At 47.5% G+C, this 143,543-nt stretch overlaps 2 protein-coding genes across 7 annotated transcripts; one reads left to right on the top strand and one right to left on the bottom strand.

Annotated features, from left to right (window-relative positions):
* Positions 1-36,259: 36,259 nt before the first annotated feature.
* On the bottom strand, positions 36,260-81,091 carry LOC106728931. Of its 5 annotated transcripts, XR_004320635.1 has the most exons (7): positions 80,852-81,091; positions 79,346-79,411; positions 70,978-71,600; positions 62,270-62,349; positions 61,023-61,891; positions 55,981-56,255; positions 53,862-55,360 (listed from the first exon to the last, which is right to left on the bottom strand). XR_004320635.1 is itself a non-coding variant. In XM_032481904.1 (4 exons), the coding sequence occupies exons 1-4, from the start codon at positions 81,070-81,072 to the stop codon at positions 36,374-36,376; spliced, it is 390 nt and encodes a 129-aa protein (XP_032337795.1). In that variant the 5' UTR covers positions 81,073-81,091; the 3' UTR covers positions 36,260-36,373. The 5 variants fall into 5 exon arrangements, 2 of the variants coding, with proteins under 2 accessions (XP_032337795.1, XP_032337788.1); XR_004320636.1 differs by lacking the exon at positions 70,978-71,600; XM_032481904.1 differs by lacking the exons at positions 53,862-55,360; positions 55,981-56,255; positions 61,023-61,891; positions 62,270-62,349; positions 70,978-71,600 and adding exons at positions 36,260-36,388; positions 52,724-52,811.
* A 50,586-nt stretch (positions 81,092-131,677) lies between these two features.
* Positions 131,678-134,176, top strand: HES1 (hes family bHLH transcription factor 1). Of its 2 annotated transcripts, none has more exons than XM_032481877.1 (4): positions 131,678-132,037; positions 132,180-132,275; positions 132,511-132,679; positions 133,254-134,176. In XM_032481877.1, exons 1-4 carry the CDS (start codon positions 131,930-131,932, stop codon positions 133,802-133,804), a joined length of 924 nt encoding a protein of 307 aa, XP_032337768.1. In that variant the 5' UTR covers positions 131,678-131,929; the 3' UTR covers positions 133,805-134,176. The 2 variants fall into 2 exon arrangements, with proteins under 2 accessions (XP_032337768.1, XP_032337777.1); XM_032481886.1 differs by having other exon boundaries at positions 131,679-132,037; positions 132,511-132,598.
* Positions 134,177-143,543: the final 9,367 nt, after the last annotated feature.

The following is a 143,543-nucleotide window of genomic DNA, read 5'->3' as shown; positions in this document are numbered from 1 at the left end:
TTATTCTGTCCATGAAAGGTGAAACAGTGTGATTTCTAAATTCAGGGCTCCTGGAATCCATTCCTTCTTCTTTTGTCAGTTTTGTTTGTTTGTTTGTTGTTTCGTTTTGTTTTTCTTTCGGTCCTAAGCACCCTGCCATTTTTTTAAAATAGAGCAAAGAGGGGGAAAAAGAGAAGAAGCGAAGGCACCTTCCCTGCAGGGACGTGAGTGACTGCCATGTTTCCATGGCTCGCCCTCCACTGTTCTCGGTGACCCCTGCAGACTCCCCTTATGAGTGAGTGTCCCGGAATGTCTCTTTATTAGGTGTCTGGAGAAGGGAAGCTGTCGTGATGCCAGCGCCCCCACACTGAGGACTTTATTAGGTTTTTAATTTTCTGTCTGGGTGCTCCTGCGGCATCAAACTTTCCACAGCTGTTAGGAGCTATTAAGTAAGTAGCCTCGTCGGGCCCTTTCCCCACCCCCACACAGCTTCTTAATAACAGGAAGAAATTTCTGGACATGCTGCATGGAGCCTTTAAAAGAAAGATACTTTGTCTCTCGGGTAGAAATTGTTGGGGGTCCCAGTGGGGAGATGTTCTGCCCTAAGAAAAGCGCCTTGTCCTGCCTTGTCCGCGTCTTGGCTTTGGGCAGGGCTGTTCAGGCAACGCAGGGAACTGACCTGCGGTGGGGGGGCCACGCTGAAATGAGAACCCACTCTCTCAGCCATTCTGCCCAGCGAGGAGGGGACCAGAGGGGAGCTCTGACTGTTTTTAGAGCTGACTTGGAATCCAGCCCAGAGCTTGATGCCTGGTTCAAAGCGTTCCCTCCTGAGTGGACATTCTGAGACCTGCCACGAAGAATAAAACTGAACGACTTGCAAACTTTCCCCTTGTAGGCACACAGCTGTGGTTCTGGACAAGGGGCAGGGCTGTTGCTTATGTGCCCCCCTCCCCTCCCCAGAAGGAAATCCTGATTCCCACCTGTCCCCATGATCCCCTCCCTGCCAACATCCCTGAGTTGCCCCGAACCCAGCCATCCACAGGACATCCTGTGTGTAAATCCAAAGATGGGGGCTTGTGCACTCACACTGACTCGCACGCATGCACGCACACGCACGCACAGAGTGATGCATTAGTGGACCAAGCAAACTGGCCCTTTCCCATCACACCCATAGATCTGGATCGGGAAGGTGATGACTACTCGGCGGGCAAAGGACAGGCTCTTGAGAGCCCCGAGAATTCTCAGCCTCCCTCTCGGCTCCAGCCTGCCCAGCAATTTGCTTTCCAGTGGCCGCCTTTAAGCCTCCCTTTGAGAAGACCTTATTTGCAGGGTGAATGTGAAAGCCTCCAGAGAAGAAAACCCTTTGGTGATGCCCGCCTCGGGAACAATTTCGCCTCTGAGAGCAAGTTGGTATTTGGGGTTAATCCTTCTGTGGAAACACTGGGTTGAAAGCCAGGAGGAGGTCAGGGGTCTGATTACGGCTTCTGTTTACATATAAACTTCCTGGTCTGAAGAGACAATAGCAAGGGTGGGGGAGGGGAGGGGGAAGAAAAGAAAGAAAAGAAGATTTTTTTTAATTAAATGGACTTCTTTCTTAAAAAATAAAGTCAACAAGATAAGGTGGAGCTTGTGGAATCAAGTTTTGATTTTAATGGCTAGGTACAAATATTTCTTTAAAAATTGGCAGTCAGGATTTACATAATAGGGTTGAAGCATCTTGTGAAATAAAATTTGAAATGAAATACTAATATATACACATATTTATATGCATAAGTATATTTTTAAAAATAGGAGGAAAGTAAACTTAGTTATCGCCTGAGAACCAGAGGGCCAGTTTTGTTGTATTTTTGAGAGTGGGCTCTGGTTTGATTTTTTTTTTTTTTTTTTCAGTTTGGTTTGGTCAAGGGAAGTCATGAAGACTCTACAACAGGCAGATGAGCTGAAAACTATGGTATTTAGGCCAATTAAAAACTGCTATAAACACACACATACAAGAAAAGCCTAGATGACAGTATTAAAGCCAAATAACCCCATTCTTTCAAAAGAATTAAGGACAAAAAAAAAATACTTCCTCCACATGCTCAAAAGAAGGCAAAGCAAAACTATGCAGTTGGTCAGGGGAGGAGGAAAAAATGCCAAAGTGGTTACTATAAAAGAGAAGTTAATTTTTAAGATCCATTACTTGAGAAATTTTTTAAAGGATTAAATTTAAAGACAAAATTGTTTTCTTTCTTTCTTTCTTTCTTTCTTTCTTTTCTTTTTTGAGAAAGAGACAAGGGTTTAAGAGTCTGTCCCAGACATCTTTGAGAACATTAAACAAAATATACATGAAGAAAGCCGATTGCTTGGGACATTTACAACCAGATGAAACTTAGGTACGTGCGTTTTAAATTTCAAAACATCCCAGAGTAAAAAAGAGACCCCAAATACTTGATGACTAGTTTCCTTTTGTATTTCTAACTGGTGAGATTTTCTTGAGGCTTTTGCAAATATTAAAGATGCTTCTCACTGTTCAGTTTATCAAATAAAAAGGAAAGCATTTCTTCAATAAATCCTCATCTTTCTACTTTGTCTCCAGCTAAAGAATTTTGGAATGCCAGATTCTTAACAGTTTGACAATGAATTTGTCCACAAAATTATGTTAAAAAAGAGAGAAATGAACAAAAGTTAAAATCCAATTTTATAGGTCATGAATTGCCCCTTCAAAAGAATCAAGAACCCAGGCTGACAGAGGCAACAGGCACGGGAGATGCTGACAGTGATGGAACTCTCCACTTTGGTGCTGTGAGGCTGGCAGGGCTGGATTCACAAAGCACACATTTCTCATTCTTTGGTTGTTCTCAATAAATTCTGTGACCTCCCAAATTCATGAGCTACTTGGCCTTGTTGGCATGGCCTTTTCCCTTTTATTTCTCTCATCCCCTAAATGAGGACAGTTTCTTGATGTTTTCTAATACCATTTCCTTCAGAGCATCTGACAGCAGGAAGGAGGCTGTTTCAGTAGCAGGAGTAAAAAGGAGACAAGGGAAGGAGCAGAAAGAAGGACACAGACAAACAATTCAGCACCAGACCAGCAGACACAGAGCCCAAAAGTTCACGGCCGAGGTGGCCCAGAAATGCCATGGCTGAAGGCGTGCATTGCCAAGGGACACCCAGCACAAAAGATCTGCATTTCTTAGGGGCTCTGATTTTCTATTGCCCTCCCTTGCAGAACCACTTTTGAGAAGGTGAGGCATTTCGCCAGGCTGAATATGGTGGCTGAATAAAGGGGAAAGAATTCGGGACCCGCTGACAAATATCAAAGGTTGTCAGAGAGCGAGTTGTGAGTCAAAGGGTGACATCAGATTGTGTTATAAGCAGAAGCAGAAGTAAGTCTAACAACAGCTGCCCTTTGGCTCCAGAAGGGCAAGTGGCGGGGCTCTGGGCTCTGCAGTGGACTAAGGCCAGGGTGCCCACGTCATTCATCCCTTCAAACGGGGCACTGTGGAGAGGAAAAATCAGGAGTCTTATCCGAACTATACTGGGACAACACATTGAAAAACGGACTGCCTGAGGCGAACTGGGGTGTTGCTACCCTAATTAGGAATCCCTCCAAAATCTAGGAGATAAAGTTTTGCTGCTCTTAGAACCTTCTCCCCAAAGTTGAGCCCCAGCTGAGCTCCACTTTCATAGAAGGAAAGCCTCTACACTGGCAAGAAGTTGGGCATGAGGATGTGCCTTGGCCAAGTAAGTGCGGGAAACAGACTGTTCACTTACTACCTACTCCGGGAAACTCACAATATAAATACAGTCGTCCCTTGGAATTCACACAAGATTAGTTCCAGGACGCCAGTGGATACCCAAATCTGCAGATGCTCAAGTCCCTCGTGTAAAACAGCACTGCCCTCTGTATCTACAGGTTACGGAGGACCAAATGTATTAGCACATTAGAGATCCTGAGAAGGGCTGCAGTAAACTAAACCACTTAGCATTGTTCACCCCAGAGTTTTCCCAAAGGTTTTTGACCACTGTGAGACCTTCCGTGGACTGCACACCGAGGCCCTGCGGACAGACACTGCTCTAAACCTTGGGAGGCAAGGTATAGACGGGAGGGCTGGGATGACGGGCGATGGGAGCTGGCAGTGTACCCGGGAGCTTCCGGGGCTCCTGAGGCTGACTCTGGCAGATGTTCAGCTGGGTGAGGTCATACAAGAACCTGCCCTGGTGCAGCCAAAAGGCCTGCAGAAACACGTCTGAAGCCATCCCACGCCGTGAGCAGGAAGCCTTTGAGTTCACATGAATGTCGGCAGGCCCTGCCCCCCCACAACCCACAAGGCCGGCATGGATATTAAGGAAATGGTGAGCCCGACCCATGCTCAGCTGAAACACAGAGAAGCTCTGTTTTCCTGTGAGCATTCCCTCCTTCAGGGGCACGAAGCTTACACCTCATCCATCCTGCCACGTCTCTGGCCTGTGTGTCCTGAGGGCAGTGCCTGAGAGAGGGTGGGTGACACAGCCCCAGTCAGGGGCCACTCTAATCAAGAGGATGAGTTCTGGTAATGGAGGTGACGAGTGACCACAAGGCTAGGAGGCAAGCTGGAGGCAGCTTGGGTACCAGAAGAAGCACTGTCACTGGACATGGTGGGCTGTATTGACACACGGTTGGTGAGGCAGAGGCTGCTTGTCTCATGGACGCTCCACGGGTCTCACCTGCATTATCACAAAGTCCTCTGAGGCCATCTCCTTGTGGCCAGTCTCCGGCTACTCCTGTTTGTCTCTCATTTTGTAGCCAGAAACACACAAATTCACAGAGGCCTTTCAGAGCATCTCACAGTGAGCTGGTGGGCAGGAAAGCCCTACAGAAGGTCATGGTGATTGGGTGGGGGTCAGAGATCAATGATCCCCAACACCAATGTCCCACCTTCTTCACGTGGTGCCCAAGGCCCTTCAGGAGTGCTCTCTAAGGCAACTCCCTGGTCTAGCCCCCTCCCCTCTGCCTCTACCCGCCTCCCCTGCATCTACTTACACCCGCTGCTCTCTGATCCCTAAACATACCACTCTTCTCATAATCCTTTGCTTTTCCAATGCCATTCCTTGCCCATAAAATCCTTATCTTCCCAGCAAAACTTTCCTCATGTGCTTTAAGACCCACCTGAGACTTCACCTTTTCGGCTGAGCATCCTTCCCCGCTGCCCCTATACCACCTCCAGTCAGGCAGAATTCAAGCTTGCCCACTCCAGGTGCACCCACATCCATGCCCTCAGGCAGTCTCCGTGACTAGACTCTGAGTGCCTGAGGGCAGGAAGCTGTCACACCGGTTCCTTTGTCTTGCTGCCGACCCCAACACCTGCTGCAGTCAACGCCCACTTAATGTGGGGTCATGGGGTAACAAACAGAACTCTGAAGAGTTACAGTCAAGATTCAAACAGTTTTCCTCAGCCTTTAATATTTTACATGTGAAAAATAAAAGGCACCAGAAACATGCCTTTATGCTGGAATCTGAAAAGAATGATCAAAATGATTAAAATCTGGAAATGGACCAGGACTTCATAACCATGGCTGAGCAAAAGGATGCTGGCTGGAGACTACCACCCTGTCAGCTCATTTCCCAAAAGAAATGGTAGCCTGAATGGCTAAAGCCCTTTTTATTTTTTATTTAAAGCTCTTTTAAAGGGGACTAAAAGCAATTCACCTCACGCCCACCCAAAGTCCATGATCTCTGTGAGTCCTTCCAGGAAGCAGATGTACACATTGGCGCAGACAGTTACCTTCAGCTCAAAGGAGTTTCTAAGATGGAAGAAATATGAAGCATGGGGAAGAGGCAAGGACTGGACTGGGGAAAAGGAGGTCAAGGAGAAAGACGGTACCTGGGAGGCAAGAAGAGGATCAGAAGACTTGACAATAAAAATACAGAGCTTCTTCCTTAAAAAACTAAAAATAGACTTACCATATGATTCAGCAATTCCACTCCTGGGCATATATCCAGAGAAAACTCTAATTCAAAAAAATACATGTACCCCAGTGTTCACAGCAGTGCTATTTACAATAGCCAAGACATGGAAGCAACCTAAATGTCCATCAACAGATGACTGAGTAAAGAAGATGAGGTACATATATACAGTGGAATACTACTCAGCCACAAAAAAGAATGAAATAATGCCATTTGCAATAACATGGATGGACCTAGAGATTATCATACTAACTGAAGTAAAGTCAGACAGAGAAAGACACATATCATATGATATCACTTATATGTGGAATCTAAAAAAAGATACAAATGAACTTACCTAAAAAATAGAAATAATCTCACAGACATAGAAAACAAACTTACAGTTACCAAAGGGGAAAGGAGGGGAGGGATAAATTAGGAATTTGGGATTAACATATAAAATAGATAACCATCAAGGGGACTACTGTATAGCATAGGGAACTATTTTCAATATCTTGTAATAACCTATAATAGAAAAGAATCTGAAAAAGAACAGACTTATATATATGTATAACTGAATCACTTTGCTGTACATCTGAAACATTGTAAATCAACTATATTTCAGTTAAAAAAATACAAAAAAAGAGTTAGTGACTCTCACTGTATATGACTTCAATAAATGTTAGATATCTTTATTTAAAAAAAAACAAAAACACAGAGCTTCAAGTAACCTCAAAGTCCTGTCAGAAGGGATGGGCCCAAGCCAAGACCCTATGGCCCAAGGAGCTAGAAAACAGAAGTGGGAGGCGAGAAGCATTCATCCTCAGGACGTGCAGCGGAATAAGCAAGCCGGCATTTTTCCACTTCTCTGGTTAATTTCCAGTCATAAAAATATGGCCCAAGACTTTGTGAAAATATTCCTAAAACAGTCCACACGCTTCCCAAGGCAGAGGGTAACTGTTATGAACAAATCCACAGAAATTCTGGTGCCAAGAGCAACAAACTGGGAATAAAGAAGGAGCAGGAAACATGAAAAGGGGGGCTAGTCAGAATGCGGAGTGATGAATGCAGGTCATCCTCCCCTCCCAGCAAAACCAGAGGGCGGTGGGACTTGACAGCACCTCAGAGGCTAACTGCGCTGCTGAAAGGTCCAACACAGCAGTCCTAAAGGATATTCTCAGCATGGAGAAAGCTCTGGAGCATTGTTGAGTGAATGTGGTGTCAGTCAGGTTCATAAGTCTGCAAACTCGGTCCTTAAGATCACAGCTTCTTAGGGCTTGAAGGGAGACCATTAAGGTCAACCTTGTTGTGTCTCTGAAACCCCTTCATGTGGACCCCTTTATGGGGCCAGTCAGTTTTTGCTTCACCACATCCAGGTATCTCGACTTACAGAAAGTTCCTTCTTACAGTGAGTCACATTCTTCCCCTCGAGAGGAGGAGAGGAGGAGGAGGAAGGTTGGGAGTGAACAGAGTTGGCTACCCTTCCCCAGGAACCTTCCTTCAGGTTTATGAAGACAAGTCTCATGCACCACACCAAGCATCCCGTCACCTTCTATGACGTGAGTTCCGAGTCACTACCCTGGTCAGTGTCCTGAGGACATGGTCTGGTTGGAACAGAGTGCAGACCCCCTGGGGGCCAGGCCTCACTCGTGTCTGCCATTGTACAGCCACCAGGAGACTGTTCCGGGGCAGCAGCTACATCTTGATGCACAAAGAACGAGGGTGCCCCCACCCAAAAAAGTAGCTGCAAGTTTGTGTTGTTCCTGCCAAAAACTTATGGTGAGGGTATCAGAGCCAGCCTAGCTGCCATGGGGCTAGCACTACCCCTCTCCTCCTCCTCTCTTCCTCCCTCTCCTCTTTGGTACTTAAGTGCTGAGACTTAACCTTGCCAGGCCCACCCCACCTTCAGTTGTCTGTCAGTGCAACTGGTCATCTCCCAAGGAAATCTTCACTCTGAGGGTGCCCAGCACCCCAATAAGTGTCCCTAAAATAAAAGAGTTCCCTAAAGTGCCACGGAAGACTGAGAGGCACTAAGAAAACCTGCATTGCCTCCTTAATAAAGTGGGAACCCAACCCACTGAAGCCGGGAACAGACGGAGGCTCCCAGACAGCACAGGAGTGCTTGGATCCCATAGCTTCCAACACCAGCTCCCTGAGACCATCCTTCCTCCTAGAAATCCTCACTGGCATCTCAGGTCAGGAATCCAGCACCTCTCTTAAGAAAACCAACCCCCAGCCCTCCAAGCTGGCCGTGGTCAGAGACTTCAAACGGGAGAACAACCAGGAGCCAGGGCGGTAAGATTCACCTGTAGGAAAAGGAATGGCTCCCTGCTTTCTGGCAGCACCGGTCGCTTAGTGACCACTTTTATATCCATCATCCCATCTGGTCTCAGCATAATCCAGTCATACAGGGAGGGCAGGAGTTATTTTAATTTTCCAGATGAGGAAATTATAAAACCAAGAGGAGAGACAGTGATCTTCTCAAATGCACAAATCAGAGAAAGAGTTGTTTCTAGAGTCAAGGTCTCTGGTCACTTTCTGATGGGCATGCACTAACTGGCTTAAAACATTCCCACATGAAGCACTGTGCCTATAGCAGCAGCCCCGTGGAAAGTTCTGAAAGTGGACACTTTTAGAAAGTGGCTCCTATCAAGCCACTTTTGTCCTGCAGCCCTCAACCCGTGATGGCGCAGTGACATCCTTTGAGATAAAAGCCATCTGTGCAGGGGCCCAAAAGAACACACAGCCACACCCTGGGGCACCCCAGGCCCCGCTGACTCAGGAGAAGCATTCCCACGGGTGACCACAGTCAGTTCCAGGCTGTTGCCCTGGGAGACAAGAGAAGCAAGCAAAGAGCTGCCCGCCCTGCCCAGTCTCTCCGGGGCAATAGCTTAGCCCCGAAGCTGGCAAGCGCCCACCACTTGGGTGTGACTCGGCGGGGTGCCCAGCCCTGCAAGCTCTTCCAGGTCTCCGTTCCTGGTAACACCCTCACGCTTCACCCTCTTGCATATGGGAGAAGAGTCATCGGTCTGGCAGCAGCCTAACTCAGCAGCTGATTGGAACAGGGAACAGCAGAAATCTTCACCAGACCAACCTTTCCCATGAGATTATTCCAATGTGAGTTTTAAAGCCACTATTTTAAAGGACTGAACATCAGGCTCATACAATGTGTCTGATGAGCACATTTTCTAATTGAGCACATTTTCTTATTGAGCATAGGAATACATTTAGTGCTCTTCTAACTAGCAGCCTGGAAAGACACTCCCATAGATGCTTTTCAATGAGTATTTCCCAGACGTGGAGTTACACACACACACACACACACGTAACGAGGGAATGGACCACAGCAAGGTGTCGCGCATAGTGGTATGGAAAGATACCAGACAGAGTACTAATTTCTTCAGCTCAAATCCCAGTTTACCTATCTTATAGCTGTGTGACCCTAGACACGTTAGTCAACTTCTCTGTGTCTTAGTTTTCTTACCTGCAAAATGGGGATGTTAGCGCCTAGCTCACAGAGTGATGTGAAATTAAATAAGACGGTCACACCTAAAGCACACTTAAAACAGTGCTCTGAATGTAGTAAGACCTGGATAAACATTAGCCTTTATTAAAGGAATGTTTTTCTTTAATCCTGTCAATAGCCCAAAGAGATGGGAACTATTACCATCCTGATTTGGCAGGTGAGAAATGGGTTCAGAGGCATCAAGCAAGATTCCCAAAGTCAGTGCTAATAAGAGGCAAACTCAAGACCTTGAACAGGTTTTTCTGGATCCAAGCCCCGTGTTTTAATTTACTGCACAATATGAACAATACAAATGCCTCCCAAGAACCCACTGTCTAATATGACATGCGGGATTAGTATTCGTTTTGCATCTATTAAGTACCAGACACTTTGTTGGGGCTTTACACACATTAACGTGAGTAAACAAATAGCCCTGATTCAGAGCAAAATGTGCTAAGGCCCTCACCAAGTGCCACTGAAAGTCAGAGGAGGGCAAGTGTCACACTGTCAACCTCTGCAGGCCCCTCTTCTCTCCTCTGCCCCTGTGACATCTCTGTGGATCAGAAGGTCAGGCAACCTCCTGGAGTGGGCTCACGCAGGCAGCCGTAGCGTGTTTTCTTTTCACTCTTCTGATTTCCTGAAATATCAAACCTGTACGAACAAGCTACATGCAAATCAGAGGTTATTCAGAGTTCCTCACCGCCAACCCCAACCACCCAGATTTCTGACAGTTTGGGGTTAGCTGTGCCTTGGTTCCATCCTCAACAACCAGTATGGACTTAAAAATTTTTTTTTCTTACCCATCTCAGTGGGGCAACTCAATGGGGAAAAATAAATTATGACTCTAGGCACTGAACATAAATAATATTACTCAAGGTACTAAGTACTAAGAAGAGATAAGCTATTTCAATGGAAAGTTGTCCTCACTAAAACCTAAAAACATGAATTTGAACAACCATATTTAATATGAAGACTGGACAAATCTACTTGAATGTTTCTTTATGAAAATTGGGGAAACAATAAAATTAAATTTTGAAATGTTCTTTTTTGCATAATATAAACCTGTGCGTTCAGCCTTACTCAATCTTGTTGCATATATATATATATAGCAGACACGTAGGTGCATACACACCAAAAGCAAGACACAGCAAAATAGTAATAGTGGTTACCTCTGGAACATGGGTTGATGGTGGTTTTATTTCCTTCTTTATGCATTTCTTTATTTCACAAAGTGTATAAAGTGAGTCTGTGTTATTTTCATAATCTAGAAAGATACCAAAATTATATTTCAGTTTTAAACATGTGCAAGGGAAAACAGATTTGTTCATATTAGCTATTAGTATTTTAAACTGGTGAGAAAGTCTAAGAATTCCACTATAATATGAAAAGAACTAATTAGAAAACTCAAGAAATGAGTTAATGAAAATAGAGAAAAGTATATAATCTATATTTATAAACTAACTCAATTTTTGCAATAAAGTATTAATGATACATCAGCAACAGACTGTTTGGCTCTTTGTATCCATGCATTTATCTCAAGTTTAAGCGATGGTGTCTAATCTTGAGGAAGAGGAGTCATAGATCCATCCAAGAATCAGAGAAGAGTTGCAAACAATAAACTTTTCACCCTAATTAGGATAGAAACACACACATGCGCCACAAAGGCTGACACATTAAATTTAGAAGCTTCCTGGTCCCTGACACCCATTCACCACTCCACCCAGAGCCCATGAAACATAGGTCAAGAAATTCTGCTTCAAGAATCTTCTTCTCCCAATCTCCCCCCAAATTTTTATTATGAATAATTTCAAATGTAGAAAAAAGTTGAAAGAACAGAACGGTGAACATCCACATCACTTCTGCCTAGACTTAGCGGTTCTTACCATTTTTGTGATATTAGGTCTATTTACCTACCTTTTCACCGAAACACTGAAAATTATAAACACGATTAACACATCCCCCGTAAATACTTCACCTGTGCCCTTTGACAGTAAAGGTGTTCTTCTTCAGAACAACAAGCATGCTACACCCAAGAGTATTAGCAGTAATTCCATAATATTTATTATCAAGAAACTTTTTAATACGATAAACAATCACCAAGAAGGTGAAGTCCTAGGAGAATGTAAAGACCTGCAGATGATAATCTGGGAAGACTGTACAAACACTGTCCCCAAAAGAGAAGTGAGCACAAGGATTCTGTCTTTTCCCTCGCATGTCTGGAGGCAGGAGTCTGCCCTGCCCCAGGACACCAGGCCCAAGGCCTTGGAGCAAAGGAGGAGACCTCCGTAGGGCAGCTGCCTCAGCCTACCCGCAGGGGCCCATGGGCTCTCACCTGGGGATGGGCGGCAGACACAAACCCTCCTCCTTTCATTCTCCACCACAGAGAAAGCCAATGACCCATGTCATGGTGTCCGGCTCCTCACCTCCCAGCAGCGTAGCCATCAAAACTCCCAACCAATTCATGTGCTTCAGCCACCCCTCATTTTCCTGCCAACTCCCCCAGACCTCTAGCAGGATTAGCTGAACTCAGCCAGACCCAAGAGATCTGGCTGGGCTAGTATGAATCCTCTCCATTCCAACTGGACTTATTTTTTCAACCTGATAGCTTTCTATAGTGATTTCTAGATGCCAGAAAGTTACAAAGTTCAAAAGTTAAAAAAAAAAAAAAAAAGCACACCCATCCTTGCCCTACTATAACCTCCACATCAACTCCCAGTGCAATCTCTTTCAAGATCCCCTCAGCCCTTGCAACAGAGCTCTGCCTGTGGTTATTCTTTTGACATTGTTACTTCATAGTGTCTCCCCCGCTAGACTGAGCTCCTTGAGAAAAACAACCCTGTCTTTTTCAACAGTGTATCCTCTGTATAGTGGGTTGAATAGTGGTCCCCCAAAAAGATATGACCATATCCTAACCCCACCAGTACCTATAAATGCGACCTTATTTGGGGGGGAAAAAAGGGGGTTTTGCAAAGATAATCAAAGATCTCCAGATGATATCAGCCTGGATTATTCTAAGGACTGATCAGCTAAATTCAATGACAAGTGTCCTGATAAGAAACACACAGGAGAGACAGTCAGAAGAAGGAGAAAGCCGTAGGAAGCAGGAAGCAGAGATTGGAGTGATGCGGTCACAGACCAAGAAACGCCTGGACCACCGGAAGCTGGAAGACACAAGGAAAGATTCTCCTCCAGAGCCTTCGAAGGGAATGTGGTCCTGACAATGCCTTGATGTCCGACGTTTGGCCTCCACCACTAGGAGGGAAGAAATTCCTGTTGTTTTAAGCCTCCAAGTTTATAGTAATTTGTTACAGCAGCCCTAGGGAACTCGTATACCCTAGGAACACCGTCCTTGACATAGTTTGCATAAAGCACATTTGTTGAAGAATTGCAAAAGCTGAGGGTGTGGCTTTATACCTTTTTCATATCCTACAGACAAGGAAGCATCTCTGAAGGCCACTGGACTCTGGCTAACAAAGACGGAAGCATCGTTATTCTGGTGTCCACTGAACAGTGCGTTCCTTTAAAGAGGTGTTTTAATCTCACTTTATATTCATTGTTCTGCCCTCCTTGATTTTACTGTAAGTGACTGAATGGACTTTTGATGTATTGCCAGCACGCCATAAATTATGAGCCTCTTTCTTTAAGGTTGGGGAGGAGAGGAACTCTACTTCCCCGTTCAGTTATTTCAGGCAAGGGTGGGAGCAGGTTTTCTGTGCCAGCAGCATCCTGATTATGATTCAGGATGTGCGGCCAAAGGCAAACAGTTCCTCTTCAAATTCAATCAAATAGGAAGGAGCAAAGGCCCAAACAAGAAAAGCCGGGTTCTCTTTGTGTGCACAGCCAAGGGGTCCTGGGAAGCTTGGGAGTGATGACGCCTGTCTCAGGCTTAGCACGGCTGGACTTAAATGGGACTCAGGAAACTTCTGCACATATTCAGAACAAGTTTCCAATCCCTTCTGACAGAATCACCCTCTGGACAGTCCCAAGTCGCTGCACCGGAAGTTCTTTGCAGGCTCTAAGGACAGAGGTTAACCAGAATAAAAAGCATTCTTTTTGATCTCTTTGCTTTGGAAACAATTCTGTATGCAACTTCAATGCTGTGGATTGTGGTCACCAAGAGCCAAAGGATGTCTTCTGTGGCCGTTCTGCTTGTTGAAACGCGGTGCAACCCAGAGCAGTGATTTTTCACTCAGGAAGTCATGAACCCTTCATGGATTGAGAAATTCATTTAGTGAGAGGCGCCAGCTCTTTTGCTCAAATGAAATAGAAGGGGATAGAAAATACCAGAATGTATCTTGCATAGTGAGGGTGAGCATCGCACCATTAAATTTTGCTCCAGTTTCATATATATGTATGTGCCACCGGCTTGTGATAGAAAATGTATTCCTCACTGTGAGTCATACTCCGAGGAAGTCTGAAAGCCACTCTCTTAGAGAGTCTGTTGCACCCAGCCGGAAAGCATTCTTTCTCCTCGCCCACGTCCCAGTTCTTGAGAGCACCGTTTGCATTTATGATGTGAACCTGATTAACAGAACAATTCATCACACACCTGACAAGAGAAGCATCCATTCCCCCATCACTGTGCCTGAAGCTCAGTCCCCTGCTCGTGGGTCCTTGTGTCTACACCTTGGTAGAGCCCTGCCGGGCTCACTTCCATCTTCCTGGAACCCACTGTTTTTCCTCTGCAGCCCTCCACAGCTTTTCACGATGATTCTGAAACAGACTCAAACATGGGGCTCCCGAAGTCTTTGAGGGGGGAGGAAACCGACCTTGATTCTTTCACTAACCATCCCTTTGTTTTTCTATACCAATGTGTCCAGTTTCCCCTTCTGCCATTTTGCCCAGAAGATGGTCACTCTGGCCTCCGTTAAAGATTCTCTCTCATTCACAAACCTGCTGACTCACCTAGCCCCATGGCCCCATACTGGGGCTGATGTCCCAACACCCATCCCCTGCAAGGCCTGCCTCATAGATCTGCTACAGGCTTTCTGGTCACATGTAAAGATTGTAACTAGAGCTTACTGATCGCAGGTAATTAAGAACTGTAACTAACTAGGCTAGCCAAGTAGTGTAGACCAGATCGTGCACTTTGGCATCAGCAGAACTGGATCCAAGTTTTGGTGCTGTTGTTTTACTGGCTGTTGACCTTGAGCAAATTGCTTAACGTCTCTACGCCTCATCTGTAAAATCAAGATAATGCTAACGCCCATCTCAAGGGCGTTGTTGAAGCCTGCTCCTTTTTTTTTTTCCCCCAAAGATTAATTGAAGTTTCTGTGATAAATTCTTCTTGTGAATCCTATGAATGGACTTCAAAAAATTCTTTATTCTTTTGATGCTTTCAGGAATCTATAGTACCTAGGGAAAATGTAAAGAACAGAGACTTTCTGGAAAATATATATCATCTAACGAGTCAAGCCATTCCTGACACCTTACAATTATGAAAATTAAAAAGAAAGGGACAAGGAAGGGAAGCAGGCAGAGAAAGAAAATTCTCCGTATGGTCTGACTTCCTGAGACTGTACCGCAGGGATCTTCTTGCATTAACACCAGACCAGGCTCTTCCCTCTGCCAGCAGCACCCTCTGCTTTGGTGGGTCCGTAAATCTGATTCAGCACAAAAGATCCACTTAATGGAAAGCAAGTGTGTTGAGGGGAAAAAACTGCACTCACATTTTCTTGTGCATTCTTTATGCAAAGGAGAATTGATCCAATAACCCAAAATAACCGAAAGAACTGCCCTTTGCATCTGGAACTGGTCTTTCTTCTAAGGTGGCCACGGATGATGCAGCATAAAAAATATACAGTTGATTTTAAACTGGTTTTTAAAACCTTTAATATTCCATCCGTAGCACACCAATAGGTAAAATACCAACACTTCCATTTTTTAATGGTCGAAAACACAAATAGATAATTCAGAGAAGAAATAAAGTTTCATATAATGTTATAAAAATGTTTAAGTTTACTAATGATCAAAGAAATACCAAAAAGCAAAACTGAAACTCATCTAGGCTAATCAAATCTGTAAAGATTGAAAAGGATAATTACTGTTAGTGTAGGAATGAGAAACCAGGCATTCTTCTCTGCTGATGGGATAGAAAATATAAACTTTTCTGATAGCTATTTGGTAGTACAAATCAATAGCTTTAGAAGTTCTGTACTTTCTGAGTAGTAATTTAAATTCCACAAAAACATCAAAGGGAAATAAACAAAGATGTAGGCATGTGGACAATGTACAAAAAAAAAACTCTCATAATAATTTTTGTGATAGTGGACAACTTGATAGCAACTTACATGTCTAATAAGGAAATTAGTAAATAAATGATGGTTCATCAATATGGTGGAATATTATACAGCACTATATTTTTTCAGTGGAGGTACTAGGGATTGAACCCAGGATCTCCTGCATGCTAAACTAAGCATGAGCTCTACCACTGAGCTGTTATTACCCAGCCCCCCAAAATTATGTTTTCAAATTTTTTAATGGCTTGGGAAAACGTGAAGTGTAAAACTCTGCACATAGATTGTTCCTAATTAGATAAATAGAGACACAGATAAAAGAAGGTTAAAATAAAACATACTAAAATATTAATAGATGTTATTTCTGGATGGTAGGATTACAGGTAAAAATTTCCCCAGGTAATACAGATTCCTGAAAGCACTGAAAGAATAAAGAATTTTTCTAAAGTTCATTCATAAACTTTATTTATTTCCAAACCTTTTAAACTGGGTATGCATAACTTTTATAATTATGTGTTTGACTCACTACTGTGTTAGACCAGAGTTCTAGCCGGGGGTGAGCTGACTTAAGCATGGACATTTGGCTCTTGACTTCCACGTGCTGGGTGGTGGGCGGATGTACGTATCACACGTGATCCCATTCCTTAAGGGGTACAACACATAGAGGTGAACAATCTGAACACAATGAATTAAGCAATATAGGATTATGATCAGAGCAAAGCCTTCCACATAGTAAATACTCGACAGACTCTAACTTTAGTAAGAGGTGAACAGAACAAGCAGTTAGTGCTACTGGAATCAGGCGAACAACACCCCTGAGGCCTGGAAAAGAGAAAAGAACACAGTCAGGCAAGGGGCAGTAGAGGGGCTGGTCCTTGCATTGGAGCTCCAAGGAGGGGCTAACTGCAAGTGTGGAGGAGGGAGGGGGATGACCCGCAGTAGATCCAGGCATTCCCCACGGGCATCCCAGAGATAGGACCCAGGGCCTCGTTGGCCTGGCAGTTTCAAATGCTCATTTCAAGTCATGCAGAGCCTCCCTGAGTGTTCACCTTCTTCCTGGAGTGGGAAGGACCAAACTGGAGGCACAGGACTGCCGGGTCGTCAGCAAGTGGCATTTGCTGTGCAAGGCAAGGTGATGGTCTCTGCGTGTCCATGCTTTGGTCATGGTTTAACTGAGTGCTGATTAGGAAGGATCCCGAGGAAACAGTCATCTGCACCGCACTTTACAGTGTAGCCAGCACATCCAGCACAGACGCTCTCACTTAATCTCCCCACAATCCTGGGCAGTGCTCTCAGCTTATACTTAAGGAAACTGAGGCTCACTGAAGTGAAAGGATCTCTTTAAGTTCAGAACTAGCTAGCGATAAAGCCAGGGCTTCAACTTAGTGCTTTTCCCCTATACTCTTGGACTCAGCTGTGGTAACTCTCCTGGAGAAACACTCTTCCTCTAAAAGCACTGACTGACTACTCTTCCCCTTTGCATTCAAACCAACCAACCCTTCCAACACTTGTCAACACCTCCCCTGGGTCTCGAAGACCTCACATGCATCAGTGTTTGGGACACCAGAAAGTAACACAAATCAAACATAAAATAGGGTGGTTGAAGATTTCCGCAGGGAGTGATCAGAATCCGCTCTCTGCATATATACGAATGCTTCCTGAGGGATTCCTCTTTGCTTCCATCACATTCCCGTGGAGTCTCGTGAACCAGAAAAGATTGAGAATTACTGAGAGATAACTGCAGTATAACCAGGGTGAGGTCATCTGGGACACTAAATTCAGCTCTGAGCTTCCTGGTTACCAGGGAAAAGTCAACAAAGTAATGATAAGGCAAGGACCTTCTACTACAAAATAACTCTCAACGCCAAACTGTAAACACACACACACACACACACAACACACACATACACACACACACACACTAAGATAAACGGAAAGTCAAAACAGAACTGGGCTCTCACACTGCAAAGTTACAAGGCAAGGAGTGATCAGACAGCAAAGGAATTTCTTTTTAGTTATGGGGCTTAATTGTTTTGGTGCAATTTAGGAACCCATAGGATGCAAAGTCACAACAATTCATAAGTCTGTCCAAGGCATCGTGAACACTCATTCAAAGATGGAAAACCTGAAGCCAGGAAAAAAGAGACTTGCCCCAACTATGTTTGAAAAACTATAGCTTAGTATCTACACCAACATGCTAGAGGTATTCATCAACTGTTGGCCTGAAAAGGTCCTACATGATCCATTTTTCATAAAAAGAAAACACGTGGATTTCATACTAACACTCCAATAATGCACTAGCTGGAAAGCTGAGGACGGGTTTAATTCCTTAGCCCTTTGCAGACTCTGCCCGCCAGACCTGGTTCACTCTGCTCATCTACCTACTACACCTTCCTTCAGAACTAACGCAGTGGTGAGTACCCGCCTCCTTCTCAGGTCTGTTTTCCCAAATCCAAAGTTAACAAGATCCTAATCAGTCAAGGAGTTTTTAGTAGAACTGGGTTTTGGGGTTTTGAGGGATTTGGGGTTTGGGGGTTTGTCGGTTTGGTTTTTATATTCAAGCATTCTCTTTTCCTCATTTGATTTAACCCTGGAGGAAAAGAAGTTAACACACATTCCTGGGGAACATGGCTGAACCACAAATCCTCCCCCAGGGCCTAAATCCCTCCTCTGTGTTGGTCAGCCTGAACTAGTTGGCTGGTTTGGAGTTCAGGGGTTATAGCCTCGGGGCCCTGTGAGATAGCTGTAATTAACACTTCCCCGAGGTTTAGGAGATGATGGTATCCGTACAGCAGGAGTCAGCAAACCGTCCTTCAGGTTACCGCAACAGAGACCATGTGTCCTGCAAAATACGTACCACTGCCCCTTCAGAAGAAGGCCCACCCACCCCTCCTCGACCTCGCACCTGGATGCTCATCACCAACCTCCGAGAAGCAGCCCCACGTTTTGACAACTACGTGGGCCTCAGTATGAACAGGGGCTTGAGATGACTTCCTGAATACTGCCTGCAAAGAACACCAACCTGCCAGGGTGAAGGGGGGGAATGGGCAGAGGACCAAAGGGTCAAGGGTTAGAAAGGAGACCAAAAAGGAAGAATGAGCCCCAAGGAGAAAAACGCCGGTGTCAGGGACTAAGGTAAGATAACGTGTTGTGAACACTGCTCTTCCTGCCCTGTCCTCCCCACGTGCTTCCTTAAACCTCCACCCCAAGCAGACACAGGGCGCAAAGGAGCCCGACCCCAACTCGAAGAGGCAGTTGCTTGCATCTGGTCCCAGCTCCCTCCGCAGGGACATCACATTGGTAGTCTGATATCAGCCATGTTAAGAGTATTTCTACCACAAGCATCAGCAGAGGCTGCACCTCAGAACCCCACTCCCCAGCCCCTACCTCCCGGAGAGCTGACTGTTAAACACTCCCCAGCATGAGTGTGTATGTATCATTTCTCATAAATGGTGCCACGCATGCATTGTGGAGGATGCCGGGGGCTGCGGGCCCACCCCAGCCCCCTTCTCAGCCCCCAGCTGAAGGAGTGTTAGTTGCTGGCAACTCACAGTTGAGTCTCTCTCCCTCTCCAGGAAATGCCCGAAGCTAAAGGGACCTGCCACACCCAAGGCCTGCTCCCTTCCCCAGGGCACCCTCTGTGCAACTACTGGGGTGAAAAAGTCAGACTCAGCCTCAGCTCAGAACAACTCCAGCTCCAAAGTTTCCTTTGGGTTCAGCAAAGGCCTCTGTTGCAACTGCCTTAAAAATAAAGAGTCAAAGAGACTGAGAGGCTGAATTGCCCACCAAATTCTCTCTTCTTCATCTTCTCCTGCCTTGAGTTCTTTTTTTTTTCGTTTGCTTACAGTTCTTTCTAGAGTATTTTTCTCTGATCATCGCTTGGGTATCTGGATGATGCCTTTTTTTCTTTTTCCCCTGACCAGCAAGAAGTATTTTAAAAACTGGCTCTAGTGTTTTGTAGACATCTTCAAGTTCCCATTATCATGAGTGAGAAATGTGACACCCATCTCTCTCCCTCTCCTTTGTAATGAATGTTTTCCTCTCTGTAGTGAGGGGGGCGAGAGGTTCTCTGTACACCTGCTGTTCAAGAATTTTATCTGGATGGGCTTAGGTGTGTGGCTTTCAGTTCCAGTGACCCCGTGAGTGCTTTTTAAACCTCAGATGCAAGTCTTTTTCACTCAGGGAACTTATCATCTATCATTTGTCTAATTATTCCCTCTCCCTCATCTGTTTGTTTTTCTCCTCCTCCTGGAATGTCTATTATTGACATCTTAGGTCTCCCAGGTCTAGCCTCCAAGTCTCCGATTTTACCCTCGTGATTTCCATCTCTTTGTGTTTTTGCTTTGTTCTGGGTTTAGGGCGCTCTTGCATTTGATCTGCTAAGTCCATGTTCTGCTCTCATTCATCCAGTTAGTAGCTTAGTTTAAAATATGTTTAGTTCCAGGAAGTCTTTCTCTTTTCTTTTGTGCTGTGTCTGAAGGTCTTTGCCACTTCTGCTCAGGCTGTCATTCTAGCCATTTGCTGGGTTCTCCTCCCTCTCTGTGCCCACGGAGTGCTCTTAGGAGAACAGTTACCTTCTTTTATCTCTTCTTTGAGTTTCAGGGCCAGCTCTGTGGATCCCTTAAGTGACAGTCGCAGCTCTGTGAGCAGCTGCATGTAGGGAGGTGGTCTCAATCAAGGCACCAGGAGGGAGGAAGGTTCCCCGTTCCATTGTCTCCCTGGGGTAGAGCTTATTCTCAGCAACCTGGGATCAGAGGGAGGGGATGAGTGCTGGTGTAACCCAGGAACCACCACAATTAGAGCCTCATCCCCAAGCTCTCCATACCCTGGCTCAAAGGGGAGAAAGCCCTGCCTTGGCTCCCTTCACCAAGCCTCAAACAGAGCCACACGTACCCTTCGCTCCTCCAGGCTCCGCCTCCATCATTCCCCGTCGTTGCTTTAGCAGGAGAACCGGGTTGGAGCTGAGAGTCAAGGGCAGCCTGGACACCACCATGTGGAAATCTCCATCCCACATCTTAATATAAATAAAGGACAATGTGATCTGCTGTCTCTGGCAAGTGACTAATTTACTCCTAAGACGATAAAACTCTTTGTTCTCTGCTGATTTCTTGGGGGAAGTCCTTCAAAGTTGTGTGCCTTAATTAAATATTTCTGAATAATTGGATTTACTTTAAAATGGTGCTCTCTGGGAAACTGGGTGAAAAAGGCAGATTGCAAAGCACATATATATGCGTATGTATATGCATATAGATCGCCACATCCACAGAAATATGAAATACACCCAGAAAAACAGTTTGCATGGACAAACACCAAATTGTTGTCTCTGGATGATGAATGTATAAATAATTTTTACTAGCTTCTTTTTTCTTATCCATATTGTCTACCATTTCTGATTAATGAAAGATAAAAGAATTATTCTGTTCAATTGTTAATTCAGCAAAATACATTATAAAATGTTGGATGCTTACTAGCATTTTTAGAGAATGTGCAGAGGGCCATGGCCTCTCCATCGCCATGTCTGTACACTGGGAGCCCATGCTGAGAACTCCATGTTCTCAGTGGACCCAAAAGACTATGAGTAACCTGTGGGGGCAAAGGAGGACATAAACAGAAGCTTCTTACCCAGAGTCATCTTGGATGGTCCCCACTTAGATTGGACCCAGGCCAAGAATGGGGTTCAGAAGCAAAGCTCAGCCACCCTTGATTCCCCTGGTCTCCCTGGTTGCCTGGTACTGACCCCAATGGACTAGACAATCTCTCAGAGCAGAATCATCTCCAGATAACTGCTGAATCTCCAGCACCAGGAGCATTGCCTGGCACTCACTGACCTCTCAATGAACATTGGTTGAAAGAATAAATGAATTAATTATTGCATGACCTCTCAGCTCACTTGACAAAACAAGACATGTTAGAGTACGGCACTCCTTGATGCAGGGACATCTTGGGCCTCGCAATTCCATCTAAAGGAGGTGCCAAAATTTGAGATATATGGGAAGATTTCAGCTCAACAAAAGGATTTCAGCTCACACTTTGATTTGTTTAGAAAGATTTCAGCTTTATTGGTTTATAGAGGAGGCTTCTTTCAACAGACTGAATTCCGGGTCAAGGGACAAGGGGGCCTAGAAGGGGCAGGTCACTCCCTGTGGGGGCTGCTATAGAAGGACTCTGTGTTGGCTGGGAAGAGAGACCAGATATCCTCTAAGCAGCCTTCTATTTTTTTTTTTTTTTCTAAGTAGCCTTCTAATTCACATTCTATGGCAAATGCATTTCCTGGCTGGGAAACCTTATACAAATTTGTCTCTTTCTTCCAAAAATATTCTCCAACCCTGAAGTCACGCCTGTGCCTATTAAAACTCTTCTTTGAGGCAGTCAAATATGATTCGAGGGAAAGGTTGGGTGTGTCCTTACAGCCACCAGGAGAGTGACAGGCATCTCTTTAAGAAAGCCTCCTTTGGGCACACTGGAATGGCTTGGGATCAGTGCAGGCTAGTCTTCTGGAATTGTGTCCCTGGTCCTTTCCACGGGTATCTGACAGGCCAGATCACCAGAAAGACAGCACTGGAGGAGAGATGACATTTTCAGTATTTAACAACAGATACAGCATGGGCACCAGCCACTCCGGGGGAAAAAAAAAAATCACAATGTAGCGCTGGAGATGGGGGGAGGAGGTGAAGAGGAGGGTTGGGGGAGTTGCGCATGCATAGAGCAGGATCTGCAAGCTCTCTGCATTTGTTTGCTGGATCCTGGGGCAGGCTTGAGTGGGGGCTGGGCAGCCAGTGTGGCAGGGAGCTCTTGGGAAGCTAAGAGCAGCAGCTACTTAACAACCAGTACAGAGGCTTCCAATAGTTTAAGAACTGGAATGGCCGTAGCAGTGCATACCAGCTAGACATCAGCCCTGCACGAAAACCACTTCTGAGCCAGCTGACCCTCTGGCAGAGGCTACAACCTCATTGCTCCAAGCCACATTTTATGGAGTTCTTTTATTAGTCTCTCCTGTAACCCATAGCCACATCATAAAACTAAACACCCCATTCTGTACATCAAGTCCACTGAATTCTCCAGCCCTGATTAGCACCGGGCTTTTCCCTCTGCGGGTTGTATTACAGTAACATTATAACTGACAGAAAAGGAATCTTTGCTGGGAGCAGTCAAATCCTTCAGACCAATTCAGCTTATGCTGTAGTCACAGTGTGTCACCCTTTCTCTGAAGCCCCTTTGCCAGCTTCCTGTCAATCTCCCTCTGCATCTTTCCCTCCTATCCCTCCCTATCTCTCCCTAGGGGTACCTGACCCTTCCCAAGCTCTTTGCATCTCTTTCAATGACAGACAGCCGTGGGTGCTTTGACGCCTGCCTGAAGTCACTGGACAGGGTAGCCCCAACTCACCCCTGAGAATAAATTTAGCCTGTAGGTGATATCCCAGATGGAGAGGTTATCTTTAGCCTGGCAGAGGATGGGAGTCAGTCTGGGCCACGATGTGAAACAGCAGAGGTGGGGGAGGGATGGAGGAGGAACAGAAACTAACACTCAAGAGTGGACAATCGTGATGCTCAAATGCACTCAGGTGGTGGAGGATGAAAAGTTGAAAAGTCACGGTATGCTTTCCTGAAACATGAGGCTCTTCCGGGAACACCCTGGAATAATAGTCTGTTTCATTCCATCCATGAACTAGCAACCATTTTAACAGCAGAAAATACAGCTGCATTACGGGCAGGCAGTACAAAACCACAAACGCACGTGTTCTTGAGAAAAAGCAAAAAACTCAGCATGATCGGTGGTTTTCAAGCTTTCCCATTCATATCTGTTTAGTACTTGTTCATTAGTTTTGTTGCCTGCAGGTGTTAAATGTTTAAGACTTGAGAAAAACATATGGAAAAAAATTTACATGGAAAAATTACATTACCTGAATTAGGGAAAAAGCCACTACTATTCGATTTTACAGGTAGGACATCTCAGTCCAATTCAGGAATATCAAGGGATTGGCTTCGAATGAACTAGGACGCCTATCCCTGAACGATTCAAGAAAGATGGCAGGCTTTTCCTTAAGGAGACGGATATAAGAAATGGTCCCTTTTCGTTCTCTAAAACCTCTTCTGCCACCGTTCATATCCACAGTCTCTTGTTTGGCCTCTGTTACAGAACAATTGAGCAAATCTTTCAGCAAAACAACTGGGCCCTTAGTTGTGAGTAGGGGAAGCCGAGGTCCTAGTCTGAACCTGAGCAGGAGTCAGACGTGCCCAGGCTTGTCTGACAACTGCACGACGGGCCCAGGGGCCTCCTGGGAGGGAGTGTGTTGCGGGAAAGGAGGCCTGAGAGGCCCGGGTTGACCCAGGAAGACAGCCCTGTTCATTGGAAGCAATTCATTCTGAGTATCCCTTGGCTAAATGTGCTTTTAACTCATATCTGAGTTTTATCCAGAGCAGCAGGACCATAAGGAGAAATGGAAAATACCATTTTGTTGGAGTTTTGCGGAAATCAGAGTGCAGATGGTAGAGCTTTGGGGCAACGCTATTAGAACATCACACAGAGGGGAGAGGGGCAAAGACCCTTCTTCCTCATTCCCCAGAACTCTGGATGCAGAGTGCCCAGCACTGGCCAGCAGGAGCAGGCCCAGGGCTCCTGGAGAGGCTGGGCAGAGGGCTGGATATCCCTTGCAGCCTTAGGTAAAGTGCCACAAAGAAGTCACACACTCAGGTGCTGGGCCCTGGGGCACTCAGCTTACTTTACCATGTACCTAAATAATTAAGTCAATTTTTGTCCTTTTCTTCTCTAGATTAAATGATGCTAGTTCTGTCAACCAGCAAGTATACTGAAGGTGCCCTTTATTTTTATGTCATATGAGTGCATTTTGGTCCTCCTTATTTAACTAGAAGTTACCTTATTCACCTCTGTGACTCTCCCTCCTCCCAGTGCAGAGCAAAGTACGAGTAACAGAACATTTATAAATACCTTAATGACAATCTACCCAGTAAATAATCTACCCAGTGAAAAACTGATCTCCATCAGGTATACTCCTTATGACCCACCCTGACTGACAGCACACCGGGAGCTGTTAAGAGGGCCTAACATTTCCTGTCCTGTGGCCAGCCATGCCTCCTTGGGTACTTTTTCCACAACCCACAGATCAGATCTTCTTTTTTTCCATATAGTATTCGAGCTATGCAGGTTTTGTTCCTACAGGTTTCTACTCCCAAATATCATTCAGAATGTGCAAGACTAGTTCTCAAGTTCAGCAAAACTTAAACCTCTTTTCCAGAGCACCAACAGCCAAAACAGCATCACCATTACCTGCAAATGCCTTGACTATGTCCACAATAACCTCATCAAGTCATGATAAAAAATACAAAAGTATTGTATATATGTGCACATAGCATCTCTGGAAAAAGAAACTCTTAATGGTTACCCCTGGGAGGATGAGTTAAAAAAGTCTATGTTGGAGGCAGAATTTTCATTGTATAAACTTTTGAATCACTTCAATTTTAAATCATGTGCTTGTGTTGCTCTCCAATTAAATTTCTTACAAGTTAGTTCTAAACAAACAAAAATACAACAAAGAAGAAGACACAGCCCTGACCCCCTTAGCAGTGGTGCTGACAGGTGCCCATAGCTGATGCCTCACCCTTCAGAGTCAAATGTCCACCACCATGCCATTGGCCCTATGGAGAGCCTCACTGAAATCAACACGGATTATGCAACGAAGTTCCTGGCTCTGGGCCCTCACAGCCCTTTCCCCATAACTGGGGCAACAAGACTTCCTGCTTTGCCCAGACCCCAGGACTAATCCTACTCCCAGTCTGAGGGATTTTAAGGGACTCCAGGGCTTGGGCGACTCTACCTTTGTGTTCTCTTGGCAGACTTGGTCCAAACCTTCTCTAGTAGGGCTATATATCATTTCCATTTTTAGCTTGCTTGATTATCCATCGAGGGGTAAGTGAGACACCTATGAGATCAGAAACCTTTCCTCTTTCCCCCATGTTTTCACCAAATGCAGTTATTAAGAACCTCCTATGGACAGGATATTAAACCACGCTTGGGGCAGAAGCAGGTGAGGAGGGAAGCAACATCCCAGTGCCCTCACGGAGCTCACAGTCTAGTAAGAAAGAAAGATGGAGCCCAAATCCAAGAGCTTTACTGTATACAGACAAGTGTGAGAAAGGACACAAGAAGGAAGGACTGCCTGCAGTTACTGGTGGGGAGACAGCAGTCCCAGAAAGCTTTCAGGAGGAGGTGACACTGTTAAGACTTGACAGCTGGTAAAATTTCAACAGCTGAGATAGAGTCTTCCAGTCCAAGGAAGTGGCCTGGGAAGGTGACCTTGTTTTCACACAATATAAGGATTCTGCCCTACCGCTTTCCCATTCCTTGGAGAAAGAATATAAAATGGAAGGTGAAAGGAGCTGGGCCTGGAGAACCCAGGACCACAGAAGTTCTTTCTGTTTAAAATTGCCTTCCTCTTGCCACCATGTCTGTCTTGTGAAAACCTACTCTTCAAGGCTCCACCCCTCATAATGTCCCCCTTCCCCCAGACAACAGTCCACTCTGATTTTCCCAGGCAGGACTGGCCATCCTGGCTTCTGGACTCCCACTGCTCCCTGTCTGTTTCAGAGCATCAGGGAAATTTAGAGGTCCAGTGCCCAGGGTCTGGCGCCTTTCTGCCTGCGTTCAAATCCCGGCTCAGCCATTGACTGCTGAGTCATCTCAAGCAAGCCGCTTGGCCTCTCTGGGCCTTAGTTTCACCATCTGTAAAATAGCGCAAGAATGGCACCTCCCTCCTAAAGTCGCTGTGAAGATTAAGCAAGTTAATGACCCTAAAGCATTAGCAAAGAGCCCGCCTTACAGTCCTGCTCAGCGTCTGCTGCTTACAGCCCCAGGCCGCTGTTACTCTTCACTGGACTGTCTGTCCCTGTGGACACGAGAACCTTGAGGGCCAGGATCACGGCTCTGCATCTCTGAATCGCACCCTCCGCCATCCCCACCCCGCTCTCCCGGGTACTTAGAGGTATCCTGCAAGGTAGGTGTTCAATTACTATGTTCCGAAGGAACGAACAAAATATGGTCATGCAAAGTCCAAACGCAAAAAAAAAAAAAAAAAAAAAAAAAAGCAATGCAGGTGAAATGATGGAAAGGAACGTAGAACTGTAAATGTAGGGGATGAGAATTTGCCACAGAGGAGATAAAACCCTATCAATCTCCCCTCTTCCACCTCTTAACGTGAGGACTGCGCATTTTTCTGCGAACCCTTTTTCTCTTCCTCTCCAGCAGCCAGGCCTGGCCGGGCGCTCGTCCTCCCCCTCGCCCTGCCCCGCGGGGCGGTTCTCCCCTCCCCCGCCCGGGAACGGCCGCAGCCGCAACCCTGACCTCGGCGCCCACGCAGGGCAGCAGCCGGGCAGCCGGCGGGCGGGGCGGGAAGGGGGGAGACGCGGCTCCGGGCACCCGAGATCCTTAACTGCAGCTCCCAAAGCCCTGCTCGATCCTAATCAGTGTGGGAAAGGAGCGCGGGCCGGCCCGCCGGCCGGGGACGCCGCCTCTTTTCATAAACTTTATCGCCGCGCGCTGCGGCTGATAAACCACCGTAAATAAACGAGCGCGGGGTGCGCGGCGGCCCGAGGCTGCCTGCCCGCCCGCCGGCCCCGCGGCCCCGGGGGAAATGAATCACACGCCGCCCGCCGAGCTGGAAAGAGCTCCCTGCTCTCCTCCTCTCCCGACCAGCGCCATAAATCAGCAGGCGTTCCTCCCCCACCCAGAACCCCCTCACCTCCTGTTTTATGGATTCAATAAAAAGCCCAGGCGTTTTCTTTCTGGCTGCCGGACCGCCCCTCCTCGTCCGGGGAGTTGAGTGTGTTGTCCTGGGTTATCCTCTTGTCTCAGGTCAAGCTCCTGGGTCTGGGCTGGGCTTGGACCTGTGCCTGTGGCTCCTCTGCACAAATCCCCTTTGGCTCCTGCACAACCCGAGAGGGGCTGGGCAGGGGGGGAGAGAGTGGGGAGGCGTGATTGCAAGTCTCCGGGGGGCAGGTGATGAGAACTTTTCCCCCCAAAAAGTGGCCCTGGACACGTGTGCGGATGGATAGCTTGCTGTGGCCAAGTCCTAATAGGAGCCCTGGGCTCTGGGCGTGGCCTGGCACCCAGCGAACTTAGAGGCAGAAGGCCAGGGTCTGCGCACGATCCTGACTGCTGAAGAAGGGGGGGAGCCCTCCACTTCCATGATGTGTTCAAAAGTCCCTTAGATAGGGGAGGGATAAATTCAGAATTTGGGATTAAATACACTCACTACTATATATAAAACAGATAAACAGGAAGGTCCTAGCACAGGAAACTATATTCAGTATCGTGTAGTAACCTCTAACAGAAAAGAATCTGAAAAAGAATAGGTATAAAACCCAATCACTTTGCTGTACATCTGAAACTTACACAACATTGTAAATCAACTATACTTCAGTAATGATGATGATGATGATGATGATGATGATGATGATGAAAGTCCCTTAGATGCTTTGGCAGATCTTTTGATCTGCATTCTTTAGTTCTTGGAATATTGACTTGCCCCCCCTCCCCCACCAGTTAACCCACAGTACAGTTTGGAGATTGAGGTTAGAGGAAGCTCCCTGAGTGTGAGGGAAGACAGAAAGACGCCGGGTGGAGAGCCGCCCCAAGCACACAGCTCAGTCACAAGACCCAGGCCTCTTGCCCAGGTCTGCTACCTCCTGGCTCTGGGCCCTCAGGCAGCTGCCCCTTTCTGGTTTCCTCATCTGTCTAACTAGTAAATAATATGTAAAAGGATCGTCCAACTTTCCTACTCTGCAGGAAATAACATCCTTCTTATGAATCACTACATTTTGAAGGTGTCTTATCACGGGTCCCTCTGAAGAAACACCGTCACGTCCCCTGGGAAGAAACAAGGGCACAGCCAGGTTCTGAGACTGACTGCTTGTTAGTGAGATTAACACAAGACTTTACCCCTCACAGAGGTTGGAGAGGCTCAGGGTCCCTCCAGCTAGAGTGCAGCCTGCCTGTGAGGCAGAGAGCCACAGAGAGAGTCCAGCACACGCCAGCAACATCGGCCCGCTTCTCCTTGGGTCCCCAAGTCTCAGCTGCCTTGTGACCGTAGTTCTGCTTCTCCTGGGAGGGACTGTTTGGCTCAGAACCTCTAAGCAGGAAAAGTCAACATTTCCCTGGATGGGAAGCCAGGCTGAGGAGGAAAGGAGGTCTGATGGCAGCTCTGGAGAGAGCCGACCCTAATGGGCATCCTGAGGAGATGCGCTTTGGTTTAACACTCTCAGGGGAAGTGGGTTGGGAGCCACCTCTCCAGCCCTGGCCAGGAGGAGGGGCTCACTTGTGAAACAGAAATGGACAAAGGCCTGCTTCTTCCAGAACTCCTTTCTGACACTACAGCGTGTCCCAAGGGAACGTGTGGCCCCAGACAGGCTTCACTTCCTGCTCTCTGGACAGAAGGACACTCAGTCTCATTTACCTCATTTGCATAGTGTCAAGAAAAATGAGTCATATGGAACTGGCATTTGTTTTAAAATATTGGCAAGAGGTCCCCAGCTGAGATGGGAGTTGATTTCTCAGAACAGAATGAACATTCACTTGATCACTGATTTATTATGTGTGTGATCGCCACTCTAAGCCTCAGTTTCCCATCCACGAGTCCTGAAGACTTTTAAGATTTCTTTCCACTCTGTCATACTGGGACTCCAACACATGTGGGATGATCATGGGTAGAAGTAAGATTTTAAACTTTCCAGAAGAGAGATAGGTAAGGGAAACATATCTTAATGTGACTCCTCCTGGTCTTGCTTTCTAGTTTGTTTGCTGTTGTGAAGGTCAGTAACCAAGGAAAGAAAGAGAACTCACTTAAAAAGATAGGGCTGAACGTCAAGATTGAAATAATCTGCCAATTATTTTACAAGAACAGACTCCCTAGGGTAGTGGTTTTGAACCTTTTACAGTCTCAGAACTTTGCAGAATTTGACGAAAATCTCACGTCCTGCCCTCTCTCCTTCCCTCCCAAATGCATATACAAATTCTTTCTTGTCTCTGCAGATCATTTCAGGAGTTCACAGATCCCTGAAGCCCCATCCAAGGACCCTGTTAAGAATCTCTGCTCCGAGAGGCTAATAAAACATTGACCCAAAGTTTCTTTATCTGTAGAAAGGAAATACCAGTCACCTCCAACTACTTTCAATAAAGGAGAATAAATAACCTGTACTATTAAAACATATTGGTTCTTTGCCTGGTAGACACGTAATACTGATGAAGCCTATTACCATCATCTGCCAGTCATTCCCTATTCAGCTTCATGGGATGTAAATTTCCTTACAAGACAGAAGCTGCCCTGTCTGAAATTCCCGAAACAAATTCTTCTGGTAAACCAGCACTGTAAGGCTTCCTACTTGCCTTTTAGAAACATAATGAGTCCCCACGGAGACCAAAGGGAAGGCTGGAGGGAGCTCTGCAGGCATTCAAAGGGTAATAATTGCCGGGGTAGGAATGCGCCAAAGGATACCCTCCTGGCTTTAGAAGTCAGTGTTACTTTCCAAAGCGTCTTCCTTTCTCCCAGATGGGGTTGTAATTGTAGAGAAATTAATTCACTGAAACGAAACCAAGGTGTAGGGAAAAGGCTTTTGATGAAGTTAGGTAATGCTTTAGAGTCAGTTCATTTGGTGCATGGATTAGATTCCATGGTCCTTAATCTTCCTGGATTCATAGATTCTTTGGGAATCCAGTGTAAGCTATGATTCCTGGCCCTAGAAAATACACATGCACTGGACATATACTTTCACACAGTTTTACTTACCATTTAGGGAACTTACAGAACACTGGCAGTTCATCTCTGGACCACTGGGTGCATGGAAGCTGCACTCTACCTGTCTAAGGCTTCTTCTGCCTTAATAGTTGAAGACTCTTGGGATCCATGGATGATTCCATCTGTGGCTTCAGGGCGAGAGTCTGAGAGCCTCTGCAAACAGAGGAAGGAGCAAAGTGTTCTTCCCACGGCTGCTGTGAAAATAACTATGCTTGAGACGCTCAGAGTAGATTATGTTTGGAAAGCCTAGTCCCAACAGGAGCTCTTCTCCCAGAGAATGGCATGAAACTATAACTCGATGTTTTTTTCCTAGGAGGTGGGGAATGAGGAGGGGTGGGAGTCCTGGACAGTACAGGATAAAGAGTAGGGGAGTAGGGTACAGCCAAAACATGCAGACAGCACAATCCTTGGAGAATTGAATACTAAGCGTTTCAAGAAAGCCTGGATGAGCAGCAGTCTTCCATGTGGGAAGCAGTAGAGGAAGCTACACAGCTTTTCAGCAGATAGAAGGGCTCTTCCCATGGCACCTGAGGCTTGCCTTACTGTGGCTCATAAACTTTCACCACCCCTCCCTGGGAAGAGATGATCTTTCTCTTCCTCATCGACATCAGACTTGGCCATGTGGTTTGTCCTGGCCAGTGAAATGAGCAGGAATGGCACCGTCACTTCCAGGCAGTAGATTCAAGCACCAGCTCAAGGTTTTTATCACACACTCTTATCTCTCTGCTACAAGACTGGCCAGCCATATTCCCAATCCACCACTCCATCAGCATCAGCCTGGTCCCCAAATGAAGGTGACCTGGAGCGGTCCTGCTGTCAACCTATCAGAGACCTAAGGCGAGTACACGAAGAAATGTTTGTTGTGTGAGCCACTGAGATTTTGGAGTGTTTGTGACTGCAGCAGAATCAAGCCTAAATGACTGATACAGCACTCTCCTTTGGCAAGGAAGAGAGATGGGTGCTCAGAATGGCCCTCACTAACCTACAGGGCTGCTGATGATCAGAAGGGGTTAAGTGCACACTCCTCACTCTCTCCATCCTTCCCTCTCCCTGACACTGTTCACAGTGCCCTCTCTATCCACCATCACCCAACCCTCTAGCGCTCAGCTAAGAGCCAGGAGTGATGCAGCCACAAACCAAAGAACACAGGGAGCCACTGGAAGCTAAAAGAGGCAAGGGAAGACTCTCCCCTAGAGCTTTTGCACGGAGCCTCCAGCCCTGCTAACATCTTGAGTTTGGACTTTTAGCCTCCAGAACTGTGAGAAAATAAATTACCATTATTTTCAGCCACCCAGTTTGTGCTAATTAGTTACGACAACCATGGGAAACTAATACTCCTCCTTAGCAAAATATCCTTTCTCATGAGGTCCTCCCTTTGATATAACACTGAAGGGCAGGAACTACAAACCAGTATACTAATGGATTAGGAGGAAAGCCTCTCTTTCTGCCCAGTCCCTAGGGCGGGGCCTCGGTTATGTTTAAAGAGGGGAGATGCCAGCTCACAAAGCCCAACCCGTCTATTTCCTCTCCGAGGAAGACAGCAGCAGTGAGAGAAGTTGAATCCTTGATTATGGGCTCTGCAGAAACTGATGCTCAAAATAAATAGCTCCTGGAATCAAAGCTCAGGGGATGGTCCATAGCATTTTAGAGTCTTGAGGATGGAGAGAGATCACATAGTCCAACGTCTTCAGACAGTTTTTAGAGGTTTAAGAGGTTAAAGAATTTTTGCATATTTATTTTTGGTTTTATGGAGGACCCTGAGGCCCAGAGTGGGGTACCATCTGCTCACAATCACAGAAAGGCACTTCTGGGTCCACAAAACTCTGGCTGTCCAGCCTCTGTGATATTACCCACCTTCCACCCCAGGAACAAGCAGCTCACTATCTCACTGGTCTAGCTGGCTTAAGTCTTTCATAAGCCCTCAATTCTCCTAGTTTGGGGTTCCCACCTCATATCACTTTAAACATCTTAAAATACATATACATCCCACATCAAAGAAATTTTTCTAGTGGAGATACTGGGGATTGAACACAAGACCTCATGCATGCTAAGCATGTACTCTACCAGTGAGCTATACCCACCCACTCAAATATCATTTTTATTTAAAATTTTTTTCATGGCTCTTTTATAATTTTTGCTTTTGAAAGTAATTGGCTAAAAGTAACTTGTTTGATTTTTCTACAATGTTCTCGGAAAATCCTCATACAGACCCAGGAAAATCTAACTAGATTGTTTTCAAATGCAATGAAATTTTTATGAGTACTACATTTCATGATTAATAAGATCAATATTAGGCTTCCTTTTATACAGATTTAATTCAGCTCACATAGATATTACACATAATATAGGTATTGATTACCCCCATTTACAGCCTTCAAGCAGAAGAGCCACTCTCCCAAGGATACCCAGCTAGGAATGAAAGAAGCCAAGGAGACTGCGGCTCAGGTCTTCAGACTCTAAGAACAGTCCCCTTTCTGTCGAGCTCAGCAGAGCTACCATTCACAAGACTCACGGCCTTCCCAAGGAAGATGAGGATATATGAAAAAAAGACACAGAAGTCAGCTGGGAAGCCCTCCTGCAGGTCAAATCTGGAACAATCTATTTAACAAAATAAATAGTGACAGTAATATATTGCAATCATTAAGACAGAAATCTGTAAGTCCCTGCTCAAAGAAAAAGAGGCAAGGAAGCTTTTTCTTACAGTAACATGCCAATCAATAAATGAAGAAATGATGGAATTTGAAAAATTACCATTTAACAACCATCGTAGTAATAAGTCAATCATCTGAGAAACTTCAGTAGATGTTAAAACTAGTAGGTGAAAGTTTAAGAAATGAGAAATTTGCAGAGTTTCAGAGTACTTCCACACAAAACTCTTACTAATTACAAAGAGAAAAAGTAATTTTACAATGACAAATCAAGAGGAAATATCAGACAAATGCCAGCTGAGGGACACTCTACAAAGTAATCAGAAGGCGGTATTCAACAGTATCAAAGCCATGCAAGTCAGGTAAAGATGAAGGCACCATTCTGAAGGAAGGGACTTAAGAAACATGACAGCTACGTGCAACAGGTAAGCCTGAATGGGGTCCTTTTGTTATAACAAACATTATTTGATTGTCAAAACTTGAGTGGCATCTGAGGATTAGATGGTAGCAATGTGTCAATGTTAGTTTCCTTGTTTTGATGGTTGCATTATATTATGTAAGGGAATTTCCTTGTTTGTAGAAATTACACACTAAAGTATTCAGACTCCAGAAAAAAGGTGGGGTATTTTTTTTTGCAACTTTTGTGTAAGTACGGAATCATTGCAAAATTAAAAAATTTAATGAAGAAATTCAGATACAAACAAGTCAAAGTAGTGAATACTAAGCATTTTTTGATCACTTCTTCCAGGAAATAGGCTCCTTCCCTCAAGGGAGGTATCACAGGGCAGGGCAGTAACCTGCCTGCTGAGGTGGCCTTTCTGCAGGGCTGGAAAGACTTGCATGCAATGTCTATAAACTGGTCCTGTTATCCTAGTTTAAATTGATAATTGGTAGTCGTTTACAGTTGGCAATGGCTCTTTCATTTTACCTTTAAGTTTGACCCAGCCAACAACAACAAAAAAACAGTTCTGAAAAACAAAACACTGAAGGGTATTAAGATGGTTCCCATCTAAAAGAACACTTTAAGGTTTGTGTTTTTTTAATTTAATTTTGTAATATGAATGCTGGTTTTCTTCAAAAGGGGAATCATCAGAAATGAATGTGTTCTCATCAGATGAATAAAGATGAATAAAAGCAGCACCAGCTCGCCACCACACAAAACAATGCCTTCCTGTGTTGGATTCTCCCCTGGTCTCTACTGCCTTCCACTAAATGATGAATTTCCAATGAATTACCATGCAGGGTATGTCTCTTCTTGTCTACCAATGACTGGTTTGCCCTCCCTTCCTTCTTCCTTCCCTTCCTTCCTCCCTCGTGGTCTTAATGCACTCATCATTGTCTGGGTCGATCAGTAAGTCTATTTTTCTTGCAGACTTTAGGAAATCTACAACACCTAGTGAACATATGATTTAGCTTAGTATAACCCAGAGAAGGCAGAAGAGAAAGCAAAGGCAGGCTGTGAATAAGGGGAGACATGCAGTCAGCACATACCCATTTCCTTTGCGAAGAGTAAATGAAGTCTGCAGACAACCAGCGTTCCCTACATGTGTCCATCTTAGCTGTTTCAGTTCTTCTTTTCAAAGAAATGGCGTGTCTGGGGAATGTGTGGAAGGTTTCCACAGCATTCCACAGGAAGCTGCACTGACCCTCCATTCTCTCCAAGCGGAACAGGATGTCCCCAACTCACTATCCTGCTCTGTTCCAAAAGTTCTTATATAAATTATTATTTAGAATGTGGAAATCATGTTACAAATTATGGTTTGATTTCCAGATTAGCCACAAAAACTCCCCATAATTAGTGTGTAAAGTAACCAACACACACACATACACACCCCCAAACTTCATCATTAGAACCGCTCAGGTGGCATCTGCAGGTAATGGCTGTGAGTCGCGTGTTTACAAGTCAAGAGTTCAGACACTCCATTGATGTAAATGATACACATCGACAAATGGCTCCTTCACCTGGAATTCTGATGTGAGCAAGAACATGGTGAGGGGTTCATGCTAGACCAGCTTCTCACTCACCCCCCAAAAGTATACACCCCAGGAGCTACACTGAGTTTTGTTATACTCTGATCACCATCTTGCTGTAATTCTTATTCCACCCCTCACGGTACCATTTCTTTCTTTTCTTTCTCTCTAGCATAGTCTGTTTCACTAAGTCCTGAAAATACGACATTTGGGCAGAAAATGAGGCCTGAAAAGAAATTTAGGAAAGCAGATATCATTTATCATTTTACCACTGAATAGGTATTTCATTTAGAATGGGTAAGGATACTTGGCAAAATTCTCGGGTTTTATACATCTTTTGAAGATTCTATTTGCCATGATAATGAGGCAAAGGAACAGGAAGACGAGGAGGAAGACCTCAGCAGCCCTTGGTATCAACTCATTGCCGTAACCACACCTGGCTGTAAATTTATTAGATGTGACATGATTTAAGTTTCAAAAAATCACAAGACCATCGCTGGGATGATCTCACTAAAAGTACAGACATCCTTCCAATTCTTATTCTGTGACAAAAAAAAAATGAAAGCAGATCTGTCTGGTGTTCTTTCTACGTGTGCTTCTTCAAGACAAAGTTTCTAAAATAATCTCAGACGCAGTGTAACACTTGCCAGACAGCTGTTGTAGGGAGAGCCAATAACGTAATCCTCAGGTCTATCATAGTCTTTCGTGTTTCTCCTCCCTTCAGTGAATTCTGGGTCCAGGCCAGTTTATCGACGCATGTTCCGAAAGTTCAGAAAGTCTCTCCGAGGAGACTTGATTTCACTTGAGGCCTTTAACTCCTATTCTACTGACCCAGTTGAGAAGGCAGTTTGTTGCTTCTTGGCAAAGGAATTGACCTTAACTCTGTTTCTAGAGGACAAATGTCTGTGCAGATGAGGCTTCCTCCCCGAGCTCTAACTGATGCATGTGCTCTCTCCAGCCCTGAGATAGCTCCCACCCAGAGTGGATAAAACCCTGGGACAGGGATTTACAGACTTGCTCTTAGAGCTGGAAGGACATTCTCAAGGTCATCTGGCCCAGCGTTCTCCTTTCTGATCTGTGGGTTACCCTTACCCCCACTGGCTAACAGAAATCAATTTTCTAGGAAATGAAATGCTTTTTACCAATAAACATGTTCAGAATCTCATATTCATGACTTTATCTTTCATTCAAATGAGTTTATTGAAAGAATTTTAGACAGAGAAAAAGATGTGGTGTGCTTTTACATGGACGAGGGGATGAAACCTTGGGGTCAGCCCTTCTCTCAGACTTCCACAACGCCGGTTCTCTGAAGCTACTGCTTCTTAAATCATCATCATCTGTCAGACAACAAAGAGGACTGTCACTAGAAGAGGAAACAGGAGTGTACACTATGGACAAGGGACTGGAAAACACGCTGATGTCAGACAGAGGCAACATGAGGGAGGAACGTTCACGGCTCTCTTTGAGGTCTAGCTAGATGGTCGCAGGAAGCCATTAAACAAATGAAATCTTGCCATTTGTGACAACATGGATGGATCTAGAGGGTATTATGCTCAGTGAATTAAGTCAGAGAAAGACAAAGACTGCATGATCTCATTTACGTGTGGAATCTAAAAAACAAAACAAACAAAACAAAATGAAAACAGGCTCATAGATACAGAGGACAAATGAGTGGTTGCCAGAGGGCAGAGGAGCGGGGCTTTGGATGAAATAGGGGAAGGGGGTAAAGAGGTCCAAATCTCCAGTTAGAAAATAAATAAGCCAAGGGGATGTAATGTACAGCATGAAGAATATGGGCAATAATATTACAATAACCATGCATGGAGACAGACAGTTACTAGACTTATGGTGGTGATCATTTCATAATGGGTGCAAATGTCAAATCACTATGTGGTACACCTGAAACTAACATAATGTCAACTATATTTTTAAAACAAGAATTAATTTTAAAATGTACTTTATCTATTTATCAATATATTCAAATTATCATGTTAATATGTCATCAATATTTAGAAATTATTAATGAGATATTTTACACTCCTATTTTTGCATTAAGTTTTCAGGCCCTGGTGACTATGCCATGTCTGGTGCTCAGTATCCACATGTGGCTAGTGGCTGCCGTCCTAGGCAGTACAGATGTAAACAGTGGTTGGGTCCATAGTGGTCCAGAAAATTGACCTGTGTTATGCTCCAAACAGAAGTCTGAGGGTTTCACGAATGAGCAGAATGGGTGTGAAATTGAGATTTTCACAAGGTCCTCAAGAGTGGCCAGTGCCTTCTGACCACTTCCGAGAGCTGCCTTAGGGACTTGTGAATGGGGTGGTCAGATGTCACTTTTTCAAACTCAATACTTTATGGACTAACCAAGGGCATGACTGAGAAGCAGAATAGCCCAAGAGGGACACTGACCTTCCTCCTATTCTGCCACTGATGAGCTAGAATTTTGGCCAAATCATCAAAGCCCATGCCCAAATAGACCTGAAATGTTCTGTTACCCACCCTTGTCTCTTTCCTTTCACGCTGGCTTTTCGAGGAGGTGAGAAGGAAGATTTTTTCCTGCAGACTAGCAGGTGTATTATGATGATGTGATATAAGGAAATATTCATTGAGGTATAAAAATTGGGAGGTGATGACCGGTTGGTGAAAAATATTGGAAGTCACATGGCCTTAGAGGATTACTGACTTGGCAAATTGTATAGGAAGTGAAGCATCGCAGCTCTCCCAAAGGGTTTTAAAGGTTTAATTCATGCCCAGAGATAAAGCAAGTGGCCTAAAGGCTGCTTTCCCACTACAATAACACAGGCTCTCTCCTGTGAGAGAAGTCATTTAAGTGTGGTGTTAGTCAGCAAGAATTCCATGGTTATCCACAAAGTTAAGGTTTGTCCCACCAGCACATTCTTGTGTCCTGATATTGACATCTGTTTACATATGACATCCATAATGTATACAAAGTCAGTGGACCATAACCACGTCCCTGTGAGGCAGGATAGAACCCTGAGGAGCTGGCAAAGTTAGTGGGTTGTAGAGGATTTTAAAACCAGTCTTCTGACTCCAAATCTACATAAATAGTGCACAGGGTCATTGACATGTAATGTATGCTTGGCATGTAGTCAATAAACAATAAAAGTTGGTTGATGGAATGAATGAATGAATGAATGAAAAATAAGAAACTGAATTTCTTGAAATTCCTCAGAAGACACCATTTCCAAACTGATATATGAGCTCATCCTCAGGAAAGGGTTTTGCTTGATTAACGTTTAGGAAGAGCAGAAAATATTTCCTTTCATCTAGATTTCCTTATCGAATCATTATGCAGAAGTAGTTTGAGAACACCACACTATTGCTCCACACTTCGTGCAACTATGTTCAGACATCTCAGCAGTGAGTCCTGAACATTAGGCAAAGCAGCCTTCACCAGGGAATGTGTTGTCCACAGATGACTTGGATCCTCTATAGAGACAGAGACAGACAGAGAAGGTGCTGGTCAAGTCAGCCTCTGCCAACACCTGGGCTTTCCTCACTCACCTGGACGTGGGAGTTTCCAGGGAAGAAGATGCTAGAGAGGGGGCCAAAGGAATTCAGTAGACATAACCGGGTAGAAGGAACAAACCACTTAAGAGAGAAAATAGTCTGCCTATAGACTGTCTTGTCCTTCAAGTTCAAATTCACTTTCTCTATTTCTGGTGGCGGTGGGGTATTTTTCTCTATTTCAAAGGATCTCAGGCACTAGATATTCCAGCTGGAAGAAATTTAGAGATAATAATAACAATAAGAACCAACACTTGCATATCCCAGGTGTGACCCAAACGCTTTACCAATATTATTAACTCATTGAATTCCCCAGCAGGTACGGTCATCCCCCTCTTTAATAATCCCATCCTGTACAATCCCAGGCACCAGTGTTCACATTATCTTTGAGAAATTCAAGTGGACGGCGCCCACTGGAGTTTCGAAACCCTGCAGACTTGCCCGTGTTACAGAGGAAGAAACATCACCTGTCCAGCACTTGCATTTTACTGATGGAGAAACTCACCACACAGCAGCTTATTGACAGAGCTGATTCCAGAATCTTGACCCCCTAGTTTTGAGGCTCATGCCCGTGCAGTCTGACAAGTGCTCCGTTTTGGAAGCTGTGAGTGACTTCAGTATCCTGTCTTTCAAAGAGCTCACCAGTAACAGGGGAGGTACTGGCCACAGAAGTACCTAAAACTCAGCACATCTTCACATTCAGTTCTGGTTAATGGTTCCATCATCCTCTGGGTTGTACGTGATTCTCCTTCCTTGAGTTCCCCGCCGGTAAGTGACCGCATCCTTACATCTCAGCAGAGCATAGTAGTTGTAGACCTGTGCCCTGACGTCACGCCGCTATATGACCTTGGGCGAGTTTCTCTGCCTCAGTTTCCCCCTCCAGAATGTGGAGGTAATAACAGAACTTATTCCTAGGGTTGTTATGTTTCTAGAGCAACTAAAATAGTGCATAGCATGTAGTAAGCATAAGTATGTGTTTCCTAAAATGCTGGATTCTGAAACAGCCTTCTAGCTTCATTCCCTTCCTACAATATCAAAATACTCTTGCTAAAACCCAAGTCTGCTTCCAGGCTCCACATAATCTACAGCAGTAGCTCTCAAATTTTAGTTTGCCCAAGAATCCCCCAGGGTGCTGACAAAAAAAGGGCAAACTTCTGAGCCACTCCCGGAATTTTGGTTTGGAAGGTGTGGGTGGAGCTCAGGAATTCCATTTTTACCACGCACCCACAAGGGATTCTGATGTAGGTGGTCTGAGAGCCCAGTTTGAGAGGGAGCAGCCTCCTGAATAAAGTCCACTTTTAGCATGGCTTTCAGTGACCCTGGTCCACTGGCCCTTGTCCACATGGCTCGGAACACCACCCCTAGCCCTGCCAGCCAGACCTGCATCAGGAAAAATTAAAAGCCATGTTAAAATCAAGCCCAACTGCATTTCTCCCTATGACTGCTGTGTGACATGAAATGAGGAAAAGATACCTGAGTTGACACCCAGCAAATTCTCTGCGGGCCCTGCCGGTGGGTCAGCCTGGGAACCACGTCTCCGTAACTTAGTCCCGAGGGAGCATAAAAGCCCGAGAGAGAGACAAACACATCATGTTTCCGAGTTCCTGTTCTCCTTCTCAACCTCCCTTAGAGACCACGCCCCTTGTTTTCTTCTCTTAAAGTAACTCAAGGGATTGTCGGTTCTAGATTTGGGAAAAGGAAGGTGAGAAGGGGCTGAATGGAGACAAACATAGGCCTGAAGCCAGGGGACAACACGCTGAGACAAATGGCATACTGAGGTCCAGGAATGCCCTGCAGAACTCACCAAAGAAAAATCTATTTTTTTTCCTTCGTGGCAAAGCTACTTCAACTGACTCGGTATTAGACTCCCTAAAAGCTAAGTCTTGACTTACTAGTCCAAGAACTTGATGGCACCTGTTTTGCCCAGTTATACAATCCGAGCACTTTTCAAAGGCATTTAGTCAGAAAACAAAAGTCCCGGAGCTTCCTTCACAATGAATTCCAGGTTTTTTGGTTTGTTTTTTTTTTTTTTTTTTTGTATTTAAAGTTGACTTCATCACCCACTCCGAGGAGCCAGCGCCATTCTCTGCCTGGCCTGGGTTGAATAATGTCCCCTCAAACGCATGTCTATCCGAAATCTGGGAAAGTGACCTTGTTTGGAAATAGGGTCTTTGCAGATGTAATTAAAATGTATAAGGGAAGACGAGATCGTACAGATTTTCTCTCTCACTCCGCATGGGCTGCTACAACAGAAGTACCACAGACGGGTGGCTTAGAAACAATAGAAACTGATTCTTCACAGTTCTGGAGAGAAGCCGGAAGAGGCAAGGAGGGGCTCTCCCCTGGAGCCTTCGGAGGAGCACAGCCCTGCCGACACCTTGATGCCAGACTTCTGGCCTCCACAACTGAGAGAATAAATTTCTGCTGTGTGGAGCCACCCAGTTTGCAGCACTGAGCTATGGCAGCCCCAGGACCCTGCCCAACTGGCCCTTTACTTGATGATAGAAAATCCATACTCTGCTGGCTTTCAAACTGATCATTGGACAATCATCAGGTCAGCTGAGCATGAAAACATCACTCGGCTAAGCTCAGATCATGGAAAACAGTAAAAAAAAAAAAAAAAAAGCAGCTTTATTTTTGAATTAGGAAATTTCTTTGAGCCAAGCCAATGTGGGGTGGAGTTAGAGCTCCCTGCTGGAAGCAAGTCCTTTGATAACAGCATTCCAGTCTCCGTTAGGGCTCTGTCCTCTGCCCTCCTTGTATGCAGTTTTGGTGAGGCTGTCAAAATTCCTTGACATCCCCCAATAAGGAGTTATCACATGACCCATGCTTTGCCACTTGGACTCAATCCTGGGATTTTTGTCCCAAGCACAGTGATGCTGGAAAGAAGAGTCAGAGGTTGTCCATCCAGCAGCTGAGCCCCAAAGGGACTGCCCACCAGCACCTGCTGCCTGGACACCGGGAGGTAATCAAGACTGGTTCTGCTCCTCTGTCTTCTGAAGCCATTTTTATTGCCTGCAACCCACAACTGTATGGAGACACCTGCCTGCATCCAACCACCCTAACCACCCCGTCCTCACAGAGAGACAGAGGACAGAAGGGATTCCTGGGAGGGTCTGCCGAGATGTCCCAGTCCCCCTACACACACCCCGCTGATACACAGACACAGCTGCACCTGTTGCAAAAGTGCAGCTAAAAATATAGTCATTACAGTTTTCAAAGTACCTTGTATACAGATCTTTGACATAAATTTATTTCAGAAATCAATACAGTTGCTTTCTAGCTAACACAGTTAAAGCTACTGCCAATCCTAACGACTGTATCATTTGCAACTTGAAGTACATTCTTCCTTCTCCTTTTCTGTTGTTTTTGATCTTTGATTTTCATTTCAAATATGTATTATAGGAATCCTAAAATCGCAAGTGGAATAAGTGAGATATAAATTATAAATACATAAACAGACACATAGGGAGATCAAAATCTCCATAAATGTTGTCAAGCAAGATTCATAACTGATCTAAGTTTAGCTTCCAGAAGCGTGTCATTTATTCCCCAGACACAGTTTAATTGGGAAGAAGACAGATTGGATCATAAAATACAACACGCCCCACCCCATCTTCATAGACGTTGCTCATGCACTTACGTTACCCCCAGGCTCGGACACCATCACCTTCAAAGACCTCCCTCAAACCCTGAAATATATTCTTCCAAGTGCTGGGCAGTATTCACAAAATAAAGCAGACCAATTCCTAAACCACCAGTCAGAGGTCCCGGATGCCAAAGGCCAAGCCACACCCTCGCCTCGCACCAGGCACTTTGTGAGAAGGACAGGTCACACTGGGCTTGTTTTGTTTTCATATTTTTTTTTTAAACTAAATCAGTGTGCTCACCTGATCGGGCTGGCCCATCAGGAAGGGATTTCATTGGATGACCATTCGGCCAGAGAAAAGCCATCTTTGTTTTCCAACCCCGTCTCCTGTCCCCAGGGCCTGAAAATAACACCAACACCAACTTCTCTCAAATCTGAGGAGCTATTGTGCAAACTTGAGTAAGTCAGTTACTCTTTCTTGGCGTTGGGGAGGAGGAAAAAACAAAACAAAACACAGACGGGACTCTTCCCAAAAACCAGACCAGAGGACTGAAAAGCTTAATATTTTCCACAGTCGGATGAAAGATGGGATATAAATGCAAAACGGGTTGCTGTACATTATTAAATTTCAATTACACTTGAATTAGTTATAGAGTGACATTTTGACTGTTTCCTCCTTATAATTCTCATAACTCCACCTGCCTGACATTTCCTTCCTCTCAGGGGCCCATGTAGAACAGGTCTCACTTTGTGGGAGGGAGGCCACCCTGAAGAACTTCAAGAACACGTTCCCGGGAAGGCCATTCCTCAGGCACACACAGGAAATTTCAAATACTCAAAGATATCAAGAGGTTTGTCACCTGCAGGACTTGATCATTTGAGAAATACCCATGGAAGAACGGAGAAAGTTCTTCATAAAAAAAAAAAAGAGAGACAAAGAATTCCAAATCCTTACACATCCTTAGAGCCCTCGAGGACCAAAACTCACAAATAGACACTTCCCTCCTGATCTGACTGGACAGTCAGAGAAAAACCACAAAGACGAAAAGCTTAGCAACTACAGTCCAACAGAAATGCAGATGGCAGCGAGGGGTCTGGGAGAGGGGAACCAGGCTGCCAAGAACTGAGATTCTTGGAAAAGAAGAGAGAGAGAAAGAAAAGACCAAAGGCAATGACTTCAAGCAAATATAACCTTTACCACATGGAGGCGGATGACAGGCAGAGTGTTTATGACGTGCCTGCGCCCCATCCCCACCCCTGCTTTGTCCTTGGGTCACAGCCAAGAGTTCAGGTGGCATCACAGATGTGATTCTGCAGACTTGGGCACCTACCTCACTTCAAGGTAACTCGTTCAAGCAGAGTTCACTCTAACGCATATTCTTCTGTCTTGGATAAATCCAAGGCGCCTTCCTTGCCAAGTCCCTGAAGGCTCTTGTTATATGTGGTGGGGGGAGGACTTGCCTTGTCCCCCCACCTGGCTCTGTGATATTAAGGGATCATAAAGGAGTGATGTTGGCACCCAGCCCTGAAGCACAGGCATTGGTGGCCCTGCCATTTGAAGCCAGTGTTTCTCATATCTCCCTCAAGTACCCCAAATCAGAAAAAAAAAAAAAAAAATGAAATCATACCCCCAAAGGCTTGCCAGCAAGGGCCCAGGTTTATCTATACACTCACCTCCACCCTCCCTCCACCTGCACTCAAGCCCAAACATTCCCTAAGGCCTGTGGTTAATCTTAGAAATGTATGCAGAATTTGGATCCCACTAGTCTATAATATGTTTTTGTTTTACTCTAAAAATATTTCAAATTACCACAAAGTGACCTTACACCCCATGAAGATATACCAAGTTTATCCTGTGAATTAATGTATTTTGCAGGGTCCCCGCCCCGAAAGGAGACCAAGAACCCCAGTTTGAGGAGCACAGTCTTAAACAATTGCTTTTCTTGGAAAAGCAAAGGCTTGGCCAATTATTCTGGAGACACATTTGGGCAGCCGCCCTATTTTATCTTCAGTTGTCACCAAGAAGGGCTTTTGATAGGTGAGCAACCATCTTATAACCAGACTGTTTTTAGTAAAGAAGGAAGCTTCAGCAGTGGTGATGCGCCTGCCTCCTTCCTCATAGCTCTCTCAAGGGAAGCAGCGGAAACAGGCTCTGCTTACTCACAATCTCTCAAATCTTAAAATGGCCTGCAAAGCTCTGCACGATCTGGCCCCTCCCTGAATCTCCAGCCTCATCCCACCATTCAGTCTTCCCCTTGATCACTGCATTCTAGCTTTGACCCTACTGGGTTTTCATTGTGAAAGTAACGCCTGCCTTGCTGCAAATTCCCCTAGTTCAGAAGAATGGAAATGGTTCCACTCTCGGTCCACGTGAGTCTGAGGCTCTTCTCTAACAGCTTGTCCAGGACCCAGCTCCTTTAGGACTTGCTCTCTCCAGGATCTTCCTGCCACCAGTCCTTTATCTCCTGGACACCCTTCCCCTACTTTATAACCGTCAGTCTTGTACAAATGGCCCCAACCTAGCTCCAGGATCAAAATCAGTCATTGTGATCCTCTTCCTCTCTCCACGGTTCAGGACTAGGCATGTGACTTCAGATCACTCAATGACAAAAGCCCGGGACTTTTATTTGATGGTTCGGGAGGCAACAATCTGTACTGTCCTTCTTTCTCTGCCCATGGAAAGAAAGCTCGTTTCCTGGGGGCTCTAACAGACACTGTGTAAGCAGCATAGAGGCTTGTCTTAGGACGGAGCTGATACGCAGAAGGCAGAGAAGACGGAGCAATAGAAACTAGATCCTCAGTTACACGCCCAAGTCACTGAATTAAAGCGATGTTGAGGCTACCCTCTAGAATGTTTTTCTTTTTTTTAATTTAGTAGCATTTTATTTTTGTATTGAAGTATAGTCGGTTTACAATGCTGTGTTAATTTCTGGTGTACAGCATAGTGATTCAGTTATATATGTATATATGGAGAGAGAATGTTTATTTTCAAGAGCTAATACACATATTCATTATTTAAGGCAGTTGGATTTGCGATTAAAACAGATTCATTTCCTGCCTTGGGAAAGTCTACAGCCCACTCAAGAAGACAGAAAATACGTAACATAGTGAATATTAATCCTGGAGGAAGTATAGGGTGCTGAGAGGCATAGACCTGGGCCATCTGGTCCAACTCTGGAGTCCAAACTTGGAAAAACTGACCAAGATGTGATGAGTGGATAAAATTAGACAGGCAAAGTGAGGGGAAGAAGCAAAAGAAGAGGGAGGGGATAGGGCTCCACACAGAGAGAAGCAAAGACTTAAAATGAGAAAGAACATAGTGCTTTCATGCAACCATAATGGTCCCATGATTTAGTCCTGTCTTAAAAAACAACCACTGAGAGCGTGGTTACCATGGATCCCGCCACCCCCTTTAAATTAACTGTAGCCTGGTGACCAGACCCTGGTGCCATCTTCAGCCCGAAGGCATCCTCACAGGAGCAGTGCAAGTAGAGGCAGCAGGTCCTGACCCACCAGGTGTTTGGGAGCCACACACACCATCTCTACGCACACCCCCACTACACACACACACACACACACACATGCACACACACATACACACTCCTAGTACTAGCCCTGCACCTCCCTCAATCCTTCTGACCCCAATCCTCCTTACCAGCCAGGATGTGCACATCAAAACATCAGGCCAGAGGACCGTGGTGGTATCCAGCAATGGTCTATCCCCACGGAGGACACTGGCTCCGGGCAGGGATGCTGAGACCCTGGCAGCTCCCAGAGGCTAGTGGGAGGTCACACGCAGCCAGGCGAGGCCTGAGCCAGACCTGCCTTTAGCCGTCTGAGCCCCTTCCCACACTGTGAGGCCAGCTGGGAGGAGCCTGAAGGAATGTGACAGTGTGAGAGGGACTTGGGGATGAGACAGCAGAGAATGGAGGGACCTCATCTTTAGCCCACCTCCAAGGAGGAGGAGGGTCTCTTTGTGCTCTGGACTCATCTGTAAGAGATGAGGGGGCCGCAGCCCCTGTACTCCAGCTACAGTAAACAGCAGCACAGGCAGGCGGTGGCCCACAGAAAGGCCCTCCAGCCTCTGCCCTCCCTCTGTGCTCTCTCTCCTGGGTGCCACAAGAAAGACTCCCATTCTGTAAACCAGCAGCTTCAGGGGGTCTGGAAACAATCCCTGAAAGGAAAAATAATCACTGTATTTTGAGCGGCAGGCCCTGTGATAAACATGTGCCATGTGTGGTGGTTCTGAATTCTCACGATGAGCTGTGAGCACGGTATTCTAATCCGCATCCTACTAAGAAGGAAACTAAGGCTCACAGGAGTGAAGTCATTTGCCCACGTTCACACAGCTAGAACAGAAAGAGGGGAAGCTGGGACCTTGTCTGACTGCTAAGCCTGTCCTGCTTATCTCTAAGCTCCAAGGATCTGACAGCACTGGTCACTTGTTGGGCCGGGGCAGGGGAAGCCCTGCCTGCTACTGTCTTCCCTCTGCGCCCCCTCCTCCACAGCTGAGGCCTGTCTCCCTTGCCGGAACTGCCCCCATGCTGACCACCCAGCGGAATGGCCCCGTCACTTCCACACATTCACCGGACTCAGCCCTTTCTCTCCGATAGGCTTTCAGGCCTCTCCCAGGCATGAATGCCATCCCAGTGGCCCTGTCAGTTCCCAGGTGCTCTGCCCACCTGCCTGCCTGAACTCCACTGTTGAAAGGGGGTGTCTCTGAGATGCTCAAGGGAGCCTCAGGTGACAGAGCTAACCACGGGAATGCTCCCTCCTCCTTGGTCGCCCCCCTTCAGGCGGCTCTTGAAGAGACTTGGCATTGCACCCACATCTCAGGGCTGAGGGCTTCCCCTAGCCTTCCCACAGGGTCTCACAAGGTAGCGCAATCCATCAGTCAGAGAAGTTCATTATCAGCCCAGTACCAGGCAGGGATGTGGTCCATGCTTCCCCTCGGCAGGCTGCCATCAGAAATGCCCCCTTGATCTTCACCTGCGCAAACAGCCCACAGGATGGAGTTTAGCCCTCCACAGGCAGGAAGGAGCTGGGGAATCTCTGGATCCTGCCACTGTCACCCTGCTGTTTGACCTCGGACAACATTCCTCCTTTTCCAAACATGTTAAACTGAAGGTCCTTCTGTGGATTTCCAGGGACAGCCTTAAATGATGCAGTTGGCAGTCATCTTGGCCCATTCTCTCTGGAGGCAGTCACCACATCTAGCCTCCTTTCATTCTTTTTCCTCCTTTTCGTTTTTTTTTTTTTTCTTTCTTTCTTTCTTTTTTTTCAAAGACATTTATTTATTTATTTATTTATTTATTTATTTATTTATTTATTTATTTATTTATTTATTTAATGGAGGTACTGGGGACTGAACCCAGGACCTCACTGCATGCTAAGCATACACCCTGCCACTGAGCTATATGCCCAAACCCCTCCCCCCCTTTTTTTTTCTTAAAACCGACCCTGTGGATGAGTGTGGGAGGAAGCCAATGAAGATCTCGTGAAGGCCCACCACTTAGGATGTTTCTTCTTTACATTCTTCCTAGGGTTGGGTGGGGGTGGGGGTGGGGCAGGGGGGTTGCATAAGCCAAGTCTTTATGGGGTGTTGCTAAGCCAGGTCAAACTCTCCCCAACTTTTCTCCCCAACCAGATCCTCTTTCCAAGGCCATGGACGAGCTGGGAGAGAAGGGCTAATCGGTGGCACAGCTGTGTTCCCAGGAGTCTGGGTCATGCCTGGCTGCCCAACTGCATTGGATTGAGTGACACTGTGGTTAAGAGATTTGCCAAAAATCACACAGCTGGAGATGGCCCTCCCAGAGGGCAGGGATATCAGAGCAGGCCAAAGGGTCCAGAGTCAAGTCTTGAGGAGGAAGGATGCAGGGAGCCACGGAGAGTGCCCGGGGCTGAGGGTGGCAAGCTTGCTCTGGGCCTGACTGTGGACAGCTCCGGGGAGAACAAATCACCATGCATTCCAGGGCCCCGGTCTTCTCATCTGGAAACCAGCAGGCCAGCCCATCGGAGGCAGAGAGATCCTAAATGGATCCAAGCTCCCTTCTAACTTTGGGTTCTCCAACTACTTTATAATATAGGGATCCAAAAATGCCCCCGAGGCCTTCTCCCATTTGCATGGAGTGCTGGGGCCACACCAAAGCTCAGATGTGGCTCACAGTCCCCCTCCCCTCCACACTCGCACCCTAGCCCTTGCCAAGGAAGTGGGATTCAGATCACTCTGATCCATCTTTATGTAAGGCAAGCAAATGATGGCCTTGCAGAGGGTTGATGCTTCCAAAGCCCTGCTGAGCCTGCCGGGTGGGTGACCTTTATGATTTCTCTCCCTCCTTGGGACCAGAAAGCTCTATTTGACCAACATTCAAGTCCCCAAACTTTTAGTTTGCCTGGAGCAAGCTCAGGTGTCTTAACTTTAGGGAATAACCTCCTCAGCCTTCACCAGACACCTTGAAGGGGGTGGGGTGGGGGTGGGGGACAACACATCACACGTACTGCCCTGTGACATCCTTATGGCCCCCACCGCAGGAAGAGCAGGTCCAGCCAGCGTCAGAGATCCAAACAAAGTTCCTTTTCCATGTGCATTTTCTTCCTCAATAGCTTAGACTGTAAAGTCACCAGGAAGCACGGTCTAGTGCTCCAAGCTCAGACAGACAGCCTGACCTCTGCCCTGGCTCCCAGGTCTGGCCTGGGCCAGACACCGCATTGCCAGGACTGTCTTCTCATCTACAAAACAACTCAGGCCTCTTCCTGCACAACACAGCCCCTCCCTCCTCTGGCAGCAGCAGGACTCAGGACCAGCCTATCTCTCAGGAGAGGGAATCACTGTGGGAAAGGGCCTGGAAAAACAGAGCAGAGTAAGAAAGGGTTCCTTGTAAGTGGGGGTGGTGGGGGCGGGCACGAAGACCTCAGGGAGTGTCTCCCCCATCTTCACTCTTCCACTCTCCTGGTCCTGAGGTGGAAGGTCCCTGCTCTGGGTTCCCCCACACTTGGGCTGGTTTCCTTTGCAGGGGAACAGCCTGATGTGCAGATAAACAGAGGGGCCCACTGTGGATGACTGCTGGGCATCTCCCGGGATCAGCAACACCTTCATCAGAGAGGTGCTTATGTAAGCACTCACTTCCCTTCCCCGCCCCCACCCCTTAAATAAGCAGGCCGTTTCCTCCCCTCCACCCCTCCCCTCGAGGCTGGGTCATTTTGCCTTCCTCAGGCTGGAGCCCGACTTCTCATCCAGTTTCGACCTCAACTGCCTTGGGTGCATCCTGTCTCTTGCTCCTTATGAGTTCTCCTTTTACACCTGCCTTTAACTGTGACCTGATGTAAAGGGGAACTTGTCTTCCCGGCTGTGCTGGTGGGACAAAGATTTTTGGAGCTGAGACACATAAGGCCTTGAGGTTGCTGAAAAATAAGCCCCTTCAGTGACACTCTGCCAGGCCTCTGGTGAGGATTTTCATCTGATCCTTAATCTTCCTTCTGCCATGATGGCCAAACACACCCACCATGTCCGCCTGCGGGAGGATCCAATGTCCCTGGCTGTCCTGCTACCAGACAAGGAAACGCATGTGCCTTTCATCACTGACACCAGACATGTGTTCATTCCCCATCACCAACACCAGGTGTGCATTCATTCTTCGGGGAGGAAAGGTTAATAGGAGCCGGGGCAGAGAAATCCACGGATTTGAAGAGGTAGGCATGCTTGCTTCCCAAAAGTAAACCATCAGACCCAGTTTCATGGCCCCTGGACAAGATCTATGAGAGTGGTACTCAACCCTGGCTGCAAGGTAGAATCCAGCCCCACCACCCTAATATCAATTAAATGGAAATCTCTAGGGATGGGATCCAGGCATCCACCAACTTTGGGAGCCACTGATCTAAAATAAAGCCTCATTTAACAATTTGGGAAACAGAAGCTCAGAAAGGGCACGTGATCTGCTCAAAGTTAAACAGCCAGTTGGGACAGAGCACTGAACAGAATTTGGGTCTCTGAACTGTGAATTCACCTCTCTTCCTATCATGGTTTTCCTTCTGGTCATTTTAGGAAAGAGGGACTTAATTTCAGGTATACATTAAAATTATCTGGGGAACTTTTGAAATATATGATGACAGGCTTCATCATGGAATTCTGATTTAATTTCTCTGGAGTGTGGCCTGGGCATATATATGTTTTGAAGTTCCTTGAGTGACTCTGATAATCATGATTCAAAGAAATCCTGCTTTAAAGGTAAAACTCAGAAAAAGAGAAAGAAAGGGGAGGGAGGGAGAGAGGAGGAAAAGAAATAATGCTGTGGAGGTCAGGGAAGGGAAGAATGTTCCTGGAGGAGGAATCTTTGGGATCTGCCAAAATTACAGGATGTTTGAGCTGGATCTTGGAGGAGAAATGGATTTAGATACTTGGAAGTGGTCAAAGGCTTTCCGAGGGAGGGAACAGTATGAGCAGAGTCCCACAGGAAGATATGAGAGATATAAGAGTTGAGAAGTGGACAAACAGATCAACTTGGGACTAGAGTGTGGGAGATCGTGACTGCCACACCCAGGAGCTTGGACTGCATGGTCAGGGCCACACAGCAGAAGTGCCTGGAGGGCTGCTTAAAGCAGATTACTGGGCCCCACCCTCAGAGCGCTGAGTCAGCGGGTCTGCAGGCGGGGCCCAAGCACTTATACTTCTAACAAGTTCCCCGGTGATGCTGATGGTCCACGGAGGATGCTTTAAGATCCACTGGGCTAGGCCAAGGGAAACCACAGGAGGTTATGGCTCTCAGATCAGTTGCAGACTGCGTGTGAGAGAGCGAGAGAGAGACTCACTAAGACAGGAACATTGATCTGATGTGGAGAGAGACAAACAGGAAGTCCAGAGCAGAGGCTTCTAGTAGAAGCAGCAAGGGGCTCTGGGGAGAAGGGCACCTAGATGATGACCGTGGAGCAGTGCAGAGAACGTGGTGACCAACTGGATTTGGAAGGAGGTGGAATCAGAGTCCAGGGTGAGTGAGCTGTGGAAACTAAGCGGCCCAGACGATGATGGTACAACTCTCGGAGCTGAGGAGCCAGGAGAAGGAGCAGGTGTGAGGTGGCACCCAGGGCTCGGCTGGAAGACGAACACTGCGCCCTTGTCCCGAGCTCCCAGCAAGCCCGTGACCTCTGACTCAGGCCTGGGGCATGCCAAAGTAAAGAAGACTGGGCTCTACTCCCCTAAACATCCCTGCTTCTGCCTTAAAGCTCCTGCCCTCCTGGGGCTGGGGCATGGGCTGAGCCAGCGTGGCCTCACCCACCACACAGAGCTTTGGGCCTGGAGGGAGCCGAAGACCACGGTGTGTCTCTTGCAGGTCAAATCAGGGAGGCAAGTTTAGCAAGCGTGGGTATGTATGTTACTCACGCTCAAACTCATTTTGTCCCAAACTCACTGTCTGCCTTCATATTGACAGATCGTGCTTGTTCCCTAAAGCAGTGATTCTTTTTTTTTTTTTTTAACGGGGGAGGGGGTAATTAAGTTTATTTATTTATTTGATTTTTCAGTGGAGGTATTGGGGATTGAACCCAGTACCTCAGGCACGCTAGGCATGCGCTCTACCACTTGAGCTATACCCTCCTGCCTCTAAAACAGTGATGCTCAATCTTGGCAACAGGTGAAAATCATCTGGGAAGCTTTAAAAATTCCTTGCACCCGGGCTGCATCCCACCCCAATTAGAAGAGAATCTCTGGAGTGGTCCTTGGTCACCAGTATATTTTCAAGCTCTCTGAATCACTCAAAAGGGCAACCAGGATTGAGAAATGTGCCCTGTATGGTGTGGGTAGGGAGCCTTCAAATAGTGTATTTATGAAAATGACATTTCCTCCTGAAGGAAATGGTTTGAATGCATCTAACTCTGCCCTGCCATCCCCCCACTCCCTCTACCCGCAGTGGGAACTCATCAAGGGACAGCCGGCCCGCCTGTGAAGGTTGGGGTGGGGGATGTTGACCAGGGCTGTGGTTCATGGAGGTGGAGGCCGTGCCCTGGAAGGGAGGGGCTGGAATGTCCAAAGTCCAAGGAGGCCTGCACTCTAAGAGGCCAGCCCGAATGTGGAGGGGTGGGGTGGAGTTCACAGCCAAGCCCACAGGGAGGTTTTAAGGACCTAAGAAGCCCCGTGGGAGGAGGGAGACGTGGGTGTGGGCAACGGGAGGGGCTCTGCACGGATGCTGGCAACTCCCAGAGCTGCAGTCCAGGTACAGGTGAGTGTGGGAAGCCAGGAGAGGGCAGAGTGTGACAGGGGCCCCGCTCCGGGTCCTCCTCCTTGACTCTGCCCAGAGACAGAAAAGATGGGGAACTCACCAGGGAGGGATGAACTCTAAGACCACTGGGATTTGGGGTCCTGAAGCTAGTACAGTTTAGGGGACTATCTGCAGGAAAAAGAATACAAAGTGCCAAGTATAACATGGAGTCCGGGCCTTGGAAGGAGCCTGGGCGAGGAGGGGCCCTGTTGTGGAGTTTTGTGACCTCTTGGTAAATACACTCTGGTTCACAGGCTAACGTTTTTGTGATAGGACATTCACTGTTTCATTTCCAAAGCGTGTCGTACCTTCCAGGGTGTTACCGGTGTGGTCCTATAGGTACTGTGACCTTCGGGACATCTGTCAGACCAGGGAGGCCAGTCATCCATTCTGTTTCTGGGGAAACAAAGGTGTGGAGAGGTGTCTCTGGTCAGTCACCCAACACGTCAGTGACTGTGTCACCAGCAAGGCCCTCAGTCCCAGTCCCACATGCCGATCATTCCCTCCACAGGCTGGCACGAGGACTTCCTGTGTGTCAGGGCCATGCTGAGCATGTTCAGTTTCACAGTGACTCAGCTGTGGCCCCGGATCTCAAAAACGAGACTTTCCCTCAAGGAGCTGTAACTGTGGTGAGGAAGCCAACTCACGCCAGCAATTACAGTGGGAGGATGAGCACAGTAGAGCAGGTGAGAGGTACTCCTCTCGGGCCGTTAAGGCAGGCTTCCTGGAGGAGGCAACATGGGAAGGAGCCTGAGAGAACTAGCCCAGCGGAGGGAACTCACCAGCCTGGGAAAAGTTTCCTGCACAGTGAACAGCTACAATAGTACCTATTAAGCACCTACTATGCACCACGCCTTGGTCTAATCATTACATATGTATGAAGTCAATGAGTCTCCATGACATCCTCACATGATGGGTACCATTATTATCCTCATCTTATAGATAAGGAAGCTGAGGCATAGTGCCATTGAGGAGACTGTTCTCAAAGTCACAGCTATTTAAATGGTGGGTCTGAGTACTAAACGCAGGAAGTCTGGCTTCCAGAGCCCATGTAGGCACAAAACTAGGAGGGGACTACTTGGAGCATTTGGAGAACTGCACGACATTGAGCATCTCACACACAGGAAGCGTAAAGGAAGCCAGCCAGGAAGGAGTCTGAGGAGGCCCAGAGGGCAGGATGGATCCTGAAGGGCCTAGAAGAATGAGTAACAGAGTGTGGGTTGGTCCTGTAAGGGGCAGGATAATGACTGAAGGTTTTCCAGATCCAGGCTTTAGAAAGGTTGCTCTGCACAGGAGATGTAATTAGAGAAAATGGACTGGAAGCCATCTGATGCGAGCAGGGGGGGCCTCTAAGGATGCTCTTGCAGAGTCCTGGCAAGTGCTGGTGCAGCATCAGCTGAGGCTGAGGGACTAGCTCAAAGTTATTCTGCCTCCAAAGACCAGTTTAACCAGCCTGAGAGAGGTGGGATGGGGGAGCAGGAGGAAGGTAGCAGCTGAATGCCCGAAAAGTGCTCTGGCTTTGGAGTCAAGAAACCTGAGTTCAGTGACCACATTCCCACTGGCCACCTTCGTGGAATAGTCAAATCCCTTCGCCTCTCTGAGTCACAGTTTCCTCATCCAGAAAGTGGGCATCATAATTCTTGCTCTGTCTGACTCACTCAGTTTGGTGAAATTCAAACAACATTATGTTTGTGAAAAATGACCCGTAAGTATCATTGGCAATCCAATGGAAGTTTTGACCCAAAAGTGATCAAGAAATGACCCACCAGTGTTATTGGCAACCCAATGGAAGTTTTAAAATGCCTTCACAATTAACTGACAGCCCTGAGACCAAAGGCTTCATCTTCTCAGGATGAAGTGGTTTCCTCTGCCTTGGGAACAGGTCTCACAGCTCATGCACGCTCCCATCTTTACAGGACTCACCAATCTCCTCCTCCTTTAAAGCCGAGCCCAGATGGAACCCCCTCCATGAAGTCTTTCTTCAGACCTCCACCTGGAAACTGCCTCCTCTTCCGCTGAAGGAGTGCTACTGACCAGCCCTTCCGGAGCCTCGCTTCTTCCTATCTTTGACTTAGCTGCAGCTCGTGATGGCTTCTGTGCACACACACCCCCAGCCTAGTGGCTGCTGCCTTTCTAATTCCTCTTTGAAGCACAAAGGACACACTCCGTGCATTTTTGTTTTGAATGATTAAAATACCGAGTAAGTGAATGGGCTGTGGTTCCAAAGAGAAGTCTAGGAAGACAGCAGCCCTGACCCAGTGGAAAGCGCAGAGGGTTCTCTGTGATGGCCCGAGGGTCAGAGGCTACCAAGGGCCTTTCAAACCCCGCTCTTCTCCAACAGACATGGAAATAACAACAGTGAGAACAACTGTATTCGCTGACAGCTATGAGTACTCATTCTACCACTTGTTAGGTGTTGCACTGAATCGCCTTATATAATCTTCACCACAAACCTATAAGGAGGTGACACTTTCCTCCAACATCGTGCCCAGTGCCTAGGACGGAGACAGTGCTCCGTTAATTTACAAAAAGAAATGCTAGATGAGGAAACCGGGCACCAGGAGATGCAGTAACTTGCCAGCGGAGTTGAGATTCAGCTCTTTACGACTTCATACTGGTTCTCATAAAAGAAAAGATGACAGGTTGTGAGCACCATGAGGCAAAAGCAGGCAAGCTGAAGGAACCAGAGTCTGAAAATCCAGGAGAGGGCCTGGAATCAGTGGTGCATGGCCAGCCCTCCCCCACCTGAAGAGTCAAGTGCAAGTCGCGGGTCCGCCCTCCGAGGAAGGGGGATGGTTTCAGAGTCCAAGGCCAGCAGAGCCCAGCACCTGAGGAGTAATGGAGTTTTATCTGCTTGAGGCTTTTCCAGACATTTCCTTATCAGCATTTCTTCTGGAAGGATCTGGGCAATCAGCTTCATGACAGGACCCAGGCTGAGAGAAACCCTGTTTATTAAAAAGGAGGGAGGAGAAGGGAGGGTATTGCTCAGTAGGTAGAGCGCATGCTTAGAATGCACAAGGTCCTGGGTTCAATCCCCTGTACCTCTGTTAAAAATAAATAATACATACATAAATAAACCAAATTACCTCTTCCACCCAAAAAAATAAAATTAAAAAAATTATAATTTTTTAAAGGGTGGAGTGGACTTGGGGTGTCCCAGGATCGGGCCCCCTCTCCCTCAGCTCAGCTGGTAAAGAGAAGCCAGAACAAGAGACAGAGTGTGAATGTTCAGGAGAAAAGCCACAGCCATCACCAGGGAGAGGTGGAGAGAAGCAGATCCTGGCTGACTGATCCCAGACCCCTGAGCTGCCTCCCCTCCATCTGATAAATGCTTCCTGTGAAAATGTTTACCCAGGAGGAAATGGATCAGGCTTCCCCTCCCCACCATGAGGAGGGGAAGAGGGGCTGCACCAGCCCCATAAATCCCAACAGCTGTCCGTGCTCACCACCCTGCCTCCCTGGGTGCCCTGGAGTGGGTGAGACAAAGGTGCCAGACACAGAAAGAGCTGTAGACAGGAGGCAGGGATGCAGCCGGGGGGAATCCATGGCCATTTGTCAGTTTTACCTCCTATTTTTATCTCCATTTCTTTTCCATTAAGTTGTCATCTGTCCTTGTTTGATCCTGGAAGTCCGAGACGAGTCACTGGGAACTGGTCCCTTTTCATTTTTCCCTGCTTAGGAAGTGATGTGAGGGAGGATCAAGAAAACTGTCACAGTGGATCTTAAACCTTGGGGGAAGTGTCCACAGGCCTGGAAAAACCATCTGCTTCCCGATATTCGGAGACTCTCGACTCCAGTCTCAGGTGTGCTGCCATCTCCTCTAAAGAGACACCGGACGTGCTGAAAAGAGTATGATGTCAGGAACCAGACCAGAAAGTTCAGTCCTGGCATCCCTACTTATTCACCCTGTGACCTGGGCGCGTCCCGTATCTTCTCGGAGCCTAGATTCCCTCCCCTGCAGAACAGAGACAATGATATTCCCTGCAGAATTTCCTGCGAGGGCCAAACTAGGGAATGTACGTACAAACGCTTAAAAACAGGAAAATAATGCAGTCATGGAGTTTTTTCTTGGCCGCGCTCTCCATCTATAAAATGGGTACAGTAATCTCTGCACCTCACTTTCCTGAATGTCAGGAGGAGAGGGGAGATAACAATCACAAAGGTGTCCAAGATCTTGGGTCAATTTTCCATTTCACCAATATCCAACAATCAGAGAATGAAAAACATTCCCAAAACTTGTTTCAGTTCTCAACAATGACTATCTCAGTCAGCAACAGCATCCCGAGGCAAAGCGCCAAAGGCTAAATTATTTTTTAAATATCACACCCTCAGTCTGTAAAAGTTTGTAATAACATATTTCTAGCTTAGCCCGAATATCTCTTTCACTAAAGCACCTCAATTCCCAGCAACAGTTCTATAACGTGTAACTCACAGAACATGTGTGTCAGAAGCAACAAGGACCTACTATATAGCACATATTCAATATTCACAGGGAACTATATTCAATATCTTGTAATAACCTATAATGGAAAAGAATCTGAAAAAGAATATATATATATGTATGTATAACTGAACCACCTTGCTGTACACCTGAAACACAACACTGTAAATCAGCTATACAGCAATAATAATAATAATACTAATCTCATGTTCTTGTGATGGACTGGATCAGAACTGCTGGGGGATCAGCTGGGAAACGACAGTTTCACATGCACATTAGGTGATTAAACGTCGTGCGTGCAGATGTTTAAGAGCTGCTAATCTGGAGGCCCCACGGTGTGCTGCCCAAGAGTCATTCCAACCTTCTCCAAGTCATTTAGCAGCCAAATCCCTGGACCCCACAAAAGAGGAGACTCAGATACACACAAATCTAGTAAAACCCAAATCATGTGACCCCAACTTCCAAGGCTTCACATCCATAGATGTGATTCTGGAAAAAGCAGATGGGAGAGGCTGGGTCAGGAGCCAAGTCTTAACTTGAGCCGAGACCACAGCAGAGATTAGCCCAAGGAAGGAAGCACAGCCGATGCATGGCACTTAAGTAATAAATAGGGCCACTGTGCCCTGCAAAGAGGGAGGTGGGCTGCAGGTGACAGCAGAGTCTAGGTCACAGGAACAATGTCAGAGGGAGGCAGAGAGGAAGAGACAAGCCAATCATTACAGATTCTTGGGACTGAGAGTTCTAATGACTTGCCTATTTCATTTTAATCAATATGTAGTTTCCGGGCATCTTGGATCTTGGAGACCCTGCAAGGGATTGATACATTCTCAGATACCAGGTGAGTGTGATTCATCTACCAGCTGACAGGATCCTATGACTTTCTATGTGAAATTAGAGTTGTGTGTAGAGATGTTAGATTTCCCCACAGGGCTGACCTCCCATTTGCTCATCAAGATGACCTGAACTTACTGTTTTCCATTGTGATTGTTCTCTGTGGCTCAATATGACTATTAAGGAATGTGGCAAGTGTCTGAAAATGAGTAACTTTTCAGCTCCATATGTCATTGCTGATGGCAGCCATAGGCCCAGTGACTAAAACAGGATGAGGCCCTCTTCTCCATTTCTCCGGTGAGCAAGTGGAGGCTCAGAGAGGTTAGAATAATGTCCTATGCCACACAGTATCAAGTTCATAGATAGGACTCTGCGTCTTCTATTTCAAATTTCTTTCCACTACAGCTTTCTCATTAAGCCTCAGAAACTTGATCTTTGAGGTACATCTAGAAAGCTTTCTTCTTAGCACCTTGAAAATCTGTAGAGCTCTTCCTTCTTGTTTTCTGGTTAAAACGAATTCCTCATTTAGTACTTTGGCATGTGAGTCAGGGTGACCAGTCATCTTGACTTCCCCAGGATGGTCCTAGTTTTAGCACTAAAACTCCCATGTCCCATGTAATCCCTCAGTCCTGGACACACCGTGACAGTTGGTCACCTTACCTTGAGCTCAGACCATCTCATCATCCCCTCAGGGAGGCTCCAGCTACATGGGAACCCATGACTCCTGACTCCCCACTGAGGCTCTGACTCCCTTACCTACATCCTCTGCTCCCCAAGAATCAGATCCTTCAGAGCAAATATGATCCTGGGAAATCACTCTCCATCCAGGTAAGCACTTTGGTGAACTTCTGATCACAACGGACATATGAGCAATACAAGAGAAAGTACACAGAAAGCAATATTAGACTTATCAGTACCAGTTGCCAAGTGACCATGGGTAAGAATTTGCTTTATTGAACCTCGGAGCTGGAAGGGAAAAATGATTTAGGACACAAACACAATGTTGGTCCCCAAGTAGTCTAGGACAAAGTGGTACATGTGTTCATTATTACGGCCACTGGAACAGGCAAGCTGGTTAAATCCTGGTTCTGCCACTTAATAGCTGTGTGCCCTTGGGCAGCTTGCCCAGTATCTCTCTGTACCTTAATTTTCTCATCTATAAAATGGAAAGAACAAATTCTCCTCCAGAGAGTTATTATGAAAATTAACATACAAATCATTAGAAAGTGCCTGCAGTAAATGGTTCATTGCTCCCAAAACTGACACACTGCATGGCCAACGCCAATGTCTAAATACAAGTATTGCACACAAACCAAGAGGAGGATAACAGGGGATTTGTTTCCCAATAATTGGAGAAAGTAAAGCAGGACTAGAAAACTGTTTTTCCAGAATATATTCTTTCTTCTTTACTTTGAGAGTCATTGTCTCCTCCACATACTATTGCCCCTGAACCTCATGATCGAGGTACCACAAACAAAAGAGGAACAAGCCACTGGATTACGAATTGCCCCTTGTGTTAGTATCACTTTATATATGTCAGGTCACTGTTACAAATCTCACCCCACCAGACCTGTACAAGCCCTTCCCATTATCAGCCAAGGTGGTCTGCCCTGTGATGTGACTAGTATTCACTACTTAGCATCTTAGTATTTCTTACTAAGCTGGGTACTAGGGGAGACGCAACAAAGTGTAAGAAGTGGGCGGAGCTGCCCCTTGATGCACATACTGTTTATCTGAGGGACAAGCTACGGGTGGGTAAGACAGTATGAATGAAGTTCCAAATGACCTGGGCACTCAGTAAGGATAGGAGAAGACAGAAGACACTGTGGGCCAAGGAGATCAGGAAAGGGAAGAAGAGAAACGAGCTGGCGTGTGTGGGGGGCCTGCTGGACTCCAGCCTTTCACACACATCGCGTTCAGTCTTCTCTAACTGATGCTATCATAGCACTGCCTATGGCCTTCTGACTTCATCGCTTCAGTATGCTCCAGAAAACTTCCAGCTTCCAGGATCTGTGTCTCTGGGCCTGAGGGCTTTTTCGAGAACGGAGCAGTCCAGTTGAGCTTGGACACTGGCTCTCTCTGGGAAATTAGCCCCCGTGGGGGACAGCCTTCAGCCAGCAGACTGAGTGGAGTTGGTGTTGAAATACCCCAGCTCCCTCGCCCCCCGGGGAGAATGATTTTCAGGGCATGTGTTTTACACTTTTCCAACACCGTCTCTGTTGGAATGAAGCTGCAGTCACCCGCAGTGGTGACCGGCTTGATAATGAACCCCTGACTGGTTGCCTTCCTTTCCCCATCCTCTGCCCTCGCCTCTGCCTGCGCTCCTCGCCCCTCCCCACCTACCAAATACAGCATTTACACTCACAGCCTCCTCTCACGGTCAAGCTTCTGGCCAAACCCCAAGTAAGACAGCTTCCTATTTCCTGTAAAATTGGTGAAAACTGTATCCTTTTGACTCATGAGAAAACTAAGACTGAAAGAGACTAAGTAGCTTGTCTAAGGTCACATAGCGAGCATCGGCTGGAGCTCAGGTCTGAACCCACATCCTTCCAACTCCAGGTCCATGCCTGTCCTGTGAGCACACTGTGAGAAGGGCACACATAAGCATGTCACTTGACCATGGGAATACAGCCCATCCCTACTGCCACACTCACCCCACTAGGGAAACTGGGAACCTACCCCAAATCAAGGTCTCTGGGATTTAAGGAGAGGAATGCTGGTAACGGGAGAAAAACAGCCATGTGGAAATCCTGCACTACACGTGTGAAGCCAGGTGCAATCCAAGAAATGGGAAGCTACCCTCTCTGTATGTGAAGATGCTGAGAAAATGTGTCAATGTCATTTACTTGGATGCACAGAAAACAGCTTTTGCAGCCACACACTTCCAATTTGTGGCCGTCTCTGCAGATCTTCTGGATTAAGGCAGAGTGTGGGGCTGTGCTGGCATGGGGAGAGTGGACGTTAACTGACAACCAAACCAGAGTCAGGGTACTTGAAAGCTCTGCAGCAGTTCAGGATGCTGTTCGTGAACCCAGGTGAAGTTCTGGCTTAGTTCAGAGGTAACCTCATCCAAGTTTTCAGCAAAATGGAATTATCGTGGTCAGGAACAGGTGGATGGCATAAATCACATGAAATCAGCCTAAATTTATCAAAAGCCATCAGCAAAGTTTCTTCTATTTACACTTAGCATTCTGGTTATCTATTGCTGCGTGTCAAACCATCCCCAAATTTAGTAGATTAAAACCACCACTGTATTCTATCTGACAGTTTTTGTGGTTCAGGAACCTGGGCAGGGCTTGGCTGAGCAATTCTGTTCCACGTGTAACTACAATTACCTGGAGGAATTCGTTTGGCGGATGGGCTGGTCTGATGGGTCTGAGATGGCTTCGCTTACACGTCAGGTTCACGGGTGGGCACGGTCGCAAGGCTGAGTTCAGCAGGGACTGTTGATCAGAAAACAAAAGTCTCCAGGAAACAAGGTGGAAGCTCCCTGGCTTTTTATGACCTAGCTTTGGAGTCACAAAGGGTCACTTCTGCCAGGCCACTTGTACAAAGCAGTCACAAGCAAACTCAGATTCAAGGCGAAGGGACTCAGACCCAACCCTTCAGTGGTTGGGAATGGTAAAATACAACATCCAGTTTGGGTCAGAAGCAAAAGAGGGAAGTAAGAGCCTGCAGGCTTTCTCTAAATCCGAGAAGTGTAGCTGGAGCTGCCCTGTTGGGGGATTTGTGACCTAGGGCAGAGACGGAACTGGGAAAGGAGGGATCTGGCACCGCTGAAGTCCCTGCTCTCCCGACAGCGCTCCCCGCCCCGCTTCCGCTCTGCTGCGCTGGCGGACAGCTCCACACGCAGCGCGGCAGTCCTGGTGAAAGCGCTGAGTGAAGGCTTTTGCCTGCTCAGGGCACGGCTCCTTTGGAAACCGAGAAAAAGGGAGGACGCCAGTGCGGGAGGGTTTGGCTGATTTGAGCAAGGTGTGACTTGAGCGAGGCTCAGGAGCCCGAGGAAGAGTGCCTGGTGTTGCTCACCTCACAGAAGAGCTGCGGGTGATCTCAGGTGACACGGGGCACTGTGGGCGAAGACGGCATCCCCCAAGGCAAGGTGACCGCGTGGGCTTCAATCCTGATGTTACTGGCCAGTTATGGAGAAGAGCCCAAGTAACAGTCTCTTACACAGCTACGGGCAGGTGCCTGGCACAGGTGTGTTCTTAGAGGAGGCCAACAAGGAAATACATGAACCAGTTTGATGTTTGTGTTCCTGCTTCCTTTTTTTTTTTTTTTTTTTTTTTTTTTTGTCAAGTAACTACATTAGAATTAGAGACCTAGAAGTGGACTGCAGTAGGGTGTTGGTAATGAAAGGAAGGGAAAGAAAGGAACCTGTTGTTGCCAAAAAACAACTTCCTGGCCTTGAACTGTGGTCCGTCCTGGTGTCTGGGAGTGGTGGAATGGTCCAACCCCACAAAGACCCCACCTCGGCCATGATCTGTTTACTCAAAATGAGCTTGAAATGTTTGCTCTGGTCCTAATTATTTCCCTCCATATTTGCACAGATGTAACCAATGGATGGATGGATGGATGGACTTACATGTCCTAGGCACTGTCAGACATATGAATCCATCAGTCCTTAGAAAACTCCGAGGAATAGGTGCACTCATCCTTATTTTACTGTGGAAGAAACTCAGAATGAATCAAATGGACACTCAGATTTGTCTATTTCCTAAGCCCCTTTCTACTTTTGCTCAGGCTCTGAGGTGGCTCTCCAGTCACCACCCACTTCTCCCATGGGCTGGAACACTGAAGCAACGTGGGCTCCTCCCTCACCCCCACGTGTGTCAGCAGACGAGTCCCAGACGTCTTCATCCTCAGTGCTCTTCCACCATTTACTCTCCTCATTCTTTCGTCCTTCATCCTTTCATCCTTTGACACCTGGGCTATTGTGTCAGCTTCCAGGCTCATCCTTCTGTCTCAACCCCCTCCAGTCCATCCTCCTTACCATAACCAGAAAGCTGAAACCCAGATCTAATCATATAAGCCTTTGCCCATGAAATTTCAATCATTCCCCACAACCTACAGAATAAATCACTAACCCTTAAGCCAGTGTTTAAGGCTTTCTGTGATCTCCTCCTGATCAACATTTCCCATCTCATCAACTACTAGCCCACTTTACCATTGTTTTGCAAACCAGAGTCTATAAAACTCTGAGCATTGTTCTGAGAGAAGAGTGGAGTTCTATATAATGTTTTGAAATTTTATAGTATGAGCCAATCGTCTCATACGCTCACGCTGCCCCTTTGGTTTAGAACGCCTTCCCACATCCGCCATGCTCAGCTCCCACCCCTCACCACTCCCCGGCTGTATCGGGCACATCACTAAAGATAGCTCGATGTAGCGCTCCAGATGTAGAGATTCCCGCAGCTGGAATGGACGCTGTAGGTCATCCAGTCTACGGCACTCATTGTATAGTTAGGAAAGTCTAGGCCCAGAGAAGAGAAGTAACAAACTAGGTCTAGAGCCCAGGCCTCCTGATACCTATGTGGGGCTCTTTTCACATTTTGCAAATTACTGATCTCTTTCCTTGAAGTTTTATTATCCATCTTTGCATTAAGTCCCTGGCACAGTGGCATGCAGGGTAAACCCTTAATTTCCCTACTAACTGTGGCTGACAGAGCCATCAAACCACAGCAATTCCCTCACATGTCCATATGTCTGAAGCACCATAATGAAAATCCCAAGGAAGCAGGCTGCTGGCAGCATTTCACATTTCTGCAGTGGACAATGGAGGCTGCTTCAGTTGATGCCAGTCAGATCTACCCACTCCTGAGAAGCCTAAAATTACATGCTAACTTATTGACCCTACTATCACGTTCTAAAATCAATTTCAAAATACTTCTGCAAACCAGGACATTATACAGAAGCAATCTAGTAGTTAGTTGAGTGCTCTGAATTTAGTAAATATTCACTAAATGTAGGCTAAATGAATGGACGCCTCATAGACTGGAAGCCAGGACACCTAAGTGCCAGTCTCATTCTTCTGCTCACTAGCCATGAGGTCTTGGGAAAATCACTTCCCCTCTTTAAGCCTCGATCTGTTCATCTGTAAAATGAGGCATTTGGATCAACTCACCATCTCTGAAGTAAATCCCTTGCAGCTCTAAAATGCTACAATTTCATGAAAACACTAAACCCATTTATACTATTGGTATCAAAGGAAAACAAGGATAGAACTAGTGTTTATTAACTGTTCTTACTTTGTTTAATTGCTTATTTTATACATCATTTTATATGCTTTCAGATTGATTATGTATTTTAGGTATTCTAACTAACTTTTGAAGAAAATACTATTATGCTCTGTTTTTGCACTGGGAAAACAAGTTCTTTTTAACTCAAGAAGACATCAATTTATTGTCTTGATAAAATTACAACTGCTTTCAGACACTGGGAAAGAGGCAGTGCAAAACTGTGATCCTCAAGAGAAAGGACCAATGAGGTGAGCCTTAAAATAACCCTGGATTTGTGCTTGGAGGCAATTCCCTTGTGGAAATCACAAGCTCAGCCTGGAAGCTTTGCTAAGCAGAGAAGACAGAGACCAGAGATTAGGGAAACTCAGGTAGATAGCAGTTGCGGATCACAATTCCAGAAAGGAGGGGCGGCACACAGACAAAGAGCACCGTAAGTCTGCTGAGACAGGCTCTTGAGTCTTTCGAGTACTAGTCCATGTATGTATAAAGTGAAACTCCACAAGACCAGGCAAAAGAAATGAGTAGTAAGGGAGTAGTAGGCTGAACAACCCAGAGCTCTCACAAGGTGGGGAAATGGTTGTGCACCAGTCAAAGTGGAGAATCCTTGGTGATCCCCTGGGGCATTCAATGGAGAACCCAGAGGAGTCACATTTGAGTCAAGTGGCTGAACCATTCCTGGAGTGAAGGTTACTCTGGACTCTGTTACAGCAAAGCTCAAAGACAGGACTCAAAGGAACCAAACCATTTCATGAGTAAATTAACTGCCAGTCAAACAAAGTCTAACAAACTAATTAAATGCCAGTCAGCAAAGTCCAAATACTTAATGATATAGCTTGACAATGTCTACCATCTAATAAAAAATTACTAGACATATAAAGGAGCAGGAACACGGTCACCCAGAACCAAGGGAAAAATCAGTCAGTAAAAACAGACCAATAAATGACAGAGATGATACACATGTATTTAAATAACTCAATTAGACCCAACAAAGAGTCAGTAGAGAGTCCAAATTCAAACCCGTATCTCCTGATACTTTCACATATTGATTGATTACCTATGCTCACCAGTCTCTGCATCTGTGGCAACTGATGCAGTTTTACCACAAAAATCCCAATCAAATTTTCCTATACTTTTGGTCTTCACTTTAGTTAGAACTTCACAGAAGCTTGCAGAGGTAAATGCAGATCTGAAATCAGTGAAGGCCAGTCTCTGATCAGGGACCAGCATAGGCCATCCACATGGACAAAATTTCAACAATACTGCAACAGAACTCCTTGTCTCTCCCCATCCCCTACTAGGGTACCTGCATGGAAATTCCCTATGGCCACTCCTAGTTTATATCCCTGGTCAGAGGAGCTCTGTGCCAGGGGCTGTGGCTTAAGGAAACACAGGAATCAGGGTGTGAACACCAGGAGGCAAGGCTCAGCTTCAGTCCTGAGTTGGCAAAAACTTAAGCAAGAGGTAAAGCGAAACACAGAAAAGTGTCACAGGCTATTGTCACCCTGCAAAAAAGGTATATAGCCCCTCCTCTCAATGCTAGGGTTATAGCCATGTGCGCACTGCCTATAAGTGTTTGTGAGAAAATGGTTTAGGGGAGCATAGAGCACAGGGTCACCTCCCAGGCTGGGGGTGCAGTTTTCCTCCCTGCAATTTACTACACAAGTTGTTACCAAAGCAAATATCAAAGCCCTGCAATTTGCTAATTACAGGCAGGATCCTGGGCTTGTGGGCCCAATTAACCACTTGTTCCTCATTTTCTGTATGTGACCCGCTGGCTGCACCCACAATTACCCACTGGTCTTTTAACTGCTCTGAGAGCTGGCTGACTCACCTCCAATTCACTCCCATTATCACCTCCAGATGGCCTTCGGTATCTTTTTGCTTTCCAGGTTCCCCCCACTCCCCTATTATCTCTCTCTGCATCACAGGCCAATGTCTTGTCTCCCTGGTTGAGGCTCCTATGAGATTTCCTGGTCTTGTTCCTTGCCTAGACTTGGAGCTTGGAAGGCAGGAAGTGGCTTCTGTTGGTCTGGGCTTCTTGCCTAGCTCCCCCAAGGAAGTTCAGGAGGCTGTGGCCACATTCGACCTCTGCCCCTCTCCCCCCAGACACAGAAGGAGTAAAGAAAATTACAGCTTCTCTGGAACGGGCCCACTGCCAGATATCCTGCCCACACTCTTCACCAATGCCCCACTTGGCTCTCCACCTTGGTCAGACCAGGGCTGGATCCAGGGAGACTCACCACCAGCCCTGGGGTTAGAGGTCCCAGTAACTGCTAGCAGTAGCTCTCCAGGGAAATACAAGTTGGAGAAAGAGAAAATCTCTCATGACCCTCTGATTCATTAAGCAGGCTACCTGGCCGGCAAAAAATTTCCAGCAAACTTTTTGATGATTTATTACGTCAATGGTTCCTATTCTATTTTGTGTCATAGACATTTTTTGAAAATCTGATGAAAAGTTCTGGACTTTCCAGCAAGAAATGTTCATATTCAGTTATCTACTTATTTATTTAGTCACTGAACAAATATTCATGGAGCTGGGTACTATTGCAGGGACTAAAGAAACATCAGTGGGCAAAAATAGACAAAAATTCCTACTCTTATGGAGCTTACATTCTAGCCGGAAGAGATAGGCAATAAATAATGAATGTAAATAAGTAAGTAAATATATAATCTGCTATGGAAAAAGAAAAATTCAAGCAGGGTAAGAGAGTGGTTGGTAGGTATGAGGTTCTATTTTTAAATAGCTTATGCCAGGTTATCCTCATTGAAAAGTGAAATGTTAGCAAAGAACAGAAGAATGTAAGAGGCTTCCCCATGTGGGTATCTGGAGAAAAGAGCGTAGCAGCCAGAGAGCACAGCCTGAGGGCACAGCCACGCTGGTGTGCCTGAGGAAGAGTGAGAAGAGCAGTGTGGCTGGACTGGAGAGAGGGAGAGGCGCAGTCTCAGTGGGAAACAAGGTCGGAGAGGCAGAGAACGAGCTGGGGGGACACACATCACTTAGGGCCTCATGGTCTGTGAGGACTTTGATTTTTATTCTGAGTTAAATCAGGAGCCTTTAGTAGGATTTGAGCAAAGGGGTAACAAGATCTGACTAATACTCAAATGTCTGAAGCTGTCAAAGGGAGTAGATGGTCCAAGTGCAGATAATGCTGCTCTGACCAGTGGTAGCAGTGGAGACCACGAGAAGATGGAGTTGAGAGGATCTCCTAAATAGCTGTGATGTGTGTGAAAAAGATGTGCATACGTAATTTCACATACAATTCAGCAGTCTACCAATCTACTAAATCCCATCCATGGATGCAGGTAAAGGGCCCCTGATGGAATGATCAAGAGAAGTGCTGACCCCAAGGAGGGAAGGGAAAGTGAGTCCTCCATGGAGATGGAGAGCCTTAGCTGTACCTAAAAAGATTTTTTTTTAATTGAAGTATAGCTGATTCACAACGTCATGTTTTAGGTGTACAGCAAAGTGATCTCATTATAAATATATATGTATGTATCTATATTCTTTTAAAAATTCTTTTCCATTATCATTTATTATAAGATATGAATATAGTTCCCTGTAATAGACAGTAAATCCTTGTTGTTCATCTATTTTATATATGGTAGTATGCATCTATTAATCCCATACTCCCAATTTATCCCTCCTGGCCCCCTTTCCCCTTTGGTAACCGTAAGTTTGTTTTCTATGTCTGTGAGTCTGTTTCTGTTCTGCAAATAAGTTCATTTGTACTATTTTTTAGATTCCACATATAAGTGATATCATATGGTATTTTACTTTCTCTGTCTGACTTCCTTCATTTAGTATGATAATCTCCAGGTCCATCCACGTTGCTGCAAATGGCATTATCTCATTCTTTTTCATGGCTGAGTAGTATTCCATTGTCTATATATACCACATCTTCTTTATCCATTCATCTGTCGCTGGACACTTAGGTTGCTTCCATGTCTAAAAGTTTCATTTAAAAAAATAGTAAATAAGAAGATATTTAAGGCAAATATGGTAAAATACCACCTGGCAATCTGAGTGGTGGATACATGAGTGCCTATTTTAATATTTTCCATATATTTAAAATAATTCATAATTTGTTAAAAGAACTGCTCATCTCAGGGTTTTGCAGAAAGCCTCCCACTTGCTCTGTCAATGCCACAAGGGGAAATCAGCACAGTCAGTTCTGCTCGTCCTTTGGGCTGTGGCACCTGGCTGGTTATACTTCACCTCTCCAATTTCTGTTCCTTCCCTTCCTGCCAGCAGCTCAGAGTCAAAGGGGAGATAAGTTAAGGACTAACCCCCAAACCACGATCTACCTGACAGAGTCCAGAAGAGGAAGAGGGTAATGGCGACCAGGAAGACTGGGGAAGGCCTCCTGTCAGAGGCAGCCTCTCAGCAGGGTCCAGGAGAACAGGCAGCCCAGGACTTGCAGAGAGGAGGGAGTCTTCCCAGCGGAGGAAGCCTGGGGAACCCAGGCTCGGGGAGGGGACCCACACAGGCCCCCATCACCTACTCTGCTCTGGCCCATTTTAAGGAGAGCAGGCAGATTTCTTCCTCCTGGTACTGAACTAGAGCAGAAAGGCCAGAGGGGAGGAGCATTCTGAGCCCTGCGGTTGCCCCCGTGGGGTCAGGCCAAGAGGCCCAGTGGCGGAAAAGCTTGGATGCAGGACAGCAGCAGCAAGCCGAAACCTGCAGATAAGGGTGACTTCAGGCCCCAGGGATCCGGGCTCCTGAGCTGGGTGGAGTCTCCTTATGGACCTCGGGGGGAGACCTCCTCGGGGAACAGGAGACCAGAGAGGCTCCCCTGACCGGCTGTGCGTCAGCCACCCCAGGCCATGGCCCTCCAACTGCAAATTCCTCCCAATCTGCAGACCCAGCACAGAGCCTGGGGGAAGGTCCCCTGCTGCCCACATTCTGCAGAAACTTGCCGTGTCACAAGCCCTGATTAGGTGCCAAGAGAATGATTTCCCAGGCCACGGCTTTAACAAGACCATGCTTCCTAATTACTAGTTTTCTTCTAATTAAATAAAAAGAGGGGGAGAGAAACCAGTGATTACTCCACCTCCTAATACCACCTTCCATTTATGTGCGTCTCTCTTCAGAGGCACTCAAAATGCTTTGTATATTATTGTATATTTTTCCCCTCGTAATGTCCTTGAGATTCCTAGGGGTGGTTATTATCATACCATTTTACAGCTGGGAAAAGGGACGCGGCTGACGTTAAGCAAAGTGTCTGAGTACCCTCACTGGCTATGGTCAGTATTTTGAAGCTCTTACAGGAAACCTGCTCATATATGAAAATAAAGTCATCCCCTGGGAGATAAAGCAGGCACATAAACTGCAAACTTTACAATAGTAATTAACACTATTTAATTCTCACAACAATCCTGTAAAACAGAGAGTATTACCCCCATCTTACATCTGAGGACAATGAGATTCAGGGAGGCAGAGTAAGCTCACTAGAGTTGCCTAATAATAATAGTTGAAATGGTAGTAAAAGCAGAGGCTAATATCTATTAAGCGACTTACCATGTGCCAGGCATTTTACATTTATTAACTCACTTTATTACAACAACCCTCTGAGATGATTAGTATTAGCACCATTTTGCCGACGACAAAACCAAAGCACCGAAAAGTTAAGTGACTTGCCCAAGGTCACACAGCAAGTAAGCGGAAGAGCAGTATAGGAACCCACGAGAGGTATGCATGTTCCACCACACCAGTTTAGATAGTTCCCCATCTAAAGGAATACTGTACCCAGAGTGCTGGCCTGGTAACACCCAGGTATAGTCCCGGTGACCCAGCTACAGCTGCAGGACAGCTCTGGGCCCTAATCACTGTCCTATGAAGGTGGGTGGGGATGTACTTTCTGTACTCCTGCTGTGTTCTCTGTGCACCAGTGGGGGAAAGGCTCGTCCTGCCCGACTGAAGGTATATGTGGCTGTACTTCCGCTGGTATAAAATGGGACTGAGGGGCTGTTACCACAAAGGTGGCAGAATCTGAGAGTAAGAATTAGCCTAGAGAGACATTCGGACCAGTGGGAAGTAAACTTCCTGTAGTGTGTGTATGAGGGAAGTGATGCATCGAGCTCTTCCACACTCCAGAGAAATGAGCCCCCAAATCATCCTAGAACCTTGGCCTTTTCCCTGCCTTCTCCCTGAAAATATCCTCTAATGACTCACTGCACGCCTCATACCTGCATACCAGGAAAGGGGGTGTCCTCAGTGGGGAAACAAATTCTGACTCCTCTACAACTTTGTCCATCAGTAAATTAGACTGGCAGGCCCAGGCTTCAGAGTAGGAGGGCTCTGAGTGCCTGGCAAACTTCCTGGGGCAGGGAGGGTGACACCAGGCCCATCCTGACTCTCAGGTAAGGTCCTGGCTGAGCTGCCAGGTGGCATGTCGCTCTCACTCCTCTCCTTTTTTCAGACAAACATTTCTAGCCAACTGACTCCCATCACTACCTGTTCTACCCCTTTCCTTTAAGTCAGATTGCCAAGAGCCCTTTCTGAGAATGACAGAATAAGCATGAACAAACCACCAACCTGTGCAAAACAGGCAGCACGCACGCAACTCCCCGTGGGTGTCGTAAACACCACCCCTACGGGCCCCAGCTCTTTCTGATGAAATCAGAACGTTTTGAAAAGTCCTGACTTCCAGACTTCCCAGAGTCCGTCTCTCCACCTTGTTGAGATCCAGCGTGCTGGGAAGGAATTCTAGAACACAGCAACTCCCATCTGGTGAGCACACCGGTTACAAGCACAGGCTCTAGAGTAAGACTGCTTAAATTTAAATCCCACCCCTACCACTTCCCAGCTGTGTGAAGTTGAGGAAGCTGCTCAACCTCTCTGTGCCTGTTTTGTTGCCTGTAAAGCAGGGATAATAAGAATTCCTACTTCCTAGGATTCATTGGATCGTTGCAAAGATTAAATGAGTTACTGCATTAAAGTGCTTAGCACAGAGTAAGCGCTCAATACATGTGAACTACTATCATGGGACCTCAAAACTTCTACCCCCGAAAGAACGCATTTTAGGGGGTCAATTCCAACTTCGCTTTCCCGTACTTCAGGCAGGTCGAGGCAGCTCATAAAGCGGCAACCTCAATCAGTTTGGTGGAGGGAAGGCAGATTTCCTCCGATGAGGGTTTAAATCTTCCCTGCCCTTGTTGACCACACAGTATCTGCAGGAAAGAAAAAAACAAAAAACAAAACAAAACTCCAGGCCGGAGACCCACCCCAGGGAGGATGAGGAAACAGGCTCCTTCCAACCTCCTTGAAAATCCCTTGGCCGGGTTCGCCCCAACCCCCCACCTCGCCATCCCCCGCAGGCTCCGCCGCAGATGCTCAGACCCTTCAGAAACGTAACACCCGGGAGGCGAAAGCTTGCAAGTTCCCAGAGCCTCCCAGGCACGCGGCCTCTCTCCCCACCGGCAGCGCCTTAAATACCAGAAGACTTGCCAAAGATGGAACTGTTTTGTTGGGAGCTCGGGTTTCTCCCGCCGCGGGGCTGAGCCGGTGGCGCAGCTGCTCAGAGGTCACGCCCGAGACTCGTCCGCACAAGCCCGGGCGAGGGCTGGGGACGCGGGGGCGCGCAGGCTTCTCCCGGGACCTGCCGGGTGTCTCTTCCCATCTTCATTTCACAGAAACACAACCCGCAGAGGTGGCTTTCCAATGCCAACGAAAATACCCTTTTTTGCAAAACAAAAGGGATGCAAAACAAAACCAAACAAAAAGGCCCTTAAGTGAAAAAGAAATGTTTCTTTTTTTAAAAAAATGCTAATTATGAGTTTTTGTTGTTGTTAATTGTTTCAGAATTCAGTCTGTATGGGATATGGAGTTCTTTTTCTGGAAATGGCTGAAAGAGATAAACCTAAATTTGCCCTAGGAAACCTGAAGCTGGTCAACCTTGAGAAGTTAGTCTTCATTTTCTATTAAAATATTTGCATTTGTATGCTTAGAGCCCTCTGCATATGATAAAAATAGAAGGCACTGAACAGTTAACCACCTGTGTTTTCCTTGGATTGCGTATTTTCCATTGTAAACAAGAAAATACAGATTGGAAATCCATTCATTCCTTCGTAAGAAGTGGTTCAGTTGGGGTTTATTTGTGTTTTTCAGTCAATGGAACCCCAAAACAACCTTTGCAAGATTAAGATATTTCATGCAAAGAAGCTCCAAGACATCTTTTGATCCCTTCTGCAGCTATTTCCAAGATGTTTTAATGCAGTTAATAATCATAATTACTATTTAATTTACTAAGCACATACGAGGGCACGTACTATGTGTTTGACTTGTCTTCTCATTTGTGATATTATTGGGAAGGAGTTATTCTTAATTTCTGTTTTACAGGTGAGGAGACAGCTTCAAAGAAGAGAAGCAGTAGCTAATAAATGAGGTGGCCTTTATGTCCGTGCCACTCAGCTCAGAGAGCTGCAGAGCTGTACTCTTTTCACCACCATAAACCACTTCCAGTGTTTAAGTATTTCTAAGTAAATGGATGGTTAGGAACATAAAGGTGTATCTGAGTTTTTAATTGCCAATATAACTTTCAGGGGCAGAGGCATACAGTGAAAGGCACTGGTTTCTAGAGCTAGTGCTGCCTAGATTATTTTGTCATCCAACCTTAATAAGCCCCCTGCCTCAGTTCCCCCTCTCTAAAATGAGACAGTCTCTCTAAAGTGCTATCAAGCACAGACATCTAAAGATTTATCCGAAATTAAAAGTTCAGACTCTCCAGCCTGTTCTTGGACACGGCATCATGTTAATCACTGCATTCCTGATTCCCGGGTTCCTCTTACCCAACTGTGGTTCTCAATACTGGCTGCACATCAGAATCGTCTGGAGGAGCTTTTCAAAATACAGATGCTCAGGCCACACCCCCAGACTCTGATTTAATTGGTCTGACGTGTGGACCCCTGGGTATATTTCAAAAGCTCCCCAGATGAATGTGCCGCCAGGACTGAATATTGATCTAACCTAGTGAACTACTCCAATTTCACCCACCCCAGTCATGCTTTTATACATGTAGTTGCTGTAACTGGAATTCCTTTTTATAAAACCCAATAATACTAGTGCTACCAGAGTCAATCTCGAAACAGATGTGAGCTTTTTACTTTATTTGTGTAATTTGCTTGAATAAGTTAAGACGTGTCACCAAAGCTTCAAAATGCTGTAAGAGTGTGTGTGTTGTTGAGATAATACATGATTCTTCAAGAGCTGAGGCAGAAGAGCATTACAGTAACTAGAAGGTTCTAGGTCAACCTGATCCAATAATTGATTGGCCAGGTGAAAGAAATAACACAAAATATTTATTTAACCCAAGGGTAATACCCAATTCTTTGGAAGCAACTTATTTTAGACCTGGTCTAAGAGACTGGCCTGAGCTGGAGGGGGCACAAGTATAGAAGTCTGGATAAGAGGTCATCAGCTTGGAGCCATTTTTATGGCTATTTTATGTACTATTAGTCTCTTAATTCGGCATCTGTTAGAGGGAGGCAAACTTTCCAAAGCTCTCCCTCTAAAAGTGATCCAAAGACAAGTACCCAGGGAAAGTCCAAACATTCTGGTAAATCAAAAAAGATTTACTTTCTTTATGGAAAGATTTACTGATTTCTTGATATACAAAAGAAACCTGGAGAGTTTGTTTCATTAAAAAAAAAAAAAAAGGTCTGTTATAGTTTGACTGTTCATTAAGCTTAAGCTCTTCTCGTTATTTTGCATGAACCTACAAAACCCAGCAGTCCACCACCACATCACACACACACACACACACACACACACACATACACACACACACACAAATGGAAACGTAGTCTTTTCATCCAACCTCTGGTGACATTGTTCAAGTGGATGAAATATGAGTAGGTGGTATTAATTGATACTGCGATCAGGACAGTAATTTCTCCAAACATCTTTGGTAGGAGTGACATTTAAACAGGAACTTCAGGTGATTTTGTGGACCTTTGGCCTTTACCTGTTACTTGTAAACAATCTCAACCCTACAAAAAGGACACAGGATTCTACTCAATGTAAAAATGTGTGAAATCGCCTTACATGTTAAACCGCTCTGTTTCCCCTTGGCAAAAGGCAGAGTAACATTTCTGTACAGGGAATGGCTTTGATCTTGCCTTCCAGCGACAGTGTTTACATCCCAGTAATATTCATCTGGATCAATTAATAGTCACATGAATGAATATACAGCCCAAGATCATGTTCTTAAATAAAGTTACCATTCAAAGAATGAATAGGGTGGGGGGCGCAGTGCTTGTGAAGATCTTATCCCAATAATCTGAAGATGAAAATGCTAGAAAGATGCAGAAATGTTCTTAATATGAATTTCTGTGATAAACTCTGGGTTCACAAAAAAAAAATCATTTCAGGACTAAAACAAGGCAGGTACAAACTGATTAAAACTTGCTTAAATGATGAAACTGGGGGAAAATATCTTGTCAACCCAGATACATTGTCCTGCATAGATGAAAGATGGGTCTGGGTTTAAATTTTTCAAAAAAATAAAAATAAAAATCAGCCTAGGTAAGAGAAAGGGACTTTGAAGTAACAAGGAAGTTGTCACTTCTTGTGTGAACTACAGGGATCAGATCAGAAATGCTGACCTTGAGAAAAGAAGCTAATAGTGCAGTTTCCAATGCAGGAAATGATTTTTTAAATCTCTTTCCATGTAATGATACGTAGTCTGAGTTTGGGGACAGAAGTAGCCGAATCAAAATATGTTTCATTTCTGCCTAATCCAATAAATATTTACTGAGCATTTACTATGTAGTAGGCACTGGGCTAAACATAAAGATACCAAGATGAGTAAGAGTCAGTCCCCCTCTTCAAGTCACCCGCCCTCAAGAGACACTGCTTATGGTGAAAATGCATGTGAGGTATTAGGATGACCGCAGCTTCAGAGCTGATAACTCTAGTTGCTGGTAACTCGAGGCTTGGGGTTCAAGATTGATTGGGGGTAACTTGGACATCCCACCAGCTTTGATCATTAGGTCAATCCAACAAAAGATCCCTTGGGGCCGACCCTGGGCAAGAACAGGAAGATGCAAAGGAGAGGGTAGAGATGAACGTCTTCCAGAGGTTCCCCAGCCGTTTCCAGATGAGAAGGAAAACTGGATGAGTAAATTCAATGAGAACACATTGCACTGGCAAGTAAACACTGCTGAATAATTGGTTCTCCCCAAGAGGAACTAGATAGACCTTTGAAATGCTTTGCAAAAATGACACTTTAAAACGCACAGCAGGTTAAAACTCCAGAATGACAAAGTAGCTTTACCAAGCACTTAGTCAGTGGCCTTCCTTCAGTGTGTTGGGCTGATTATGCAGAAGCAGATATTAACTGGTGAGCTTCTCTCTTTCTGTCACAGACATTCAACCCTTTGTAGAGAGGTTTTAGGAGCCATCAGTTTATAATTTAATGGGCTTCTAAAGGAAAGCAAAGTACTGATACATTTGAATTCAAAATAGAGATGCCAGTAAAAAGTCTAACCACCTGTAGACAAGAGTTGGAGCCAAAAGTTTATCACTGAAGGAAATGCTACATCATTCCAATGGTTCCACAGCTTTCCCAACCATCCCAGCCTGGATGGCTGTGACTGCACCTAAATTCTCAAAGGCCCCTGGGCTTTATCCCTTTGTCCCACATCGGGCAGCACAGTTTGGAGCTGTTCTCTGGTTGGATCATGGTCTTCCCGATCAATCTGCGAGACCAGGACACTAGAGATCACATCTCCTCTCCCCGCTGCCAGGGCTGCTTGCACAATACGGCCGAACACAGCCTGACAGGGGAAGCCTTATTACACTTGGACCAGGAGACCTGGGCTATGCCCAGTGTGACCACTGACTAGCTGCTGACCTTGGAAAATTAACTTTTTTGTCTGGACGTTCGTATCCTCATGTATAAAGTAAAGAGGATGGGTTATACATTCTTTGAGGCCTGTAAGATTATGCGATTCCTAGGGAATACCAAATATCTCTCTCAGGTTCTCTCTCCACACACACACACAAACACACACGTGGGCGCACACATACCACACCACCTCCCACCTCACTTCTCCTTTCTTAAATGAGTCAAACACACACCATCAAACACACACCTCTCCGGATGAATGCTCTAAGACTGGCATTTGATTCTAACAATATCAACAGGACATTGACCCCAGCTCCCACAGAATACAAAACTGAGTACCACACGTGACCAATTCTTTACCGTTTCCAGGACAGGATCCCACAGAGTTCTATAGTAACCTGTTTTCCCTCTGGGCCCACTTCACAGAAGAGGGTTCGATGCATCACATCACTAGCTAGTAAATCAGCTAGTACGTTGTCTCCCTGCCACAGAAGCCCCTGCCCCGCCCCCTCCCCCCCCCCCCCCGAGGGGCACCAGGTACAGTTGAGCATCCTTCTTCTCCAAGTGGGCGGAGTGACTGAAGTTCAAAAAGAGAGAAGAGCAACAGGAAGAGACGGGGAAAGAGGGAGGGCGAGGAGAAGAGGGTACTACATTGCTGATACTGGACAAAAACCCTCCAGCCTTCATCCGCCCTCAGCTCACAGCACCTCACACCTCCTAGGATGTGGAACCTGTGGGTTACTCTTCTGACCCTCTGCCCCTTCCCTGCCCTTCTCTGCTCCCTCTCCTCCCTAGGCTGCCCAAAAAGAATGTCCACTGCACTCTCTCTCCAGCTGTTTGATCCTTTTAAAAGTCTCTCACTTGTCTGTGGCATATGCTTCAAACGAAAAATAGACCTTGGGCATTCAGGATGGGAAGAGTATTAAATGGCAACAGGCAGCCTCGTGCCCAGGGCGTGGGCAGTCCCTGGATAGCTGTGATGACCAGATGACCTGGATTTGCCCGGATGGTCCTAATTTAAAACATTCTAGCCTCTTGTCCTGATAAGTGCCTTCACACTTGTCAAACCATGTGTCCCTGTTTGGGGTTTGGAAAATATAGTTACCACATGGATACCTGATATCCAAGTGTCGAACAGGCCCAGGGTCAGCGTCATGTGGGTGGAAAGAGGACAGACATTGGAGCCAGACAGATCTGGGGTCAACCAGCTCTGCCACTTACCGTGTGGCTTGAGGTAGCTTTTATTCTTTCTGAGCCTCAGTTTCTTCATCTAAAGAAGGGTGAGTTTCCCTAGAAGTCAGCCCCATGGATTTTGATTTAGAAAAACCACTGCTCCCAGGCACTTAATATCTCCCAGATGTTTCTGCCTTTCTGTCTGTACTGTCATATTGTTTGGATTTTGGTTAAATCTGGTGTGTTACTATTTAAAGCATTAACCTAAATGCATGGTTCAGAGTGTCATCTTCAACGGCCATGATAACAGCAAGCAAAATATCCCAGCAGATGTAAAACGCCCTTCTTCCTGCCTGCCCACCTAATCCAAATCCTCCCCAGTCCTCAAAAGTCCATTCCAGCCCACTCTCCACTGCCCCCTCACAGGTTCACGGGGGCTGGTCCTGCCCAGCCCGCTCGGGGGGATGGGGGATGGGGGTAGCGGTTCTCATCTAGATCACTGCTGGAGGTTCCAGCTGCCTTTGCCCCTGCGCTCACCCTCCTCTAATCAGTTTGGCACAAGCCCAGCCCACGGACCTTCCTTGAGTCCCTCTCTCCACCTGGTACCCAGGGACCAAGGCGGACAGTGGAAGGTGGGTCTACTGGGGAGCCAGCCAAGTGCCAGCACTGATCATGGCATCCCACTAACCCACTGTTGGTCTTAGTCTCGTCACTTGACCTTTCTTACCCTTGGTGCCCTCATCTGAAAACTAGGATTAGGTTTCCTATAACTGGTGCCTAGAAGAAGCATTTTCAAAGCCTTATTGTTGTCATGTCTTTTAATAAGCGTTTACACCTCCACTCCCAAACCTTCTTCATCTCCTATTTCCAGGATACGTTAAGCACAAACTCAGGCTTAAAAACCCTCCAAATACCCAGCATTCAGAACCTTCCATAATCTGGCCACACCCCAAGTTTCTCAAACTTATTTCCCGCCTGGCACACACTTTTGGTACCAGCCATGCCAGGCTCCTCATGCCTGCTCGCCCCTTCCTCTGCACTTCTGCCCAAGCTGTTCCCTTCACCAGATGTGCCCTCTGCCCACCTAACCAAGGAGGGCTCTCCTTCTGGACTGAGTCACACCCTTTCCCCACTGCTATGACTGGATTGTGCTCCCCGCCTCCAAATTCATATGTTGACACTCTAATTCTCCTAATGTGGACTGTATTTGGAGATAGGGACTTTAAGGAAGTAGTTAAGGTTAAATGAGGTTATAAGTGAAGGGCCCTAATCCAACAGCATAGGTGTCCTTTTAAAAAAAGACACCCAAAAATATTATATGATATCACTTATATCTGGAATCTAAAGAAATGATACAAGGCAGAAAGGGTGTAGTTCAGTGGTAGAGTGCATGCTTAGCATGCACAAGGTCCTGGGTTCAATCCCCAGTACTTCCAATAATAAATAAACCTAATTACCTCCCCCCCCAAATTTAAAAAATAATAATAAAAGATATTATTTAAATAAATAAATGATACAAATGAACTTATTTACAAAACAGAAACAGACTTACAGACACAGAAAACAAACTTATGGTTACCAAAGGGGAAGGAGGGGGAGGGATAAATTAGGAGTATGGGATTAACAGATATATATTACTTTATATAAAACAGATAAACAACAAGGCCCTATTGTATAGCACAGGGAGCTATATTCAGTATCTTGTAATAATCTATAATGGAAAAGAATCTGAAGAAGAATCTATATATGTATAACTCAATCACTTTGCTGTACACTAGAAAGTAACACAACATTGTAAATCAACTATACTTCAATTAAAAAAAAAAAAGACAGCTGAGAAAAACCTTATGAGAAAAGACTGCCCCACCCCGGCCCCGCCATGTGAGGACACAGTGAGAAGGTGGCCATCTGCAAGCCAGAAAGAGAGCTCTCAACAAAAAACAGCACCTTGACCTGGGACTTTCAGGCTTTTAAAACTGTGAGAAAATCACTGTTTCTTGTTTAAGCTCCCCCTCCCTCTCACCGGCCTATGGCATTTTGCTATGGCTGCCCTGGTAGACAATACCCCCACCATCACCGCTCTCTCCTTCCTCGGAACCCTGTGTCATTGTCGCCTGCCCTCACATGATAGCACTAAATTTGTGACACTCTCTCTTGCTGAGTCAGTAATTTCCCCCGTGCGTGCCCATTCTGCACCTCCACTGAGGAGAGAAGCTCTTTGCAGGTAGGAACATGCAGGTCTCTATTACCCACAGTCCCAGCATGAAGCATTGCACACAGCAGATGCTTAAGAGATGCCTATCTGGTTAAAAGTCATGCCCTGAGGGAGGAAGAAAAGTGGTCCTGAGAAGACAGGAGTCTGTCCAGTGTGGCAGTGAGACACGTTTAGACACACACACTTACCTACACCGAGACATTTGCTTCTCTATGTCCAGTCTCAACTCTGTCACCGCGGCCCCCGAAAGGACACTGGGAAAGGGGAAATACACAAAAATAAACAACAGATGGCCCACACTGAGATAACAAGGAGTTTCCCCAACCACCAGGCTAGCTAACAAAGAGATAGTTGTACCATATTGAAATAGTCCTTGAAAATACTAGTCATTTAGTATCGGCATATTTTATGTGTATGCTGATAAGAATTCACATACTAAATATTTTAGCAATTTCATATAAATATATATGTATATATGTACTTTAAATTGAGCTCCTGTTGTGTGCCATCCACTACACAAGTCACTTCAGACCCAATACCAATTGAACTTGTCTCCATCTTACAGGTGAGAAATCTGAGGCTTCAAGAAGTGCATTGCATAACTTGCCCAGGTCACACAGCCAATAAGTGAAATTGTGAGCCAGTGATAGATGGCATTGGAAAAGCATTCCTACACTAGATCGTGCAGCCAACAAACAGAAGAGACACCATTAAGCAGAACTTCCAAACTACGGTTTGTGGCTAATATAGAAAGGAGGGCAACATAGTCCCCATCCTTAAGCAATCATAGAAGAAAGGAGAAGACATGTAGATCACAAACTGTAGGTGGCTGTAAATGCCAGAAGAAGGGACAGGTGTCAAGTATTTCAGGAGTTCAGGAGAGGGACCAGTTGTCCCCTGACCTTGGGCCCAGACATTGAAGGACAAGCAGGAGCTGGGTACCGACATTGAAAGATGCTGATGTAGCACTGGGATGCAGGGGAGGTTTCACTAACCAGGGCCCAAGGCTTGTAGGCAGTGCACCCCTAGGAAGACATGGTGAGGTGACAGGAGTAGGACCTCTAGCAGCGTAAGGATGACTTTGGGCAAAGCTGCTGGGGTCCCAGCACACACGGTTTACCCCCACCCTCCACATGTGAGTGCTCCACTCCCAACTTCTCTAAGGCAGGGAACTCAATTAGGGCACTTGGCTGCTGAGAAGGGCATGATGCCTAGGAAGGGAGTTTTGGGGGTGTGGCAGAAGGGGCCCCAGTCTTGGATTCTATAAGTAGTTTTGTTGCCACCCAGCAGGGTGAACTTGTCTAAGTTTCCCAGCGTGGCTGGACTTAGACAGCCTTGGCCTGGGGGATTTCTGAGTACCGCGTGGTTCCCATTTACACCAGGCGCTGCGCTGGAGTCGTGGGTGCACGGAGAGAGGAGGCATGATCCCGCAGAGTGGCTCAGAGCCTCTGGCCCTGAAGGAAGCTGTTTCTGATTTGGGGGACCCAGGTACAGCAGGGCCTCCAACTCAGAGTTCTGATCACTGAGCATGACCCCACGGCGCCTAGTGGGGCACCGAGAAGGTGCTCAATGGACACCCCCAGTGGTGTCTCAAACCACAGCCCTCCTGGCCCTCATTCCCCACGCCCTGCTCTCAGACGACTGCTGGGTCTAACAGGGCCAGCCTAACTAAACCGAGAGAGACTAGATCTTACAGCCAGTATCTGAAAGGCAAGGACAGGGCCCTGCTGGGCTGCCGCTGCGGCTGCAGTAGGCGGGCGGGCGGAGCGGTGGGTGCGGCGGGCGCGCGGAAGTGCCCCCGGGGCCCTCGCGGCAGGCGGCTCCCGTTTCCCGGCTCGGCTGGCCGGCGGGCGCGGGGCAGCTGCTGGGAGGTGAGCGGAGCAGCGTTTTCCCACAGTCTGGGGCGGTGACACATGGCGCTCACACATTCCACAGCCGGCGGCCCGCGCCAGGCCTGGCCGCGAGTCAAGGCAGCGCCGGAGCCGCTGCCGAGCAGGTTCCGACTTTGGCACCCGCCGCGCGCTCTCCCGCCTCCCACGCCGCCCGCTTAACCCTTGCAGGGCTGGACACCACTGCAGAGGCCTTTGGGGTTGGTTTTGTTTTGTTTTGAATTCCGATGCGTGGCTCACCCGGATGCTGAATAAAAGTGGAATGAATAAATGAATGAGTGAACGAAGGAAGGAAAGAAAGGGACCTCCCCACCCCCTGGCATGCAGGCACCACGTGCCTGTGCAGTTAAGCACAATTTCCAAAGGCCTGACTCCCACTGTCTACATACACTCTTGAAAAGCCCCTGAAGGGTGGGCGGAGGGGGATAAGGTCCCTCTACTACCCTCCCCAGTTTACCATGGGAAAAAAAAAAAACAATTTAGAGAGAAGTGACTTGCTAGGGGTGGGACCACTCTTGCCTCTAGATTCAGGTGGGAACTGCCTGTCTTTGGTGGGGGAGGGGTGGGCAGAGGGCTCTCCATCACATCCATCCTCCACCTTTTAGTCTATAGTGAGGGGGCCAGCCGATCTCTAGCCAAGATCCACTCCCACTAAAAGCAGTGAAACACTTGCCTTAAGTCACATAGCTATAAATGTGCTTAACCCCAGGTTTGTCTAACCACCAGCCCAGTGCTTTGTCAACTTTCTCTCAAAGTTCAGATGCAGGCACCCCCCCCCCCCATCGCGCGCACACACACGCACACAGAGCTGCCCAACCTTGACTTTCTCTGAGCAGAATCACACTGGTTCCTCAATGGATTCTCACCAAGGATTCTCAATAACTCTGACTTTGGTAGAACTGGTAGAATTTTTCAAATGCACTTTTGCTCTGCAAAATAAACTGCTTCATCCTCGGATTCACAAGCAATATGGTCTCAAACCTTACAACATCATCAAAGGACCAAGAGGTCAACTATGGAGATTTATGAGGTCCTGGGTACATTTGAGTTAATTCACTCAATCAGCTAGCATTCACTGTGAGCCTACTATAAGCTAAACACCGGCTTCTGATGGAGATCAGAAAAGAGACTAGGGCGGAAGAGTAGGAGGAGGAGAAGATACCAAGGAGAATACAATCCAGAAGACCCTCAGACTCCAATTGGAGCTCCCAGTCAGGAAGGCTAGAAAAACCCATGAAGAGACAGTTGCATCATAGCATGATCAGAGAGGTACAAACTACTTGGGGGTACAGGGGTGAGGATGCTGCTAGTTGAAGTCCAGAAAGTATTTCCCAAAGAGGTGCCCTTTTTGTTGGGGCTTGAAAAATGAATGGTTCTCCAGACAGAAGCAATGGGGAAGTACACTCCAGGCAGAGGGAGCAAAAGAGAATATCTTAGAGCAGACACAGAAAATACAAACTGTACGTTAAAATTTGATAAATTGTATGTCATCAAAATTTCAAATATCTGCTCACAAAAAAAAAATACCATCAAGAAAATAAACAGGCAAACCATAGACTAGGAGAAAATATGCATAAAACAAATATCTGACAAAGGGCCTATATGTAAAATATAGAAAGAATTCCCACCACTCAATAATAAGAAGACAAATAATCCAGTTTTTTTTAAATGACCAAAGGCTAAACAGACACTTTACAAACGAAGACATACAAATGGCCACAATAAGCACATGGGAAAGCCCTCAACATCATCAGTCACCAGAAAAATGCAAATTCTGACTACAATGAGATACCACTGCACCAAAACGGCTGAAATTAAAAACTGACAGCACCAGATGTTGGACAGGATATGGAGCAATCAGAATTCTCATACATCTCTGGGAAGAATGTTAAATGGTTCAGCCACTTTGAAAAGCTAATTGTTTCTTAAAATGTTAAACACACATCTACCCAGTGGTGTACTGGTAAATGTTTAACAACTGGCTCCCCAGAAGAAAAACAAGCCTGATTTGTAGCATCTGCTAATTTCCCTGGTATAAATTCTCTCACCGTGGCTGATTTCAAGTTGCCAATGACATCACTGGAAGCCAAGCTGGGAGTAGATGAGTATAATTGCCTCTCGGAGCCAGTACCAACCCACCCCAGCCCACCACCGCAACTACCCCCCGACCCAGCAATTCTGCTCATAGGCATTTACCTAAGGGAGATGCAAACATCCGTCTACAGAAAGTCCCATAAGAATGACTGTAGCAGCTTTTCTCATTATAGGCCAAAATTGGAAACTACCCAGATGCCCACCACAAGAAACTAGATAAATAAGCTACACTGTGTTCACATGATGGAATACTACTACTGATAAAAATGAATGATCTACCAGGACATGCCAAAACACAAGTGAATCTCAAAATAATCTATGTGAAAGAAGGCAAACGTGAGCCAAACACCCGGTATCATGGCATTTATAGGAAACCCTAGAAGAGTCAAAACCAACCAAGGGTGATAGAAATCAGACCGCGGTTGCCGAGGTAGACAGGGATTGACCAGGAAGGAAGGACCCCAGGCAGACTTTCTGGGGTGATGGGAATGTTCCAGGCCTTGATGTGCATTCGTCAAAACAGAACACTTCAGATTTGAGCATTTCACTCTTTATAAGAAAAAGATACTGGTAGCTCACAGAGAAAAAAATGTGACAATGAATATATGTATGTTCACTGTATAACTGAAAAATTGTGCTCTACACTGGAATTTGACACAACATTGTAAAATGATTATAAATCAATAAAAAACGTAAAAAAAAAAAAAAAGAAAAGAAAAAGATACTGCTGCTAAAAATCCTGGATTTCCCTTCCCTTGAATACTCAAGGTACCGTAAGAGGCAGAGGACCGCAGCCCAGCATGGGGGCTGCAAAACAGCTGGCTCAGCACAGGCGCCTCAGGGAGTAAATGATGTTTCTCTTATTTTCTTTTAGCAAAACTAACAAAGAAGTATTTGCTTTGCTGTGCGCTGTGGTTACTAGGTCCCCCGCCACAGGGCAGCGCGTGGGCTGGACACTGGGGCCGAGGCCGTCTGGTCTAGTCACCCCAACGGCGCGCCCTATCTTTCCCCACTCCTCCCCTGCCCCCATTTTTGAGGAATTCGTTTAAGGAACTTGCGAAGTTACTGTGCCTCTTCATTCTCAGCACTCTCATATTTTCCTCTAGCGTTCCCTCCCTCCCCCAACCTTCCACTCCTCTTCTACTTAAATACAATTACAGAGATGCATACTAATTACGTAATAGCTCAGAGCCCTCAGGAATCCCTGTCTCAAGAGTTCTACAGTAACTGAAGCCCCAACATCGTAAAGTGGTGACTAACTTGTCATCCAGTGTGTTGAGTTTGGAACCTAGTTCTGCCACCACTTAACTAGCTGTGTGATCATGGGAATGTTACTCAGACTCTCTGGTCTCAATTACCCTATTTGCCAAAGAAGGGGAATAATTCCTACCTCAGGAAGCTATCTTAGGGATAAAATGAGATAACTTGTGAAAGAGCCAGCATATTTGAGGGGCTTAATGTATGGAGCTGGTTTCTCTTTCCAGAGGTCACTGTAATTAATCCTTACTATAAACATTTCAATAATACCATTTTAAAGAGTTTGTGCAACTCCGGGTCATGCATGAGGTGCAAAGACAGGATTCCAACCCAGGTCCTCCAGCCTGCAGTCCAGACGGTGCTTCCCAGGCTGAAAAACCATCTGGCTCAGGGCACAGCAGCGGGCTCCACCCACTCAAGCTTCCACGTCAGCAATGCCAGAAAAATAGCATGAGAGGGCCAGGTGCAAGAAGGTGGAAGAGCTCTGGTCTCACACACAAAAACAGTGAAATTCCTTTCACACCCGCCTACCTCCCACTCCTTCATGAGTCTCTTACGAACCCAGTCTCCTTGACTTTTCAAAGTTTTATGAAAAGTTACTCCGAGAACTCTTGGAGACTGAATGTAAGGCACTTGTAAAACTTCATATAATACGCATGCAGGGTTTACTTCTGCTTTTCCATATTTTATTTGCACATCCTTTGCCATAACAAAACGTGCTAGTCCTTGTCTTCTGGCTCCCCACCCCTCCCACCTCCTCCACTTCCTTCTCACGGGCACTCTCTCTACTGTAAAAATGGCCGGTTCCACTGTCCACCGAAACGGCTGGGTACTCTCCTTGATTGCTTTGGTCCCCAAAGTTAATGTTTCTTTAGTCTCCTTTCTTATTTGACCTTCTTTCTTGACTACTCAATGTGCCCCAAACACAGGACTTTCCTATCTCTGTGTCTTCGCTCATTACCATCTTCCCCATACCCCTTCTTCCTCACACACTCCACATCCTTCAAAATTCAGTTCAAATGCCAGCTCTTCCACGAAGCCTTCTCTAAAGTCTCCAGTAGAAAGGATCCTTCCCTTTATCTGAGCCCCCCAGCACTTTTCTAAACCTCTTTGTTATGACACTTACCTGTCTCCCATGTAGAGTGTGAATGAATGAGATGGCCAGACTGGCAGACTGGTAAGCTGACCGGTGGATAGGTGGGTGGATGCCCAGATGGAAGCAAGGGTGGAAGGTCTATGAATTGTTGAGCAGACAGATAACAGGCTGGCAGCATTTCCTAGAGTTACACGACATCCTCATACCTGGGTGTCTGCATTATGTGAATGTGTTTACTTAGTCAACATTTATTCAACAATGTCTATGTCTCATCTATCTATCCACAATCTATGTCTGATCTTGGGGAGAGGCATTGGAAATATTTCATTCAGTCTGGATTTCAAGTCCTCTGCAGTCAATGTTTACAGATGACAAAGGGACAGATAAATTTTAATTTGTCCCTAACCTGAAGCCTGATGAGTTTCTACTAGCATTCAGAAGTAGATGTCAATGTATTTCTTGTTTCTGTTCTTTGGGTCCCAGCTGAATGGCAGGTCAACCAGGCCAACTGCTTATTTTTCTGAAGAGGAAACCACAGTCTAGAGAGGGAAAGAGAGGCTAAGACTTTGCCTGGACTCCCAACCCTAACTCCTCACTCTGTCCTTTATCCTTTAAAACATTTTTAGGGATGTTTCAAACCTTGCTGAAAAGCAGGAAGGTTTGGGAGGAAAACTAAGACTGCCGTGAAGAGAGGCACGCTTTCTCTTATTATAGATTCTATATTTAACACCAGTAGATTTGGGACCTTAAGTTTCCAAGGTGTCCTTTGTACAGTGAAGAGGAAAATGCTATGCCTCTGACTCCTTCCTGAGAGTTCTAGAAAATTCAGAGTTGTGTTTGCACAGAGAGGTCCTCTTGGACATGAAAAAGGAAAAACTGGAGACCTGCATGCTGTTGGTTCTGACTTTTCTTCTCCGTGGAATTTCTAACATCCACTAGGACTTGGCAGCGTTTTGAAGAACTCCTGGATTATCAGACCAAGAATTTACCATTCCTCTGCTCTGGCGATGTAATCACTTCCCATAAAAGTGAAGAACGAAGTACTTCGAAGTAATTAATGAAGAACGAAATACTCAGGCAAGCCTCTGGGCACTAATTTCTCTGACTTCTCTAGAGAAGGCTCTGGCTACTGTGCCCCAAAATACTACTCAACAACACTTCACAGGAAATTCTACAACTTGGACCTGAAGCTTCCAGCTCCTGCAGTTCTGTTTTTTTATTCTAACTTAATTTCTCAATGAGCATGCTGGTAAACCTTGGCTCCCTCCTTTAAAAATGACCACTATCTGCCTCAAAACTCTGCAGCAAGAACTAAGGACGTAACTTAAGACCATAAATAAAGCCAGTGGCTGTTTATGGACAGTAAAAATCTTCTCTGACATTTTCTCCTGGAAAGTCCAAAAGTAATAGGGAGAGAGTGGGAGAGAGCAGCCGGAGAATGAGGCCTGGGGTGGAGGGGTGACTCCCCCCCCAGCGCCCAGGCAGCAGTCATGACTGGTCAGCCAACCTGAAATGCATCCTGCTTTTATACATTTCCACCAATACTCAAAATGCCAGAAGTTTCTTTTCAAATTAAAAAAAAAAAAAAAAAAAAAAAAGAGTGAGGGAGGAAGAAAGAAAATCCAAACAGTGGACAAAGCCCAGGCGCCGTGGCCCCCACTTTAGCTTGTGAAGCGGCGACAATGCTGAGAAATCAATGCCCAGAACCACAAGGCAGCTTGCAGACACCTCTTGACCTTGTCACTTCCTGGGTAATTAAGAGGCACTACAGTTTCGTGTCACTGTCAGGGCCTGAATGTATCTCGATAGATAGATATATATGTTCTTAAAAGATTCTTTTTCTACAGGCTTCATCAGGATCCTGCCAAAGAAAGAGGGGAAAGAAAGGCCTTCTGTCCAGTGTGCAGTGAAAGGCAACATGAAAGGAGAAACCTAAATTTCTCAGCATGGTCTGCTCCCGACGTGGGAAAATGGCGCAGACAAGAAGAGACAGCTTGTTCACTGTGGGTTTTCCCTTCGTTCCCGTGACAGATATCTCTGTGCTGTAGGCAGCAGGGGACCCCCTTGCTCTGTTCTTCTTTAGATACCTTCAGAGGAATAATGCCAACCCCGAGGGCTCCGAGACAGGCCGCACCACCGCTCTGCTTCATGGGTTCCCAATGAGAGCAGGTTCCTTCTTTGGGCCTCAGTTTGTCCAAATGAGGGAAATTGGACTAAAGCCTCTTTGGACCCTTTTCCAGGGCGGACATTCACTGAGGTCATGAATGGTTTCTATCCCCTGATCCTGCCAAGGAAACAGGGAATCTCAGAATACTGGGAGAGCGGGAGAGAGCCATCCTACCTGTGCCTGTCAAACTCCAGCTACCCAGGCTGCTGAAACCCATAGGGAGCCCCAAGTGAGGACACTGGAGAAAGTCGTACCAACCCACCGGAGAGTTACTTTGCCAGATCTGACGGCTCTTCGGTGAGTCTGTGTTCTTGCCCAGTGGCTTGTCTGTGGGGCCCCACTTAGACGGCTGATCACAGTCTGCTTTGTATATTGATGCAAGTGGCATCTCCACCGTGGCCTGTGAGCTCCCGGACCCACGGCCCTCACTGATGATCTCCGCATCCTCCTCAGCTCCAAGCCCAGGGCCCAGCATGCAGGAGGCGTTCGGTGGATACTTATTAAGCCAATATCTAAATTTAAAGATACAGCGGGAAGGGGAGAAAGATGCTAGTAGTGCCAGGAGCCTGAGTCAATCACATCCACATAAAATTGGTTTTTATTTCAGCAAGACTCGTCACTTTACTAAATTGGAGGTAACTGGTTTTCCTCTGGAGGACAACAATCTGGTTCTATCATCTCTCTCTGCCCACCGCTAGCCCAGTGACAGGGCGCACAACCAGTTAAGTTCAAGGGAAGGAATGACTATATGATGTCGCCCACTGAGGTCTTCCTCTTTGGTCAGCCAACTCTGTCCCTTGGCATAGGGGCTTGTGCATGTAGTGACTGCCCTGAAAATCCTGTCACTGATACCCCAGAATGAGTGACATTCTTTGCATGCTGTGGCAGGAGTGTTACCTACACATGGGCTCCCAGCAGACGACAGAACACTCAGCAAGTTACATTGGCTGTCACATCAAAGATGCCCCCTTTCGCTCTTGGGATATCAAAAGCATAAACATAACAATAAATGTAAGAGGGAATTCACTTGTCTGGAGGAAAAGTACAATATAAATTACGCATTGCCGTAGCAGTAAGTTTATAACCCAGATGAAGCTTGTCGTGATGTCCCCTCCGTCTGTCAGCTAGGTGCTGTGCTTTAAGGCATTCCAGCTCAACTTAAGAAAAGCTGGCTCCCAGACAAACTGGCTCCCTTTGCAGTGCCCCCTGACCCCCACCGAGGGGGGTCCCAGGTCAGTGTGCTCCATCCTGAGGAAGGGCAGCTTCTCCCCAGGTACAAAAAGATCCTTAGTACTTTGGCCTCTTGGCTACTCCTTCTGGCAGGCTTAAAGCCTTCTGCATTTGTTCTCACAGCTGCTTGAGGGGCAACAGGGACAGTATTAGCAGCCCAGGGAAAACAAGGCACAGAAAAGCAAAGCTATTTGGTCCAGTGGAATGAATACAGTGGAAGTGAGATGTAGACTTACAGGGTATCAATGTCAACAATAACAACTTGAGTCCTCAAAATATTATGGGAAGAGATGGAAGGGAGAGATCACTTAAGAAGAAAGGCAGAAGGAGAAGGCAAAAAGTAGCTAACCCTTTAAAAATAGAACAGTAAAAGCTAGTGGCTGAAAAGCCACTTTCTGTACCAGGGCTATCCATAGAACATTCAGTGATGATAGAACGGCTGTATTCTGTGCGGTCCAATATGGTAGCAACTAGCCACACGTGGCTACCGGGCACTTGAAATGTAGATAACATAACTGAGAAACTGAGTTTTACATTGTATTGCATTTAGTTAACTTAAACAAATTTAAATAGCCGTCTGTGTCTGGTAGCTACCCTGTTGGACAGTGCAGTCTATGCCCATCTCCATCACTCAAAATATTACAAAATGTCAAGTATTTGGGGACTTGTAAAGCCTTAAAAAACCTGAATAAGACAATAAACAAACCAACAGAAAGGAGGAAGAGGCTTCTTAACTCTCACTTGGCATCTACTAGGGACTGTATTTTCAAAATCCACTAAGAGGGAGGGTATAGCTCAGTGGTAGAGTATGTGCCTAGCATGCATGAGGTCCTGGGTTCAACCCCGGTACCTCTATTTAAATAAATAAATAAACCTAGTTACCTCCCCAAACCAAAAAAAAAAAAAATATATCCATTAGGGCTTTAGTGGTCATGGAGCCCACCCAAAGACAGCCCCCAGTAGGATATCCCTTCTCCCTCCCGTGGCCCCTGGCACGCATTGACCTCCATCCCTACCCCCTACCCCCAGCCATCCTAGCATTGACGATGATGCGTGGTTGTCTGAATGTGCATCGGCACCTCCACTGGTCTGTGAGCTTCCAGAGAGCAGCAACTGGGTCTCACCCATCATTAAATTCCTCCCTCCAACTCCCGGCCCAATGCCTATCACAGCAAATACTCAAAAGAGGGTTGTTTTGAACAGAATTCCCAATGTTCAGTTCAGAGGTTGTCTGCAAGCTAGACTGTGGACAAAATGTCTGTGTCCCTCAGAATTCCCTACACTGAAGCTGTCATCTCCAGTTAGGACAGTGCGTGGAAGTGGGGCCTTCGGATCAGTGTCCTATAAGATGGAGAAGCCAAAGCCCTCCTTTCTCCAGCATGTGAGGGCACAGCAAGAAGGCGGCAGCCTGGAAACCAGGAAGAGGGTTCTTGCCAGAGACAAGTCAGCGGGCACTCTAATCTTGAACTTCTCAGTCTCCAGAATTATGAGAAATAAGTGTTTATCGTTTAAGCCACCAGGTCTACGGTATTTTGTTATAGCAGCCAGATCAGACTTAAGACAGGGTCTTTGAGAAAAGCAGCTTTTGACATCAGCTTTTTCACGTGCACTCATTAAAAATAAAAACACAACCAATCAGGGGGAGGGTATAGCTCAGAGGTAGAGTGCGTGCTTAGCATGCAAAAGGTCCTGGGTTCCATCCCCAGTACCGCCACTAAAACATTTAAAAATACATTAAAAAACCTAATAATCCCCCCCCAATACACACAAAAACAACAACAAAAAACACAACCAAACTGAAAATGACATTTTACCAAGCACCTCTCGTGGAGACTATAGAGCCAAAAAAGTGGGAGAAGTGAACTAAACACAGTAGTAATTATGATCGCAGGCATAAAGTGACTGGTGTAATCTGAGTGATGTAGACAGAGTCCCCAGAGACTTCAGAGGAAATAGGGATGGATTACTGTTAAAACTGGGGGCAGGAGGAGACAGAAGGGGGTGGCTTCCTGGGCAAAGTGGCATCTGAGCTAGGCCTAGAGGAATAAAGTGGATGTGCCTGTGCAGAAAGGACATTGGGATGATAATAAAAAGCAGCGGCCACAAGACAGGAAGTGGGGGGAGGGGGCCTTTGGGGGCTAGGGACTAGTCTAGCGGCTTTTATGCAGCCATGCGCTATACTGTGGCTGGAAAGAAACTCTGCTCTGGCTGAAGCAGTGAAGGTTAAGGGGTTCCCTGCCCCCACGGCTCCTTGGAGCTCAGGTTTAAAACTATAAGGAACTAGGGTATTTTGTATTCTGAGCATTGAGGCTCACCTCCACTGAAATAGATCCCCCATTTCAAGCCCCACCCCTTTCACAAGGAGTGAGGGTGGACAGCTGAACAACCAGTGTGGCCTCCCAAGTGGCCGTGGGAAGGGGTGGCTTATCTGCTCCCCCTCACTTTCTTCCGCCCGCTGTGAAATCTGCATCAGCTGGAGATACCCAAGAGATCTGTTTCCATCTGTTCTGGGCATGGCTGGTGGGAAAGCCTCGGGATCAGAGAGGGCAGCTTAGCCTATCGGCCTGACAGGGGCAGCCTGGGGTGGGGGATGGGAGGAAGCCCGCTGCAAAGGCATGCTCAGCCAGCCCTGGGAACAGCTGCCCAGCCATGGGGCCAGGAGGCTCCCAGCTTCCCAGCCGCTCTCAAATCACCCATTTTTGTAGCCCAGTTGCTAATGATGTAATTAAGTTCATCAGAACACCATCTGTTCTGAATGATAGGGACAGGGGTAGGCTCTGAGGGAGGCCCACCAGAGTCAGGGGACTTGGGTAACTAAATGAGCAGGGCCCTTGATGTCCCCAGACTTCATCTGGCTCTAACTAGACCAGGAAGCATCCTCAGCCAAGACCCCAGGACAGGCTCGTCCACAGCTGTGCAGCGCTCTGCAAGTCCAAGGAGTTGCTGCCACTCGCTACTGCTTGCCGACACCAGCTCCCCAAAGCTCTGGGAGACTGGGCAGGGCTACACTCTTGAGCAAATGTGAGAGGAGCACCTGTCTGTTCAGGCATGTTGTCTTAGCAGTTTCCTCCGAAAGCAGGGCTGGAAACAAAGGTTCCCGTACAGGTGTTCATTTGGGTAACGATCCCTCCTGGGGGCAGAAGGGAGGTCCAGGGAAGGGGGGAGAGCCAGTACAAGGATGCATGACTGAGGAAGCTTGTACCTGGGAACTAAATGCTTAATTCCTTGCAAACTCCTAAAGACCTCTGTGAAAAGCATCTCAGAATGGCTCACCTAAGAGTCCAAAGGGAAGCATTTACCTGCAGATTCCTGTGCTTCATTGGAGAAGGGTGGTCCCAGGCTGTTCCAGGATACACATCGGTTAGTGACAGTACCACACAGTAGAATGTCCCTGGACAGGAAGTGAGAGGTACATGGGATGGCCCAGGATGATTTGCAGCTGGAGCACCTCCATGCAGATGCTCAAAGCCTTTGCACACCTGGTCGCTCTACCATGGCTGCAGTAGGAGGGGCGCAAGGAGGAGTTCTCTGAAGAGCCTTGGAGGACTCTGTCTGCTTCTACCATATCTGTCCCTGGAGTCCTAAGGCACAGGTTAAACCACCTGAGGCAGGTTCCTTTCTTTCTCAAAGGAAGAGCTCAAGGCATTTATGAAGTTAATTTGGGAGACTCTCTGCCCGGTCCTTGGAACCAGGAGGGGAGCCTGCCTATTCCTGAAGCTGTCCTTAGGATCTCACATCTTCCTAGCACAGGAGCCTGCTTTGCCAAGGACAGCTGAGCCCAATAAAGTCGGAAGACAGACGGTCCGAGGGTCCCAGGCAGGCCTGGGCTTCAGGGAAAGGACAGAAGAACTGAGCTCCTGTCCCAAATCAGTAATTAGCTAGCAGTGTGACCTCGAGCAGGCAACCCAATCTTTCCAAGGCTCCACATCCTTGTGTGCAGAGCAGGGCCAATATGCTAGGGATTAGAAATTCCTTTTTCAACCTCCAAGAAATATCTGTTGAAGAATTACTATGTGACCACCACTCTTGTAGGCCCTGGGACTACAAGGGAACAAGGCCAAGTCCTCATCCCCATCCAGCTTCCATTCTAGTTGGCTATAACGTATATAGACACTGCCTGGAACATAGTAGATGCTCAACAAATTGAAGACATCACTAGGGCTTTCAGGGCTGTAGCTCTCAAGGAAATGATACTACTCTTTAGTTACTTGCTTATTTATGCAATAGAAAATATAATCGTAACCACGACCTAATTTGATTCTCAAAACAATAATCCAGAAAGATAGGTCAGATAGCAGCCAACTCTAGGCATCTTCCCGCAGCCTCAGTGAGACCTGTGCCCAACCCAAGCACCGCCCCCCACCCCCTCCACCCCCTGCCATGAAGAGGAGGCCACCTCATGCCCAGTTTCCCTACTTTCATTAGGCAAAGGCTTGGGGCGTGAGAAACCAAAACCTAAAATATTAGAACGGCTCTTCTTTACAGCTACAGATGCAGTAAAATATTTTAAAGCCATTTTCTCACCTGGTATAAATGTTTTAACCGTATTTGTGGGGGGGGGGGTGGAGTGAGGTGGGTGCATCTCTCTTTTTGCATTCAGCCAGGGCTGCCCTGCTTTAGCATGCATGTTTTCTTGTCTCTCTCCCCCATGGAGCTGTGAAATCATCATCTAGTGGCAGCAAGTCCTCTAGAGGTTCTTTGCAATGACTTAGAAGCCCAGCAGGAAGCATTTGCTAATCTGTCCCCCTCCCAGCCCAAGGTCTCTCAGTGGAGGAGAATCTAGAAAGATTCCTCACCTGAAGCCTTTGGTGGCTACCCTAGGCATGACAATCTCTCCCTAAGTCTCTACTGTTACACTCAGGTTGGCAGGTGTGAGCTGCAGTCAGCTGGCCGGAGAGCACCGGGGTGACTCGGGCCAGCCTCCCACCCGCAGAGCAATAGTGAACGATTGGTGCGCGTGCGCGAGAGCGAGGCGCATCAGGCTTTTCCCGAATCGGGTCTCCAGTTCCTGGAAGGCGAGCTCAAACCTCACGCAGCCCGAGGGTCTGGGGAGTGTTGGGGCGTGATGCACAGGGCGCTGGGCGCCCTGCTTATCTGGCGCGTGCCTCCGCTGCCCGCCCTTTCCCACACTCTTGCTTTCTGCACCACTAGGGCTCCCTCCTTCACTCAGGTCTCCCAGGCTCAGCAGGCAGTATGCCATAATTCTCAAGAAGAAAGAACACATTTTAGGGTTTGACAAGCCCAACATTTGCATGTCTGTTTTCAGAGAAATACCCATCTGGGGGGATTAAGCCTCCCCTCCCCCCCATCCAACCCAAAGTATGAAAACATTCTTGACATAATTGCCTTAAAAAGGATTTCTAAAGAGAAAAATACCACCCATACCTTGTGATTTCAGTGTCTTGGTGTAAAAAGTACAAGAAAGAAGGGGGTGGGGTGGAGAACAGAAAGGAAAAAAATATATATCTCCTTAGTCAAATGTCTCTTTAATCTTAAAGTAGGCAGTACATAGTCTCTAGTCTCAGGAAATACACGTTGGTGTATATTTCATCCTTAGGCATCATCTCTTCTCTGAGGAGCAGGGGCTGAGCTCCCCTAGGCCTAGGGGACAGGCAGGACCAGCACTAGAGGAAGGGGTGAAACCCAAGGCCCAGACCCAGAGGCACTGGCAGAGCAGGGAGCGACAGGGAGCACTCCCTGGAACATTTTACACTGGGACTTGGGCTATTCAGATATGAAAAGGCTCTGAACTGGAGAGAGAAAAGATAAATCTTACCTCATATTTGGGCCTGGCCTACTGTGAGCATATAAATTGAATTCTTCAGGGGGATTCCTGGAAAAAGGCCGAGTGGGGTGACTCATCCTAAATTTATTAGAGATTTTAGTTGAAGATGATTTCCACAAAGGCCAACTCCTCTCTGCCAGGTTAAGAAGCTGATGAAATTATAAGCAACCAGGCCCTTCTGACATGGTGGGCTTTACTGCCATTGTCCCAAAGAAGGTGAAGTTGTACCCAAGAAAGTGGTTGAGGACTGAGCAGCTGGTCCAGGGAGATGTAACAAAAGTCAATTTTAAAGTTTTGAGGGTAAAGGGAATGTGGCATTGCCCAGGATAAGAACCATCCGCTCAACAATTGAACATCTATGCTGAGCAGGACCCTGAGTTCCATGGTGATTCCTTTCAACTTCAAGAAAGCATGTTGGCCCACAAAGGCCTGGAAAGGCAATACGGAGGGAAGAACGGGAAATTTAGAAAACCCCCATGAGTTGGTTAACTGTGGAAGGGCTGGGAGACAGGACCCAGCACATGATGCTGGAGACAGGTGACCCCCACCTCCCCATACACACACAGGATGCTCAGAGACTTCCTGTGGCCTGAGCCCAGAATGGCACAGGCTGAGGCCCACACCTTGTGTGTCAGTCAGGAGGACAGTTTCAAAATGAAGCCAAAGGGAAGGAGCCAGCAGGAAAGGACCTCTTGTCCAAGGAGTCCAGGAAGGGCTAATGGGGAGAGCTCCACCTGGCCTGGGAGAAGACGGGGAAGACCTCACAGGACCTGTGCCCTGATGGAAGGAGCCTGCACAGAACTGCTGGGACCGGGACCAGGGGAGGCCAGGAGCAGAGGCCTCACCTGGGCCTTGGGCTGCACTGCGACATCCAGGCATGCCCTCCAGCCACTGCAGAGGGTAATAATCTAATCACTGCTGGAAAGCAGAGGGCTAGGCCAGGACCGGCCTGACAGAAGAAGCTTGAAGGGGGAAAGAGGGTGAAGGGCACGCACTGTGAAGCCAGAGACTTGCTTTAAAGGAGAAATATTTCCTCCAGTCCCCATTAATCCTCAAATCCATAATGAGCTGCCTGAGCTAAGTGAGGTAAGAAAACTCGCCAGGAAAGAAGTCCTCCTTTCTTGGCTCTTGTCCAAAAGTGTGGCCAAAAGAACAATCGCACCCCCTTTACGTCTTCTCCCAGTAACAGATTAATTTCAAAATTCCTTCTGAGGTACACAGTAGGTGTACCATATAAGATGGTGTACTTTGGATGTCACTCCTGAATTTCTGTGTGAACATCCAGATTTCCCTCTGCAGGACCTAAGTGAGGCTGGAGGGGACGTTTGCAGGCGGCTGACAGCGATGATGTCCCAGGCAGACAGGCTCTAGGAGACAGTGGGGACTGATGTCTGGATGGGACATCTGGCCCCAATACTGCCCCCCTGGAAGGACAGCATGGAGACCCTGAGGCATTCAAGCGGAGGGCTGGGGGGGGGTTAAAGCCCACTCAACACCCGGCACCATCTGCACCACCTGCCTCGCTGCCACCCTCGGCCCCGACTCGACCACCCAGTTCTGCTCCGTGCTGAACTGATTAGTCATTCATAACGCTTTAGTCATTAATTCAGGAAGGAAGCCACGCTAGCTGCCTCCTCTTCTGGCCGGGAGTTTGCTGCCGTTGCAAAACAGATGAGTAATCAGACATTCCCGGAACCCTCGTTAAGCCCATTGCCAAGAAAGGTGTCTCGCCGCTCATTTGCTGGTGGAGAAACCACGCTACAGGACCTGAATCACACTGGGTCCCAGGGAGAACAAGGCCACACTTGCCTGAGTTCAATATTGCATCACTGAGATCAGCAACAGGAGAGGCTCACCAGGTCACTCAGCCCCACGGATCCCACCCAAAGCCCCAGACTGGCTGACCCTCTGTGGGGCATTCTGCTACTTCTGGGGTTTGGGGAGACAAACAGGCTGGGAGGGATGCTAGAGCCCACTGTCCCCATTTGATAGATGGTAAAACTGAGGCCCAGGGAGGCAGTGGCACTTGTCCAAAGTTAAATAGCTAATTAACACAGACTTTGGATAGAACTCTCATCTCTCAATTCTCTTGTTCCCACTGAACTCCAAAATTGCTCCAAGATTCACATTAAGGCTTGAATGTTAAGGAAACGCGTGAATGACAAAATAATGGAAGCCACCCAAATATCCATCAGTAGGCAAATAGTTTTAAAAATGAAATGTAGGTTAAATAATGTGAACTGCTAATCAGCCATTTAGAAAGATTGGCATGGCTCCCCATGTTCTGATATGGAGCTATCTCCCTGATACAGTTTTATAAGCAAGGAAACAAGATATAGAAACAGTCCATGGTATGCTACATTTTGGAAGAGGAGAAACACACACACATGAGTGTGCATATGTGTGGACTATCTCTGAAGGACCCACAAGAAACTGGCAACAGTGGTTGTGCCTGGGAGAGGGCCAGGGAGACAGAGTATCATGAACAAGACAGGAGGGCCTTACTTTTTTTTTTTTTTTTCTCTTACAACTTGGATTGTTTACTGTGGGCCTATGCAACCTACTTAAAAATCTAAAAATCACACCTCACCCTTGGACTTGGAGTCAGGGATCCTGATTAACCATAACACATAGTAGGTTCTCAGGAAATTCAAGCTGAATAAACAATAGACTGATGATTGGAAGATGAGTGAATGAACAGAAATGAGTCTGCTTTTTCCTGAGCTCCAAGATAATAATTAAATATACACATCACATTTTGGAAAAACACAGGAACATAGATCACAGTACTTAAGAACCAAAAGGAAGAACTAGGATTATGGTGGGCAGCTTCTCAATGGGAGAGTGGTAGGAGTCTGAGAACCTGGGCTCAAGTTCCTTGGTCAACTGAAATCTCAGAAACCTCAGTTTCCTCATCTGCAAAATGGGAATAGTTATATCTCCTTCCTGGAATTTTTGTGTGGCTCAAATGAGATCATGGATGGGAAAGCACTTCATGACTTCTAATGTTTGGAACAGGTTGAAGGACTGTGGTTACCATTGATAATACCAGTTATTTTCAGAGCCTGTGGTCACAAAGGGGCAGCAGCAGGAAGAGAATGGCTTCATTCCTCCATGCCCTGAAACTTTCGTTCCTGGTAAGTTGTCTGGTCACTGGAGAGACCCTAAGAGGAATCACACCTTGAGCTGAATCAGCCACCACCTTGTCATTGACCCACCAGCCTCTCAGTGGGGCATGACTGATGTCCAGGGGACAGCAGAGTCTCAGGAAAGGCCCAGGCACCCTCACAGGGGGCTGCGGGGGACAAATCCAGCTCCTGCTCTGGGGGGTGGGATGAGGGGCCGCCGGCTGAGCCTGTCTGGTGGGCGTGTGGCAAGAACAGTACCTCGAGGAAGGATGGAGACTGCAGAGAAAGCAGAAGGAAAACTCCTCCACAGTTACCCGGAAAAGGTGCTGCAGGAGCTCCTAGGTCATCTCTCCAGCTCCCAGGGAGCTGCCATCCACGTGCTCCGGAGGGAACTCAGGGAAGCCCGGACGCTTGTTCCCACCCTGTGGCTGAGGCAATGGAGGCTCAGAGAGAACGGAACCATTTATGGAGACTTAGAACCAAAGACCCTGCCTGCATGCCAGCTGTATCCATCTGTGTCCACGAAAAACAGCGCCTAGTAAGCATTTAGTCAGTGTTAGTGGACTAAATGGAAGAAAGCCCCACAATTATGCTTGGAAAGGGTGGGACAGTCATCATCTCAGATACAAACATTCGTTGTCTGAGTGGAAGAAGAAAGCTAGGCAGCGCTGTGGGGACACGAGGACTTCGTGAGGAAACACCCTTCCCAGTGGAGGGCCATCCATCTGGTACATTTAGGGACCACTTATTTTGCATACGGGCCGCCTGGGGCCCAGCGTTCTGAGCTGCCCTTCACCCTTGGTCTCTCTCACACCCACTCCTGACCTTCAAGGCATCTCCCAGCTCCATCTCACCCCAGCTGTATCATGGCTGCCATTATTTCCCCTGTTTCCTCCATGGGGCCCGCCCATCTCACATTATTGTGCTCGCTCGTTCATTAATTCATCCAATGTCTACTGAACACTGACATGCCAAACACGCCACTAGTATTATTTCATAGGAATGATCATTGAAAACTGCACAAAATTTGGTATGTCCCTCAGAGAAAGCCATTCCAAAGAGAGAAAAAGCCATTCCAAAAAAAAAAAAAAGAAATCTTAACATGAAGTCATTTCTAAGCAAACCGGGGCAGCAGTCAAAAGCTTGAGTTCTTATGAATGCGTTATTATGCCTTAATTATATTCCTCTGTCTTAAATTCTCCTTCTGTCACCAGAATGGAATCAAGAAATGGCAACATTTTCCCATCTGATGTTTTTAAACCAGATTACAAAGGCATGGAGTTTTCATTTCACATGCATTCACTTCTGGGTCTTGGGTCTTTTTTTTTCTTTTTCTTTTTCTTTTTCTTTTTTCCTCAAAGCAGATAAATGAGGTTCTAAACTTCAGATAATAAGGCTTAACAGTGAGGTGCTCTTTAAAAAGTGAATCATTTCTCAGTTCTCCTTTGCTAATCGCTCTTGGTAACATTAATTATGAGTTTGTGCAGCGTGCCCCAAGGCGAGCTCTGCTTTCCCAGGACAATTAAAGTTACTTAATTATTAAAAACTGTGTGTGCTGCTGCCCAGAGAGAAAAAGGCAGCCGGGCCCGGCTCCCACAGCCCCCCGCAGGAGTGACCGGACACTCTGTGGGAACCCAGCTCCTCTCCCTCCCCATTGTCACTCTTTCAATATAATCTAGGAAAATCCCCTCCGTGCCTGGCCCGGCCCTCCCACCCTAGCAGGAGTGATTTAGAGGCTGGCTCCTCACCGCCCCGGGGCTGGACTCCAGCTTCCCCAGGCCAGTGGCCTGGGGCTGGGAGGCCCAGCGAGATGATAGGGCCTCCACCTGGGGATTCAGGCCGGAGCAAGGCCCTTCTGACTGAAAGGCTTGGAAAACACTGAGCCCTTGGTTCTGAATGGGTTCCTCCTGAGCCCATTCTCCCTCAGGAGCAGGAGGGGGGCCATGGCCAGGCGGCATCAGCAGCAGACGTTACCAAGAGCAAATGCTCATTTGTAACAGCCTGCTTCCTGATGGTTCCTGGTGGTAGGAGTGAAGAAATTGGAGGTGGTCCTACTTCTGTCATTCCTGCCTCCTGAGTCTTGGCTTCAGAGTCCGAGCATCCTGCCATCTCTAGAGCCTCTGACTCCTGATGCTTTGATGAGTGTAACGCTTACCTAGAAAGGAAACTCAAATTTTCCATTTTACCTCCTATTTTCATTCATTCATTCTGCAAGCACCCAGCCTGTGCCACGCCCCATTCTAGCTCTGGAGACAGAGCAGAGGACGAAGCCTAGAGGGATTCCTGCCCTCCCGGAGGCAACATTCTCAGATTCTTGTCACTGTCTTGCACACAGGAGGAAACCTAGACCCGGAAGGAAGGATGCTGGTCCTAGAGTCTCCCAGGAAGTCGCTGACTCAGGCAGGGACCCAGTCCTCCTGACCCCCAGCCTGGGAGCTTTCAACAGGCTACTCATCTGTTTCTACCTTTACGTTGCCCGCTCCTAATCTATTTAGTTCCTTCCCATCCCCAGCTCTCCCCTGGGCTCCAAGTCTCCAGGGAAATCTAGTCCAGTGAAATACGCTGCCCGTGAATGCGAGCACATACATTTTAAAATTCTAGTAGCCACATTTTAAAAAATATACTTTAAGATGAAATTTAATGGTAGATTTTGTTTACCCCATGTATTCAAAAACGATAATTTTCATTTGAAATCATCTGAAAATAATTCATAAGATCTTCCACATTTTTAAAATTAAATCTTCAAAATCCAGTGAGTATTTGACATTTAGAGCACATCTCAATTTGGATGGCCATGTATCAGGGGCTCAATAGCCACATAGGGCCAGGTTCACTGTCCTGAACAGCACAGGTGTAAGGTCCCTCCCATCTCTATCGCCCCTCATTACTCAGTACAATCCAGGGACAGGAGTGAGCGGTTCATGCATACAGCATGGCAGGGGAAGGCTGGAGCATGGCTCCTTAGATACAGGGTTTAGGGGGGCATCTTCCCCAGGACACTGGTACTGTGGAATACTATGTAGCCAAGAAAAAGCCCAAAGATACTTTTATGGATTCTTATGGAAAGAGCACAAAGATATGTCATTAAGTGAAAAAGGCAAGATACAAACAGTGCATATGGAATTCCACCACTGCATGGGGATACATGTGTTGGTTGGATATGCACAGGCCACCCGTAGAAGGATTCATAAGAACTAAAAACATCAGAAGGGAGAACCGGATGAGTGGAAGACATGGGTGGGGACTTTTGCCTCATGTGTGTTTTCAGTTTGAATTTTGGAATATGTGGATGTGCTACTTACTCAAAACTTAAAATAAAAACTCTTCAATTAATGGGCACACGTGGAGCACATGAGCCTGCCCAGCACAGCTCTTGTCCCCCTACCCCATGTGGTGCATCAGGAGGGGCGAGTACAGGTCTCTGGTGTTACTGCTGCCCCACAATAGGAAGAGGGAGGCTTGGCGAAGGCCCAGTGCAGGAAGGCATGATATCAAGTGATTTTAAAAGGCTCTTTTGTTTCTGGAAAGGCAACAGCTTCCACTCCGCATCCCTGCCCCCTTTCCCAGACCGCTGTCTCTGGGATCCCTTCACCACCTGCTGCAAGAGCATCACTCTTCCCCCGGAAGAGCTCATGGCCTGAGGTGGGAGGGGAGGGCGGCGCTGGCTGGGAAGGGATGGCATCTTCTCTTCCCAAAGGAATTCACTCCCAGATGTCATTTCCAGAGGCATGATGCCACCCTGCCAGCTGCCCTCTAGATCCTGGCATCTCCAGCCTGCATATGACACAGAGCGATGGAACTAAGAAAAGAGAGCAGGAGCCTGTGAGTGCACATGTGAGTCCATGTGCACAGCTGGAGTCCATGCTCCAGCGTTCATTCACTCATTCATTCATCCTGTCAACAAACATAGCTGGGCATCTCCTCTTTTTCAGTCGCTGTGCTAGACCCTTGGGGTAAAGCAGGAACAAGACCACTGAGACCCTGCCCTCTTGGAGCTTCCAGTCCAGTGGGAGACATAGGTACTAAATTAAAAATAATCCACTCCTATCTATTGTCATATGTGAAAGGAAAATTGCACGAAATCGGGGCACACAAGCTCATCTAGGTGGCTGCGGAAGGTGGGCTCACGAACTGGCATTTACTTGACTCTAAGAAGTTTATAAATAAAGAGATAAGATGTGACCTGTAGGCTTACATGGATAGGGGTCCCACTATTAATCTGCTCTGTGTTCTTAAATAAACCGCATCCTCTTTTCAAAGAAATTTTTATTTGAAAATAAATTAAAAATTTCAAAAAAGTGTAAAAATAAAATCAATACAAGAGCATCTGTATGTTTTTTAGCCAGATGATTCACTCTGGTTACATTTCTCCCCATTTACTTTATCAGTTGTTCTCTCTCTGTGCGTGCACGCGCACGCGCACACACACAAACACACACACACACACACACACACACAATTTCTTTCTGAACAATTTGAGGGCACCTTCCATACATCATGGCTCTTAACGACTGAATACCTCAGAACCCCATGCCCTTTCTGAGCTCAACCTGCTCAGCTCCAGTGTGGGAAGGGAACTCTGTCCCCTCTCTTCTCCCAGAGCGGTGACAAAGAGCACAATTGAGCCCGCACGAGCATATCTTGGCATGTGGAGCAAAATCACTGTCATCTTTTTGCTAAGCCCTTCTTGGCAATCAGAAATGAAATTCAAAGTGTTTTCCCAGAGACATGCCCAGGGTCTCAGTTCCTCCAAAAGACAGCCTGCTCTTCAGCGGCCTGGGGTGTGGGTTTTTTGGAGGGAGGGTCTTAGGGGGTCAGCTGTGCTGCCCTGGCGAGGGCAGCTCTGGCTGGCCGGCTCTCCACACTGCTCAGGGGAAGCTTCTCAAGGCAACCGTGGCTGACACATGCCGCTGCTCTCCCGCCCCAGGGAAGGGCTCCTTCTTGATGAAATGGAACTGAGCCAGGGCAGAAACCCTCTCCCGGCCGGGCAGCCCTGCATTCAGAAGCACAATAGCGTTGGTCCTCTCAGCGGGTTTGGAGAGCCATTCCCTTAATGAGAACGATAAATTCACAAGAAAAGACTGGTTGCCAAGCACAAACCGGGGAAGTGCTCTCCGGGCCCCAGAGCATGGGACACGCAGAATCCACAGCTGGACAGGGACCAGTCTCAGACCTACTGAGTCAGAACATCTGGGCTCCGAGCCTGGCAAACTATATTTTTAAAAGCTTCCCAGGTGAAGATCAGTCATTTTAGCAACCACTGGCCTAGAGACCCTCTGAGATTCTTCCAAGCCTGAGGTCCTTCGATGGTGGGAAAAGAGACCTAGAGGTAGAAGCTACGCAGACTCAGTGAAGGGGCACCAGGAATGAACTTCCGTCTCTCCAGAGCAGGAATACTCTCAGGGCCTTTGCTGGCAGCTCGTGAGTCTCAGAAGGGAACCCAGCACAGCCAAGCCTCAGTGTGTGTGCAGAGATGTCATCAGCATCTCTCCTCCTTGGTTTCCGCAGACCATCCCTGATGCAGGCAGAGTTCTGTCCTTGAAACAGGCTCTCCCTGAGCAGGGGGTGAGAGGCAGAAGAAACGCACTGAAGCGGTTGAGTTCTGTTCTGGCAGCGATGGGGGCCACTCGCTGGGGCACAGCTGTGGGCAAGGCCAGGTGCAGTGGGCAGCCTCCGGGTGAGCCCGAGGGCCCAGCTGCCCACCGCAGTCAGGGAGCAGTGCCGGGTCTTGACTCATTCAGTGCCTCTCAGCAGCAGGCCCGGGACTTCCCCCTCTGGCCGCCCTGCAGCTTCTCCCCCTGCTCTGGATGGCTGGCTTATTTTCTTTTCCTCCAGTTACCCACACCCCACGATGGGGTCACTCTGCCCCACACTGGAGGCTTCTTCTTGAGTTTCTAGGCAAACACAGGGACCCTGGGGCCCAGCAACTTTATCCCTCCCATCATTAAACACTGGACTCCCAGGAGGCCAAAAATTGTGTCAGAGTTGGCTCCTTCCTCCGCTGCCCCAGCCCTCAGCCCTTCCGGAGGCAGAGAGCAGGCATTAAGGACTCAAGAGGGAGGGATGAAGGGAGGGAGGCAGGGAGGCTGCAGTAAATCTGCAGTGAAATCCAGTTCTTAATTGACGCACTGCATCAGATCTCTCCCCAAGGTCTGTTCCAGGAACGTCCTTCAATCAAACCCAGTTCAGAATGACTTCCCCTCCCACCCCCATCACTCTAGGACTTCTCTTGTGAGGATAGAGTGTGAACTAAGCTAAGAGTGTGAACTAAATGGATTTTATAAAGATTTGCCAGATGTGAGCATAGCACAGAATAAATAATCAATTGAAAGAATGAACATGTCTGAAGGTCCACATCTGGCCTATTCCTTCAGACCTGGAGGCAAAAGACACCTCCTCAGTGAAAGCTTCCTGGATTTCTCCAACCAGAAGTGATCAAGTGATCTCTCCCTCCTCTAAAACCACACAGCATGGGACCCATCCTTCTTTGGCTTACTAGCTGAAGTTTTCTACCCGTTGATACAGGCATTTTGTATACATGGCAGGGTGATAGAAAGAAACCAGCAAAGGCTTTGTAGCCAGAGGGTCCCAAGTTCAAATCCCCCTTCTCCTTCAAACTTGCTGGGCAAATATGGAGGAGGTGCTTAACCCTTTTAATCCTCAATTTCTTCATATGTAAAATCAGAATACTAACTATGTCCAGAGTTGTGGTGAGGGTTAGCAAGGTGGTAGAAAATAACAGCATTTGCAGTATTTCCATATTTCTTCTCTTCAAAGCCCAGAGAAGGATTACACTTCTCTACCCTGTGCTTGAAGTTAGGTGTGGCAGTATGACATCCTCTGGCCAATGGGATATGAGCAGAAGTGGTGCATATCACTTTCAGACAGAATCACTTAGAAGCTGGTGCACAGTTCTCCATGCTCACTTCCCCTGCCGCAGGGAGTTCAAAGGAAATCGTGGCATCAGATGGTGGAGCATCCAGCAGATTGGCAACCATGAGCAGCCCCTTCCCCAGAAAGCTGTATTGGGAATGTAACATCAGTAAGAAATAAACTTGTGTTGCTTCCAATCACTAAGATTTGGGGCTTGTTTGTTACCACAGCATTACCTAATTTATCCTGACTAATACAAGGCATAAGGTATGTAGGACTCAGCACAGCTCTGATACAGAGTAAGTGCTTGATAAAACATGTCATGGTTGAAGAAACACACAGACAAATGTCTGATCAAATGACCAAAGGAATGAACTAGTAACTACTTCCAGACCAATGCTGCTTTCTCTAAGGGAAGTTTGTGACAATTCTTCTAACCTCTTTATGGTGAGTGTAAATGCTTTATGCTAGATGCCACTGGTGGCCAGGTTACTGCCAAGGCAAGAGGCAAAAGGCTGCCCTTTATGACATTTTTTCCTGCCTACCTAGGGATGCATTGTCACCCATGTGGTCCCACATGTGTCCTTGGACACTACTCTGCTACCTCTAACTGGGGTGATGGGAGCCAGGGTCCTCAGTTCAGGCATCTTTGCCATGGGAGATCCCATCTGGAGACTCCTAGCAAAGTAACCCTTGAGAATCCCTTGAGCTTCCTCACCACGCACAAGGCACACTCATCTGGGAGAAGAGCCTAAGGACAGGGAGCAGATGGGACCCACAGCTGAGGTTCTCCCCTCCTGGAAATGGAGGGGCCTCTGTAGGGGGCTGGGAAGCACAACCAGGGCCCAGTGGAAGATACACAGACCTCAGTCCAGAAAGGGGCTGAGAACTGGCCTGGCAGCTCCCTGGCAAGTGTATGGGGCTCAGCAAGCTTACCAAGTAATTCCACATCCAGAGACCAACTTGATGATGCTGCCTAGGTGGGAATCATTACTGTCCCCATTTCACAGAAAAGGAAACTAAGGTTCAGAGCAGGGAGATGAATGCTTCAGGACACCGCATAGCATCTACAGGAGGTAGATTCAGTCGTCGACGTGAGGAGCTTGCTCAGGATTTTCCCTCTGCACCTAAGGGGAGCCCTTTTGATTCCTTCATGTTGCTTTAAGAGCATCCTTTTTCCTCCTGTTGATTCCTACTGCTTGAAGAAGCAGGCATATGGCATGTTCACCCCCAAAATCCTGAATGACTGCTCCCCACAGCTATAAACAATGACAGAGAAGGAGTGAGAGAGAGAGAGAGAGAGGAAATGCAACCCCGGAAACCAACACAGCACCGAGGAGAAGAGGAGAGCATTCTCTGAAGAGCCGCACTCCCGGCCCCTCTGCAAAGGGAGGTGTGTGCACCAGAGGCGGCAGCAGTAATACACCGAGTGTCACTTTCCAGCAGACTCAAGGCCATAGCAAGGAACTGGCAAGGATCAAGTCCAAAAGGCAAGACGACTGGAGCTGGGAGAGCAAATGCCAGGTCAGGTGGAGGGAGGGTGGGTGACAAGAATAGGTCCAGGAAACCTGAGGGCACTGGGGCTCCCTCTCCTGCGGTGTTTGTGTGGGTCTGAGGACAGGCGTGGCAGCCACAAGGGCCCTGCAGGGTGGGGCGTTCCTGGCTGCAGTTTCCTTTTCTGGCTGATGAAGGGTTGACACGAGTTCCTTTGCTTGCCCCAGCTCTGACATTGCAATGGTCTTCGTGAATGGAAAGCCTTCTGAGTTTCCATCTCTAGACCACTGGGGGCGGAGCCACATCCAAGTTCCAAGTACACCAGCCAGCACAGCAACTGTCACTGTGCTGTGTCCTTCAGTCCTCACGACCCAGCAAGGAGGGTAGGTCACTTGTGCGGGACCAGTGGGGAAACTGAGGCGTGAAGTGGTGAAGGTCCTTTCCTAAGCACCACAGTTCATCAGTGGAGGACCCCAGATTTGAACCCAGCCCCACCTGGCTGCTCATCTCAGGCTATTTCTGCATTATGCTATGCCCAAGTTTATCAGAAAGATCCACCCTGAACAGCAAACCCCCTGGAGTCGTATTTTTTAACAGCTGGCCATCTCCACCAACAGAGAACTACAAGAGACGAGGGAAAAGGGAAGATTCGATCTATTTCCTTTGCCTAAAGAGAACAAACGCTAATATCAAGGGCACTGGTACAGAAAGCCATTTGCCCCGATGTCCTTGCCAGAGACAGATAACCTTTATTTGCAAGCTGGATTAAATATTAACTTGGGACCCAAGGGCGCTGTCCCACACAAGCAAGACAAAGTCCTCGCCTTTAGCTTCAGAGCTCTGCAGTGGGGCCTGAGCATCCACCAGGCTGCTTTCCTACCACATCAGAGCCCAGCCCAGGGGCCCCACCCCTCCCCATCGCATGGTTGCGTTCAGGGCCGGTCGGTGTGTGTGCACTGAAGGCCTGGACAAGCTGGTGAGAACTCCACCCTCCTGTCAAGCTGAAAGGCTCCTGGCCTACAGGAGAATGCAGACTCCACCCCATGCCTGCTTCTGCACATGCCATCTGGTGTCCCCCACACTCACTCCTGGTCTCACCGGCTATGACCAGGCAGAGCCCAGATACGTGGCCCCCATGCCCTCGGCTGCATCACGTGGGAGCCGCCTCTTCCATGCATATCAGGGTTTCTGCTTGCGGGGCCTCAGTGGTATCTGTACCTTTGTCATCTGCCCACTGGCCAAGGGCCATGTCACCCTGAGCCTGTGTCCTCTGTTGCTGCAGACACAGTGGGGTGGCAGTGGGGGAGCAGGGTAGTGACAGGTGTCAGTGGTGCTGGAGGAAGGCTTTGGCCATTTCCTAAGCACGCTGACATCTCAATTCTGTTACCACAGGTGCCAACTTGACTTTCCAACAGGGTCATAAAAATAAGTGACAAATCTAGAAACCTACTTCCCTTCCTTAACTAAACCCGGCTACTCAGGGTTATGTTAAAATCTTAGGAAGTAGGACCTTGGTGTTGGCAATAAACCTCACTTATTAGAGCAGATGAGGAATGAAAAGAAAAACAAAAACAAAAAAAAAGTGTCTTCCTCTTAGGCTGTTGACAGCGCAGGCAAGACTATAACTCTCAGGCCGGTGGCCACACCTGGAACTGGAAGCTGAAATAAACCAGTCGATGGGCCCCAAAGAAATGAAACAAGCAGCAAGACCCCTCCTGTCCACACTCGCCCATCAAGTCGCGGGGCCATTTGCAAACACCCTACCACTCTGGTCACTTGTTAGACCTGAGGACTAATGGCCACCCCAACCCCGACCCCCTTTCATACCGCAAATCCTCCATCTAGAAGGACCTTCTCTCCCTCCTCCACATGGCTCACACACCTGGGCGAAGACTCTCCTGATGCCTAGCCCCGAACTTCAATCAGAATTGATTGTTCCCCCTTACCATCCCCTATTTTGAGCATAGCTATTTGACAACACTTACCACATTTTATTGTACTTAGCTCTTTTAAAGAGCAGGCTTTTAGAATACTTCAAATTATTCCTAAGCAGAGAACATATTTTCTAAACCCCCAAATCTTCCTTAAAGCTGCTCAGCAAATGTTTATTGAGTGGATTCGTGAGTGACTGGATAAAATGCCTTTACGATGATACATGACTTCTCTATCTGGTCCTCGTATGGGAAGAACAAAGATTATTAGCCCCATTTTACAGATGACAACAAAGTCACAGGCTCACTCCCACTCACTCACTTAACTCATGTTTATTGTGTGCAAGTTTCAGTCTAGAGCAGCGCTTCTCCAACTTTAACGTGCACACGAATTTTCCGGGGCGCTTGGTAAAATGCAAGTTCTGATTCAGCCGGTCTGGGGTGGAGCCTGAGATTCTTCGCTTCTAACGAGCTCCCAGGTGACACCTGTGCTGCTGGTGCAAGGGCCACATTGGAGTGTTACCGACCTAAAAGGGTGGCTGAGAGAGAGAAAATGCCCAAATAGCTTGAGTACATAGCAGGAGGCAGAGTTGTCTTTCAAACTTGAGGAAGGAGAGACAGCATTGTGCCCATTATACGGATACAGAAACCGAGGATCAGAGAGACTAAGTGCCTCCTCCAAGGTCTAATCCAGCCCAGTTCAGTGCTGCCTTGACGGCCGCCCACTGCACTGCATGCTGGGTAGATTCAGAGACGGAGGCACCATGTCCAAGCTCAAAAAGGTGACGAGGGAGACGCACTTGCACCAGGAGCACAAAGACTGAGAGAAAAGCCAGAGGTCCAGAGGCGGGGGAGCACGTGCTAGGCAGATTTTACCCCCAAAATGTGCCGTGTCTTTGTTTTCCACCCACAGCCCAATTAGACTGCGGATGGGGGTCTTCTTCCATCAACCCAATCCCTTTAAAAGAAAGAAAAAGAAAAAACAGTGGCTTCAGGAGTTCTCTTTTAAGCCCTGAACCTCTTCAGTGGAAAGCGCTGCCCTTCCGACCCGTTGATGTAATTGCCATAATTGAAGATTCCAGGCCCCCATGGGGGTGGACAGGGCCCCATTCAGCCATCGGGTCAGCGAAGTGTAAACCTGCTGAGTCCTTCAGATGCCCCGGCCGCAGCCTCCCCTCCCTGCCCCCAGCCCCGCAGGCCTGCTCCCCGTGACGCCAGGGCAGCCAGGCCCAGGCTGGTCCCTCTCTGGCTCTGGGAATGGTGCCTAATTAAAGGGTCTGTTCTCATCTCCAGGAGGCGACTTAAGGCCTCCTGACAGTAATGAGAGCCACACGTGTGGGGCTGGGGGGTGGGAAGGAAGGCCCCCCTGCTGTCTTAGCACCCTATTAAACAGCAAGTCATACATGTACACACACACGGACGCGCACACATGTCCATGCACACGTTGCAGTTCAGCTATAATCACCCTCAAATCTTCAGAACCACAAGGAGCTGCTCCCATTTTGAAAGAGGAAGGAACCAAAGAGAAGAAACAGCTTGCCCCGGGGCACACAGTGAGTCAGTGGGGCTGGCCTCAGGTGTCCTGTCGCACCTCGCAGCACAGACTTCCCCTAGGAGGGTGGGGCTCCCCACTGCAGCCCCCAGGGAGCTGATGTGGGGTGGGGTGGGGGAAGGGAGGAAACCAACTCACCCAGCTGCAGCAGCCAGTCTCAGAGGGCCTGTCGCGGTCCCCACAGAGCAGAAAGGAGCAGTTCCCGGGCCTGGGGCTGCTGTCTGAGACACCCTTTGATCACAGAGCAAAGCCACCCTGAGAGTGTGCCAGTCACTGCTGCAGGGGGACCCATACCTGATCCTCACCCTCCTGGCATGAACAGGAGCCAGCCTCGGTCATCTTCTCCTGCATTCTTTGTGCCCCATCTGACCACCTCCCCCTTCTCCTCCCCAACCCCCCCTCGCCTAGCAGCCCGGAGCTGAACCAGCTGCCCTCAGACCCATTCTTTCTGCCTCTCTTGCAGAGGAGCAGCCAGATATTACTAGTTCTTAGTAAATATTCATTAACTACAGTAAAAGTCAAGTCGATGTTTGCTCCAACTCACGGTCACTGTCAGTGCATTGCTCTACCACAACTGCCTACAGAGAGGACACTGGGGTGAGGTGAAGCAGAAAGGCTGAAAATAACATGGCTCATTTATAAAGACGGTGAATGACGGAGCATTTCACTTCTCCCATGGACTGTGATGAATTCCAAGAAGAAGCCAATAAGATCCTGGGTCCTAACAATGTAATCTGGAGACCCAGGTTTCTTCCAGAAGCCCCCTCACTAGCATCTCTACTCCCATGTTCCCTCTTTCCACCTCCCAGTCCTCCATGCACACTAGCTACCTGACTGCTGGATCACACCACTTGTATCATAAGATATTCCTGCTCAAAAGCCTTCAGTGGTTCCCTATTTCCTCTGCATGAAATCTGCACTGTCTGATTCTCTGTCTGGTTCGGCCTCAACACCAGTTTCCCCTTTAATCAGGTTGGTCTCCTCACCCAGCTCAGACAGTGTAGGGCAGGGTATAGAGGTAAAGACAAAATTTGGAGCCAGAAGACCCAGTTATGGGTCCCAGGTCCACCATCTGACCTCTCTGAGCCCAGTTCCCCATGAGTAAAATGGGGATGATGATAAAATCCACATTGTAGAGCTGGCATGAGGGTTAAGTAGGATAATGGATGTTGAAGTCCTTTACAAACTGTAAAGGGCTAAAGGAATGACAATTGTTCATATCTAGTCATGATTAGTCTCACCTCCAGCACTGCCTTTGATCTCACAACTCTTAGACCTGGTCAAACTCAATTCAAGCCCTGCCACCCATCGAAAAATCATGCTGGTACCTCGAGTTCCCACTGACTCTCACTTTTAAGGCCTCAGCCATAAAATGCCTTGATTTGTTCACTGTGTCTTGCACATGTCAGCCATAGAACTCCAAGCCTACGGGTGTTTACTTACATACAAAACAAAAAGTCTGGCTTCTTACAATTAAAAAATAAATACACTTATAACAGCCAAGCTCAAGATACAAATGGAGGGAAAAATCAGCAATGCCACGAGAGAAGAAAAGGACGATTATGTTAGACACCGAAGTTAAGCTAGCTACCCCAGTTACGTCCCTTGGGCATAATCCTCATGTTCCCTTCTCTTGTCTGCAGAAGAGAGACTTGTACTCATCAGCCCACAAAAGGGGAAGGTTGGAGTGGGACTTTCCCATCTCTGTCCTCCCGGGGAGGAGGAGTAGCTAATGAGTTGGGTGAGGGCAGCATTTACCAGGAGGTCGTCACTGGATCAGGGGCACTGGGGTGCAGTCACTGCCTTGGGCTCCTCGGTCTCATCAGGCTCCTGCTCTCTGTCGCCCTGGGATTGCTGTGATCAGCCACCTGCCCAGGGAATCTGTCCTCACTCTCCGCCCCCCTCCCCCCACCCCACCCAGCAGGATGGGCACCACTCTTCTGCTGTTTCCACTCCACCGGCCTTCTAGAAGTAGGCCATAATCTTTTCCTTGCAGTAGCTTGAATAAGCAGACTCAGCATGTACTTAGCAGAACATGCAGGTCCCAAAGTCAGGCTCAGGGAGGGAGGAGGAAGTCCCACCCCATTCCCTGATACAGAGATTCATAGAGAGCCTGCAGTTTGGGAAGCTTCCTTTGCCGTCAGTGAAGCTGATACTCTGCTGTGCATTCACCTGGTGGTCCTGGAACCTGTTCTCAATCACCCCGAAAGCAGAGAGGTGGTCTTAGGGCCCTTACTGCCAGCAAACACAAATGTGAACTATGAGCTTCCCAATAGCCTACGTATCATTATTTTATTTAAAAAAAAATGGAAATATGACTGAAGGTAAAGAGAGATGTGTCCTGATATAAGGGACACAATGGATGAGTTGTCAAGGGTGGTTTAGCAGAAGATCCCTGCAGGCGGCTTATCACAGAAATCCCGGGGCGACAGAGAGCAGGAGCCTGTTCTTTTTTGTTTTATAATAACACATAATAAAAGTTAAGAGCATGTATTAATTTACAATTCAATGTAAAGGAACCGCACTAATGTATTTCAAATCTATTCATTTGTGTTGACTCGATCAGATGCAAGGACAGGGCTTCATTCATTATCTCAGTTATGTTTTTGGCAAGAGATAAACAGCAGACAATTTAGAATTAAACTTATGAACTCTCATATACTGTGGAAATAAAAATTGATATGACACTTTGGAAAACAATTTGGCGATATGTATTGAGAATCTTGGTAATGTTCCTCTATTTAGCAATTCCACTTCTGGGAATTTGTCTTAAGAAAGTAAATTTTTGAAAGTTAAAAGTCATATGCTTAAATCTATTAAGTAAATCATGGTACATTGATAAAAGATTATGCTGGTATTCGAAATGAAATTTATGTTGCTATCATGTTAAATAACAAAAGTAGATTATAAAGTGGTGCATTACAATAGTTATAATCATGTAAAATCATGAAAGAAAAGGAGGAAAAATACCAAGTGATGAGAGCAATTTTCTTTCCCTTTCTGTATTTTTCTGTTTTTGAATGAGCACATACGATAATTGGAAAAAAATTAAGTGAACATTATTGTTGATACACGTAATTAGCTGCCCTCTGATCCTGCTACTTTTTGATACCAGCCTGGCAGACAGCAGAGCTGGCATTCTGTTACAAAAACTAAGAGCTGTGCTCGCTGCCTCACCCGGGTGAGGGGGCATCTCACTTCTACCCAGAAGGAAACTCACTGTTGCTGGTGCGTAGGACCGACCTTTTCCTAAACTCAGGGTTTTGGAGGTGACTGGGCACATTTGGGCATCTCAGTTCAGCTGTGGACTCCCTGAGCAAGAGACAGTCTCTTCTTCTATTTAGTTCCCAGGGCTTGACTGTATCTTGTCACCTGCCGGGGGACCAACAAGTTGTTGGTTTGATTGGTTGATCTAATGATTTGTCTAGCCAGTTCGCTAAGAACATCTTAGGTACTCAGTCCTCCATTACTGAGTGACTGAATGATGAAACAGACATGAGTGAACTTCTTGACTGAGAAGCACTGAAAGAAGAAAAACTCTTATATATGCTTCTAGGTCCAGCTCAGTGGGCCCCCCTGACCACTCTGCCCTTGCTCCCCCTACCCCACCCCCACGTTCCCCTGTGACCTTGTACAGACCATGACTGTGCCCTTGACTGAGCCAAGATCCCAGCCTTGATGCAATTTGTTTACTTGTCTGACTCCCTCACTCAACTCTGAGCTTCTTGGGTCAAGGTTTTACATTTTGTTCATTTTAAAATTAAATCAGCCTCTGAGGTTATCAGCTCAGAGTCTGGGACATAATTCATCCAACACGACACATCACAGGGGTTCCACAAATACTTGCGAATTCAGTGGACAGGATATCTCAAATACCAATGAGCCCTCCAGCCCGGGGCCAGATGCAATCCCTGAGGGCTCGAAGGAACCACGGAAGAACTGGCAAAACTCTCACCACACTTCACTGCCATCCATCCTCTACCTGTTTCTCTTCTCTCCTACGTCATAAACGCCGTGAGGGCAGGGGCTGCGTCTGCCTCATTCACCCCAAACTCCAGCTCTCACACAGTCAACTCAGTCGATTTCCATTGAAGGAATGAATGGATGGCAAGGGACTCCAGTTTTCAGTTTTTATTTCCTCCAAATGTGATGACTCACTGAGCACAAGGGCAGATCCCATGTAATGCTGTGCAGCCTGCCCCTCGCTGCCCTTTCTCTTGGTTTTTATTAAGAACTAAGGAGAACTGTGGGAGGCTGGAGGGGCTTTCTCTCCTCAGCTGAAGATTACCTGGCAACTTAAGTGAGAACCACAGCAGATCCTCGACCAAAGAAGCCTCAAAAGAGAATGTTTATCTTCCCCCAAGCAGGTGCCGAGCAACCGATAACAGAAACAATTCGTCTCAGCGATGTCCTCGGAATTGTACGTACATCTTCCAACTTCCTTATGCAAAAGGTTTCCTTAGAAAAGACGGGGGAAACGGTTTCCAAAGAAAGGAGCTTCTCTAAAGTTTCAAAAAGTAGTTCCACAAATGCAACCTAAAAGAAGCCCTCTGGTCACCTTTAGAGCCTAGAGAATATTGTTTTCCACACTCAAGACTTGTGGACCAAAGGGCTCTGCAGCGGTGCTGCGATGGTACCCATGCCGGAGAGACGGTGCCGACAGCATCTTCCCTGCAGGAAAGCCTCGTCAGCCGGGTCAGGTTTGGGGGAGGATGGGAGGCTGATGGTTTGCTCTTCTCCACATCTACTGCTGAGGGAAGCCTTGGGCTGGAAATGCAGGTTGGGAGGTTAACGGTGAACTGTGAATTAAAACACAGTAAGCCACTTATTCCTTCCCCATTCACATCTTCCTTTCTTAAGTCTGGTGGGGAAAAAAAAGACCCCTTTCCCCTTCCTCCTTGGCAAGACTGCCCCAGGGTTAATCAGAACCTTAAGCCACTGTCCTCCACCCACGTTGGAAGCAGGGTGACCGTGATTAGAAGAGCCTGACGTAAGCGCAGCCCGCGATGAAAGAGTCGCTGACAGACAGCGCAAGCTGACACCGTGAGAACAGCCGGGGCTATGAGGTCACTGGGTCCAACAGGTAGGCCGTTCTGTTTTCTCAGCCCTGACATTCAATGCCCCACCGGTTATTCAATAACCAGAAATGAGGTGGGTCTCACAAATTCCTGAATCTCCTTGGGGATGGAGGGGGAGGAGCCAGGCTTCCTTGATCTAGGGCCCCAGAGGAGAAGCCAGAGCTGGAAACCTGCCCCCCTAGGAGGATGGCTGGATGAAACAAAACGCAGGAAAGATATTCAGAAGCAAGTAGCATCATTTCTGCGGAGACATGAACGATTATCCTGCATCACACTTAACCCAGACAGTCCTGCCCTGCTCCGAGACGGGAAAGTGAAACTCACCCCTGGACTGAACAAACGTACACTCTCAGGCCAAACGGAGCGGCCAGTACTTGAGCAAATTTGTTTTTGAAAAGGTGGTGGCAGGGGGGTCATTATTTGTTTGGGAGGAGGTTGTTTGCTTTGTGATTTGTTTATTTTACTACCCAATATATGCCACACATATGACCTAATATACAAAGGTTTTAGAGCTTTATAAATATATGAAATATTTTGACAAGACACTATAATTAATGCTTCAAAAAACTAAGTTCAAACCAAACATATTTTCCTGTGACCATTTCCTAGAGGTTAAAGGAAAAAGGGGTTGTAGTTTTTCTTTTTGTTCAAGTATAATATCAGGAGGTAGGGTGATATATTTGTGTCCCAGGACTAGCAAAACAAAGTATCACAAAATGAGTGGCTTACAACAACAGAAATTTATTGTCTCGTGAGAGTTCTGGAGGCTGGAAGTCCCGATCAAGGTGTCAGCAGGGTCATGTTCCCTCTGAAACCTACAGGGGAGAATCTCTGCTTGCCTCTCCGACCCTCTGGTGTTGACCAGCATTCCTTAGTGGTCTTGGCTTCTAAAGGCATCACAGCAATCTCTGCCTCCATTGTCACATGGCCATCTTCTCTCTGTGCATCTCTGCCTCTGTGTTTCTCCTCTTCTTAGAAGGACACCAGTCACTGGATTAAGGGCCCACCCTACTCCAGTATGACCTCACTTCAACTGATTACATCAGCCACCAACCTCTAACAGCCCTTGTTTCCAAAGAAGGCCACATGCTGAGGTACCAGGGGTTAGGACTTCAACACATTATTTTTTAGGGGACACAATTTAACCGATGACAGGTGATGACCACCGACAGCTATAATCAGCCCAGCTCACAAAAGGAAAACACAGAGCCCACAGCATCCACAGAGCTCCAGTCAGCCCTGGGAAGGCCCTTAGCAACGGATACAATGCGATTCCTTCCAAAGAGGGGAACAGGCCATTTATTGATGAATCCTTCCAGCAAATATTCACTAAACACCTACCCAGGGTCCTACACATGCTGGCTGTGGGTGAGAGGGATGAGACAATGTGCCAGTTATTGGTGGTGAATAAGAGAAGTAAAACACAAGGGTAATACTGTAATTCTGCGTTCCCTGCCTCAAGCCTACGCCTCACTGAAATGTGAGCAGTTTAAGTACCAGGTACGCTGCCCCCAGCAGCCTGTACAACAGCTCCCACATCCTCATAGTCTTTTGTAGAATTCGGTTTCAAGGAGCCTTTGGGATGAGGAAAACCAGCATACAAGTGGTTAAAGAACCAGTGTGCTCCAGGTCAGAGGAGGCAAAGTCCAAAAGCCAGGGTGGTATAAGGGAAGAATCATCAGATTCTCCAGCTGGAGAGGATTTTTGAGAGCATTTTAGTTGATAGCTTCAAACGTGCCCCAAAACCAATGGAACATTTTCTTTGAACAAAATCTTATAAGGACACACAATGTGTGAACAGGCAAAAGCCAGATCATTCTGGTGGAAGGACGAGAGGGCTGGGGAGAGCCCCGCCTGGTCAGCGCCATCTCCAGGCATTGTCTGAAAACCATTAGACACCCGACAGGGAAACTGAGGTCCAGGAAGGTGGCAATGCGTACCATGTTCAGCAGCATGAGTTTAGGACAGAAGCAGGACTGGAACTCAGCTCCTTCTCTGATTCAAATGCACCACCTCATGTGCTCAGCGTGAAGGGGACAAGAAGACAGAATTTCACACCCTTTGGTCTCCTTTTTCATTCATACAGACTCTCCTTTCCTATGGCCTCTGCCTGTCCCCTAGCAGGGACATAACCAGTGCCAGCCCTTGGGCACATGCTCTAGTCCTCTTCCCCTGGAGGTAGGAGGAGAAGGGACTCAGTGATTTTCTGGGTCTCTTCCAGCCCAGTGATACTGCAGCTCCAATAAGGCTGCCTCTTCCTGTAACCCTGATGGCACCTTCTAAGCCACCCGGGACTTACCCCACTCCATCCCTTCATTGGAGAGGAAAAATCAAGGCTCGTGACACACAAATGGAAGGTTGTTTCTTCACAAGTTTGCTCTGAATCTAGCTTTTTCTGATCCACATAATTGACAGAGACAGAGTGAGTTGGGGAGATGCCTAGATTTCAAAAAGGAAATGAACCCCAAGGATATGTCCAATTCAAATTGGGACAGTTTAGAAAACCATACTCAAAGACCAAAACCCAAAGCCCAGGTTTCTGAGCTCAGCCAATTCAGCCTTGAGAGAAGCTTCCAGGGCTGCAGGCTCTCCTCAGGAGGTGTCCTGTCCACACCTGAGGTCACTTTGGCCTCCATCAATTGAAGTGACTCCCATAGACTCACTGCAACCTTTGAGGAAGTTGAGTCCAGATTCACTTTCCTGCCAGTCAAAGGAAGGACAGTCATTTGGAGAAATCTCCAGAGAGTGGTACCTTTAGGAGTAATGACAGGCCTTGATGTGCGATTTCAAGACCTCTGGGTTCAGATCCAGGCTTTGCCCCTTATTCCTGGTGACCTGGGACCAATGTCTTCATTCCTCTTGAACCTGTCTCACCCCTATAAATTGGGAGTTTACTCAACAGTCATACAGTCATTCAACAAACACCAAGTACCTGCTAGTGCCAGGTGGAACTGTGGTAAATTCTCCTCCTCCCTATTTCACAGGCTGTTGTGACCATCAGACTAGCAGGGACTCGAGGGGCTGTCAGTGGTGGGGACATGTGAACGCTGTTTCTACTCCAAGACTCCCATGGAGTGGGAGACATTTATTTCCTCAGCACCTCCTTTACTCCTACAGACCTCATTCTCTTATTTGATGCCGAAACAATGTGATTGGACCTCACGTTTTTCACGATTTTCCATCACAGCACTTATTTTGAGGGCTGAGGTAGCACCTGAAAATCCATGATCACGCAAATCAGCATTCTTCAGTTTTTAAAAAAAAAAATACTGAAAGACACAGACTTTGCCTTATCACCCTGTATCCTCAGCAGAGCCAGGCACATTGTAGATGCTGGATAAATATGTTGAATGAGTGAATGAATCTTGCCTCCAAGGAAAGGAATTATTCAAATTAGAATTAAGAGGAAGAAACACTTTTCTATGGGTTTATTTAACCCATCTCCCAATAGTTCAACATCCTAATATTTTCCCAACTTCCATGAATGACCCCAGTTGTGTGTTCCTTCCCTGGCTATGGCATGAAAACCCTTGGGACACAGTGTGCTGTCCAGGTGCCAGGCCCGACTCCAGTTTCCTGACATCTTCCTATCACACTAGTCCCACACAGGGCAGCAGACTATGCGTGTGTCCCCCGCCACCCTCAAGCTAACTGCCAGGGGCAAGTGGAATATTTTCATCTGGCCTTTCTCCCCTTTCTTTTTTCTTTTAAGCTTCTTCTAGTGATAAAAGCTGAAGCAAATTGAAATTGGCAGCTCTGTGGTCTTCTAGCAATAGGAAAAGTACTAGAGATCATGTGAGCCACACTTTTGAAAACTTAAAAAAAAAAAATCTAATCTTGCCTCAATAAAAACGACATCATGTCACTGTAATCGGCAGGGGGAAAGGCTTGAGAGTTGCTGGCAGCGGCCCAGCAGAGTTCAGGGGTTCTGTTGGCTGCGATGAATTCCCACGGGAAAGGTAGATGGAGAGCCCTGCCTTGCAGGTGAGCCTCAGAGGCCCCAGGAGGAGCGGGGGGATGACAAAGCTCCCCATGAAATCCCACTGCAATCTCGGCATTGCTGTCATCACAGCTCGGGGGCTGGCCCCCTCCACCCCTTTTCCCACCTGCCCCTCCTCCCTCTGGCTTGGAGGGAGAGCACCAGGACCAACGATCACCAGCTGCCCAAGCCAAGATTATTTTTTGATGATGGTTCCATGGTTATATAAGATAACCAGGTCATCATGATGGAGGGGTAACATGGGGGAATCAGTTAAAGGGTCTAAGGGAGCTCTCTGTATGACTTTTGCAACTTTTCTAAAAGTCCACAATTCTCTCAAAATAAAAAAAAATATTTTAAGGGTTGTCAGGGTCAAATCTGACAGTTATTTTTCACTGAACTATAGGCTTTGGGGCAGAAAGAAGAGAAAATAAGTCTAGGGGTCATTATTAAAAGTGGGATTGTGGAAGAAGGGTCTACACGGTCGTCCAAGAGACAGACCCACATGTCATCTACTGAGTCCTCTTTCCCCAGCGTGACCCAGTCAGTCGGCAAGGCCTGTCAGGTGTCTGACTTGAATCCATTCTCTCCGGCCCTCCAGCCCCACTTTAATGAAGGCAGGTCTCCGTCCTCTCCTCAGCCAAGGCCTCGCTAGCACCAGGTGAAAACAGAAGCGGACAGCAAGTGAGACTGGAGAAAGGCCCCCAAAGCCCCGTAAAGAGACCCCCTCGCAGACCCCGGGCCTGGCGTGACCAGGCAGGTGGGAGGAGAGCAAAGGCACGTGGCGTGGGAACCGAGGGGAAAAGCTGCCTCAAATCTATCAGCAAGTGAAAGGGGGAAATCTATAAAACTCAAAAGGCCCAGTCTTGGTCTTCCCCCACAATCTTTATTCCTTGAGAGAAAGCAGTGGGCCCCACACAGGGTATCAAAGACCGAGAGCCCACGTTATCTTCAGTTTTCACTCAAAGAACTCAGCATATTTGGGTGTTTTTCTTTTTTTAATCTCCCCCTTTCAGTTATTGTCTCAGGGTAAACACTTGTGATTCATAAATGCCTGAAGAGTGAATCAGTACTCTCCTGTTCAAACCAGCACAGGCCACATCAAACAATAGCCCACAAGGTGTTATTAATCATTAAATAGGCACATAGACGAACACTCAGGCGAGGGAGCCATTTTTCTTTTTCTTCTTGTCTTTTTTTTTAAGGAAATTAACGAAGGGGAAACCTTGAGTTTGACCAACTCAGAAAAAAAAATGTGTTTCTTGTTTGTTTGTTTGGCTTTTGGTTTGGGGTTTGGGGGGTGTTGTTTTTTGTTTACCACTAAAGGCTTAGTCAAATTCAAGGCTAAAAGGGCAAATAGTTCAGGTAAGAAAAGTGTTCTTTCCTTTGGAGTTGTCCTTCTGTCATTCAACAACGGCCCACATTTCAAATAGCCGCACTCAGTTTTTCCATATTCATGTGCTCAAGAAAAATGAGAGTTCTCAGCCACTGTGGGTCGGCTGGTGGGCACGAGTCCCAGCAACATTGCTACACTGCAGCTGTAGCCGGGGTGCAAACTTGCAGGTGGGGGAACTGGGGACACACCTGCTCCGTCAAAGAAGATACCAAGTTATGTCAAACAACCCTTCCTCTGACCCTCTCTTCTCTTATATACACTGAGGAACATCCTCTAGGTTCAAAAATGGGGCTCCTCCCAGTACGGAAGATAGATCAATGGTGTCACCTTCCACAGACATAGGGATGCTAAAACACAGTGACTTAAAAATATTATTTCTTCTCAGGAAGCATCTCTGATAAAAAGATACCTGAATAGACAGATGAACGATCCAGCACCTGCCATCAGAGGCCTGCAGAACTAGGATGGCGCGGGTCCCAGTTTAGGCCAGTCGTCCTGATATAACTGTTAATAGAATTAGCTTTCACCCTCAAGTGTCCCAGTTCAGACCGTAAGTCCTATGGTCATCTCCAAGAAGCTCCTAGAGCAGGAAAGTTCTCAGACGTGCATCTTGCCCACCCATCTTATCTCATGTAAGTGTGACTGGGATCCAGGGAGGGCCTGCCGGTGTTTACTCTCTCAGATTAAGTGTCCCTCTGCAGCCCTGCCCCTTCCTTCCTGTTGTGGGGGAGGGGGGGTGAGTCGCCCCCACATCCTGTGTGCCTGGCCCATGCTCATGCCCTTGCCTCCAGCCAGAACTCTCCTGAGGCTCATTTTAATTATTCCAGGCCGGGCTACACCCAGGTCTGCATCTGCCCACAATCAAAGCTGCTGCCAGAGTGCTTAGGTGGTAGAGACCCTCCTCCTTGGAAAAGGAGGAGTTGGCTAATTTTTTAGGTGTCTCCTGGTCCCGCAGCCTGTGATTCATAAAAGACTGGCCGAAGCTTTTGGTTTGTCAAATATGTGTGGACCAATTTATCACAGGGGTTGTCCATCCATTTCTTTAAGAATATTAACACCTCCTGAAGATTTTTTAGATGAATGAGAGTATGTATCCTGTATGTCATATGGCAACGACAAAAGCAGCTGAGGATTTACACTGGATGCACAATACGCCAGGTACTGTTCTAAGCACATTGCGTATAAGTCCTTATAACAATCCTATAAAGTAAGTACTGTGACTATCTCCCCATTGAACAGGTAGGTAAAATGAGGCACAGAACAGTCATGTCACATGGCTAGAGTGTCGGTGAACTGGAGAAGGAACCCGGGCAGTCTGGCTCCAGGACCTTTGCTTTTGAGCCCCTCTGCTGTAGCTTTTCCTGCACATATACAGAGACATGCACTCCACATTCCTAACAGAAATAATCACCAGGTTAGTCAAATCTCAGCTGTAAAACTCTGAAGTTCACAGAGGGAGGTGCTATTTAAATACAAGAGGCCACTTCGCCTCGACTTTACAGCCCCTTTTATCAATATCACTCAGCATCATAAAACAACAGGTGTGTTGGGGTGCACTATAAAAACAGGTGTTTTTGTGTGCTGTATTTGCACGTATTTAACCCAGGGTGTCTGGACATGATTGCTATGTACTTCTCAGTTACACAAAATCTTCCGTGAGGCGCTGGCATGGATGAAGAGAATGAGGGCAGGTGAAGGGGTCAGCAGTGGTCCCTCCTAGGGACTGTGTGTAGGCTCCTGCATCTCCCAGATAACTGCCCACCAGACTCACCTTTCCCAGGTAGCCTCCTCGTTTTCTTTCCCAGTTTTCCAGAAGGACCAGTGATCTCTCCCATGGCCTGTTTCCTTTCCGTCTGCTGCCCAGCGGTGGAACCTGCCTGCTTAAATCTTACTTATTAACTATACGTAGATATGGCAGACTGCGATTGCAGGAGAATTGTTTGGGAGCTCAGTATCTCGCTCCTTCCCACGTACCTTACCCTGGGAATTGCTTTGTACTTTCGTATTGCCATGTGGTGGTGTGTCTTTAATAACCATCCATAAAGATAGGCCTGGGAAAGCATGGACAGCAGCAGACTTCTCTCAATTCACCTGATTGCAACAGAGGAGAGCTGTCTGCAGGGTTGTCCCTGCCGCCCAGAGGTGGAGATCCGGAGTAGTCAAAGGAAATCCACCCCTTTGATTCAGCAACCCTGGAAAATTTGGAAAAACACACTGACCCTCTCGGGGCTCTGTTGAATCGCCAGTAAAACTTTTTTTTAAAGTTGAAGTTCATTCATGCATTTATTCTCCAAATATTTGGGGTGCCGACTCTGTGGAAGATATTGTACCAGATGCTATAAGGAACTTCTTCATTTCTTTATCAGAGAAGAAATAGAGATGAAAGATGTGGGGAGTCAAGGGGAAATTTTTATAATATAAATGGGGGATGTCGCCCCTCTGCACAGATGAAAAGCATTTGAATAGCAGGCAGGGATGGAAGTAACTGTCAAAATAGGGGTGTAATTCTGCCTACCACATAGTAGGTGCTCACAGATAGTCACTGACCGGAATTAAGTTAAACAGGTCATTGGAAATTGGACGGCTTTGACCCCTGACTGTATTATCTGATTACCATCCATACTCCATACAAAGAAGACAAGCTGGGACTCCGCCCTCCATCCAGATGACTTGTAGTTCTAGATGCCAAGTCCAGGTCTGTCCCCGGGGGCCAGAACTTTGAGGGCAGGTGAGGAGGGAGTAGAGGGTTGAATAGCTGCCCAGGACAAGGAGCTCAAATACTGGAATATGAAGACTGAATCCCTCCTTGACTGTGGGAGCCTGGCAAGATAAAGGCCACAGCAGGATATGTGAATGAGATCCACACAGCTTGGCAACTTCCTCCAGAAGCCAGCCTCGCTCCGGGACTTTATCAAGAGACCTCCATTAGTTAGGCCACGAGGGTGCCGCTGCACACCAGCCATTACAGCAGAGCTCACCCTCCAGGCTCTCAGATTTTAATCAAGGTGCCCGTGGAAGCCCAACCCTGCAAAGGAGCATCCTTCTCCCCGCCTTCCATAATGTCTCATGCAGAGTTGAGCTGAGGGGGAAAATGCACTGTAATATGGGAGTGCTTGCCCACGTGGTCAGGGAGCTGGAGGTGAACCGTGTCCTTGGTCCTCTTCCTGGTGCTACCCGGATTTGATGTGCTTGCCTCCCCTTTTGTTCTGAGTCACCCTGCCACCACCTTTCCAGGACCACCACCCTCAGACGGGCTACAGAGCAGGATGCAGTCTCCCCAATGCTCCTGTTCCCTGCCATCACTCCAAAGAATCTCACAACTTTTTCCCGTCTGTGGGATCTTATGTATGCCTACAGCAATACAAACAGCACAGAACAGAACTAACTAGTGAAGAAAAGTGTGTAGGTCCCATAGTTTGCCAAAGGCTCTCAATCACAGACCGGGTCTCACTTCCTGAGATTTTCCGGGAAGCCGCTCAGAAGGTACTGGAGCTACCCTAAGCAGCTCAGCCTCAGCCCAGGGGAGATGATGGTCATCACCTTTCAGTGTTCTTTCCAGAACCTGCTCAGTCATCCTGCTTAAATGGGATTCCTTCCCCTCACCTCCCCCGCCGGCTTCCCGCCACAGAAAAGCATCCTTCCTCCTCATTCCCTGCCACAGATGCATCCTCTGGACAACTGAGACTCTTGTACCTAATCTTATTCTTGCCAGTGGCTGAGAAGAAAAGTCGGTTCTCTCGTGGCCTCTAAGCTTCCTGCTCTGTTTCTCTAAAGGTACTATTTTCCAGAAAGCTTGTTTATCCTATATCCTGTGTCTCTTAACAGTTAATGGTCCAGGCAAATGTCTCCTAAATTGACCACTTGAATCCTCTCTCTTCGTCCCTGGACCTTCCACCCAGATCCTTCTAAGCTGGATCTTAAGGCAGTATGTGAGGGCAAAATGCTGCAATGCACCAGAAAGTGCCCTGTCCACTGCCAAGGACTATAAGGTGGGATGGCAGGTACCCTCCAACTCCATGAAAGAGACCAGAAGCTCCCCACCACAGCTTAGAACCCACAGCTGCCTGGACCGTCTTCTCTTGTTCCCTAAGCCTAACATCTAAAATGAAAATATCTCTCTCACAAGTAAATACCACCTATCTACCGCTTAGAAAAGCCATTATTTTTCTCACCTCTTCCTCTGCTAGTCTGTGTGGCCCCTGCGAGCGGCCTCCTGTCTCCTGGAACTCCAAAATCAAGATTCCTTCTTTTCCAGGGGGGTACAGGGTGGTGAGCAAATCCAAGAGGGAACGACAGTGCAGCAAGCCTGGCATTCAACCACGCTGTGTGCTGGGCATTCTGTCACACTGCCCCACTCACTCACCAGCGGGCAGCTCTGGCTCTCAACAGGAAAATCCATCTTTGGTGGTAATATTAGTCACTTGCAGATGGTATTTCAAAACGTTCTGCTCATACAGATACAGTGGGGCGGGTTTCTGGACTGGTGGGCAGGAAACCTGAATCTAATTCTGGCTTTACTCTTCCCTCTCCAGGGAGGCTGTCACACCTTGGGCTAGTCCCTTCTTCCTGGGCTCAATTTTCCCATGCATTCAATGAACGACCCACTCAGCCACCTCTTAGGTCTCTCCCTCTGCCTCCCCCACCCCTCTTCTATAAGCTGATAATAAGCAAGGGTAACAATGATGGCTATCTTCATTTAAAACATGCCATATGCACTCATCCCAGATCATTTTCAGACCCTAAGCTTTATCCAAACAATTTTTGGACTAGCTGCATTTTTATTTTTAATTTTTTTAGAAATGTGATCTGATGCTACAATTTGAGCAGCTATCAGCACGTCAGACAAATGTATGTCCTGGGTTTAAAGGGGCTAAGGCTTCACCCCACCTTCCTGAGCCTTCCAGAGACCCCCACAGGCACCAGACCTCGCACAGCTGTGAGCCTTTTACATGCAAGGGTGCAAGTCAGCGTCTGTGAGATCCCTCAGGAATGCCCATCTTCATCCTTGGGCTTGCAGGCTTGCCTCACAGCTCGGAGGGTAAAAGGTTAGCTGAGAGCACATTCAGAGCCTGCCCACCACTGCTGCTGAGGCCCGGCCAAATGTGGGAGTTAAGCTGGTCCCGGCGCCCTGCCCCCGCCCCACTGGGAAAGGCTTTCTTGGCAACTATCCTCTTTCAGAGCCCATTAGAAAAGTGCATATTCCTTTGGTCCCACTGGCTCTAGTCAAGTTTTCCGAGGAGGGGTTGGGGTGGTGGAAAGCATTACAGGCTGCTGTGAGCCAATGTTGAAAGCTTCTGTTTTCCACCCTTACCCCCCAGGTTGCAGTTCACGGTCCCAGCTTGGCTTGAAACCAACAAGGCAGTTTTGTTTAGATGTAGCAACTTATTTTTATCAAAGATGGAATGCAGAGTTGCCGTCCTTTCGAATGCCTCTGCATGGCAACCAAGACTCTTGCTCCAAGCATTCCTGAATCCTCTTCTATGGGCAGACACTTGGCTTTCTTCCCTATCCCTTTCTCCATCCAAATGCTGGGTGCAGAGCAGCTCAAGTACCTCAAAATTAAGGGGGGGAAAGGCTCTATAAATTCAAGGTATATTTATTATTAAAGGATCTATTTTAAATCCAAGTTTGGGTAGTGATCACAACTCTATAAACCCCACCCTTAGTTTCCTAGGGCCCTCTGCACCGTGGCGTGGTAGAAAGGACTCCGAACTGGCTTCTGGCCCCTACTCTGGCCCTATGTTGCTGTAGGCCCTTGAGCCAGTCCCTGGCCCTCTCTGGGCCTTAGAGTATCTACTCTCTTGTAAACAGAGATTGCCGGCATCAGCTTCCTCAACCTTTTCAGGTCACAAAAACCTTTGCGATTCTGCAGAAAGCTATGCACCCTCTCCTCAAGGAGAAATGCATTCGTTCGTTCCCTCAAAAAGTATTTAATAAGTTCTGTGAAGTACGCATATAGAGACATAATTTTAAACTCCATTTCAGGGGCTTTAGAGACTCCCTGGGGGTTTATCCATGAACCTTAAGGTCAGAAATCCTGGTGATGAGTTCCGCTGCAGTGAGCACGTACGGACTGTTATCTAGAAGAACCACAATAATGATTCTAGTGAAGGATCACAAAACGACCAGTCAGGCTGATGCCGGAAAATGGAGGCAGCGAGGCAGTCAGCGTGCAGGTGATGTCTGGCTTCCCTCCGTCTCCAGGTGCTCCTACCCAGCACATGAGGGCAAACACACGTGCACACCCGGCCAGGGAATGTGCTGTTTCTGGGCACTCGGACTGCGGGGAGCTGGCTGCAGCCCTGCAGAGCCGACAAACGTCTCTTCTATCCTGGGCTTTATTTTTCTCACGGTCTCTGAAAAGGCTGCGATCAGGTGATATGTGTGGGACTGCTCCCTGTACAGGTGCGGAGCAGGTATTGAGGGGAGGGGAAAATCTGCCCCGTGTGTACTCACTCAAAGCTCTTTCAATAGCCCTCCCAGGATAGCTCTTGGCAGGGCAGCTACCACGTCCCTGGCAGGCTGCAGGGAATCTGAGTGTGAGAAAGTCAGTCAAGCGGAGGAAAAGGGAAGAAAAAAAAAAAAGCTCCAAGTCCTCAGGCAAAATACCTTTTTTCTTCTTCTCTCGCTCTTTCTCCTTTCTTTAGCTTTAAACCAAACCCACAAACCATTCAGATACCTAGAGACAAAGGAGAGTCTCAGCAGAGATGCAGTTATTTGTTTTATGGTTTAAAGCAAACAGGTGATGCAATAAGATGGAGAAAAATCACCCTTCACAGGGCAGAAAGGGGCAAGGAGGTAAGCACAGCAGCCCTGGTCGTATTTATTGGGCGTGATACAGTGGGAAAGACTCCTTGTGTTTTGCCGGTCTCACAGGAGGATCAAAGAAGTGACCTCCACTAATGAACAGTGTTCAATTTTCTCTGTGCTTTTGTGGGGCGGGGGGCAGGGAGAGAAGGAAGACTGAAAAATAAAGGCTGTTTCTCTCTAGGAGGAGCTTTCCAAATTCAAAAGGCTTCTCTTGAGTTTAGGAGTTGAGTCCCCCATTTGAGAAGGTGAGGAGAGTGTCCTCTTGGTGCTAGTCTCACTGCTCAGGATAAGAATGCTGAAAAACAGTCTCTGAGCACATTTACAAAGAAACTTTCTTCTTGAATGGCTGGGATGGAGGGCTGGTGGTTTCATGGGTTGGTTTTTTGTTTGTGTCTTTATTTGGGCCAGACACAAATTCATGGCAAAATTTTGACAGACCCCTATCTAAAAATGTGCCTGTGTGTATGTGTTTGTGTTTGTGTGTGTGTGTGTGTGTGTGTGTGTGCATTTAAATCATTTGCTCATTCTACCAGTCTAAGCACTCCTAAAGTGGCAATAAATGAGTTGTTTATTAACTATTAGTCCAATGAGGCTGTTTTAGGTACTGCAGTGAGACCATAACTTGATTATATTCAACATTCTCCAAGCACCTTCAGGGTGCCAAATCCTGAGGAGACAACAGAATCAGAAACAAACAAACAAACAAAGCCTCTTAGGCTAGAAGGGACAGGGGGTGGTATACCGGACTAGTTAATTAGGGCCTAACAGCAGACACCAATGTCATAGCAGTTTAGTGGAGGAAGTTGCTGGCTCTTATAGATTCAGAGGGACCCTGGAAAGGGTTAACAAGCTTCCCTGGGAAGGGTTTCACTCCTTGGAAGAATCTGGGTCAGAGTATTCACGCAGTTTTTAAAAAGTCAGATGCTGAGCAGAAGCATTTTAAGAAGCTTGAAGAGTTTGCATGGCAGAAAGCAGGGTAACTTCATAGGTTCTTCACCTTTCACCAAGAGGATGTCAAACACACAGGAAAACTCCACATCTTCCCAAAGCAACAGACAATTTTCTGTCATCACCACTTCTCCATCTGTTTAAAATAAGAAAGAAAAGTCCTACCCTACTGGCCCAGGTTGCAGGTCAACAAAGGAAGCATTGTTCATCATTTCTTCAGAACATGATAGGGCACAGCCCACTCTGCAGTGTGTTAAGAAAACACAAAAAAATCCCAGAGAGCAGCCTGAGGGGCGAGAGAGAGTGAATAAACTTCGCCTGCAATGAGGTACAGGTTTGGCTGCAGATTTGGGGGCTGCTCTGGAAGATGGAAATGAGGCTTGGGAGGTGAATACGGTCTGGGTCACAATGATTCCTTAGTTAGACTCCAAGGTTGTGGGGGAACATTGCATTAAAGGGTAGGCAGGTTTCTGCAGAACTCAGATTATTGGACAATGTGCAGTCAACGCCCAGGTGAGCTGGTTCTAGACAGGTGCTTCCGGGTGAGTGTCTGTCTACACCTGTCACCTAGGAACCTCCTTTACTGGCTTGAACCTTCTAACTGGGCCTTCTGCCTCCAAATCTTGCAAACTACTCTCCATGCTTTTGCGGGAGCCATCTTTCCAAAGGAGAACCTTGATGTCTCTTCTCTGCCTAAGAGCATTTCATAGCTCCCCACTGTCTCACGGTAAGTCCAAAGCAAGATGGCTACAGGTCTTGTGACAGGCCTCCAGCCTCCTCCTCTAGTCCCTGTGTGACACTCCTGCCTGTCACACACCTGGGCTCCAGACCATGTTCCCTGAATAAGGACCTCAAGTTCCAGAGTGGACGCTTTTAATGCCATTGGTACTGCCATCCTCCCCAGCCCCATGGCTCATCACATTTCCAATGCCCCAATTCTACCTATTTTTCAAGATACAAAGCACATGCCACTTCCTTCAGGAAGTTTTCCAGGATATCCCGATTTATGAGTAATTCAATTACGCTGAATGTCCACAGCATTTTATTTCTATCTAGACACATAACCGTCTCTCTTGAACCTAGGACCTACCAAAAGGGGGGGGGGGGAGGGGAGGCATGCTGTCAGCTACCCTTAGGAGTACAGTATCTCTATGCCATAGGCTTCCTGAGGACAATAACTATTGTATCCATCCCTGTATCCCCCAGAGACCAGCAACAGTGTTGCCCACACAGGTGTGGTTCAGCATTTCTTTTAGGTTCTCCTGATCTCTCCGGCCATCACCCAAACCCCAAGGGAATGGCATAACAGAGGAACGCCTGGTCATCAATCAGAAACTCGAGTCTGTCTGCCTCCAGAGTTGACCTGTAAAACCCCATGCAGGCTGCCACTGTATCTCTCATCGTGGTAATCCAAGGGTTTAACACAGTGTCTGGCACAGAGCGTGTGTTCCATAATGAAAGGAAGACGAGGGGCTCGCCCAAGGTCACCCAGAGTCAGGAACCGCTGCATCTCATCCGGGACGAGATCTGGGGAAATCATTTACAACATTATCTCAGTGGGGAGCTCAGAGGAAGGAAGGAATGAAGTGACTGAGAAATGTATGCCAGGCCTCCGGCGGCCTCTAAGCCTGGAGAAGGGCTGGGAGGGCGGGGTGCGACATCAAACAAGACGCTCGGCTCCTAGGCTGCCCCGAGCCGCCCGAGCAGCGAGCCGAGCTCCAGGGCGGCGGGAAGGGCGGAGGGAGTGGAAGCGCGGGGGCCGGCGACCCGGGCAGGCGGGCGGGAGGGAGGCGGCCGTGGCGGCCGGCCGGGGCAGTGCGTGTCGCCCGCCCAGCGCGGCAAATCCCCCAGGGAGGCCGCCGCCAGAGCCCTGGCGCTCCCGGCCCGGCGCCCGCCACGTGGCACCCGGCGGCGGCGGCGGCGGCTCCTCCCGGCGCGCGGCCCGGCCAGCCGGCAGCACGCAGCCGCCCGCGCCGCCCGCCTCCTCCCGGCCGCCCGCCGGCGGCCTCCGGGGCACAGCGAGGGGGAGCTGCCCGGCCGCCCTGGACTCGGGGAAGGGGCGGGCGGCGCGAAGCCGCTTTAACCGCAGCCGCCGAGCGGAGGCAGGAGACTGACCCGGCCGCTTCCTAAGTGCGGTCAGGCATCTCGTGACCGCGGCGGGCGCCGGGGGCCCCGCGGGGGGAGGGAGGGCCGGAGCAAGGAGCAAACAAGAAGGTCCGCACCCCTCCCCCGGGCTGTTGCTAGTGAGGCTTTCGGCGGAGTTAAAACCCCAAGCCCGAAATCAGGGGTGGAGTGGGGGGTTGGAATAATTCCCCACTCCCCACCCCTGGGCGTGCGCTCCCCGCCCGGAAGGGCTGACCTTGGCCCGAGGGAGGTGGGGGGCGGGTGGTAAGCGCCGGGGCTCGGCTCCCAGCCCGCCGCCCCCTCGGATTCCTGGCCCGGCGGGGGCCGGAGGAGGGGGGCCCGGACACACACACACACACACACACACCCCACACGCAGCGCGCGCCAATGAGCCCGGGCCAGGCGCAGGGGGCGGGGTTTTCCCAGGCTTGAGCACAGCAGCTGCTATTTACCTTCTTGGCTTCTCCCGGGGACCAGGAACCAGCCCCCGCGCTCCGCCGCCCGCCGCCGCCCCCCGCCTCCCTGCCCCCGGGGCGCGCGCACACACACTCACACACGCACGCACACACACACATCCTCCCGGCCCAGCCGCAGCCGCGGCGGCAATAAAACATCCTGGCACGTGCTCCGGCTCCAGGCGCGCCCTCGCCGGCCGGCTGATGTCAAACTGCAGCTCGGCTGGTGTAGCTCTTAAAGGGCCCGTGCGCGCCGGGTGCCGAGACTGCCCGGGTCGCTCGCGGGGCGAGGAGGGAGAGGCTACCGCTCGGCCCGCCACCTCAAAGTGCAGCAGAACCGAGAGCCGGCGGGTGGAGGGAAAGGGTGACGAGGACTCGCGCGCGCGTCCCTGAGGCATTGCCATCAAAGCCCCCCTTGTTCATCTTTCATTTGAAATTCCATTTCCTTTCTGCTCAGTTGGAAATTATTCTGATTGTTTCCTGGGGAAGTGCGGGGTCCAAGGCCCCAACTCCTGAAGAGGAATGAGGGAAGAACGAGGGGAGCGGGGCGGGGTGGTAGGCGGGGAGGGCAGGGATCAAAAACCACCTTGCTCAGAAAAACCTGCAAATGTAAGATGGAGGCACTTTTTCCTTTTCTGCATACAAAAAGGAATTTTTCGTCCTATTTCTGCATGGCCGACTTTCACCACCCCCCCGACAATGTTCTGGGTCTGAGCGGGAAATCACTTAGGTGTCTCCGTAACTCACACCCTTGCACGCGTTCCCCCCTTTTCTTTCAACTACTGCAACTATAATATTTTATCCTTATACTTCTATGGCTTTTTAAAAAATATATTTCAAATGAACTTCTTATTAGTTCTGCCAAATTAGAGCTGTCAAAGCACTTCTGTTACTCACATGAACGGAAATAAGAAGCAAAGACCCTAGCCTCAAAAGAAAAAAACTAGAGTGGAGCAAACCCGAGGAGGAGAAAATCCTCTCTAAAGCAAACCCCAGCAGGGAGAGGCAAAGGGTTAAAATCCTTTTGATTGACGTTGTAGCCTCTGGTGCCCCGGGCTCAGGCGCGCGCCATTGGCCGCCAGGCCTTGTGCCTGGCGGCCAATGGGGGGGCGCGGTCCACGAGCGGTGCCGCGTGTCTCCTCCTCCTATTGGCTGAAAGTTACTGTGGGAAAGAAAGTTTGGGAAGTTTCACACGAGCCGTTCGCGTGCAGTCCCAGATATATATAGAGGCCGCCAGGGCCTGGGGATCACACTGGATGCGGAGCTGGTGCTGATAACAGCGGAATCCCCCGTCTACCTCTCTCCTTGGTCCTGGAATTGCGCTACCGATCACCAAGTAGCCATAAGATATTATAATAAACCCGCAGCACTTGCTCAGTAGTTTTGCTAAAGTCTCAGGTAAAAGGGACACAAACAAAACAGTATTTTTGTGTGAACTCCAAAAATAAAATTCTCTAGGGATTTAAAAAAAAAAACAAAACAGAAAATGCCAGCTGATATAATGGAGAAAAATTCCTCGTCCCCGGTGGCTGCTACCCCAGCCAGTGTCAACACGACACCGGATAAACCAAAGACAGCATCTGAACACAGAAAGGTAAGGGCAGTACCTGTATCTCTCTGCAGCCACAAGAAATTAAGTCGGGGTTGGGGGGCTCTTTTCTCCCTTAAAATCCCAGGGTGAAATGGCAGGTCCCTTGGGAACTCAGGACTTTTTTTTTTTTTTTTCTCCTCTACAGTCTTCAAAGCCTATCATGGAGAAAAGACGGAGAGCGAGGATAAATGAAAGTCTAAGCCAGCTGAAAACACTGATTTTGGATGCTCTTAAAAAAGATGTAAGTGGGTAATACTGCTTTATTTTAGTTAAAAAATTAAATACTATTTCTCAGGTATTAAGAATGAAACCCCCACCCCCCGCCGGCGGGATCTTCCCCGCCTGCACTGCATTCTCGGAGGCGGGAGGGCTGGGCCGCTCTAGCCGGGGTCCGGGGCCGGGGGGAGGGACCCCCAGCAGTCCAAGGCTGCTGGCGGGGGCTCTCACTTTCCTCCTTTGCCTCCTCTTCTGTGCAGAGCTCGCGGCATTCCAAGCTGGAGAAGGCGGACATTCTGGAAATGACAGTGAAGCACCTCCGGAACCTGCAGCGGGCGCAGATGACGGGTGAGGGCGGCTCGCCGCGTCCCCCTCTGCGGGCGTCCGTCCTGCCCCGCGGTGATTTCTTCCAGACTTCCGCCCGTGGTTGTGAGAGGCATTCAGCTACATTTTACTGCCTTGGCTCACTCTTGTGTTCCCACGGTCTGGGGCTTATTTATAGCCACAACTCCAAGTTGTTACTGTTCCGGAAAGGGAGGGAGAGAGGTTGTAGCGGCGAGGGCGACGGGCTGCTTGGCAATGCGGGAAGCGGGTGGGGCGAAAGGACTCAGAACCGTGGCAGTTTTTAAGCTGCGTGGAGCCTGGGGTCATCTGGTTTAGCACTCCCTCCTCCCCCACTGCATAAGGGGAAATAAGGCTTGGATGGTAGAGAAGGGGAGAAGGGCATTATCCAAGGTCACATCGCGCGGGGGCGGAAGGGACGCAGATCTGGGGCTGAGATCGGTTTAAATTGAGCGACACGGAACAGAGAGGGAGAGTCTTGGCTCAGGTCGCCAAGCTAGTGTGGAGAGGCGGATGGTTTTTCTAAACCCACCCCGGTAGCCAGAGGCAGTTCTGCGGGCGGTTGGTCAGGGAGGCGCGCTGCAAGGACCTCCCAGGGCGGAGGCGGTGGCCTTGGGGCCGGGGCCGTTCGGTGACCCGTCTGTCTCCTTCTGGCCCACAGCCGCCCTTAGCACAGACCCGAGCGTGCTGGGGAAGTACCGTGCCGGCTTCAGCGAATGCATGAACGAGGTGACCCGCTTCCTGTCCACGTGCGAGGGCGTTAACACCGAGGTGCGCACCCGGCTACTCGGCCACCTGGCCAACTGCATGACCCAGATCAACGCCATGACCTACCCGGGGCAGCCGCACCCCGCCTTGCAGGCGCCGCCGCCGCCCCCGCCTGGACCCGGCGGCCCGCAGCACGCGCCGTTCGCGCCTCCACCGCCGCTCGTGCCCATCCCCGGGGGTGCGGCGCCCCCTCCCGGCGGCGCGCCCTGCAAGCTGGGCAGCCCAGCTGGAGAGGCGGCTAAGGTGTTCGGCGGCTTCCAGGTGGTGCCGGCTCCTGACGGCCAGTTTGCCTTCCTCATCCCCAACGGGGCCTTCGCTCACAGCGGCCCCGTCATCCCAGTCTACACCAGCAACAGCGGGACCTCTGTGGGCCCCAACGCAGTGTCGCCTTCCAGCGGCCCCTCGCTCACGGCGGACTCCGTATGGAGGCCGTGGCGGAACTGAGGGGTCAGGCCACCCCTCTCCCTAAATATCAACCCACCTCTTTTCCTTCGGGACACTAAACAGGAACTTGGACGCTGGGATAGAAGAGAGGACTTTTGTGATTAAGTGGTTATTTTGGGTTTTTTAATTTCTAAAGTTACTTTTTTGTAGAGAGCTGTATTAAGTGACTGACCATGCACTATATTTGTATATATTTTATATGTTCATATTGGATTGCGCCTTTGTATTATAAAAGTTCAGATGACATTTCGTTTTTTACACGAGATTTCTTTTTTATGTGATGCCAAAGATGTCTGAAAATGCTCTTAAAATATCTTCCTCTGGGGAAGTTTATTTGAGAAAATATAATAAAAGAAAAAAGAGTGAAGGCTACTATGTCTTAGAATTGATTATTTCATAATGGATAAAAAAAGGTCTTGGCAGAATTTGAATTACTTCTAATCTGAGAACTCAGGAATTGGCTCTTTTGTTATTAAGTGAACTTTTTTTTTTAATCCATCAAAACTTTCACCAACCCTCCTTGAACTAAATTCCATTTAATTTGCGAGAACCCATCTGATTGGCTTCCCTGATGAATTTGTGGCCAATCTCTTAAAGTATTTCAAAAACTTTTTAAGTTGCATTTGGGTAAGTCATTAAGTCCTGGTTCTCTCTGAAGGAGGTTGAGCAGGGCTGAATTCATGAAGTTACTTCATCTGGTCCTATTACCCACTGCACATTTACGGGTGGCTCCTGCAGCATGTCTGCCCTGGAGTAGCTCACCAACATCCAAGTAAAACACTCTTAATCGCTGCAACCTCCAGCCTTCAAGTGTTGGGAATCTTCCTTTAATTGGTCAATGTTTAGGTGCAGCTAGACATTGCCTTGTACCAGCATCTAAAATCTGAAATCCCTCTCTGCACCCTCTTCAAGCAAGCTGAGAAGGTCAACGGATTCCTTCTGCCAAGGAACAGCTAGTCAGACTCCCAAGTGGACCCCGATTCCAGATGATTAACACCAGACATATGTTTTTGATAAGTTTCTGTGCTTGGCTCTAATAGAGAAAGCATGTGGGGGCCGTGCTGGCAAGCTCACAGGCCATCTTCCCCTTTTAATACAAACAGCAAGCGACCCCTTTGCTTGGTCATGCCCCATTTCCAGGCAAGATGTGGGCTCCAGATAGAAGCAAAAGGGTTGTCTCGGGTTTCAGCTCACATAACCCTCCTTAACAAGTCCTAACTCAAAGCGGACAACTTTAAACTGTGCCAGGATCTGCAGGGAATTTCTTCCAAATCCCATCACAAAGGCTTGTCAGATTTTGTCAGATTTGGCCAGGTGTTTGACTGCATCCAGGTGTTGGGGAAATGAAAACCACGAGCCCTGCGAGACCAGACACATCAGCCGCGCTGTGGGTCTGGCGGGCGCGCCCTCCTCCCCCACCGCCGGCCAGTCCTCCTCCCTGCCCTGGCCCCTCCCGCCGGCCTCCGCTCACCCCCCCCCCCTTCTTTTAGAAGGGCTTCTGGGAGGAGAAGGATGAGGCGGGAGAGATCAATCTTTGAAGCCTTCCTAACAAAGATAAAGCCAACGATTTTCTGTCTTGTTTCAAAAGCTTTACCTCTCCCCCGCCTAGCTGGCCTTTCCCACAGGCCAGTGTGGAGAGCCGCTCTATCACAGGAATGATCTAGCAGACAGCAGTCAGTTTTCTACTGACTCAAATACCTTCCACCCAGCTTCAGACCCAGAATGGGTGGTTTAAAAGATACTTGAAAATTTTTGGCTCCTACTTGTTTTATTTTGTGTATGTGAACAGAGTCCAACACACCTTTCCCTCAAAGAAACACAAACACACACACACACACACACACACCCTTATCACATCGTTTTTCTGCCATTTCCCTCTTTGTTTAAATGCAAACATAACAACAATTGCTCTTTTAAGACATCCAACCCAAGCTCAAATGCTTCATTTGGTAAATGTGTCCTCTGGCCCCACTGGAAGTGTCCCAGGAGACATAATGGAGACATCAGGGTCTCATTTTTATCAAAGTACGTTTAAGGTCTCAAAAATTCACACACACAAAACACACACACACACACACACACACACACACACACACAGTGCAATCACTACACCAACCTAAAACTAAATCTCTGTCTTTCCCTGTGCTAAAGGGGAAGAACTGAAAAAGTAGATTTTTATTAATATCAGAGGTATACACATATAGGGGGAGTAATAAATTTAAAAGAAGTAAAAATTTGTTCATTTGAAAATAATTGGTAGTTTGAAAATGGTCTTTTTTCCCCTGAAATTTGGGTTTAGACTAGCAGAGGAGGCTTTTCTGTACAATATGGGAAGAATGGGAAGAGACCCTAGGCCCCTCAATGAGGATGTTCAGGCTCTTGTGCCAGCCATGCCACCAAACTCAGTGTCACTTTGGATGAGTCATTTCCCTTCTCTGGGTCATTTCCAAGTCCGTAAAATGAGTGGGCTTATTTCTAAGGCCTCGTGCCCTCCTGCACCCAGGCTGTTTCTGGAGTAATTAGTTGGGGGAGAGGAGAAGCTACAAAGACGACTTTAGTCTTGCCCCCACCCAAATCCCTCGGGCCTGAACGAATTACAGCGCCTCAGCAGCCCCTCTCCCACCCCCCCACCCCCCGCCCCGGGCGTTGCCGATGGCTCCAGGAGATAAGACGCAGCTCCCAGCTCCACGTCCGGATGCGGGCTGCCGGCCTCGGCCGCCGCGCGCATTAGCCTCTCAATGGAGACCCTCGGGGCCCCGGCCCCCCGCCGTCCCCGGCAGCATCCGGAGGGGGAAAGGCGCTGAACTGGAAGGGGGGGGCTCTCCTGGCTCTCCTAGACGGGAGCCGTCTCTAAGCGGTGAATTGTCGCGACTGGCAGGCGCGCCCCACGTGTTGCTGGAGTGGGGACCTAGGGGTTAAGCCGGACCCCCTCATCGTCACCGCCGTCCCGGGAAACCTGTCATTAAAGTCAATTAACTTTTCCCACACCCCTTGGCCGGTAACAACCCGCTGCTAGCTTCCTCCCCGGCTCCTAAGTGCAACCAGATGGGCGGCCGAGCTGCCCCCGCCGCGCGCCCGCCGGGGCGGCCCGGGGGTTCCAGGGAGGCCGCCGGGGCCCGCGCGGCCCGGGCGGGAAGCAGGCCGGGGCGGCCACGCCGGGCCAGCCCTGGCGGCCCTGCGGCCAAGGTGGTTTGCTTAGCAGGCCCGGCTGCTTTCTGGCAGGAAATGAATAGCTCCCAGATGAGCTCAGGCAACCTGAGAGGTCGTGAGAACGGCGCGAACCCCCGCCTGTGCAGCCGGCAGCCTGCCAGGCCGCGGGGGGAGCGGGCGGCGGCGGCGGCGGCAGGAGGCCGGGAGGCCCGGCGGGCGGGCGGGCGGGCGGCGGCGGGGGAGAGGGAGGAGGGAGCCGCTGACACACGAGCCCGCGCCCGCTCCCGCTGACAGGCAGGCAGCCGCCCGCGCCCGGCCGCCTCCCCCGCTTCCCCGCCCGGGGCCCCAGCGCCTCCCAAGCAGCAGGCCTTAGCCGCAGAAACGCGGCCGCCCGGCCCGCCGGGCCCGGGGGTGGGGCCGCCTGCCAGTGTTTTTCCAGTTCCCCCGGTAGCTCCGGGCCGCATTTAGCAGCCGGGAAACTGGGCCGAGGCCAGTGTCGGGGCAGCGGAGGCCCTCGCGGCCGGCGGAGCCCTGCCAAGCGTCAGGCCTGGCCGGGGCAGGGGGGGCCGGAGCTGGGAGCGGCCGGGCAAGGGCGGCTCAGCCCACACCGTCGTCCCAAAACAGACAGAGCCGGCAGACGGCAACTCGGGACTCCTTAAAAAATGAGGCTCGCCTCCGAAAACCCCGAGCACCTACTGAGAGCGCAGCGAACGCTGAAAAGACAACACTAAGTCCCACCCAGCCCCTGCCCTCCCCGAGCTCTCGGTTTAGCTGGGAGATAGACGAACCCCCAAGGGATTCATCCCCGGCACGATGTGGGAAGTGCCAAAAAAGAAGTTTCAACAAAGGGCACCTAAGAACAGAGAGATTAATTCTGATTTGAGAGGAAACTAGGGAAGGGTTTCGGAGAGTTGGCACTTGAAGCGGAGAGGTGACAGATGTGTTCATAGAGATGGGACTGGAGAGGTGAAGGAAAACGGAAATATGCAAGTCCAGTTTGGGGGAATTTCAGGAAGTTCGCCATGGTTACATTGAAATTTTCAAATACATACATTTGACTTAGAGGTCAAAAAGAGGGTCAAGATGTCTTGTTTCAGTCCTTGGACTGCAGAATAGCCCAGAGGTTAAAAGCACATGATCTGGCTTCAGGTTGCTTAGGTTGTAAGTCTAAGCACATCACTTACCTTCTCTGTAACTTCGTTTACAACGCTGGGCTCACAGGGTGGTATTTCATAGGATTGTGAGGATGAAATGAGTAAATGCACATAAAGCATTTAGAACGGTGCTCGGCACATAAGCCCTCGATGCATGTCAGCTATTATGATTCCTAAACCACAGTGAGGGGTGTTCACCAAATGGGAAAGCCAGCCCTGGCTTTTGCCCAGTGATTTCAGGCCCCATGTGAAAGCACCACTGCTCCTTCCCTAGGTTCTGGATTTCATGTATTCATTTGACAATTATTGAACCATGCACCATGGAAATAAAGGGAGGAGAAAAGCATGATCTCTGTAGCTATCAAACTCACAGTCTAGTAGACCAGACAGACCAGTGGACAAAAAAGTTTGTAATTTTTTAAATGACTCTATGTTGAGTGCTGTAAAAGAGTTGTGTACCTGCATGGTACAAAAAGAAGGTGACACATTATAACAAGTAATTTTTGGTCCTCAAAATTATAATTAATCTTTGTATACATTTTTGTGACCATAGAATTTGCTAGCAGAGTAAATAATGAGTCAGATTCTACCCAAGAAAAATTATTGTGAAATGGTTAATTTCTAGATTACTCAGTCTTGTAATACTAGTATCTTCTGAATGAGCAGTCACCTTGATATGGTCAAGGAACGGGTGGGAAGTCAGGGAATCCTGGTACCAAACTCACCACTACCTGTGAGATCCTGAACAAGTCCCCTTACATCACTGGGCTGCGGTATTCTCACCAACAAGGGGGGCAGGTTAGACAGGAAGTCTCGGAAGTCCTTCTCAGCTCCACAGTCTGTGATTCTCTCCTCCATGGAGAGCATGCTTCCGTGCATCTCCACAGTTTGACACTTGCTCTGTGGCTATAAGAACCTACATTGAGCACATTTCAAAAATTTCAGCGAAGGTCCTAGGATGATTTTACACCTAGGTTTTTTCATCTGCAGTTAAAGATGTGGAAACAGACCTGAAGGATGGGCACTGTACTTCCACTATTGCAAGAAAATTGACCACACGTCGAGTTCTTGGAGATCTGCTATGTTCGAGAGAATTGTGTTCACTGCGTGACCCATCAAAGGAAGACTGCATCTGACAGGATCTGCTCACATATCTGCTGCTAAGACCCCATCCTTTGCTGTAATATCTTGTTATCTTACTTGGAAAACAGAATAGCAAGAGTTAAAAAGTATCATCGCTCTCCCTCTTCATCCTAGAAAACATTCTTCTTCCCCTTTTCACTCTTTTCTGCAAAGAGAATGTAATCTGTTGGTTATCAGGACTCTTTCCAATTAGGAAAGATATTTTCCTAATTAAAGTTTTTCTACTAGTACATTTACTGAATTAACTAAACTTACTGAATTAGTCTGGTTAAACCAGAGTGAATTAGTAAAGTCAGTCTGAATTTTAAGTACCCAATAGGAAAAGCAGTAACCTTGGCAAATACTTGTAGTGAATCTGAATTCATAGTTTACAAAAGCACTAACCTTCATAAAACTAATGCATTAAAGTCATTTAAAGAATGTATTCTCTTAAGCAGGTTAAACATACCTCTGGCCATATTATTTATACTATAAATCTTCCTTTCTAGTAAGAATAAGAGGAGCCATGATTGCAGCCCAAGTAAATAATTGGACTCTCAATTAATAATAAGGCTTTACTGCAGCTATTCTTTCTATGTCTGGATGTGTCTCCAGTTGTAATTTGCCTTTTGTGAAGCAGAGATCAGTAATTTCCTTTTTTTTTTTTAAGAATTCCAAGTATCACTTAATGAAAGTGATGTTATTTAAGGAGCACCCTGTGTAATTTACTATTTTGTTATTCACGAAGGCGATCTGTTTTCATGTTAAACTAACTCTGCCAGTTCAGTCATCAATGTGAGACGTGACATTTATAAATCCAGCTGAGAGAACACTCCAACCTAGAGGAAAACCACTTCGATTAACAAACACCACCATCCAAAACTTCATGTTTTCTGCTACATCGTTCCTCTTCTGTCTGATTTTCCCGTTTGCCATAAAATTTGTCCCTAAGGCATCAAGATGTAAAACAGGAATATGATTTCTTAAGGGGGCCAGGAGAGGGTAAATGCCATGTCAAATAAGTTTCAGAAGCAAGTACCATATATGACATTTAAAAGTAAAAGTAAGTAAAAGTATTCAAGGCATTTCTTCATTTTCATGAATACCACAATAGATACCTAGGGTCAGGGATGAGATACAAACTGTAAAGCAAGGCATTCCAAGAAGGAATACCTTTGAACACACAGGGTTATTCTTTCCTGTGTCTGTCCCATAATTAGTACCCATGTGATTATTTTCATACAAATAGAATCTTGAAGGATCAAATAGGTATTTCCCTTAAAACTCTACATACCAAATAACTGTGGAATTGGCCACTCATGCCTTACAGAGAAGAACAGCCTCTAAAAATCTCTGAAACCAAAGACTCGTTCACTTTACTTTTGTTTTCTTGTTTTGGAGTTGGGGAGCATCATGGCCAATCATCTAGAGAACCTGGGAACTACTTTACTGTAATCTCTTTGAGATTTAGTTTTAAGTTCAAACCAGAGAGTTTCCGCAAAGAAGAGACATTTTGAAACAGTTCAATGCTGGGAGCGGTTCCTAAAGGATAATGTAAAATGTTCTTGCTTCAAATATTCGCACGGCTCCTATATCAAAGACCTGAGGCTGTAGTCATATTTACACACATAGCTGGTTTGAAAATCGAAGGGGGATTTCAAAGAATCAATCGTCTTGAGGTCTAGCAACTGGTTTCTAACCTGATGTCGGGCTGAATTCAACTTAATTTTTAAAAAGCCAAGTTTTCATGCTGAGTGTACAGCCTCCAGCCATGGGTCCAGTTCTCAACTCTGCTGTCCCTCATCCAAGTGGGTGCCTCAGTCTTTCCACTGCGCTCTCTGGAAATTTCTTCTCTTTTAAACAAGTGCCCCTCCACCTGCAGCCTCGGTATGAACCCCTTCATTACCTGATTCCACCTTTCTCTTGAGCCTGCTGGATTGATGACATGATGTTTGGCCCAGGTGTGAGTAGGGAGGGAAGCGGGGTAGGGGGATGAAGGTATGGGTACCACAGACTAGGAAGTGAGGACACATTCTGTGCCTTTCCATCCCCTTGACCAATCATGGCTCTTCCTTCCTCAGATAAAAATCTGTCCCTCGTGCCACCCAGCTCTCCTACTCCTTAGTTTGGTCCTTATTGGCTCCCCTTCTGACTAGTCCCCCCTTAAGCTTACCTCCACCTGTGCTCCATCCTCCCCTTCTCTCCCAGGGACTATGCTCTGGGGCCCTTTCCCCTTCATCAGGGAAGTGGCCCACAGAGCATCTGTTTTTCTTCCTGAATGTTCAGTCTCATTTACCTTTTTTTTTTTTGCCTGTTTCCTCAGTCTATAAACACATTTGTTTCTCTACCGTCTTTCAGAGCCAACTTCCCCAACCCTGCACCCCTCTCTGTACCTGTGACTGCTCTCCCCTCTCCTCACCAGGGACCACGGACTTTCGCCCAAAGCCTCCACTGCCTCACTTCTCTCTCACTGTGACCCGTGCAGCCAGGCTTCTGAATGCCTCTCTCCCACTGAACAAACCAGATGCTCCCTCTTTGGTCCTTTTCCTCTGTCTACATTTATGAGGTTTTGACCATGTGCCAACTCCATCCTTGAAATTCCCTCCTCCCTCAGCCTCTGTGGCACCTCTTTCTCCTGACTTCCTGCATCCTCTCTGGTGATTTCCCAACATCCAGTATGGGATTCTTTCCCTCCATTCACCTCATTAAGGTCGCTGCCCCTGAAAAGTCTGTCCACATGGAAACAACCTAAATGTCCATCAACAGATGACTGGATAAAGAAGCTGTGGTATATTTATACAAAGGAATACTACTCAGTCATAAAAAAGAATAAAATAATGCCATTTGCAGCAACATGGCTGGACCTGGAGATTGTCATTCTAAGTGAAGTAAGCCAAAAAGAGAAAGAAAAATACTATATGATATCACTCATATATGGAATCTAAAAAAAGAAAAAAGAAGACACAAATGAACTTATCTGCAAAACAGAAACAGACTCACAGACACAGTAAATAATCTTGTGGTTACTGGGGGGGACAGGGGGTGGGAAGGCATAAACTGGGAGTTCGAGATTTGCAAATATTGCCTACTATATACAAAAATAGATTTTAAAAATTTCTTCTGTATAGCACAGGGAACTACATTCAACATCTTGTAGTTACCTATAATGAAAAAGAATATGAAAACGAATATATGTATGTATATGTATGTCTGAAACATTATGCTGTATACCAGAAATTGACACATTGTAACTGAGTATACTTCAATCAAAAAAAAAAGAAAGAAAAATCTGTCCATGTCCTTTTTCCCTTGTCACTCACAGCAGTGACTGGCATCTACATGAAGAACACCAAATTTGGTATCTTAAATCCCGAATTGTTTCCTGAGCTTCAAACCATGAGTCCAACTGCCCACAGGCCATCTCCACATGAAAGTCAGTATGTCTCCACCTCATTTTGTGATGCTAGTCCCCATCTCTGAAGTGCCCCTACCCCTGTCTTCCCAGGCTTAATGTGTCTTCCTCAACACCCAACACCCCTGCCCGCCCCCATCATCTCCTCCCAGCATCCCACAGGGTGCCAGGAACCTTCCGGCTTCCCTGTTGTATGAATCGCAGCTCCCTTTGCCATTGCCTTTGGGCAGGAGATTCGAGTTTTTTGTTTTCATCTCCTCCAGACGGATTGCCTCATATTCAGCCTTGCCTCCCTCCAACCCGTCACAAATGTGAACAACCACATCTCCGAGAGAAAACGTCCAAAGGCTTCCTGTTGCCTACAAGACTGGAGAAATCTGTGTGATTTGCCCTTGGCCTCCTCTCCCACTTATTCCTTATAAGAAGTCAGCATCCCAACCCTGTTTCCCCCTAGCACAAAGCTGCTTCAGTGCCACAAGCCCTCCATCCCTCCGCAAACACCGTCCCTGAGCGGGAAGCCTCCCCCTCCACTTCTCCATCCAGGGACCTCCTACACACGCATCCTTCAAGACTTTGCTCAATTTACCTGCTTCCAGAATCCCATCCTGATGCCTCCAGATCCCTGCTCTGACCCCTCCCCATCCCTCCTGCCTTCCCCCACCCTGGAACATTTTACACAGATCCTAGATTATCCTATCTGTTTATCTGTCTCCCCAGCCCAGACTGTGGACGTTTAGGGGGCAAAAACAACGTATTTTCCCCATACTCCCAGCATGTGACAGTGCTTGTCATACAGAAATCATTCAGGAAGTTACATATTACTAGTATAGTAAGAAGGAGGGTATTAATAAAATAACAATTCACATTTGAATAATACTTTTGAGGTTCACAAAATGCTTTT

Source organism: Camelus ferus, chromosome 1, assembly GCF_009834535.1.
Source record: "Camelus ferus isolate YT-003-E chromosome 1, BCGSAC_Cfer_1.0, whole genome shotgun sequence".
Classification (NCBI taxonomy): Eukaryota; Metazoa; Chordata; class Mammalia; order Artiodactyla; family Camelidae; genus Camelus; species Camelus ferus.
This window is presented reverse-complemented; position numbering and strand designations above follow the sequence as displayed.

Bases quoted from the DNA above. Each gene is read 5' to 3' on its own strand.
- LOC106728931 (XM_032481897.1), bottom strand. From the start codon at position 81,072: ATGTGTCACCGCCCCAGACTGTGGGAAAACGCTGCTCCGCTCACCTCC. The intron at 52,812-79,345 runs GTAAGTGTGTGT...TTGTTTCCCCAG, and splicing joins AAGCAAATGTCTCGGTGTAG to AAACAGAATGGATGACTGGC. The intron at 46,343-52,723 runs GTACGACACGCT...TTTTCCTTTCAG, and splicing joins CACCGGTAACACCCTGGAAG to GGATTGTTTCCAGACCCCCT.
- HES1 (XM_032481877.1), top strand. From the start codon at position 131,930: ATGCCAGCTGATATAATGGAGAAAAATTCCTCGTCCCCGGTGGCTGCT. The intron at 132,276-132,510 runs GTAAGTGGGTAA...TCTTCTGTGCAG, and splicing joins TGGATGCTCTTAAAAAAGAT to AGCTCGCGGCATTCCAAGCT. The intron at 132,680-133,253 runs GTGAGAGGCATT...TCTGGCCCACAG, and splicing joins CCAGACTTCCGCCCGTGGTT to CCGCCCTTAGCACAGACCCG.